General features: G+C 42.1%; 1 protein-coding gene and 3 long non-coding RNA genes across 7 annotated transcripts in view; 3 read left to right on the forward strand and 1 right to left on the reverse strand.

Moving 5' to 3' along the window:
• Positions 1-30,240: 30,240 nt before the first annotated feature.
• LOC115932794 (uncharacterized) lies at positions 30,241-61,993 on the reverse strand. Of its 2 annotated transcripts, none has more exons than XR_008679485.2 (5): positions 61,688-61,993; positions 60,951-61,031; positions 60,353-60,480; positions 42,029-42,206; positions 30,241-33,715 (listed from the first exon to the last, which is right to left on the reverse strand). It is a non-coding gene; the product is annotated as an uncharacterized lncRNA (long non-coding RNA). The 2 variants fall into 2 exon arrangements; XR_008679486.2 differs by having other exon boundaries at positions 61,684-61,993.
• A 202-nt stretch (positions 61,994-62,195) lies between these two features.
• Positions 62,196-92,595, forward strand: LOC115932821 (uncharacterized). The gene is made up of 3 exons (XR_004068963.3): positions 62,196-62,448; positions 85,823-85,917; positions 90,852-92,595. It is a non-coding gene; the product is annotated as an uncharacterized lncRNA (long non-coding RNA).
• Positions 92,596-103,198: 10,603 nt separating this feature from the next.
• On the forward strand, positions 103,199-116,941 carry LOC101148885 (uncharacterized). Of its 2 annotated transcripts, none has more exons than XR_010133830.1 (3): positions 103,199-103,476; positions 103,999-104,504; positions 114,666-116,941. It is a non-coding gene; the product is annotated as an uncharacterized lncRNA (long non-coding RNA). The 2 variants fall into 2 exon arrangements; XR_174638.5 differs by lacking the exon at positions 114,666-116,941 and adding an exon at positions 109,049-113,044.
• A 4,383-nt stretch (positions 116,942-121,324) lies between these two features.
• Positions 121,325-144,179, forward strand: part of LOC109025320 (putative uncharacterized protein LINC02693) — a 26,675-nt gene continuing 3,820 nt past the window's right edge. Inside the window, exons 1-2 of one of the 2 annotated variants that reach the window (XM_055385912.2) lie at positions 121,325-127,852; positions 143,262-144,179. The exon at positions 143,262-144,179 is cut by the window's right edge and continues 3,820 nt beyond it. In XM_055385912.2, the coding sequence (XP_055241887.2) occupies positions 126,922-127,852; positions 143,262-143,500 (1,170 nt within the window). In that variant the 5' untranslated portion in view covers positions 121,325-126,921 and the 3' untranslated portion in view covers positions 143,501-144,179. The remainder of the gene's footprint in view (positions 127,853-143,261) is intronic. The other variant, XR_008679487.2, reaches the window with a different exon arrangement.

Here is a 144,179-nt window from a genome sequence, read left to right on the forward strand (position 1 = left end):
CCTCACCCCCCAGCCAAGGATAATAGCCTCACCGGAGAGATCATTGTCTACCTGCAAGAACAGTGCAGAGCGATCTGAAAGAAGATGGTTCTCATTCGTCTCTCTTTCATGTCCTTGAAATATCTAGCCACAGGGTAACACAGGTTTTGAGAGGATGGGAACGGGACGTGGCAAGGATCTGTGAGTGTGCAGGCTGTGTTTCACATATCATTAAACATAGTCTAGTGAGGGTTCTGCAGATAGCTCTCGTTTAAGTTTGTTTTATTGAATCAAGGAAAAGAAAAAATGCTGAGAAAAAAATGACACAACTTGCCTGCCAGCCCATCTGACTGTTACAAATTTAATAGTAATTTTAATTTATCTTCTCATGTAAAGGTCCTTGGCAGTGATACCTAATTTCCTAAGATAGCCTTGCTTTATATTGTATGATTAAGATGTCATGCATATCAGACTATCCGGAAATTCTTCCCAACGTCCTTGACATACGTGATTAATCATATTTCCAAAATAACATACCAAAACGAATAACAGAAAATCATTTTAAGTTGTGGTTCCTTCATGCACAAAACATTTCATGTGTGTCTGGCACTCTTCCGGCCACAGATTTCATCTTAACCTAAGTATTGAAATGCTTGTGCCCTTTGATTAATTTTTCTATGTAAATACTTTGATAATAAGCTACATTGAGGCCGGGTGCAGTGGCTCACACCTCTAATCCCAGTTCTTTGGGAGGCTGAGGCCAGCAGATCACGAAGTCAGCAGATCAAGACCATCCTGGCCAACATGGTGAAACCCCGTCTCTTCAAATATACAAAGAATTAGCCAGGTGAGGCCAGGCTCTGGCTCATGCCTGTAATTCCACACTTTGGGAGGCTGAGGAGGGTGGATCACCTAAGGTCAGGAGTTCGAGACCAGTCTGCCCAACATGGTAAAACCCTGTTTCTACTAAAAATACGAAAAATTAGCCGGCTGTGGTGGCAGGCGCCTGTAATCCCAGCTACTTGGGAGGCTGAGGCAGAAGAATCACTTGAACCCAGGAGGCAGAGGTTGCATTGAGCTGAGATCATGCCACTGCACCATCTGGCCTGGGGGACAAGAGTGAAACTCTGTCAAAAAAAAAAAAAAAAACCTGGTCTATACTAAAAATACAAAAATTAGACCCTGAAGGTCACGTCCAAATGAGAAAGACATTGTTTGTCTCAAATTGTCTGACACTAAGGAATAGTGCAGACTGGACAAGTGAGGTGACTGACACCTGTAATCCCAGCACTTTGGGAGGCCGAGGCTGGTGGATCACCTGAGTTCAGGAGTTGGAGACCAGTCTGACCAACATCGTGAAACTCCATCTCTACTAAAAAAAAAAGTACATGAAAATTAGCCGGCTATGGTGGTGCATGCCTGTAAATCCCAGCTACTCGGGAGGCTGAGGCAGGAGACTTACTTGGACCTGGGTGGCGGAGGTTGCGGTGAGTGGAGATCACACCACTGCACTCCAGCCTGGGCAACAAGAGTGAAACTCTGTCTCAAAAAACAGAATAGTGCAGAGTAAACGCAGATTTATGTATGTATGTATGTATTTTCAGAGAAGCAGGGAATCTGGAATTTTGGGTGAAATGTCTGTTTCCAGAAGCTGAAAATGCTCTCAAATGGAAACTTCAGGTTAGCCTATATCAAGCTTCTCCTTGTTCTATGTGTGAATAGCATGGGACAGAGGGAACAGCTTGAGCCAAGGCAGGATGGTGGGATGGGACAGATGGCCAGGGCTGCTGCACTGGGGGCTGTGGTGGAGGATTTGGCTGGAAATGCAGGTGGGATCAGACCATGAAGAGTCTCAAACACAGACCTGAGGACCCTGACCTTTATCCTGGGGGCAGCACGAAGCCATGTTAGGTGAAGGAACAAGGCTGTTTCTCCCTCAGCACTAGTGCAACGAAAGGCCAGGGAGGCCCTCAGTGGAAGCTTGCTGCTGGATTTGTTGATGTGCCTTTTCTCCTGCCTGCACTAGGGTCGGAATGGCCTGGGGTACTGCACACTTCCTCCCAGGAATAGAAGGCCCCACAGCTATAGCACCTCTCTTCCCTTTAGTTCTTTGGAAGGATGAGCAAAATTATTCAGCCTCTCTGAGCCTCAGTTTTCTCATCCATAAAATGAGGACAGTACACCAACCTCGCAGGTCACAAGGATGTTATGAAATCAGGTGAGCACAGCATAGCAGGTGTATTTTTGGGTCCTATTATTACATGTGAACTAAGTTGCCTTGTAGAAAAGGCACAGGCTCAGGGGACCTGTGTTTCAATCCCACTATGCCCCTGTAATGCCCACCTCTCAGGGATGACGGAAAGATTAAATTCACGGAGATGATGCTTGTGCAGCATCTGATACCCAGCAGATGCCTAAGAACCTAACCTACCACCCACCTGAGCAAGCACAAGCAGTCCTGCTCCTCCTGCAAGCACTGGGGATGCTGCCTCCCACCCGCCTTAGAACACTGCTCCTCCTCCCTCTCTGCAGGGGGCATTTTGTAGGCCTCAGTCACTGGGCTTGCTGTCCTCTCACCTGCTTCTCAGCATGGGGCTCAGAGCACACATTCTTCACCTTTGCAAGAAGCTTCTCTATGCATCCCTGCCCCCAGGCTTGCTGAGTGCATTCACCTATTGTCTTATTTATAATCAGGACAGAGTTGCTCCCTACTGTGTAGATGAGGAAATGGAGACCTAGAAAGGGAAGGAAAGACCAACACTTTGAGCACCTGCAATGTGCCTGAGACAATGTACCCATTAGCTCTGCTTCACAGCAGCCCAAGAGGGAGGTATTATTCTTCCTCTGTGTAAATGTGGGTGTTGAGGCTCAGAGAAGGGCAGCGACTTGTCCAAGGTCACATAGCAAGCAACCGTCAGTGGCTGAGGGCAAACCCAGGTCTTTCTGACTTCAGAGTGTGGGATTTAAAACAAACATTTGCAACGTGAGGTTGACAGATCCATCCCCCAGTGCTGTTCCAAGGACCAGATGGGGTCATAAGTGTGTGAGTACCTGACATGGTGCCCAAGGACTGGGAGTAGAAGCAGAATCCCATCCACCTCCACCTAATCATACAGAGAAAAGAGGCAGAAGCCCAGGGAAGGCAGTGCTGTGCCCAAGCTGTCAGCAAGCAGTAGGCAGAGCCCAGGCCCTTGCTTTCCCATGCCCACCCCTTCCCAGTTCAGGGCAAGGCCACCTCTCCAGGGCCTTTCCCTCCCCTAGGGAGGAAACTCCCCAAGTTCCTCTGACCAGGCAGGAGAGCGAATGAGAGCAGAATATTCCACTTCGGCACACACACCTGGAGCCTGAGGCTGAAAGCTGGAATCCCAGACTTTGACACTCAAGAAGGCACCTCCACACTCTTTCAGCACCTCCACCTGGGACCTTCATGAGCATCTTGCTTCCCTCCCAGGGGAGAGGGGGTGTCCCAGAGACACTGGGGCCCTTAGAAGGCACTATGAGTTGGCAGTGACTGCAGCAGCGTGGTGGGATTGCGGGTGTTGTAGGAAGCAGCGGAAGCAGATCACAGCACTCAGGATGGCCAGAGCTGAAGACATCAGAGTCTCCTGCCCTTGCTCTGCAAAAAAAAAACCCAAGGCATATTCCCCTCCCACTCCACACCTCCCAAGGTCAGCAGTCGGCCCCAGAGGAGGAGCAGCGAGGCCTCAGGAGGACGGCAGCCACTGCTGGCAAGGCGTTGGTGTTCTCTTGTTGAACTGCACAGGTTGTCAGCATCAGACAGGGTCGCTCTGTGACCATGATGGGTCAAGACAAAGCAAGGTCACTTGGTAGCTATCATGGCTCAGCTCATGCAAAACATGGACAAAAATGACCTCACACCCCCTCCCCTGTGTCTATGTCATGACCACTACCTCTTTGTCAATTGCAGCATTAGCTTCAGTCTTGTCTTCTTCCTTCCTTCTAGGTAAGATTGGGGAAGATGCCAGGTGATAGAATCCACCCTGCCTCTGACAGCATCCAATCTGGAGCAAAGGCTTCTTTCAACCCTGCCCCAATCTCCCAATACAAGCCCAAATTCTGGAACAAGTCCTTTCCAACACCTCCTTCAGAGAAACTCCCTGGCTCCAGGCAGTGCTTGCTCCCCTCACTGCAGCAGGAAGCCCAGCTTGAGAACTGCAGGTGTGCTCCAGGTGGTCGCTGGATGCAGGGTATTGACAGAAGGATCCCATCGATACCCCCACTGCATAACCATGTAAGCATATCATCCCCCACTTCCACATGAGGAAACGGAGGTCCACAGGGTGGGGAAGGGAAGACATAATTTGTCCTTCAAACGCGATACCAGTGAGATGTGAGAGGCAGCACCCCTCATAACTCAGCGAGGCAGTGGGCACACCAGGACCCTCCCAGGCAGATCGGGTGTGTGGTCGCCCCCATTGCATAGCATGGGCGGGATTTGGGGGACCACACATGGGTCTTGCCACCTCTCCACTGGCCCGACCTCCCTGCAGACCCCCAGGACAGGGTTAGCATCTGCTTGCTGGCTGGCGTGGCCGCCAGAGGTCTTTGCTTATGTCTAATGTCCCTGTAGTTGTTCACAGGATGGGAGCTGCTCCTGAGATTCAGCACCACACAGGCACTGCACAGCACTGTGCCATGATGGTGGACACTCACTTTCCAGATAGGGCCCATGTTGCCAGCAGGCATGATGCATCATTTACCCTATCCTGAGTGCAATAGGTGGTTTTATAGAAAAAAACTTGGGCCAGGCGCGGTGGCTCACACCTGTAATCCCAGCACTTTAGGAGGCCAAGGCAGGCGGATCACAAGGTCAGGAGCTCAAGACCAGCCTGGCTAATATAGTGAAACCTTGTCTCTATGAAAAATACAAAAATTAGCCAGATGTGGTGGTGGGCACCTGTAGTCCCAGCTACTTGGGGAGGCTGAGGCAGGAGAATCGCTTGAACCCAGGAGGCAGAGATTGCGGTGAGACAAGATCAGGCCACTGCACTCCAGCCTAGGCAACAGAGCAAGACTCCATCTCAAAAAAAAAAAAGAAAAGAAAAGAAAAGAAAAGAAAAGAAAAGAAAAAGTATTTGTAGATGAATGAAGGCGACTCCTTTGAATATTGGAAATGATTTTATTGTAGCCATTGGTCTGGCACTCATTCTGATGGGGTGACATGTGCCCCTGCCTTAGTCAGCAGAGCACAGGAGTGTGCTACACCTCCCCTCATCTGAAGATTCAGCCCACAGGCAGGAACGCCTGTCTTTGTGTCATACCAACAGAGAGGATGTGTCTGGTTTCACCATTCACTGCAGAGGCAGAAATTACCCAGAAAGAAGAGACAGTCTGTTCCCAGGAGTGTGTCCTTTTGACCTAGCATGGGGGTCATCTCCCTTCCTTGGCCAGGACCCCCAACCTGAACACAGAGGCAGAGAACATGTGAAGGGCTCCCATTCCCAGGCAGTCCAAAGTGCAAGCTCTGAGCCTGTGGTCCTTGTCACTGCCCTTTTATCCACAGCATGGCTGCCACCATCCTGGGCTGGGGCACAGAGGGGCTTTGCAGAGATCAGCATAACAAAAGCATCACTGAGATGCTGCAATAGGAAACCGTGATACCTTCATGGGCTGCCAAGGCAGCCTAAGCTATTCGTTGCTGCACTCAGTGTCCCCAGACACCTGTGTGGCTGTCACTGCCTCTGGTGTGTCCATTTTACTTCTCTTCTCCTGCCTGAGCTTCTGCTCTGAACTCTGTCTCTAACTTACAAGAAATCAAGCTCACTGGATTCTGAGCTCTTCGGGGTCAGGGACTGTGTCAGTAGTTCATGTCTCTTTCTAGAGATCACAGCTTAGTATCTGGCACAGAGCAGATACTCAGCCAATGCCAAATGATTCATTTGCCGGAAAGCTGAATTTCATCCATAATCCTAGTCAATGCAAATACATTCTGCCGGTGGGGTGTGTTTGTCCTCTGAAGGCATTTTCCCAGGCATTGTAATACATACAGGCCATTTAGAAATTTGAATGTCAAAGAGTAAAGGAGCTTAGAAAGTAAACATTGGAGAAGTGTGGGAGGGTGGTATTATTTGCAAAACATTCTTGGGTCCTTGTGAGTTCTTTACACCCTTGATGAGCACCAATTCTGGGCCAGGCCAGACACCCAGCTGGACCCAGGAGATACTGAGGTGAGTAAAGCCAAAATGCCTCCCTTCAGCAGGAGTTAGGCAGTCACACCAAAGTGATAAAGGCACAAAACCCAGAGGCAGCAGAGGAGCAAGGACTACCTTGTTCCTGGACTGTGTGACCTCAGGGAGAGCTTTCAGAGGAGGACATCTGTGCAGGGCTTGGAAGGATGAACACAAATTTGCCTAGCAGAAAGGGGAGCCAAGGAAATCCTGATGGAGAACAGCTTGGCTGAGAGTGTGAGCCACGGGATTGAGGGTCACAGGCATGGAACTGGAGGAGCAGAAAGAATGAGGGGGGATAAAGTTGGGAGGTCAGCAGAGGTCAGTCACAGAAGGTTTTGAATCCTGGTGAGGGAGAAGTGGGTGCTGCACAAGGGACATGGGCCTGGAGGAGATGCAGTTTGCTCTGAGTGAAGATGGAGCATGCCATCCACTAGGGAACCACAAGATGCTAGAGAAATAAGAACCCCGAGGAGCCTGCGCAAAGGATGAGGGGCCCAGGGGTAGCACCAAGAAGGTCCCTGTCAGAGGCCAGCTTTGAACGGAGACAGAAAAGACTCTTGAGGGCCTCAGCTGCTGCAAACCTCCTCAACAAATCATATTTTACCTTCAAATATTTGCTAAAGAATACTAACTATTGGAAGAGCAATGGTCCATTGATAATAATTATTCCCTCACTGTACATTTTTTACAATTCTCAAAATGCTCTCAGTCCAGTGTCTCATTGGAACCCCCATAAAATCCCATTTTACAAATAGGGAAATGAGGCCCTGTGATGTCACACTGAGGTTTGCAGCAGTTCCAGGATAGAAAATAGGGAGCACTTTCATCTCAGCCCTGGGTATAAGTCTCAAAGTTCCTTTTCTGGGAGGGGGTCCTTGAGGCCATCCAGCAGCCCACAGTCCAAGTCTTCTTCTTCCTTCTTGGGCTTCTCCACACCTGTGTCCAAAGCCTCCTTCTCCTCCTTTGTTCTCAGGTACCACTACCAGTTGTTGGGCAGGGAGACCTCCTGCTGCTGCCCATCCTAGGGTGCATCCTCCAACATGGGTGCATTGTGGTTCAGCCAGCACCTACACTACCTGCAGCCCAGGGCTCCTGTGGTGGGCCTGAGGTTCCTCCCTGTCAAATGGAGATGTGCTGGGGTCACTGCCTTTGCTGAAGCCCATGTCCAGGTCATCTTGGGGGTGGCCAAGGGTACAGGGCCCTGGGGACAGGCCAGAGGGCTACAGGGGCAAAAACCGAGAGGATGAGGGGATCTCTGAGTCAGACCACCTGGATCCACATCCCAGAGACTAGCTGCAAGGCCTGGGGAAGACTGGTTTACCTCTCTGGGCATCAGTTTCCTCCCCTGTAAAGTGGGAGATATAACAGATTCACTCCTACAGTTGTCTCTGAGCTTTACAGCCGGTAATGTGTGCAAAGTACTTCGCACAATGCCTGGCACATGGTAGGTGGTAATAAACAGGGTTACTATGATATCATCATCTGAGCTAGGTCACTCATGCACTTCTCCAATGCCTCAGGGTTCCCCTCCATCCCTCACAGGGTAGCAGCAAGTGAAAGGGATGCCCCTGGCCTTGAGGAGCTCACATCTTCTCATTTCCCAGGGGTCTCCATCCAGTGCCCACACATGCCTGGCATGCAGTAGGCGCCTCATCCACATCTGGTGAAAGAGTGGAAAGCAGGTCATTGTCATGTATTGTTTGGCACAGAATCTACAGTAGGGGACAGAGAAGTGAGTGACTGTAGTTGTGCCCACCAGTTCCTGTCCCTGAATTTTCAGGGATCAAGAGGCCTTAGCAAGTCTAGTACCAGGGAGTGGGCACTGTGTGGTGGAGCAGGAGGCAGGTCCTAAGAAAGGCAGTGGGGTGAGGAGAGGAGCTCTGCATTTGAGGTCTGGGAGATCCTCCACAAGGACCTCACCAAAGGCCCCCGGCAGGTCATCCCTCCTCCCAGAATCTCTCTATGCTCTTCTGTATAATGGGGCTAGCCTGGAAGAGATACTTGCACAACCATGTTCAGAGCAGCATCATCCACAATAACCAAAAGGTGGAAGCAACCCAAGTATCCATGGATGGATGGACGGATCAACAAAATGCTTTCTATGCATACAGTGGAATAGTGTTCAGCCTTGAAAAGGAAGGAGATTCTGACACCTGCTGAGTCAAGAATGAACCTTGAGGACATTAGGCTGAGCAAAATAAGCCAGACCAAAAAGACAAATGCTGTATTATTCCACTTTTCCAAGGCACCTAGAGTAGTCAAATCCATAGAGACAGACAGGAGAATGGTGGCTACCAGGTCCTGGGGAGGGTGGTGACTGGGGAGTTGTTTTTAAATGAGTTACAGAATTGTAGTTTTACAAGATGAAAAGCATTCTGGAAATTGGTTGCACAACATTGCGAATGTATTTAATGCCACTGAAATGTAAACTTAAACATAGTTAGACAGTAAATTTTAGTTTATTTTACTACAATTTTTAAAATGGGGTAGTTATGCCTGTCTCCTTGTGTTGCTGTAGGATTTCATGAGATAACATATAAGGAACCACCCAACATGTTGCCTGGCACATAGTAACTGCTCAATAAATCACAACTGGATGCTATTGAAGATAAAGTTACCTGAGTTCTCTGAAGCTTGCTCTCTTCAGCTGAAAATCCTCCCAAAATATATGAGATGAAACCCTACTGTATTATACAGGGTTCATAAATAGCACTCCCCCTTTTCCCTTCCCACAGAGTGCAGTGAATAGAAGACATTTCTCTGCACGCCAAAAGCTCCATGCTGATTGCGAGAAGGAAATGCTGGATGGAGGGGTTCCTGGAACTACTGTGAGGGGTGAGCTTTCCCCAGATGTCTAGAAATGAGGCAGGGGCCCGACATCTTCCACCCCCACTAAGGTTGCCTTGCAGTTCCCAGCTGGCTCTATAGTTCCTAGAAACTGCCATTTTTCTGTGTCCATTACCCCATAGCCCAGTCAGCACTATCATCATCATCACCATGATCGCCATCACCATCCTTACAATCACGAACACTATCATCGTCGCCATCACCATTCTTACCCTCGCCATTCTCACCATCATCAACACCAGCATCTTCACCATAACTATCACTATCACTGTCACCACCTTCACCATCACCATCTTCACCATAATAATTATTGTCACCCTCCCCATCCTCATAATCATCATCATTATCACCATTACTATCACTATCATCATCACTATCACCATTCTCACCATCATCATCCTCATCATCACCATTATCCTCACCATAAATATCACTATTATCATCACCACCTTCGCCATCACCATCCTTATCATCACCATCACAATCACCACCATCACCATTCTCACCATCACCATGTTCACCTTTACCACTCTCACCATCATCATCACCTTCATCATCCTCAACATAACTATCACTTCATTATCACCACCTCCACCTTCACCATCACCATCCTCACCCTCATGATCACCACCATCACAACGATCCTTGTGACATGGAACCATGCATTCTGGGTAGGAGGGATCTTGGGTCAGGGCATCTAACACATCTTGTAGGATAGAAACCCAGCCCCTCAGGGTCTCACAGTTGGTGAAGTAACTGATTCTTGTGAGGTCATGTTCCTCTGGGTGATGTGGGATGTCACAAGACCTATAAATATGGGCTGAAGCCCATGGCATCACTTCTTTTTTTGTAAAATAAGCTCCATCATCAATAGTAATTGTATGATAGCAGAGAATAAGAACTCAGCAAATGTAAATAATTTGATGCTATGAGAAGCATATGAAGTGGAGTCCATATTCCGATATGCATCTATTCCAGTGAGGGCAATTCTTTACCACTTCCATGAAGGAAGGGAAAAAATATTATTACAACATTACCAGAAATCTGTCTGGTCTAGGCAAGGTAGTTCCTCTTTCCAGGGTCTCAGCATTGCTCATTACTGGCAGTCAGGGCACTCATCTGGGCAGTAGGCAGCACTGCTGCAGGGAAGTTCATGTTATTGGAAACATGTAGCATCTTCTCCTGCTACCATCGCCACATTGTCCATGAACCCACTGGGCAAATGATGAGGAATCTGGGAAAAGTTCTCATAACCAGAATATAATGATCCACATCAGGATATCAGCATTCACCCAACACTACGGTCCAATCAACAGATGCTATAATCTCATCCAAATTTTCTCAGGTGTGCCCTAAATACATTTTTTTTGAACTTTGTAATCCAGGATCCAATCCAGGATTTCCCATTGCATTAATTGTCATGTATCTTAAGCTCCTTCAACTTCAAACAGTTCCTCTGTTTTGCCCTATTTTTCATAAACTTAAGAGTTTTAAAGAGCATAAGCATTTATGAAGGATGTGTTCACCTTTTTCCATCTGATGTGTTTCCACATCCAGACTTAGGTCATGTATCTTTCACAAGAAAACCACAGAAATAATGCTGTGGTCTTCCTAGGACATCACAGCAGGAGGCACATGATCAAGTTTGTGCCAGATTTCTGCACTGCAAAGTCATCATTCTTCCAATTGTAATTGATAAGTATTTCATATGAAGATATTAATTATGCATACACATGAATGTATTTTATATGTAAAATACATACAAAATATTATTTCGATGTCTAACCAACATAAAAGTTATTAATTAGATATGTTTAATTTTATTTCCTACTAAGTCTTCAAAATCTGGTGTGTGTTTTACCCTGACGGCACATCTCAGTCCAGCCTAGCCACATTTCAAATGCTCAATATTCACATGGCTGTGGCTACCATATTTGTCAGGGCAGCACTAAAGCACTAAAGAACTTCTTCCTTGGAGAAGTTCTAAGCTTTCAAAAAGTTTGGCAAATACATTTTATAAAATTCTTCAGAATCCATAAATAGGCAATGACACATTTAGTAAGCCATAGAATCCAACATGACATTAAAAATGAATCCCTCGACAAAAAAGAAGGTAGGCAAAATGTTCTTCAGACCAAATGGACAAATCAATTATGATTACCTAATATGCCCATTATTATTTATTAACATCCTTCATTAATACCCCCAAACCCCATCAACAGGTAAATGAATAAATGCATTGAGGCCTATCTGAACAATGTCCCAATTCCTTACCATTCTTACTTCTTTTGCAAGCAGAAAAGACTCAGTATTAGCAAAGACTATTCAGATAGTTTGTTCTTATGCCAGTAGTTGTAATTTCCTGGAGGTCTATGTGACATCAATTATGTACTTCAATACCTCTCACAAGTACTTTTCCTGTTTGGCCATTTTCTGCAGTATATCCATGCTCCCATTTTCTCTATTCTTTTATTTCTAGCCTAGACTTTTCTTTCATCCTATAATTCTTTATCCTAAAAATATTAATTTAAGGATAACATCACAAAATAGTATATTTCTTCAGATGATACTCCAAATTGATACCTAATATACAGAAATGACTATCATGGACATAACCCACAACACGTGAAATATATGGCTCATTCTACTGACATTATAAAGGAAAGTTAATGACAACTGAATTTCCAGTCATTGTTCACCCAACCAGTTGCTTATAAAATGGCGAGGAATTGTAGGTATGTACACAGTGGCTATTTTTTGGTGGGGTGTTCAGCACCTCTCCTCTTCAGAGCCCCCCTTTTCTTTGGGGACCATTTCAATGAGCACCAACTGGGCCTGACCCAACCTACCAGCCCCAGCCCTAGAGGTGATCATGATGCCCAGCTCTGGCAAAAGACTCTACCCTTGGATCATAGCAACTGTTTCAGTACTTTTTTTTTTGGAATCATCAGGAAGGACTCTTGCTTTTTCTACCACTGTGGTCTGTGAGGAAAAAGTAAAGTGGGTTATTTGTAGCACTATCCTTTGCTACAGAGAGAGAAGAGAGTCATCTTCAGAAGGAAAAAATGAGGCTAAAACAAAAGGAAAAGTGTCAAGAGAAAGAAGGAGAACATTTCTTGATGATTTTATATAAGCCCCTGGGTCCAGCTATGCATGACAGCGACTTGGGTTAAAGCTCTGTCACTTATAGGATCATTGACTTAAATATAAAATAAAGTATTAAAAGCTATGAAGTTTTAGATGAAAATACAGAAAAAAATCTTTGTAATATTCAATTAATCAAAAACGTCTTAGATGAAGCCCCAAAAACCAAATGCACAAGAACAATTAATAAATTGGACCCCATCAAAATTAAGAGCATCTGCTATTTGAAAGATAATGTTATGAGAACAAAAAAGAAAACTCAAGGGGAGAATACTGGCAAATCTCATATCTAATAAGGGATTTGAATCCAGGGTATATAAAGAAACTATTAAAATTTAATAATGAGAAAATAAGCAAAGAAAAAAACAAAAAAGGGAGAAGTAAAAAAAATGTGAACATACACTTTACCAAATATATACAGATGGCATGTAAGTATATAAAGAGATACTACATATTATTAGGCATTATGGAACCACAATAAAATACTATTGTACACATGTGAAAATGTCTAAAATTTTAAAAGAAGGCCCATACAAAGTGTTGGCAAGAGTGTGGAATTCTTATATACTGCTGATAAAAATATAAAATGGTACAACCATTTTGGCAAACATTTTGACAGTCTCTTAAAACTGAACCTAAACCTATTAGCTATTACACTCCTAATATTTACTCAAAGTTATAAGAACTTATGTACATGAATGTTCATTGCAAATGTATTTGTATAAGTCCAAAACCGGAAGCAATGCAAAAACCCATCAACAGGCAAATGGATATATTAAGTTGTGACCGATCTGCACAATAGAATACTACTCAGTAATAAAATTAATGACCTATTGATGCCTGCAATATAGCTGAATCTCAAAATAATTATGCTGTGTGAAAGATGCCAGACACCTCCAAAAAAGGGTCCGTACTACACTTCATTTATATAAATGTCTAGACAAGGCAAACTATTTTATAGTGACAGATTGGTTATTGCCAGAGAGAGTGGTAAGGTAGGAAGACACAGAAAGTTTGGGATTATGAAAGGGCAAGGGGAAACTTTTATGAGTGCTGGATATGTTCATTATTTTTATTTTGGTGATGGATTTGCAAGTACATATAATAAATAACACGCAATGGAAGTAGAAACAGTTTTTTTGTTTCTTTCTTTAAAAAGCACAATTTACTTACTAATGGGATGTGTGTGCCTGTTGGGCACACAGCACAACTTTTCAAATCTTAAAATCAGACTGGATCTCAACCACTGGACCTTATTCCTATTCCACACTGACTTTAGCACAATACTGCTTTCTTCGCGGTAATTAACAACACCCACCTTAAAGGTAAAGAAATGCACTTCTAACTAACTACTTTTGAAACTATAAACTGCCTCAGCTAGTAGTTCTTAAGGTCTCCAGCAAATGTTGCTTTGTTTCCCTCGAAAATATACAGCCTGGGCAACATGGCAAAACCCCGTCTCTACTAAAATTACAAAACTTAGCCAGGCATGGTGGTGCATGCCTGTTGTCCCAGCTACTCAGGGAGGCAGGGGCTGCAGTGAGCCTAAACCTCACACTCCACTCCAGTCTGGGGGACAGAGTGAGACCCCCATCTCAAATACACACACACACATACACAGACTCACACGCTATCCGCTGGTGCCCCTGTCAGTTAAACACAGCATCTCAGGGCACCTTAGCACACAGGGTGAGAGCCGTGGTCCTAAACACTTCAATTAGAAGTGAAACATCTCTGGCTGGATTTTTAGAATATTTACTTTTTAATGTTTTATATTATATTTATTTTTTATGTTTTAATTAATTTATCTGAATACAAGACTCCAGACATTTGGAAGTAAAACAATGGAAAACATGCCTGCAAACACTAATCAGCACAAAGCTCATGTTGCTATGTTATTATTGACAGTTTAGACTTAAGCAAAGAAATATTGCTAAGATAAAAAAGATTTTACAATGTCAGTCACTAGAAAAGTATGCCAATTTTAAATATGTATAAATATAAAATATCCCTTCAAATTATTTACTACAGAAACTGATATAACTAAAAGAAAAATGGACTAATCTACAATATAGATTTTAACATACCTTTCAATTACCGATGGAACCAACAGAAAAAAATCCATAAGAGAAAGGGAGATCTGATGAACACAATGAACAAACTTGACATAAACTGACATATACAGAACGCAACACTCAACAACTACTGAATACACATCCTTTTCCAGTGCACGTATCATAGTTACCAACATAGATTATACGTTGGAATTTAAAGGGACTCATCACAGAGTATTCAGTCGTGGGATTTTGCCTAAACTTGTCTGGCCTTCAACAGGGTTCAAATACAGTTAAATTCTTATTTCATCTAAAGAGTCCTATCCTTTTTTTCGGAAATTTTACCGCAACAATCTAAATTTGCATAACAACTGAACCCAGTCCTTGGAACTCGAAGTTTATTCTAGCCAAAGGCAGATTAAACTGTCTAAGTAGTAATGTCCTTCAAATTGTTGTCCCCTGCTCCAGTAACGGAGTATAGCTCCAAGAAGCTAACAGACTATTTGTCCTTCATAGTATACATTCTATGTTACATCAAAACGTGGTATAAAGCCTTGAAATCAGCAGCAGAGAGAAAATGAGATCAACAACCATCTAGCCATGACCTCACTACTTAGTAATTACGCTTTTAGCTGACTCCTTTACTTGATTCCTAACTGCTTATTTCTGGCAGGGTAGCACTAATCTCTGACTAAGCTGACCTTTTAAGAAATGAGCAGAACGAAAAGGCTCTACCACCAGTGATCAGTTTAACAAGCTGCAACACTAGTCACTGGCTGCAACACTAGTCACTGGCTGCAACTCTAGTCACTGGCTGCAACTCATACTGTGGGTTTTAAGAGCTCAGAATTAACATGGAAATACTATTGACTCGAAAAGAAACCCAGAAATCTCTGGGAATCCAGCAAAGATAGAAAGGGTCCTCTCAATAGTCACCACTCACACTTTGCTTTGTTTTGGTAACTATTTTATTACATACGGAGAATATCAAAAAAGTATGCCTCTTCCTCATTGTTAATGCTAACCCTAAAATGGTAAGGCTCTTGCGGGTTGAAACCCCCAGGCTCTCACTGGCCCTTCAGCAGAAGGCAGTGAAGTCACCTGCAAGAGCGATCACCCAAAAGCTTCCAGGCTGGACAAGTTGGGACTCAGTTCTTGCAGTTCCCAAATTCACAGTTCTCTTGGGACATGGTTATTTATGGAGCTCCTGAAGATGAGAAATTCCACCCAGGAAATTCTGTTTATAAAAGATGATTCACATCTAACTATCTCAGGAGACATTAACACAGCAATGTTGAAAATTTCCCATTGTTAATCCATGGAGAAAAACTGGACAAATATTTTTTAAAATATGAAAAGCTTCGTATAATACAAATTATACTTCCATATGTGATTCAATTTCTATTCATTAATGCCAGAAAAGTTAATAATTATGAATTTCCAGTGGTTAAAAAAAAATCATTCATCATTGGAGAAGTGCAGAAGGTTTAAAAGAGATAAGAATTAGTTTTTGGCTTTGGGGCGTTTTATGCTTTCCAAAAGGTTTTGCTCTTTTTTCATTTTTTTTTTTTGTTTTTCTTGTTTTTTTGCACATAGCTTTCTCTCTCTCTCTCTCTCTCGCTTTCTGATTTCAGTTTCTTTTGATTTCTCCTGCTTAGAAATGGTGAGAGAACTTTGGATGTGGAATGTGGAGTAGGAGGAACACGAAGTGGGGATCTGCACTTGGGGTGGTCAGCACTGCGGATGCCCAGCAAAGGCACTGCCTGGTCCACATCCCGGAGTGGTCTCTGCGCCCGAGTCGGCATCGCAGCTGATGGTGAAACTTTTGGTGTGGCAGAAGAGTGTCCACAAACTTTGGAAGGTATCCGCTGCCTCCTCCATAGCCATGTATCCCTGCCGAGGGCGATCATCTCGGGGAGCCGAAAGTCCGGCTCATGGGCCAGGGCTGGCTGGCTGGAGCCACTTGCGCGGCGCAGCCCTGGCGGAGGTTCAGGCGGCCCTGGTGTCGCAAGCGGCTGTAAGTGATGCCTCCTTGGTGCCGGAGGGGTCCCAGGAAGTCTGCAGACCAGGGCTGACCAGCGGGCAGCATGGTGGCCGCGATGGAAGGTGACGGGGTTCGCAGCGCCAGGGGACCCAGCAGAGCCCGAGCCCGGGCATCCTGCATCTCCAGCAGCACCGCGGGGAGGCCTGGCGCTGGTGACGTGGCGGCCAGTGCACAAGGCCCACGACCCAGTCCCAGAGGCCAGCCCATCGTCAGCTAACTTCAGGAACCCCGGGCCAGCTGAGGCCCCGGGCCCCACGGGCAAGACAAAGGGCAGAGGGTCTGCAGGCGGGGCCGAGAGCAGGTAGTGCAGGCCTGGCTCCACAACCGCGGAGCTCGCAGGGCGCAGCAGGCACCGGGCAGCAACCAGGGCTTCCAGAGGAGGCTGTGCACCCCCGCAAAGGCTCCTGCCCGGTGTCCAGCCTATCCGCGGGGACTCCACGTGCACCCCCTCCTCATTGTCCTTGTCTAGGGCCGCAGCAAGGTCCTCGCTCCCATGGCGTGACTCTGGGGACGCAGGAGCCTGGGCTGAGCAGGTGGAGTAGGGTGAGCACCGCCAAGAACCCAGCGAGAGTGGCGCTCCAGGGCGGCACAGGAGGCCGCATTTAACGTATAAATCATCTCAAAGATTTTATGGCATCTTCTTTTTTTTGACATCTTATAATATCTATAATGTATATTATATCTTGTGATATAATTATTAACACCACTTCATTGTGATTATTATGATTATTTTTATACCAACACATCTTCGATTATTAATATTCCCAGTTGCTAGAGAAAAATGAAAACGACTAGTTTTGAAAGCCTTACTTCTGCCAATGGAAGCACATTCCAGCATGTCGCCAACGCAATCCACTTTCCACCACTTTCACAAGAAACGTTACTGCACAATGTTACTATCCTACCCTTATATACTTTTTGTGTGTGTGTGTACTTGTATGTATGTATGTTACATATGTAATATATATATATAAAGTATGCCAGAGATGAACAAGTATTAGAAAATTAAATGCACACGGGTCGTGTCAGTGCTATGTATAATGTGGTGTACTAAGTATAGATGTTCAACAGTGTGGGATCCAGGCCAGAACAAGACTCCTAGTCTTAAGCAATTCCTTCTAGGTTCAGTCTCTGGAAATAATGCTTTGTATCAAATGTGTGAGAAAATTAATGGGTTTTAAAGACTATTCTATGTCAACTATAACATTTCATTTGGGGATTTCTGTCCCTTATAATATCTACCTCATTTTGGATGGATTCCTTGAGGCCTGGTTTATTTTTCTTTTCCTTTCTATACATCGCTGCTCAGAGTGATGAATGGAGTTGTATTTTGAATAAAATATCTAAGCATCCTTTTGTGAGCAAGGAGCATGATGGTTGGTACTTAGACCTACCATTTCTCATTACAGTGGTTATGGTTACAGTGGGGCTGGGGTGTTTACCTGGAGCCTGGACGTCCACTGGGACATGATACCCACTGGGATTTTTTTGTGTCAACCTGGTCTATGATGTCCACCTGGGGACTGGGTATCCACCTAAGGCCTGATGTTTACCTGGAGCCAGATGTGCACCTGAGGCCTGATGTCTATCTGTGTGGCCTTATGTTCACCTGGGGACCGATGCACACCTGAAGCATAGGTATTCACCTGGGGCCTCATATCCACCTGTAGTATGGGTGTCAACCATGGGGCTGATGTTCAGCTGGCGTCCACTGTCTACTTGGGGCCTGGTGTACACATGGGGCCTGGGCATCCACCTGAGACTTGATGTTTAATATGGTCTGGAGTTTTCTTGGGGCCTGTTCTCCCCTGGAGCCTGGGTGTACACCTGGAGCCTGATGTCCCAGGTGGACACCTGGGTCCCAGGTGGACACCTGGGTCCCAGGTGATCTTCAGGCCCTAGGTGAAAACTCCAGGCTCTAAGTGGACAACCAGGCCCCAGGCTGATGTTTACTGGGGCCAGATGTCTACCAGGCCCCAGGTGAAAACTCCAGGCTCCAAGTGGACAACATGGCTCCAGGTTCCAGGTAGACACTGGAATCCAAATCAACACCAGGCCCCAGATGGACACCCAGGCCTGTGGTGGACATCAGACTCCAGAAGGTCATCTGGCTCGAGGTGGACATCAAGCCCCAGGTGGATACCTAGTCCCCAGGTGGATAGCAGGTCCCACTTTGACACCAGTCCCTGGGTAGATACCTAGGCCTCCCGTGGACATCCAGTCTCTAGCTAAGCATCAGGCTCCAGGTGGACCCAGGCCCCAGCTGACTGGGGACTAGTGTTCATATGGGGCTACATGTCCATCTGGGCCCTAGGTGTCAACTTGTAGCCTGATGTCAACCTGGGAGCTGGTGTTCACCAGAGGACTAAAGTCCTCCTGGTGCCTGATGTCCAATTTGGGACTTTGTGTCCACCTGGAGACTGATGTCCACTTGGGACCAGATGTCCAACTGAAGCAAGATGTCCACCTGTAACCTAGAACATCACCTAAGGCCTGATGTTCCCCAGGGCCTACGGGGCCTGTGTATCTACCTAGGGACTTGTGTCCAGGTGGGGCCTGAGTTCCATCTGGGGTCTGGAATTAACCTGGGACCTGATGTCCACCTGAGGCCTTGGTGTTCCTCTGGAGTCTATCTGGGGCCTAGGTGTCCTCCTATGGTCTGATGTCCACTTGTAGGCTGGTGTCCACCTGGGGCCTGGGTGTCCACTTAGGAACCTGATGTATACCTGAAGTCCAGTATCTACCTGGGTACTGATGTCTACCAGGAAAGTGATATAAACCTGGGGCCTGATAGCCATCTGGGCCCTGAGTGTCCACATATGTTCTGATTTCTGCTTTTGGCCTGAGTGTAGGGCCTGAGTGCCACCTGGGTCCTGATGTTCACCAGGAACCTAGGTATTCACTTGGGGCTTGATGTTCACCTGGGGCCTAATGTCCACGTGAGACCTGGTATTCAGCTAGAGCCTGGGCATCCACCTGTGGCCTGATGTTCAGTTGGTGACTGGGAATTCCACTAAGGCTTGATGTCCACCTGGGGCATAGGTAACCACTTGTGGCCTAGTGTTGCCCTGAAGCCTAGGTGTCAACCCAGGGCATAATGTCTTCTTGGGGCCTGCTGTCCACCGGCAGACTGGTGTCTGCATAGGGCCTTGTATCCACCTGGGGTCTGGTGTCTGCGTGGGGCCTAGTGTCCACCTGAAGACTGAGTATAGACCTCAGACCTGAGGTATGCCTGGGGCCTATTTATCCACCTGGGGGCTAGCATTCATCTGGGGCCTCATGTCCACTTAAGCCCTGGGTGTCAACCTGGTGCCTAATGGCCACCAGGGATCTATGTACTCACTTGGGGCCTGGTGCTCCCATAGGGCCTAGGTATACACCTGGGGAATGATGTGCAGGTGGAGGTGGATGTCTTCCTGGGTGCTGGTGTTCACCTGGGGACAAGGGTCTCCTTGGGGACCGGTGTTTATTGGGAGACTCATATGCACCTTGAACCTGCTGTCTACCTAGGGCCTGATGCCCATGTTAAGGCTTGGTGTCCACCTGGGACCTGGTTGTCCACTTGGAGCCTAATGTCCACCTAAGACCTAGTGTTCACCTAGGGCCTGGGTGTCCACCTGGAGCCTGATGTTCAGCTGGAGATGCATCCACCCAAGACCTAGGTATCCACCCAGGGTCTGGTGTCGAACTGGGGCCTTATGTCCACCTGGGGACTAGATATCTACCCGAGGCTTGATGTCCACCTGGAGCCCGATATCCACCTCAGAGCTGGGTGTCCACCCAGGTTCTGGTATCCACCCAGAGCCTGGTGTTCATCTGGGGCCCAGTGCCCACCTGGAACCTGGGTATCACCACGGGGCCTGGGTGTCCACTTGGAGCATGATGTGCACCTGGGACCTGAGTTTCCACCTAGGGCCTGATGACCACCTGAGACCCAGGTGTCCACCTGGGGTCTGATGTCTACCTGAAGCCTAGGTAACCACCTAGGGCATGGTGTTACCTGTGCCTTGATTTCCACCTGAGCCTGGTGTACACCTGAGGCCTGGGTGTCCATCTGAGGCCTGATGTACACCTCAAGTCCAGTGTCCACTTGTGGCCTGATGTCAACTTGGAAGCTGATATCCACCTGGGGACTGATGTTCTCCTGGGGCCTGATATCCAACTAGGATCAGATGTTCACCTAAGGCCTGCAGTTAATCTGGGGCCTCATGGTCACCAGGGTCCCAGGTGTCCACCTAGGGCCTGGTGTCCGCCTAGGTCCTAGTGTCCAACTAGGGCCTGATGTCCACCTGGAGTCTAGTATCCGCCTTGTCCTTGATGCTACTTGAGGCCTGGGTGTCTTCCTAGAACCTGAGTCCCCAATTGGGCCCTGGTGTCCACCTGAGGCCTGATGTCCTTACAGGGTCTGATATCTACCTAAGGTCTGGGTATCCTCCTGCAGCCTGATGCTCACCTGTAGGCTGGTGTCCATATGGGGCCTGGGTGTCTACCTGTGAGCCTGATGTACACCTGGAGTCCAGTGTCCCCTTGGTTACTAAGACGTACCAGGAAAATGGTATATACCTGGGGCCTGATATACACCTGGAGCCTGCATGTCCACTTGAGCCCTGATGTCCACCTGGGGCCTAGTGTTTACCTGGGGCCTATATTCACCCACTACCCAAAGTCATGTTGGGAAAAGGGCCCAGAATAGGTGAGGAGCACAGGTCAAAGCCTCTCAGTCCTGCTTGTATTTCTCTGAGAGTGATCTGGAGACCAACCGCATCAGAACTGTGGGGTGAGGTCACAGCCCCTGCCTGTGAGAAGTGCAGATTCCTCTTCCTGGACCAGAATCCCTGGGAACTGGACCCAGGAATTTCCCAAGATCTCTGGGGGACTCTGAGACAGCCCAAAGTATGGGAACTGCAGATTTCCTCCTGAAAAGGAAGCACTGTCTCAAGGGGTCCAGGTCACCCAGCTCTACCTTGTAACCACCAGACCAGTCTGAGCCTTGGAGAATGCTGCTCTTTCCTCCTGGAATGCCCTTCCCAGCATTCCTTGCCTGGTAACTCTTACACATCCCTGAAGACCCAACTCAAGGGCCGCCTCCTCCTGACGTCACTCCCTGAACTTTCTCCTGTGTTTCCACTCTCCTCTTCACCAAGTGATGTTGACATTTCTATGGGACCATCTCTCTCTAGACCAGAAACGCCTACAGTTGCGGCCCCCTGTAATGCAATTTGTGTCAGTCTGGGGAGAGTGGATTTGGAGCCCAACAACCATTGAGGAAAATCCGTTTGATGGACATGGCGGGTTCCAGCCCAGACGCAGGGGTCAGCGAGGGGTGATGTGACAGTGAGCACAGACCCTGGGTGGTGGTGACAGTGGCTGTCATGGGGAGGAAAGGAATGGAAAAGGGACCTCATGGGAGCAGAAAGACAGGCCTTAGCTGCAGATGGGCCAGGACCCCACCAGGAATCCAGAACCCACATCCTAATCCCAGCTCCGCTGTAAGTCCACAGCGGAACTCTGGCAATGACTTTCCCGTTTCTGAGCCTCATTTTACTCATCAGTAAAAGGGTGACGATAACTCCAACTTCACCAAGGAGATGCAAGGCTCAGTGAGGTGATGGATCTGAAAATGCCTTATGTTTCATGGCACAAAGGAGAGGGATTCCTGACATGCGACAAGCACAGGGAGAGAGGAAGGATGGGGTCTGTAAATGGCCAGGTGGCAGCCCCACCCCTCCACACACACAAACACCCACCGTGTCACCCACACTGGTGATTTTCCCAGGAGCTCCCCTGGCCTAGAATTAGCACTGTCAGGTGGGCAGGGAGGACTGCAGTCCCATTACAGGGGTGAGGATACAGGCTGTGGATGGTCCCACAGGGAATAAGGAGCAGGGTCTAGCTCCCCATGGCAGGCAGGGAAGATTGAAGTTGCTCCCTGGGAAGAGGAAGGGAGGCATTGACTGGCACTCCGTGATTTAGATGAGAAGCCCAGGCTCAGCCGGGTGACTTGAGCTTCCTGATGTGGAAGGTGAAGGATGCAGAGGAGACAGAGGGCAGGAGGAAGAAGATAAGGAAGAGAGCAGCAAACTGGAGTCACTACAGGACACTAGCTCCTCCAGGCTGCTCTGTCCCATTCTAAGAGAAAAGGAAAAGTGGGAGTGGGGATCACAGATCATGTCCAGATTTCTCACTGGCATGGATGCTGCTATGGAAACATCCCTGATGGTCCAGGTTTGTGGTGGGAGAGATTGCAACACTCTGCTTCCTGGAAATCTGTGTTTACAGCCAACACAGTTGCTGCCCGAGACAGCCCCACCTGAAAACCCCAGAGCTGCCCCAGCTTGCCAGGCTTCCCCTCCTCCTGTTATCACCCCATGCTGCTGAGAACCTGCCTGGCAGGCTGCCCAGCCAAGGCCGGGGCCTAATCTCAAGTGAAACTGACATATCCTTGTGAGGGCTGAGGAACATCCTGTCTCCCCACAGAGCCTCACTCAGGTTCTCATCTACTTCCTTGGGGTCTGCCCCGCCTCCCTCAGGAGTTTGGAACCACATACTGTTCTGGAGAGGACCTCTCACTGCTGCAGAACCTGTCCTCCAGGATACCCACAAGTGTTCATCTCGGTCCTGGCTAATTAACTTATCATATGGTAGTGAACTACCTTCTGGGGCCTCAATATTTTGTTTATTTTTTAAAAATAAAATTAGTACCATTGTTTATTTTATGAATGTACAGAAATATCTGTCTGATTATTATTTACATGCCCTTTGGGAAAACTGTATAAAATAAAAAAAAGAAGGAGACTCCTACCACACAGAGATAATCACTTTATTTTTCTATTCATATTTGCACATACAGGTATATATGGGATCCTGCTCTGTATCTGTCGGGAGTGCATTAATCTGAAAGTTCAGTCACTTAAACAAAGACAGGTTCATTTTTCTTACATAGTTAGGGTATCTATGGTTCCTGGCTATGGTTCACTGGTTCAACATTAGACCCAGCATCTTTGTGAGTCTATTGGAATTTAGCTCATGGCTGTAAGACAGCTACTGCAGCTCCAACCACTACATGAGTTTACAAGGCCAGCAAAAGCAGTCACTTCTGTATTCTCATTAGAAAAGCAGGAACTTCAGAGGTGACCCCCAGAGGATTTCTCTTTAGGTCTGGAAATCTGTGTTTAGATTGGCCAGAACCTGATCTCATGACCGTCCCTAGCAGTAGAGAATAGCATTATCATGATTGACTTTGGATCAATCATAATTTATTGACTGAGAGTGCACATGTGGTCACCCAAAGAAGATCAAGAAAGGAGGGAATTAGCAGTGTGTACTACAGTATGCATGCTGTTTTATGATCTGCTCCTTCTCTTAATTGCATATTTCAAACATCTTTCCATACTAAGAAATACAGATTCAGTCATTATTATTGAGAGTGTACTGTGTTCCAGGAACTTAACTTGGCATGGAGGACACAATAATGAACATAGTATACTCCTTGCCTCCATGGAGCTTAGCATCTAATGAGGGATACAGAAAGTCATCAAAGAGGTTCACAAAGAAATGTAAAATTACGATTGTAATTTGTGCTGAAAAGGAGGGAGGTGTGTGGTGTGTGAGAGCAGTGACAGGAGATTTGACTCAATCAGGAGGGTCTGTGTTCTGAATGGCCATAAGCCAGCCCCTTGCCTAGCTGTAGCACAATTATTTAGCCAATCTCTTATTGCTGGACATTCACATTCTTCCCACATCTTACCTACTATCATCAATGAAACAATAAATACCCTTCTTTAAGTACTGCTTGGCACACTTGTCTGATTACTTCCTCAGGATAAATTCCTAGGGTAAAGCCAGGCACCACGGTTCATGTCTGTAATCACAGCTACTCAGGAGGCCAAAGTGGGAGGATCACTCGTGGCCAGTAGTTCGTGGCAAGCCTGGGCAACATAGGGAAGTCTTGACTCAAAAAAAAAAAAAAATCCTGGAAGAAATGAACAATTCTTAGATGTCGAATTGCCAAATCAAGGGGTGCACCATCACCATCCCCATACTCACCATCACCATCCTCATTATCATCATCAGTCTCACCCTCACCATTCTCACCAGCATCAGCAGCAGCATCCTCACCATAACTATCAGTATCTATCACCACCTTCACCATCACCATCCTCACCATCACCATCATCTTCATTATCACCACCACCATTTTCACCATCACCATCCTGACCATCACCATCATTATCACCTCATCATCACCATCCTTATCATCACCATCACCATGCTCACCTTCACCATTCTCACCATCATCATCATCCTCCTCAGCATAACTATCACTATCATTATCACCACCTTCACCATCACCTTCCTCACCATCACCAACGTTATCACCATCACTATCCTCACCATCATCCTCAACATAACTATCACTATCATTATCACCACCTTCATCATCACCATCCTCACCATCACCATCATCATCACAACCACAATTATGAAAATCTTGGAGGAAAAGGAGAGGAGGTAGCATATTAAAATACAGGTACTTTGATGAGGAGGAACAGGCAGAGTTGAAGCTGGGGAGGGGATATCAAACAATGGAGACCCCCAGAACATAAAACTAAGAAGCTCAGGCTTTGCCCAGGATCAGAGGCATCCTTGAAGATTTATCAGCAGGAGAGTATGCAGTCAGATTCGTGTTTAGCCAGAACATTGAGCAGTCCTCAGAAGGAAGAAGCAGAGGGAGGGAGGCCCACAGAGGAGACAGAACCTTCAACACCAACCAGGGTCCTGGTCCTGGGTCCAGCAGATCTGGCAGGAATGAGGAACGGGAGGCTCATGGGTAAAGGCTGCTGCCAGGCAGGGAAAGGACTCACTCTCCCTGCCACTCCTTTCGCTGCTCCCCACTTTCCTGTCCCATCTTTGCTAATAGGCTCAGCATCTCCAACTGCACCCACCCACTAGATTTGCCTCAATTCCTCCTCCTCTCTCATGCCTGAGGCCCAGGTGGCTTCCAGAGCTGACCAGGTCTACTTTAGAATTTTAATGAGATAATCTGGGTAGAAGTGCTGGAGCCCTGCCAGCCACAGCAGGTACTCCTCATATGGTAAACTGGAACTGTCTTCTCAGTTCCTACAGCCTTGGGTTCAAATTCTGCCTAATCCAGATGACCACTGTCTCTCACCTGAGCAGAGAAGCCTCACATTGGTCTCACTGCCCCAGACCTTCCTCTTTCCAGATATCACCCTGACAATTTTCTCAAACTGCAAACCTGGTCATGTCCCTCCCTTGTCCCTTTGATTAAAAGGTAAGATCCAAATTCCTTAGCATGACACCCCAGGCACTGAGGAGCTGAGACCCCTCCATTTCCACCTTGACTTGTTCTCCTCCCTGTCTAGTAGCATTGCTGACCCACTTGCCTTGTTCTTTCACCACATGGCTTTGATCCTGTTGCTCTTCTGCCTGGAGCGTCTTCCTACATCTTCTCTGCCTGGTGAATTTCTACTTAACCTACAAAGCCAAGCTCACCTTCTCTGTGAATCCTACTTCCTCCCCATCATGCCGCAAATTGTCTCTCTCACTAGACCTCCAGCCCCTAAAAATCAGGGACAGGTTAATGCATGTTGGAAATGGCTACTCCTCACTTAATTACCCTAATTAGCTAGTTATATTCCCTTATATTTATGTTTCCCCATTTACTGAAGCTTTCCACAGGCCAGGAACTGAGATCCAGGGGAGGACCCTGAGGGTAGGACAAGCATGAGCACTGAAGGCTACAATGGCACAGGCACCAACAGACCATGTGGGGTGCAGGAAGCCTCATCTCTAGAGTGTCTTCCTGGTTTACCATACGCTTTCTTCCCTTCCATTATTGGAGTCACCTTGTGCTGACTTTGATAGCCTGTGTCCCTGAAACATGCACTCTCACACACACACCTGACCCACACCTATCCACATGTACCTGCCCATACATACACAGACCTCTCTGTGTATCCCCCAGAGCTACAAATGCCAATCTTGAGAATGAAGATTTTGCAAGTGCTCTGTGCCAGGCATGATGCCAGGTCCCTGACAACACAAGACCCCTCTGGTTTCTCCCACTCAGCTGTGCAAGGTTCGGGGTTGAGGAGCTCCCCCTGCCAAGGTCACAGACGTGGAACATGAGGTAACAGCTATTTGAATGTAAGCCTGTAGGTCACCAAAACATAAGCCATCTGCACCCCACCACACTGCCTCCAAAGCACATGAAACCATGAGTCTATCAACTGTGACTCATTAGCACCCAGTAATATTTCCTCCTCCACTTCGCTTCCCACTGCGACTCCAGTATCTCTGCCCACAGTCCCAGAGCCACCTCTGCTTAACGGGGAGGTCAGGACAGATGCTCCATTCCACCCGATGCCATCTCCCAGGGTGCAGCCTCCTCACAGGAAAGAGGACTACCATGGCTAGTGGTGACATGGGTGGCTCTGGCCCCCAGGACTTCTCCCCGGGACCTCTGCTCAGGACATGGCATGGACAGAGGTGAGGTTACCATAAAACTGCCTCGGAAATGACTACAAACCAGCTCAGACCATTCCAGCACCTAACACGCTGACAGCCCACGGTGGGCCCACAGAAGGGGAAGGGCTAGGGAGTCCAGGGCCGCAAGAGTTCCCCCTCCCTGAGCCCTTGAGCACAGCCACCCAGGTGTAAAGGACAATATGGGGGTTCTGGGGATTCCCAAGCCTGGGCCCTAGAGGTGAGTTCTAGCAGGGCCCCCAGATATCATCCCCATCCATCCCCTCATCCTGTCTCACATATTGTAAAAACAAGGAAACTGAGGCCTAGAGAGGGAAGGGGCTTGAGCAGTCTCCCAGGCAGTTAGAGACAGAGCCCAAGTGAGAATCTGTGTTTCTCTCATTTTTTCTCCTAGGTCTGTCTCTGACTAGCTATGTGACCTTGGAAGAGTCACTCCACCTCTCTGGGCATTGAAGGTTTACAACTTCTCACATGTTCATTCCAGAGGGTTGTCAGGACCTGACAGCCCTTTACCTAAACAAAACACTCTACAGTCTACAAATATTCATATATGTCTTCTCTTCTCTGACCTCTGTGAGGCTGTGAAAATTGGTGCTTGTGTCAGAAAGACAAAGATCACGCAGAAAATTTGGGACAGGACTGGAACTAGAACCCAGGTCTCCCAAAGCAGGGTCCTTGCCATCACTAAGGCTAGGAATACATTAAGACTCCAAAATATGGAGAGTTGCTCAATGCATGCCACCAAGGTTAGAGCTGACCAACCCCAGAATGCTCAGTGGCTCTGAGACCCTGGAGTGGAGGACTCAAGGCAGAGGGTGATGCCGAAATCACACACATCTGAGCTCCAATCCAAACTCCACTACGCAGCTGTGTGACCCCACTTTATGAGGCTCAGCATTCTCTAGTACAAAATGAAACTACAGAAGGTACCAAAAAGCTCAGGATGAGGGGAGAACTGCACCCTGAATGCAGGACTGCCAGGCAGGTGGTAAGCACTCATTAGCTTTTGTTTCAAGCACACAATCATATGTTGTTTTTCATCATGTCTCCCCATGGTGTCTGGTCTATGGCTCCAGAACCAGGAGGCTTCTGATCAATCCTTATGCTAAATGATAGACAGATAGATGGGTGGGTGGTTAGACAAATAAATGGATGGATGCATGGATTGATAGATTGATGCTGGGATGAATGGATGGATGAATAGATGGATGAATGGATAAATGAATGGATAGGTGCTCAGAAGACAGAATAAAACAGGGAGTCAAAACCAAAATAACAAGATGATTGAAGGATGGGGCTGATACATGGAAGAGAGGTACAAGATCCAGCCCTTCTGGCTCCATTCGGCCCCACAACCACATACCTTGGGGTAGCACTGGCACATGCTCCAGATGATACCCCTGGACACCATGATGCTGCCACAGAAGGCTTCATTGAACTGGGGCCCATCATGGCTCAGGAGGAATGTACTGAGAGCCAGGAGAAGACCAATACATTGAAGCTGAAGCAGAAGGTCTTCTCATCTGCCAAAGTCTCCTCACCTGCTATGGCTGCCAGCCAGGCCCTGACCTGTGCACCCCTGCCAGAAGGGGCCTGTGCCACCCAGCATAAACATCCAGACAGGCTCACAGGAAGAGATGAAGCTCTTGGATCACTGCAAATCAAGGCTTAAAGTTAAAGGGAGGGCAAGACCCCTTCGGCTCCAGGCCCATTCCCTGGACCCACCAGTGCAGCAGGGCTGGAGGCAGCATGCTTCGGTGGACCAGTGAACCCACTCCCCACCCTCTCTCCTTCCCTTGGGGCCCAGAAGGCCTGGAGTGCATGTGTGAACACAGGTGAGGGAGCATGCAAGGGAGGGACAAGGGGAGGTTACAGGGGCTGGGCCCCAGGCAAGCCTGTGACAAAACCTTCTTTGCCTACTTTGGGGCTGAACTGAGTAAGCAGCTGATCCCACACCTTCTAGCCCCGGGAAACAGGGTACAATTCTGCAGCCAAAATATGTTAGAATGCTGCCAGAGAATTTCAGGATCCCACTGCCAGGCATTTCAGGATCCTAGATTTTAGACCCTTCAAGGATATGTGTCCATCTGGGATTCAGGCATGATGGCCCATATGTAGTGGATGGTGATGATGGGCATGGCATCATTCTAAGCATGTTACAGCTGTTAACTCACTTAAGGGACTCCATGAGGCAGGTATTGCTACACCCACTATGCAGAGGACACTGAGCACAGACAAGTAACTTCCCCAAGGTCACACAGCTGGAAATGGTAGAGAAGCTGGAACGTGAACCCAGAAGCTGTGCCCCTGGCCACAGGGCAATCCTGCTTAAAGGCAGCACGAGGTTATGGGTGAGAGCTCTGATGGCAAGGCAGGCTGCCTGGGTTTAGATCCTGGCTCCTGTACTGCGGGGCAGCGTGGTCTTGATCACATTACCTGACTGTGTCTGTTTCCTCCTCTGTAAAATGGGGATAATAACGGTACCTCCCAGCATTGGCGCTGTCTCCAGGCCTAGGTGTCCTGGATCCTTCTGCCCCCTTTACACTCTGTGCAGCACCCAGACCTGCTTGTAATGAGCTCCTCTACTCCCCCACCAAAGCTCTGGTGAATTAATGTCCCTGTGGGGTATAAGTGACTGACACTAACTTCCTCAATCTCCTTGCAGCCTAATCTAAGAAGATGCCTTATAAAGAATAGCATTCTAATGTGAAATTTCAGTCCTGTGAAAGGTTAACGGGAGAAATCAGATTCCTTTACAAGATTACAGAAAAAAAACAGGACAATGAGTATCTCTAAGAGAGAATGTTCACTTGGAGTGTTGATGGGGTTAAGTGGCCAATACAGGATGAAAGGCTTTCATTTGGCTCCCTGACTTGCTGGATTTGGGGATTTCCCTGGTCCTGGTCATTACCTCTTTCCTCCTGCCCAGCATGTGCTCACACCAGCCCCTCTGCCTCATAGTCCTTCCCACAGGCCTTTTTTCTTACATTTTTTTAGAGAAGGTAAGCTCAGAGGGACTTTCAATATGCCAATCGATGTTAATAAAACACAAGCCAAAGACAAGTGCAAACATGCTTTCAACCAACATTACTGAGGAAACAAGACACAAATTCTTTTTCTTTTTATATTTTATTTTATTTTTGAGATGGAATCTCGCTCTGTCGCCCAAGCTGGAGTGCAGTGGCGTGATGTCCACTCACCACAAGCTCCTCCTTCTGGGTTCACGCCATTCTCCTGCCTCAGACTCCTGAGTAGCTGGGACTACAGGCACCTGCAACCACGCCCAGCTAATTTTTTGTATTATGGTGAAGATGGGGTTTCACCGCGTTAGCCAGGATGGTCTCGATCTCCTGACCTTGTGATATGCCCGCCTCAGCCTCCCAAAGTGCTGGGATTACAGCTTGAGCCACTGAGCCTGGCCCTGTTTGTTCTTTTACATTAACTTTACAATGTATTTGCCATGTTTTAAAAATAAATTTAATTGGAATTTTATTGAAATTGTATGAGACATGATTTAGTCCAAGATGAACACACAACATTATTATTACTGTTTCCATCCAGCTATGGCATATTTCTTTGTTTTCTCTAGTTGTCTTTTATATCGCTCAATAAAATTTGTGGCTCTGGTACGTTTCCTAACAATCATACATTATATTTCATTATTTCTAATTATTATAATGGATTGCATGTATATTTACTATGTACCACATATTGTGCAATATATTCATTATCTCAATTCATAAAACAATCATGTGATTTAGTTGGTGTTATTACTAGATTATTACCATTGTACAAGTAAAGAAAATAAAGACAAAAGAAAAAAGAAAAGAGACTCGGCAAAATCAAACCAATAAAGACTTAATTAGAATTGTTGGGTATATAATAAAAATTTAATACAACTCAATGAAAGCAAAAAAACATTTTAAAAAATGACCAGGCAGATTAGAGAAGGAGCCAAACAGAAATTCCAGAAATAAAAACATAATTGTTGAAATTGAAGACAGATTTGACAGCATATTACGTATAATTGAAAAGGAAAATGCAAACTGGAAGACAGGCTGAAGAAATTGCTCAGAATGAAGCCCAAAGAAGTAAAAAATAAGAAAGAAACAAGAGACATGGAAGACAAGAGTGATATTACAACTAACAGGATTTCATAAGTAGAACAATAAACCGTTAGAAAGGTTTTGTAAAAAAAGATAATGGCTTGGAATTTTCCCAAAGTGATGAAAAACTCCACCCTTCATACTCAGGAAGCTCAAGTTGGACAGATTTAAAAGGGAAAAAAAAACACCTAAATGTATCATCATAAAAATAACGGAACCCTGAAGAAAAGAATATATTGAAAATAAGCAGAGAGAAAATTCACTTTATCCATGAAAGAATATGGACTTAGACCAAGAGCTAATGTCTTAAAAATGGAAGCAAGAAGACAATGTACTAAGAAAAAATAATCACATATGAAATTAATATATCTTTTAATAAACAGGCCAAATATAAGACAATATTTAAGTCATAAAAACCAAACAAATACTGAATTTGCTAACTAAGAGACCTTCACTAAAGGAAATTCTAAGAGATGTTCTTCAGTAGAAGGGTGTTCCCCTAGATGGAAGACTTGAGTTGTGAGAAGAAATGGTGAGCACTTAAGAAGACAAATATCTGAGTAAATATAAATGAACACTGACTATACAATATGTAGTTTCCAGTGGATTAAGAATAAGATGAGAAGCAAAACTATAAACTTCTACAAATAATACAGTAAAACTACCTTAATAACCCCAGTGGGTTTTCATATGAAACCTAAACAAATTCTGTTCACCAGAAAAACACTATCAGGATCAAAGACCCAAATATAAGGGGTAAAACTATAAAATTTGTAGAAGAAAACATAGGTATAAATCTGTGACCATGAATTAGGCAATGGGTCTTAGATACAACACCAAATGCAAGAGTGACAAAAGGAAAAAACAAACTGGACTTCAACAAAATTCAAAACTTTTGTACATCAAAGGATACTATCAGGAAAGTGAAAAGAACCCACAGAATGAGAGAAAATACCTATTAAGTCATACATCTGATGAAGAACTAATGCCCAGAATATATAAAGAATTCTTAGAATAACAAAAAGACAACCCAATTAAATGAGCAAACAATCTAAATGAACATTTCTCTAAAAAGATATACAAATCGCCAATCAGCACATGAAAAGATGCTCAACATCATTAGTCATTAAGGATATGCAAATGAAAACTACAACTAGATACCACTTCACATCTACAAGAATAGCTACATTTTTTTTTAAAAAAGGAAAATAACAGAGGTTGGCAAGGAGGTAGGAAAAAATGGAACCTCCATACACTGCTGGTAAGAATATAAAATGGTACAGAGACTTTGGAAAACAGTTTTGAAGTTTTTCAAAAATTTAAACATAGATTTACCATATGCCCACTCCTAGATATATAAAGAAAATTGTAAAAATACGTCCACACAAAAACGAGTACATGAATCTCATCACAGTACATTATTAATCACAGTCAAAAAATGAACACAACTCAAATATCCATCAACTAATGAATGGATAAACAAAACATAGTATATTCACACAATGGGATTCAGGCATATAAAGTAATGAAGTGCTGAGACAAGATACAACATGGATGAATCAGGACAACATGCTAAATAAATGAAGCCAAACACAAAAGGTCACATATGATTCTGTTTTTTCTGATATTTGGCATATGCTAGTCCACAGAGACAGAGAATAGTCTAGTGGTCGCCAGGGGCTGGGGAAAGGGGGAAATGGGGAGTAACTGCTAGTAAGTATGGAATTTCTTTTTGAAATGATAAAAATGTTCTAGAGTTAGAGAGTGGTGATAGCTGTACAACTTTATGAATACATTAAAAGCACTTATAGCACCTATAGTCCCAGCTACTCAGGAGGCTGTTGCAGGAGAATCGCTTGAACCTGGGAGGCAGAGGTTGCAGTGAGCCAAGATCACACCACTGCACTCCAGCCTGGGTGACAGAGTGAGACTCGAAATGTGGAAAAAAAATGCACTTAGTGTACACTGAGAGTGGATACTGGGCTGAAAGTGAAGTGACAGGCCACAAACTAGGCAAATCTTCTATACACATATCTGACAAGGGACTTCAGGGAATCCTAAAAATTTCAATGACAAAATAGGAGACTATAGACAAAAGACATGAACAATGCACATAAGGAACCCAAATAACCCATAAACAAATGAAAATAAGCTCAGCCTCCTTCCAAACCACAGAGAAGACTATTTCATATCCAACTGAAAAAATGATATCAAGTAAAGGCAAAAATGTGCACAAACCAGTACCCACATAAGTTGCCAGGGGCAATGTAAAATGGTGTTACTTCTTAGCAAATTTGGTATCATCTATTAAATAGTTCACTGTGCATAATCTTGAGCCAAGCACTGCCATTCCTGGGCACATGCCCTAGAAAATCTCTACATGTGAACCAAAACCCAGCACCATTGTATGGAATAGAAAAAAAAAATCAAAAATAGAATGGACAAACAAATTTCACTCTCTACAATCATATGATCAGACAGTGCAGCAAGGAAAATGAATGAATGAAAGAAAACCACAATAGCAGCAAAAAACAGCAAGTCAGAATATATAAGGCATGATTCCTTTTATGTACAGTTTCAAAATATGGAAAACTCAAAAATATCTTCTGTAGGGAGAAAAACACACATTCTTAGAATATCATAAGCAAAGACTTTTACTTGTTTCTTTTTCAGTTTAAGGATCTGCTGTTCTACTTTTGCAATTTCTCGATTTGTACGATCCATACTCTGTATAAACTCTTCCTTTGAAAGTTTTGAAGGTGAAGCATTTTGATCATCTCCACATGGTTGCCCCGAAATTGGAGAGGATGGAGCTTCATGTTTGCCTCCAAATGTTGGATCCTTTAGAGAATAAAACCAAGAAAAACAATTTATTTCTCACTAATAGAGTCCAGATTGCCTTAAATGAAAAAGCCAGTTTTAAACCACAGCAGAACCATGAGTACTATGTGTCTAATGTTTAGTAGTAACTTTCATATTTACATATATGCAAATTCTCACCTCACTTTTGTAGTTTAGATATACCATGTACTATTTTGAAGAGCCTAAAAGCTATAAAGTCAGGTGAGTTAGTGTTGATCAGCCTCTAGTGTAACAATACTGAAATTATAGAGAATTTATAGGTAAATAATGCAATCATGACAAAGGAAGACACCAACTTCTCAGCCATTTCCTTGCAATGGCTCTTCAAATGGTCTGAACAACTGGCTGGGAAATAGTATTATTCCAGGTAAAACCTGTGTGTCCACCCAACTTAACAACTATAACATGGCCAAGTGTTCCTATCAAAAGTTTTCAGGCTTTCCAAACCAAAACTGAGGTACACGAGTCAGAGAAGTGACCTAGGAACTTCAGTTGCTACTATCTCTGGGCCTACTTTCATAAAGCCCACATTACAGCATACGTAACATTTCCTTAGCCAAAAACATCCCATTGTGCCTCCAAATCAGCAGAGCTGTAGCAGAATGAAAGCCGTTTCACCCAAAATCCACTACCCTCCAACACACATCCACACACACCCTATTAATTTCCAGTCTGCTGTAAAGACATAAGCAATATTATAAAACAGATAAATTTGAGAGTACTAATTTTACTTAGACTATGAGAAACCTACAGTGAGGGTAGTTCACAGGATTACAGAACCCTAAAATGTATTAAATAATGATTAAGGAACTGTGAAAAGTCAATAGTTCTGAGCCAAGAATGCATACAGGAGATAACCGGACAGTTGCTTCAAAACACCTTAGTACAGATATTTCAGCTAATATACATTGATGAAAAGCCTCATATTCTGTAATAGTATGCACTGAATCTAAGAGGCCTTCTGGGGAAATAAGATTATGGCTATACCCTAAAACCTGTACAATTCTGTAAGGAAAGCACCAATAAAAGCAATAACAATTCTAATAGAGTTAAAGCTCCAGTATCCTTTGCATCTGGCATACAGTCAATCTTTGGCAGCTTTAAGCCCTATAGTTTATGATTCCTCTCTTAATATGTAAATCCATGAGGTCACTGGCTTCCAAAATAAACCAGTATGTTTCATCTAAATAAAATATCAGTGGCCGGGCATGGTGGCTCATACCTGTAATCCCAGCACTTTGGGATGCCAAGGTGGGCAGATCACAAGTTCAGGAGTTCGAGACCAGCCTGACCAACATGGTGAAACCCTGTCTCTACTAAAAAATACAAAAATTAGCTGGTCGTGGTGGCGGGCACCTGTAGTCCCAGCTACTCGGGAGGCTGAGGCAGGAGAACCGCTTGAACCCAGGAGGGAGAGGTTGCAGTGAGCTGAGATTGCACTATTGCACTCCAGCACGGGTGACAGAGCGAGAGTCCATCTCAAAAAAAAAAAAAATGTCAGATTTGGCATATAACCATCTGTATCAACCTCTTTTTCTCCCCCTCCCTCCTTTATCATTGTTAAAAAACACACAAGAAAATTTGTCTTCACGTTGTCTTTTCAATGCTCGAATCTTCAGTAACACCGTGAAAACCACAACAGTTCTTAAATTCACTAAACCAGTTACTACTTGCACTAAATGAAAACTAAATGCAGGATGTTCAAATATTTTTAAGTCTTCATGTGTTCTGAAGCCTTTTTCTTTCATTATGAGACAGCGTACTCCTGAGAACTTAGAAATGTTAATGCATAAAGAAAGATCTTTGGTGAACCACCAGGACTTTCATGATACATTAATATCATTCTCCCACTATACGCATATAAGTAAATTTGTGTTACAGAAATATATATAATAGCAAAAGAGATTACATTTTGATTCAGCAGACTTCAAAAGTGCTCCTCAGGTGATTCTGATGCATGCCCAAAGAATTAATATTACAAATAAATATTTTCCACTGACTTCCTTTCTAAATATTAAATATTTAATAAGAAACCAAATCCTCAAGTGCCTACTTATATAACAGGAATAGGGTGGTGGATCAAAACAGACAAGATATCTGCCTTCATGAAGCTTACAATCTTGGGTTGAAACAGCCAGATACCAATCCTGAAGAAAAGGAATTAGATTCTTACCCCATATCTTACATCAAAAAAAGGCAAGTAATAGCAAACACTTATAAGAGGCTTATTAGCAAATCACAAAAAGCCTCAAGTTAAAAAAAAAAAGATTCACATTATCTTGGGTTCAGGAAAGCCAAAAGCAAAAGATATAAAAGATATTAGTTTTTAAAAAAGAAAAATTGATGGATAAAATAAAAAACAATCTTCTGCTGGGCACGATGGCTCACACCTGTAAACCCAGCATTTTGGGAGGCCGAGGCAGGCAGATCACTTGAGGTGAGGAGTTCAAGACCAGCCTGGCCAACATGGTAAAACCCATCTCTACTAAAAATACAAAAATCAGCCAGGTGTGGTGGTGTAAGCCTGTAATCCCAGCTACTCGGGAGGCTGAGGCAGGAGAATGGCTTGAACCCAGGAGGCGGAGGTTGCGGTGAGCAGAGATGGCACCACTGCACTCCAACCTGGGTGACAGAGGAAGACTCCGTCTCAAAAAAAAAAAAAAAAAAAAAAAACACTACACATGCAAAAACACAATCTTCTGCTTATCAAAACAGTAATAACAAATTAAAAAGGCAAATGATTAAATAGGGAAACCATCTGCAAAACATGCACTCTAACAACTCAATATAAAATAAACCAACAGAAAAATGGGCAACATATATGAAAAAACAATTTACAAAACAGGAAAAATAACCAATAAACAAATAAAAAAATGTTACATTTTACTAACAAATAATAAGTTAAAAACAATCATTCATCAAATTAACAATCTTTTTGTTAAACAATAAACGTGGTGTCAGCAAGGATACAGAAGGAGTGGGTACCTTTATTTATTTTTATTTTTATTTTTTATTTTTTGAGACAAAGTCTCACTCTTGTCACCCAGGCTGGAGTGCAATGGTGCAATCTCAGCTCACTGCAACCTCTGCCTGCCAGGTTCAAATGATTCTCTTGCCTCAGCCTCCTGAGTAGCTGGGATTACAGTAGGTGCCTGCCACCACACCCAGCTAATTTTTGTATTTTTAGTAGAGACGGGGTTTCACCATGCTGGCTAGGCTGGTCTCGAACTCCTGACCTCTGGTGATCTGCCTGCCTCAGCCTCCCAAAGTGCTGGAATTACAGGTGTGAACCACTGCGCCCGGTCAAGAAGTGGGTACCTTTATACACTGTTGCCAGGAGTTAAGAACTGGCCCTAGTCTTTTGCAGGACAATCTGGAAATACCCACTGAACCTTAAAAATCAACCTGGTCTGTAATTAATTACACTAAAAGAAATCTACCTTAAGGAAATAAGAATGCATACAAAAAAAAACCCTAAATAATGTATGGGCCAGCTGCAGTGGCTCATGCCTATAATCCCAGCACTTTGGGGGGCCAAGGTGTGCAGATCACCTGAGGTCAGGAGTTCGAGACCAGCCTGGCCAACATGGTGAAACTTCGTCTCCACTAAAAATACAAAAATTATCTGAACTTGGTGGCATGCACCTGTAGTCCCAGCTACTCGGGAGCCTGAGGCAGGAGAATCACTGGGAGATATAGGTTGCAGTGAGCCAAGATCGTGCCACTGCACTCCAGCCTGGGCAACAAAAGTGAGACTCTGTCTCAAAAAAAAAAAAAAAACAAACAATGCACACCACAACACCGTACTTCTGAACAAACAGGCAACCTAAATGTATGACAACTGATTAAATAAATAACTTTATTTAATCAGTGAACTTTATTTATTCATATGTGGAATACTAAGTAGCCACTAACAATACGGTTGTAAACTTATTGGCACAAAAAGAAGCTAAGCACATATTTAAGCAAAAGTAAAGTTAAACAGAATGTACAAAGTGAGCACATTAAAATACTCGTACGGGCTGACTCTGGACACACTGCCTATGGGTTAGCCCTGTTCCACAAGGAGCAGCAGCAAAAAAAAAAAAAAAAAGAAAAGAAAAAAGAACCTATAAAATAAAATTAAATTAAAATTAAAATAATACACATACAAATAGGGAAGACTCAACATGAAAATGTTAATAACTTTTAACTGGTAAAACTGTAGGTAATTTTTTCTTTCAAGCTTATTTAATTCTTCTATAAATGATATACCTAGGCTTAACATTAAAAAAAAAATCTAACAAATGTTAGTTCTTTTTAAATCCTTACCTCTGGAGGTGGGCAGTTGGGAGAGAATGGGGAGAGGGAGATGGAAAGAGAAGTATTAGTTAGTAGTAGCAGTCATGGTTTACACTTCAGAGGAAAAAAAGCAGGACTAGAGTCAGGGGTCCTAGGTTAATTCCAACTCAGGAGGTACTACCTAGGTCACTTAATGTTTCTGAACATCCAGTTTCTCAACTATAACATGGAAACGGGTCACACTACAACACAACACACTCATTTTAATGAATGAGTTTTTAAGACACTTTTCTGCTAAAAAACGAAATTCTATAAATTACATTTGTGGTAATGTATTCAGCCATGGAAGACGACCTTTATTCACTATATTTTTAAATTTCTTTTTTTTAACGCAGCAGAACATTTCTTATAAACCCCACAGACTACTGTATGATAAAGATATTTCACATGATAGGGTGGGTCACAAAACACCTAGAAGCTTAGCTAATTTCTAGCTTACGGCAAAGAATTTTTCCCCATCCAACTTACTATTTTGAAAAATTTCAAATTCACTTAAAAGTTGAAGGAACAGTATAATGGACACTCATTTATCCTTCATCTGGATTCACCAGTAGTTAACAATTTAACATATTTGCTCTCTGTGTGTGTCTGTGTATGTGTATAAAACTTCATTTTGGCTGAACTATTTGAAAATAAATTGTAGATACATTTATTATCTTTTAAATTACTCTTCATTGCATGAAAACTCAAAGAAAATGTGTGGGTACTTATTTATCTGATATCAGGGAAGAAAGGGCAATTAGGCATAAAGGTTAATAAACATTACAGAAAAAAGATTTGATGGCAGTAAAAACATTTTAAACTTCAGTATGCTTTAAAAAAAAAAAGAAAAATTGAAACAAAAAGACACTGGGAAAAATATTAGAATATGTTAGGCAGGCAGATTGCTTGAGGCCAGGAGTTCGAGACCAGCCTGGCCAACATAGTAAAAACTTGGCCCTACTAAAAATACAAAAAATTAGCTGGAGCCGGGCACAGTGGCTCACGCCTGTAATCCCAGCACTTTGGGAGGCTGAGTCAGATGGATCACCTGATGTCAGGAGTTCGAGACCAGCCTGACCAACATGGAGAAACCCCGTCTCTACTAAAAATACAAAATTAGCCGGGCATGGCGGCGCATGCCTGTAATCCCAGCTACTCGGGAGGCTGAGGCAGTAGAATCGCTTGAACCCGGGAGATGGAGGTTGCAGTGAGCCGAGATCGCACCACTGCACTCCAGCCTGGATGACAAAGCAAGACTCCATCTCAAAGAAAAGTACCAATCCTACACAAACCCCTTAAGAAAACAGGAGTAAAGAGCACTCCCCAAGCTAACATCATTCTTAATGCAGAAAGACTGAAACTCATGCTTACCACACCACATATAAAATTTTAATTCAAAATAGGTAATTTACCTAAATGAAAGACCTATAATTATAAAACTTAGAGAAAAAAACATAAGTAAAAATTGGTCAGGCGCGATGGCTCACACCTGTAATCCCAGCACTTTGGGAGGCCGAGGCGAGTGGATCACGAGGTCAGGAGATTGAGACCATCCTGGCTAGCAGGGTGAAACCTCATCTCTACTAAAGATACAAAAAAAATTAGCTGGGCGTGGTGGTGGGTGCCTGTAGTCCCAGCTACTCGGGAGGCTGAGGCAGGAGAATGGTGTGAAGCCGGGGGGCAGAGCTTGCAGTGAGCCGAGATTGCACCACTACACTCCAGGCTGGGCAACAGAGTAAGACTTCATCTCAAAAAAAAAAAAAAAAAACCAAAAGCAAAACAAAACAAAAATAGAAAAAAAGAAAACGTAAGTGAAAATCTTAGTGACCTTGAATTTCGCAAAAACGTCTTAGGTTTGATACAAAAAGCACAAAAAATGAACAATAAAAATAAGACATCGGGGCTGGGTGCAGTGGCTAACACCTCCAGCATTTTGGAAGGCCAAGGAGGGTGGATCACCTGAGGTCAGGAGTTCAAGACCAGCCTGGCCAACATGGTGAAACTCCATCTCTACTAAAAATACAAAAATTATCTGGGCCTCGTGGCACATGCCTGTAATTCCAGCTACTCAGGAGGCTGAGGCAGGAGAATTGCTTGAACCTGGGAGGCAGAGGTTGCAGTGAGCTGAGATGGCACCATAGCACTCCAGCCTAGGTGACAGAGCAAGACTCTGTCTCAAAAAAAAAAGTACATCGGACTTGATAAAAATAAAAAATGTACGCTCCCCAAAGGATACTGTTAAGAAAATGAGGCAATACTTCTTTTAATAATCTAGATACAACAGATATATAGATATATGTTTTCTAAGTAATTTTACCTATAATAATCAAAAACTGGAATAGGTGACTGGATAAACAAATTGTGGTATACCCATCTCAACAATAAAAAGGAATGAACTGAGACATGCCAGACATGGATAGATCACAGAAGTATTATGGGAAGCAAAAGAGGTCACAGACAAAAGAGTTCCCATGAAGCTCACAACGTATACAATGTTTGATGATAGATAGCAGATCAGTGGTTTCCTAGGAGCTGAGGTTAGTAGGAAGTGGGGGAGGAGGACTGACACGTGTGGGTGCCAAGGAGGATGGGGTGCCAAGGAACGTGCTGGAGTGTTAGAAATGTTGTTCATCTTCATTTTGGTGATGGTTCTGTGAGTTTATGAATTTGTCAAAATTTGTTACAATGTATACATATAATGAGTGCATTCTAATATAGATATATGTGTATATATATAAACTAAACTGCAAAGTTAATTTTCTTTTTTTTTAAGACGGGGTTTCACTCTTGTTGCCCAGGCTGGAGTCCACCGGCACGATTTTGGCTCACTGCAACCTCTGCCTCCTGGGTTCAAGCGATTCTCCAGCCTCAGTCTCCCAAGTAGCAGGGATTACAGGTGCCTGGCTAATTTTTTCATATTTTTAGTAGAGATGGGGTTTCATCATGTTGGCCAGGCTGGTCTCAAACTCCTGACCTCAAGTGATCCACCCGCCTCAGCCTCCCAAAGTGCTGGGATTACAGGCATGAGCCACTGTGCCCGGCCTGATTTTATGAAAAAAACAGCAGCAACAATAATCCGGAAAATTGGTAATCAGATGAATAACACTGGTGTAGAAGGGGGACAACACAAGCAAAATTCAACATCCAATCATGACAGAAATTCTCAAACTAGGAACAGAAAGCAACCTCTTCAACCAAAAAAAGAATCAACAAAAACGTGCAACTAACATTACACGTAATGGTAAAAGACTAAATGCCTCCCTACACAGGAACAACGTAAGAATGTCCATTCTAACTCTGTAATCATGACTACACTTCAAAGGAGTCCTCGGTAGGACCCCGTAGTACATTCTGATGACAAATCTGCTGAGTCTCTGAGATGACCGTTTTATCCCATCCTATCCTATTTTTCTTTAAACCTCTTACACCCATATCCTTGGTCTACCCTTAGATGATTATTTCACCTCATACTTTATTTTTCACAAGGTAAAGCAATCTCTTACAAACTCTTCCTATGATAAAGTCTTCCTTCCTATCTACCATCCCTTCCTTCCTTCCTACCTACTATACAAATCTTCGTACCATCAATCTCTCAAGAAGACAGAGGTCTTTATCCTGGCCATCACTCAAGACATGCCAAGTTATCTGGCCAGCTTAAAACTCAACCACAACTTGGGAGTATAAATATAGGTCTTACCCTAGAAATTCTAGAGAATTAATAAGTTTTCTATTTATCATCAACTCCTGTCATCAAAAGCAAAGACAAGTTCAACTCCTGAAATCGGCATAAAGACACAGTAAGAAGACAAATAATTAATTCCCAACGTTTGGTTCCTCGTCTTTGTAAATAGCTCTTGCCACTTAAAAAAAAAGGTAAATTTGGTGGTTTCTACCAACATGTGTATTAAATAGGAAAAGTAAAGAAAAACACAAAAAACACATGCAATTTGCATAGTATTTGTTCCTTACCTACTGGTGGCGGGTGCTGGGAAATGTATACTTTACAGAGTGAGGAGGATAACGACTTTGTTCTGTGCTGAATGCTCCTTGGTTGGGAGGGTAACCTGAACTTGACATTATCAGTAAAGAAGTCCTCACCAGACTGTGAGATCAATGCCAATAAACAATCATGTTTCTAGGAAACCACCTAAACAGGATGGGAAAAAAATAGAATTAATAAGAACTAAAACACCAAGTGTACTTCTAATAAATTATAACTATAGCTACATAAATAAAACCACGATTACCAGTAAAAGCTTCTTCTCAAGTATTTACTTAATGTTACCAAGGTTTGAAAACATTAATGCGTCATTCTTTTTATATTTAAAATAGGTTAATATGTGACAAATAATATAATTAGCTATATAAAGTAAAAGTATATAAAAACAGCATAATATCTGGCACATAGTAACTGCTCAGTAAATAGCTTTCTATAAATGTCTGAGGAATATAAAGACAAAAATACATGGTTTTAAATTTGGGAGTTGATAAGTCAATCGTGAAAATAATTCAAGAGTGGTTTTAAGGTAAGCATTTGTGCAGAGGAAGTATTGTCTTTATTAAATAACTCTGAAGCAAGGATGATAAAATACTAAGTTTTGTAATCACAGATGGTAGGTAGATGGACATTTATTATGTTACTCTTTGCATGCTTCTATGGAACTGAAATAGCAAATAAAAAAAAAGAAGGCCAGAAGTAGTGGCTCCTCCTGTAATCCCAACACTCTGGGAGGCTGAGGCGGGCAGATCACTTGAGGTCAGGAGTTCGAGACCGGCCTGGCCAACATGGTGAAACTTCTTTTCTACTAAAAATACAAAAATTAGCCAGGCATGGTGACATGCACCTGTAATCCCAGCTACTTGGGAGGCTGAGGCAGGAGAATCGCTTGAGCCTGGGAGGCAGAGGTTGCAGTGAGCCGAGATCACGCCACTGCACACCAGCCAGGGCAACAGAGTGAGACTCCAACTCAAAAAAAAAAAGAAAAAGAAAAACAAAGCCATCTTCATTATAAAGTATATTCCTACTTGTCCACAATTCTAGACTAATTTCGTTTGTCTGTCTTTTCTTGTGCCAATGCCACACTTTTCAAATTACTCTAGTATTATGAGGTTTCATATCCAGCAGGGCAAGTTTCACCTCACTGTGCTTTGTTGTTGCTGCTACTTTCACCACCTTCCCAGCTATTCTAGCACATTTCCTCTTACACACAAGCATCAGAGTCAGCTTCTCAGGTCCCAGAGAAATTCTGGATGAGAACACATAAATATTGAATCCACAGACTGACTAATGGGAGAACAGGTACCCTTATACTCCTGAGTATTCCCATCCCAAAACATGATTATCTACGTTTATGTTTCAGGATAACAGAAATATTTATGTTATACATAATTAATATGGGAGCATTTTACATACATATGGTAGAGAATATTACATATGTATAAAAATGTGTGCCATAATATATAATTTCTATCTTAATTATATATAAAACTCCCATGACAAAAATTTTATATACACATATGCACATGTGCATGTATGTACATACACTCTTACTTTAAGACCGGAGTTCTATTATTACCTAATTGGGTGGTTTTAAAAAAACAGAATTTAAATATAAGATGAAAATTATATAATTGTATACATAAAAATATAACAGATATAATTTTATATATATATAAAATCTCCACCCATTTAATACTTTATTATGAAAGTTTTAATTTTCTTTCCATCATTTCAATGTATTTGGGAAGAGGGCAAATTCAAAAAATAATTCAGTATTGACAAATTGATCAATTTCCCAGTTTTTATCAATATATTTTTTATCCAGTTAGGTTTAGAAAATAAAATTTTCTAGGGAATTGTCATTCAATCTAACTTTAAAACAAAACTTATAGGCTGGCCACAGTGGCTCACATCTGTAATCCCAGCACTTTGGGAAGTCAAGATCGGAGGATCTCCTAAGGCCAGGTGTTCAAGACCCGCCTGGGCAATGAAGCCAGACCTATCTCTACAAGAAAATTAAAATAATAATAATAATAATTAGTTAGGTGGCCAGGTGTGGTGGCTCATGCCTATAATCCCAGCACTTTGGGAGGCCGAGGTGGGCGGATCGCGAGGTCAGGAGATCAAGACTATCCTGGCTAACACGGTGAAACCCCGTCTCTATTAAAAATACAAAAAAGTAGCTGGGCGTGGTGGTGGGTGCCTGTAGTCCCAGCTACTCGGGAGACTGAGGCAGGAGAATGACGTGAACCCGGGAGTTGGAGCTTGCAGTGAGCCGATATCGGGCCACTGCACTCCGGCCTGGGCGACAGAGCAAGCCTCTGTCTCAAAAAAAAAATAAAAAAAATAATTAGGCATGGCAGTACACACCCATGGTCCCAGCTACCTGGGAGGCTGAGGCAGGAGGATCACTTGAGCCCAGGAGGTCAAGACTGCAGTGAGCCATGATTGTGCCACTGCACTCCAGCCTGGGTGATACAATGAAACTCTGACTCAAAAAATAAAAGAAAAAACGTATAGAAAGAACTTTAAGGCCAGGTGTGGTGGCTCACGCACTTTAGGACGCCAACATGGGCAGATCACGAGGTCAGGAGTTCAAGGCCAGCCTGGCCAACATGGTGAAACCCAGTCTCTACTAAAGATACAAAAAATTAGCCAGGCATGGTGGCACATGCCTGTAAACCCAGCTACTCGGGAGACTGAGGCAGGAGAATCACTTGAAGCTGGGAGGCGGAGGTTGCAGTGAGCTGAGATGGTGCCACTGCACTCCAGCCTGGGTGACGGGTCCAGACTCCATATCAAAAAAAAAAAAAAAAAAGAAAGAACTTTAAAAACTGCATGTGGTACCATGTAATATATAAATATTTTAAATAAATATATCATCCTTTCTCCTGATGTCACGTTTCCTGCTGTTGTGAAAGCTGACCAGAAGAGTCAGAAGACTGACCAGCTGTCCCTCAGTCTGTTTTCTCCCTGCTCCGTTCCAAGGCCCGAGGCATGGAGGTCAGCAAATCTTAAGGATTGGAAGGTTGAGATTACCCAACTAACACTGATTTGACAGGTGAGAAACGTGAAGATCAGAGAAAGTCAATAACTCCTCCAGTATCACAAAATTGTCTGTGGCAAAATGGGAAAAACTAATGTTTTCTGCAATGCTTTGCGGCTTTCTCAGCAAGTAGTGAACTAGGAGGAGCTGAGATGTTCCGTGAGAGCAGACATTAAAACCACCTGAGGAGCTTTCGCCTCATCTATACATCTGCAACTGCTCCAGGTGGAAAGGGAAAAGCCAACATGTGGCATTGTGGGAAGGGTTGATCTTTTTAGAAATAAACATTATATGCAGGACTTAAGAGTTTTTAAAAGTACCACAGAATACAAAGTGAAAAATCTCCTCGCCCTTCTCCTCCAGCTGCTACCCAGTTACCCTCCCAGAAGGCAACCAAAGTTACTAGTTTCTAGAGTGTCCTTTAGAAATATCCTACACATACATACACTCACACTTTTTCCCCTATGTAAATGGTGGCATACTAGAAACACACTGTTCTGTATCTTGCTTTTATTACTTAATACATCTTGGTTGGCCTGGCGCGGTGGCTCACACCTGTAATCCCAGCACTTTGGGAGGCTGAGGCGGGTGGATCATGAGGTCAGGAGATCAAGATCATCCTGGCTAACACAGTGAAACCCCGTCTCTATTAAAAATACAAAAAAGTTAGCCAGGCATGGTGGCGGGTGCCTGTAGTCCCAGCTACTCAGGAGGTTGAGGTGGGGAGAATGGCGTGAACCCAGGAGGCAGACCTTGCAGTAAGCCGAGATCACATCACCAACCTCCAGCCTGGGCGACAGAGCGAGACTCTGTCCCCCCCACACAAAAAAATACATCTTGGCAATTATTCTCATGCATCTATGGTTCTTTCTATTGCTAAAGAGTATTTCACTATATGGGCCAGGCGGGGTGGCTCACGCCTGTAATCCCAGCACTTTGGGAGGCTAAGGCGGGTGGATCACCTGAGGTCGAGAGTTCGAGACCAGCCTGACCAACAAGCTGAAACCCCGTCTCTACTGAAAATACAAAAATTAGCCAGGCATGGTGGCACATGCCTGTAATCCCAGCTACTCGAGAGGCTGAGGAAGGATAAGTGCTTGAACCCGGGAGGCAGAGGTTGCGGTGAGCCGAAATCATGCCATTGCACTCCAGCCTGGGCAACAAGAATGAAACTCTGTCCAAAAACAAGAGTATTTCACTATATGAACGTTCATGCATTTTGTTAAAGTTTTCCAACTAATTCTGATCTGCTGTCCTAAAACATGCTTTAAGTGATCTATCTCTGCGCTCTCCTCCCAACTCACACATCCCAAATAAATAAAGCTATAAATGGAATGCAGAGGCAAAAAAAAAAAAAAAAAGATTTTAACCCAGGGTCATCCCATTTTTTTCTAACAGTGGCCTAAATGATTAGAAACCCATGAGGTACACTTTTTTAATGCACACTGTTTAACTTTCAGCTATGGTGAGTCCTGAGTTCAACAATTACACTCAATGTCACTCAAAGTCACAAGTTAAGTGACTTCTCCATTTTTTCCCTCATCTCGGTAATCCTTCCTGTTGTCCTAGTTTTGTTGTATGACTTTAATGAAGTTTAACTTTATTATCTCAAAAAAAAAAAACAAAAAAGTCAGTTTTATTTAAAAGTACTATTCGCCCAATACAGAAGGGGAAAAAAAAAACTAGCAAATTCAGGAATTAGCCCCTACTGGCATACAAATTTACAGGTCAAAGCAAGCCCTTCCTTTCCTCACATGAACTGCAGCCTGGAGACCACTACAACCACCTTCCTCAAAACTTATCCACGAGATACAGGGCAACAGTGCTCAGATCTTGTTTTTTAACCAGAAGGTTTTCCTCGAAAGTCTTAAATGAAAGCTAAATGTACAAAAGGTACAATGGAGAAACATTCTGATCTAGTGAGAATGGGAGACCTAGGATTCATCTTTTCAGTCTCCCCCTGCCCTTCCCCATCCCTCCCTCCACCCTTCACTCCAGTCCTGGCTCACTAAGATACCTTGGCAGAATACTTTACATTTGAAACCCACTGAAATGAAAGAATCTAAAGTTCAGACTGAAGGGGAAGGGAGCACCTTAAGTGGCAGTATCAAATTATAATTTCAGTTCTTAGCACCAAAACTCATTAACTCAGGGTAGTTACATGGTTGACTCATGAACTAAAAAAATTCTATGGTTTAAGAAATCTGATCAAGATTTTATAAGCAACTTCCTCATCTCTTAAATATCAACACATAATGTTTTAGGATGAGAATAATATAGTAATAATTATATGTCACTGTCATAAAAGACAATAGCACTTCTAACTGAATTATACAGATAAACCCAGAACTATCCTCTTACATATTGCAAACAGGTAATACAATATTGCAAAATGAAATTGATCTATTTAAGTTCCTTTTTAAATCTTCTCATATTAAATAAACACACACATATTTACTCAACAGGAAAATCTTGCAACAACAGAATTTCAAATACTATCCTGCCAAAAAACAAGCAATTTTTCCTCTCAGCAGGAACTCCTGGCTTTTGGCCCACAACATTTGCATAACCAAAATGTGTTATGCAAAGGTGTTCAAGGTGGCCTAAGCCATCCTGGAAAAAAACCTAAAAATGGCCGGGCACAGTGGCTCACGCCTGTTATCCCAGCACTTTGGGAGGCCAAGGCCGGCAGATCACAAGGTCAGGAAATCAAGACCATCCTGGCCAACATGGTGAAACTCCATCTCTACTAAAATACAAAAAAAAAAAATTAGCCGGACATGGTGGTGCACACCTGTAGTCCCAGCTACTTGGGAGGCTGAGGCAGGGGAATCGCTTGAATCCGGGAAGCGGAGGTGGTAGTGAGCTGGCATCATGCCACCGCACTCCAGCTTGACAACAGAGCGAGACTCCATCTCAAAAAAAAAAAAAAAAAAAAAAAGCTAAAAATATACTTCACTGCGGCAGGACCGCAGATGCCACTTCCGATGAGCAAGAATGAATCCACCAAGCGTCACAATAGAGGTGAAGCCTACATTTCACCAAAGCAGAAAAAGGATCCTACAAAACATGCAATTTTTAACTAATAAAATAATAAAACCTCCTGATACAAAAGTATGTGATAGGGCAATGCCTCTATGACATTCAAATGCTAAAATATTAGTTATTAAACTGAAGCAAATTAGGTCACACCAGTTCCCACAAAGCTGTCCAGCTCTAGACCAATTTTAAAAGTATGTTAGGCAAGACAAGGCTAAGAAGGACCACCACCCTGGGCATCCCGACACCTAAAATCCTCCAACCTGGGGATAATTTAAAGAAAGCTGACCTCCTAAACTTATTACAGAGTCCAGCATCCAGGAGAGGAAAGACTAGCAATTCTCTAAGTGAATTCTGTAATTTGTACAAGACCAGAGTGGTGCTATAGTGGAATAAATTTTCTCCTGTAAAATAAACTAAAGCATTCTTCCCTTTGGGGAGAAAAAAAGCTACTGCTTCTCAGACTTTTGGTTAAGATCTAATCTGGGGGAATGCCATTGACAAGGTATTTTATTTGCAGCCTCTTCTGACATCATGACATCTTACTTAAAGACAGAGAAACAAATGGAAGCTAAAGAAAAAGCTTTTTAGTTAACCTATCCTACCTCTTATAAACTATGATATTGAAAGAAAAATTTTAATAAGGATACAATTATTTGATAAATCTATGGGTACACATATTCAATAAGTAATTCTGGCCAGGCACAGTGGCTTATGCCTGTAATCCCAACACTTTGGGAGGCCGAGGCAAGTGGATCATTAGAAGCCAGGAGTTTGAGACCAGCCTGGCCAAAAAGGCGAAACCCCTACTACGCTAAAAATACAAAAACTAACCGGGCGTGGCGGCACATGTCTGTAATCCCAGCTACTCAGGAGACTGAGCATGAGAATCACTTGAACTCAGGAGGTAGAGGTTGCAGTGAGACAAGATCGTGCCACTGCACTCCAGCCTGAGCAACAGAACAAGACTCTATCTCAAAAAATAATAAATACATAATTCTTAAATGAAAGAAAAATGATGCTACTTTACCTCTACATAAAGTGCTGTCCCAAGACAGGAGTACAATATAACAATATCCAACTGAGAACTCTGTGGTATGTAGGCACTACACTGAACTAATTCTCTGAACTGAACAACACTCACTCACTCAACTTATAAGAACAGATATATTTCAAAACCAGCCAAGCACAGTGGCTCATGTCTCTAATCCCAGCACTTTGGGAAGCAGAAGAAGGTGGATCACTTGAGGTCAGGAGTTCAAGACTAGTCTGGCCAACCTGGTGAAACCTTGTCTCTACTAAAAATACAAAAAATATGGCTGGGCATGGTGGCTCACACCTGTCATCCCAGCACTTTGGGAGGCTGAGGCGGGAGGATCACGAGGTCAAGAGTTCAAGACCAGCCTGACCAATATGTGAAACCCCATCTCTACTAAAAATACAAAAATTAGCCGGGCGTAGTGGCGTGCGCCTGTAATCCCAGCTACTTGGGAGGCTGGGGCAGGAGATTCACTTGGACCTGGGAGGCAGAGGTTGCAGTGAGCAGAGATCACACCACTGCATTCCAGCCTGGGTGACAGGGTGAGGCTCCATCTCAAAAAAAAAAAAAAAAAAAAAAAAATTAGCCAGGCGTGGTGGTGCACACCTGTAATCCCACCTACTCAGGAAGCTGAGGCATGAGAATCACTTGAATCTGGGAGGCAGAGGTTGCAGTGATCTGAAATCGCACCCCTGCACTCCAGGCTGACCGACAGAGCAAGACTTCATCTCAAAACAAACAAACAAACAAAAAAAGAACAAATAAATTTCACAAGCAAAATGGATGACTACATGCCAATTCCCTCCGTGATTAACACAAAAGAAGAACAAAGAAATTAAGATAAGAAAAAATGTAATGTAGGTATTTGGCCTGAATTAATAGATATAACAATATCTAAGTGGATATTACTAAAAGAGTTACCATTTATTGAGCTCTAAATATATATTAGGCAGTGTGCTAAGACTTGGTGTGTGCATGAGCTCACCTAAAAGTCTGGTTCCACTATTAGCTCTAAGGCTGTAGGGAAGCTGCATAACTTCCTCAAGCTATGTTTTTCTAACTCAGAGACAGATACCTTAAAGATCGTCTGCTGCTGCCTCCCCTTTGACCCACTAACAGAGACTACAGGTTATTAAGCAATATAAAACAAGGGTTATTAACAGACTCTGCTTTTTGCTGCACCCCCCTCAACACCCCCGAGCTCCATAAATCTTAAAAGTCAAATGCTCTTAGCCTACTTTATTTTGGTACACACCTTAGAAACAAACAGAACTATCAAACACCTGTGAAGGCAAAGATCAGCTCTGTTCTGCTCTACACGGCCTCTGCAGCAGCTAGCAGTACTTAGCTCTCAGTAACACCCACTCCAACAGCAAGTTGTTTAGCTGTTCCTTACACACGAACACACACACACACACACACACACACAGACTCTGAAGATTCCCAGGTCTCTCCATCTAACTACCACCATCCTTACCTCTTGCTGCAAAAAAAACTCCTAACTGGGCTTCCCACTTCAATACTTTCTCAACTCAAAAAGCCAAGTGTTCTTTTTAAACCTTAAATCAGAACATGTCACTCTCCTGCTTCAGATTCCCCAAGGATTTCCTGCGCACCGCAAATAAAGTCTCAACTACTTATGATGACCCAAGGCCCTACTTGATTTGGCCTGCTTACTTTCTAGATTGCTCACTAGGCCCCAGCAACATGAGTTTCCTTTCAGTTTCTTTAGGAGCCCTTCTCTGCCAGGTCCTTCCTAGCTGGGCCTTCGTCCTTCTTTACTCTCTGCCAGGAACGCTGTTCCTGGCTCATTCAGGTGGCTAGCTCCTCCTTAAACTTAAGGTCTCAGTTCAAATGTCATCTCAGAAGAGTCTTTCCAACCATCCTACATATAAGGTAAGTTTCCACTAGTTACTCTCAATCACATCACCCTTTTGGTTCCTTTACAGATTTATCATAATCTGAAATGGATTACGTACTTCATTTTATTTGAGCATATTCTGTCTTCTCTCACTGGAATAAAAACTACCTGTTTGATTCTTTATAATATTTGTTGAATAAAATAAACTCCCATTCGTGGGTCTGATGTTTTTAAAATAAATAAACAAATATACAAGACTTATTTGTACAGGACTTATTTGAAGCAAAGTTTGAAAATCTACTGAGAGACATAAAAATCTATTAGAACACAGGACAGTAAGTACATAAAGATGTCAATTTCCCCAAACTTCACCTACATTTTCAGTACTCCCAATCAATATTCAGTATCCAGTAAAAATCTCTATGATTTCTTTTTGAATGTCACAGAATGATTCTAAAGTTCATCTAGAAGAACACATAGACCAGAACTGTCAAAGTCTGAAAAAAAGAGAGTAATGAACAGGTAACTAACCCCATCTGTATTAAAATTATAAAATGATAGTAATTTAAAGTGTATGGTAATACACAAGAGACCAAAATAACAAGACCAATCAGAAATAGTCCCAAACACATTTAGTAAATGACAAAAGCTGCAATTCTAATAGTGGGGCAAAAAACAGATTATTCACTAAATGGTGCTGACACAACTAGCTAGTTGGGGTAGAACTCACACACAATTTTATCCCCCAAAATATGTCTCACTTCTTATACCAGAAGTAAATTCCAGATGGATCAAAGAATTAGAAGTTTTAAAAAGAGAAGGAAAAGGAAAAAGAGAAACCATTGAAGTATTAAATACAATCTGGGGACTTCTTTGTTTTAAAAATACAAAAACGCATGCAGTTAAAAAGTCTTCCTCTCACTCATTCTTCTTACTATGACAACCAATGTTTCCAAGTATCATATATCCTGTGATATACAAGCAAAAATGTATACATTGTTTTTCATCTTTAAAGCAGACACATAGAGGCATATAATGTTCCTCACTTTGTTTTTCTAGTTTAGTAGATAGGTGAATATTTTACATTTTGGAGCAAGGAAAGTCTTAAGTAGAGCACAAAACCCAAAAGTCACATAAATAAATTAATAAGAGTCACAGCTAACATTTATTATTTACTTACTTTGTGCCATCCACTATGCCTAATGCTATTTACATTATCTCCATTTTACAAACAAGGAAATGAAGGTGTACAGAGGTTAAATAATGTGCCCAAGTTCCCACAGAAGCACAGTGCTGGGTTTGGATATATCTGACTACATAACATTACAAAAGAATAGCTAGGGGGATATGTGCACACGTATGAAAAAAGTGAATAAAGCCAGGCACGTTGGCTCACGCCTGTAATCCCAACACTTTGGGAGGCCCAGGCGGGCGGATCACCTGAAGTCGGGAGTTTCAGACCAGCCTGACCAACATGGAGAAACCCCACGTCTAGTAAAAATACAAAATTAGCCAGGCATGGTGGCGCAGGCCTGTAACCCCAGCTACTCAGGAGGCTGAGGCAGGAGAATCACTTGAACCCGGGAGGCGGAGGTTGAGGTGAGCTGAAATCACGCCATTGCACTCTAGCCTGGGCAACAAGAGCAAAACTCTGTCTCAAAAAAAAAAAAGAAAGAAAGAAAAGAAAAGAAAAAGAAAGAAAAAAAAGTGAATATGTAGAGAACTTTTAACCTGTTAAAAACCAGTAGCCCCATCAGAAAATAAACAAACAGCAAAAGTAGGCAATTTATAAAAGACATATGGCCAAGCGCAGTTGACGCACACCTGTAATCCCAGCACTTCGGGAAGCTGAGGTGGGTGGATCACCTGAGGTCAGGAGTACAAGACCAGCCTGACTAACATGGTGAAATCCCGTCTCTACTAAATACATAAATTAGCTGGGAGTGGTGGCAGATGCCTGTAATCCCAGCTACTTGGGAGGCTGAGGCAGGAGAATCGCTTGAACATGGGAGGCGGAGTTTGCAGTGAGCCGAGATCGTGCCACTGCACTCCAGCCTGGGTAACAAGAGCGAGTCTCTGTCTAAAAAAAAAAAAAAAAAAAAGGCCAGGCGCGCTGGCTTACGTCTGTAATCCCCAGCACTTTGGGAAGCCAAGGTGGGTAGATCACCTGAGGTTGAGAGTTTGAGACCAGCCTGGCCAACATGGAGGAACCCCATCTCTACTAAAAATATAAAATTAGCCAGGAGTGGTGGTGCATGCCTATAATCCCAGCTACTATGGAGGATGAGGCAGGAGAATTGCTTGAACCCAGGATTCAGAGGTTGCAGTGAGCTGAGATCAAGCCATTGCACTCTAGCCTGGACAACAAGAGCAACACTCCGTTTCAAAAAAAAAAACAGAAAGAAAGAAATACAACTCTCTCCATATTAAAAAAAGTTCAGCCTCAATAGTGATTGATAAAACACCAATCAGAATCACATTTTTTCAGTTCCTAAATTGTCAAAATGTTTTAAACTGTAATATCTAGTATTGGCCAGGGTATGGGGCATACCTGAATACTATTGGTAGCTTTACAAATTGGTACAACAATCTTTTGGAAGGAAAATGTGTAAATATCTATCCATATCTACATTATTCACATCTTTTGATTTGAATTCAAATCAAAAGTGGAGTTGATTTCAGCAACTCCACTTCTAGGAATCTATCCTATGAAGCTGTTTGTACAAGTACACAAAATACATATACATATGTACATGTGCATAAATATTCATACACACACACACAATTGTTTACAGCTTTGTTCTTCTGGCAGAAAAAAAAAATCCAGTGACCATAAGTTGATTAAGCAAATTATGGTATTTTCTTTTTTTTTCTTTGAAACAGAGTCTCACTCTGTCGCCCAGGCTGGAGTTCAGAGGCATGGGCTCACTGCAATCTCCTCCTCCCAGTTTCAAGTGATTCTCCTGCCTCAACCTCCCAAGTAGCTGGGATTACAGGCACATGCCACCATGCCTTGCTAATTTTTGTATTTTTAGTAGAAATGGGGTTTCACCACGTTGGCCAGGCTGGTCTTGAACTCCTGACCTCCGGTGATCCAGCCACCTCAGCCTCCCAAAGTACTGGGACAACAGGAGTGAGTCACCATGCCTGGCAAATTATGGTATTTTCATGTACTAGAAATGGGGTATTAAGTTGCTGTTAATGATTGATAGAGGTAACTCTGAAATAAATAAGACAAACTTGGAACAGTAGTATTCAAAAGAATAGTATATTATGATTCCATAATATAGAAAATTATACAAACACAGAAAAAAAACTGGAAGAATATGCAACAAACTCAGTAGATTACATCCAGGAAGTAGTTCTTTCAATTTCAGTATATATAAAAAATAATGTATTACTTATAATTAGTGAAAGGTAAGATTTTAAAATAGCATATCCTCCTTCATGCATTAAAATGATTTTGTGTGAATATAAAGTAACTTCTTTCTCCCCCAACAGGATGTATATACTCCTACATCAGGTATATTAACGTTCTGCATATTTTAGGTTATAACTCCTAGATAGCATAAGTTTTGATTTCATTCCAAATACCTCCAAATACATAAAAGTTATTCTGATTAAAAATGAATTTAAAAATCTTAAAAGTAATGCAAAGTTAAACATCTTTGAACAGAAACTCAAAGTCATGATGATGACTACTTAAACATTTTCAAAATTACATAAATCTCTAATGTTATTGCCAAAGGAAATGAATTGCCTAAATAAAACAAATTACTCTGAATGTGAACAGGGTATGACAGTGATAATGGCAAGAAGAATGTCTGTCAGTTCAACCAAGTATGGGGTAAAGGGGCAATCTATAAGCATAAAGGTGACTCTCATCATAAATCTGAGTCGAATTTTCCTAGAAAAATGTAAACTTCGCCGGGCGCGGTGGCTCACTCCTGTAATCCCAGCACTTTGAGAGGCCGAGGCAGGCGGATCACGAGGTCAGGAGATCAAGACCATCCTGGCTAACATGGTGAAACCCTGTCTCTACTACAAACAGAAAAAATTAGCCGGGCATGGTGGCGGGCACCTGTAGTCCCAGCTACTCTGGAGGCTGAGGCAGGAGAATGGCGTGAACCTGGGAGGTGGAGCTTGCAGTGAGCCAAGACCATGCCACTGCACTCCAGCCTGGGTGAGAGCAAGACTCCGTCTCAAAAAAAAAATAAGAAAGGAAAGAAAAATATAACCTCAATATACTTGGTTTTGATATCCGTTTATTTGTGTATAACAAAGAATAAAAACAGCCAAACAGCCCAAATTTTGTTCCTCGAGTACGCTGTAATGGGGGAAAGAAATCCAAATAAGTTGGGAATCTTGAATTTTCCTTTACTCCTGACTAATCTACTTAAGAATTTAATTTTTTATATAAACTAGTCGATATTATTATTTCAAAGGGAGTCCTAAATTCTATTATAATCAACCAACTGTTCCATATTTCTTTTTTTTTTTTTTTTTTTTTTGAGATGGGAGTCTCGCTCTGTCGCCAGGCTGGAGTACAGTGGCACAATCTCGGTTCACTGCAACCTCTGCCTCCCAGGTTTAAGCGATTCTCCTGCCTCAGCCTCCCGAGTAGCTGGGACTATAGGCGCGTGCCACCATGCACAGCTAGTTTTGTTGTTTTTTTTTTTTTTTGTATTTTTAGTAGAGATGGGGTTTCACCATGTTGGCCAGAATGGTCTCGATCTCTTGACCTCGTGATCCGCCTGCCTCGGCCTCCCAAAGTGCTGGGATTACGGGCATGAGCCACCGTGCCGGCCAATCTTCCCGTATTTCTAACTCCCAGTTTTTTCCTAGGATTGAAACTACTCCAAAATTTCCTGCATATATAAATTAAAACATTATTGCATTCTAATATTATCTAGAACCATGAGTGCTGTCTAGGATGAACCAATCCCATATTTACTTTCTCTTCCTCCCCCAAATCCCAATAAACAGAATTTTTTTTTCTTTTTTAAAGAAATGCTTTTAACTGGGCTCAGTGGCCCACACCTATAATCCCAGCACTTCAGGAGGCCAAGGTGGGAGGATCACTTGAGCCCAGCAATTTGAGGTCAGCCTGGGCAACATAATGAGACTCTGTTTCTACAAAATAAAAGAAATTGACCAGGTGTGGTGGCACACACCTGTAGCCCCAGCTACTCGGGAGGACCGTGTGAACCCAGGACTCGGAGGCTGCACTGAACTATGATCACACCACTACTCTCCAGCCTGGGCAACAGAGAGAGACTTTCTCTGTAAAAAAGAAAAAAAAAGAAATATTTTGATAATTTACTAATTACAGCTATGTTAGTCACTGACATTGGTGAAATTTCTACCTGTTTTTTAATTTCCAAAAACTATTCAGCATCAAACTGCCATATGTGTATCAGACATCTTCTACAGCATCCACACTAACTCTAGCTGCAAAGCTCTTTTATGCATTCAACAAGTATCTGCTACTCCCGGGCACAGGGTGTTATTCTGGGAGTGGGAAAAGAGGAAAAGAAATTTAAAAACTCAGGTACAGACATGCCTACAAAGGGCTTATGGTCTAGAGGCAAAGGATCAAGAGTTTCTAGAAAAAAAATATACATTTTGGAGAAGAGGGAACAGGAGAGACACTTCCTGGATGATGTAATATGTGATCAAACCCTTGAAAAAGAGGATAAATTTAGATGTAGTAGAGTTTGGAAGATAAGGGAGGAAAAGAGTATTCCAGAAACAAGCACAGTAAGAAGAAAAAACAAACAAAAAAATTCTTTTTAATGCAACACAAAATAGCCCAAGTAGAATAAAGAAATATGCCATGCTTCAGTATTTATGTAAAGATTATCAGCTTAATAAAAATATGCCTTTTCCTTTACAATAAATTTTATAGGCCGGGCATGGTGGCTCATGCCTGTAATCCCAGCACTTTGGGAGGCCACGGTGGGAGGATTACTTGAGCCCAGAATTCAAGACCAGGCTGGGCAAAACAATCAGACCCCATCTCTATTTTTAAAAAGTTAAAATAAAACAAAATAAATTTTATAGCATGAATACTACAGAAAATATTACAAATGAGCTTTTTGATGTAAAAAAAATTCATAAAGAATACAGTCGGCCCAGTGCGATGGCTCACGCCTGTAATCCCAACACTTTGGGAGACCAAGGCGGGCAGATCACTTGAGGCCAGGAGTTCGAGATCAGCCTGGACAACATGACGAAACTCCGTCTCTAAAAATACAAAAATTAGCCAGGCATGGTGTCATATGCCTGTAATCCCAGCTACTTGGGAGGCTGAGCACGAGAATAGCTTGAACCTGGGAAGTGGAAGTTGCAGTGAGCTGAGATTGTGCCACTGCACTCCAGCTTGGGCAACAGAGCAAGACTCTGTCAAAAAAAAAATTCATGTTTGTGCTATTTATCTAAGCTTTTATATTAATATAACAATTGAAATCCCTCATACTTAAAAAAAAATCCAGAAGTCTGAAAGTAGGCAAAACAAATAACAGCTAATTTATAAAATAATTTAACCTATTTGTAGGCTGGGTGCGGTGGCTCATGCCTGTAATCCCACCAATCTGGGAGGCCGAGGTGGGAGGATCACCTGAGGTCAGGAGTTCGAGACCAGCCTGACCAATACAGAGAAACACTGTTTCTACTAAAAAATGATTTTAACACTGCCTTCATTTCCCAAAGATTACTGAAGTCATGTGAAATAAAAGGCATTAGAGATTCTATTTTTCTGACAAAATATTTAAGAGCCTTCCTTTTCTTCTAAGCCAAGTAATTAGGACTCCTTTATATATACATCATATACACAACACTTCTAGACAGGAAAAGATCTAGCAGTGGTAAGTTTTTCTTTCTCATTTTATGAACCCTAACACAAATTCCACAGACCATCTACGACATGAACTTTCTGACTTTTCCTGTATTTCCCTCTTTCATAATTAGTCATTCTACTTTAGGACAGAAATTTGCCATACAAGATCCTCTCTCATATAACATTTCTTTCCATCATAACTTTTCTTACCATCCATAAATACATCTTCATATCCACAACTTTCTTTAGATCTCTCTCCCCGACTGATTTCTGATGCCCACCCAAACCTAAAAGGTCAGATAACGCAAAACAAAACAGAGGAGAGCCTTAGATTTTCAGAGAGACCTGTCTGCCTGAAGTTCTTGGGGTTCCATGAGGACAATAGAGGTTTCTCCTAAGATGGGTTTTGTAGCACCTTCTGTTTTTCTTTAAGGAGTCCCAGGCTGTCAGAAATTACCTTAGATCCCCTCATGTGGGCACTGAGTGGCAACAAGACAGACTAGGGAACAGTGGCAACAAGGCAGACTAGGGAACAGCTGGCAACAAGACAGACAACTGAGCAGAAAAAGAAAAACTTACTACAGTCCCCGCTGTAAAGATGGATAAACTGAGGCACCAAGCAGTTTAAAAATTCATGTTACATAGAGTTGGGCTCCACAGCTCACTCTCTTAACCATCCTGTAATTTTGCTGAATCTATGCCCAGTCACTGATGCACCTGTATGGTACCTCATGGCCCCCTTAGAGCTTAGAACCTGGGTTTCATTCCTACTCTACAGCTATAGAATTTAACAATTTTCCTCCGAATTTGTTGGATTCTAACCCTATATTTCTAAAATTTTATTACTATTACTGAATCTTAAAGGGAGCTGTGATGTCTTTAGTCTTTAGAAATATTAAATCTATAAACAAAGAACTATATGCAGTTAAACTGTATTCAAATTTCTACATGCTTTAAAACATTGAGGCAAAGTATTAAGAAACACACCTAAGAAACTGCAACCAATCTACTCTGGACAAAAATTTAGATGCTATCTCTTCAAAATAAGCTACCTAGTGGTATTTATACATATTCTTTCAACAGTATCTTACATGCTCATGGCCTTAAAAATAACTAAAGTGTCAGAATTATAGGCATTACACTTTTCTGTTGGCTTGAAAAGTGATACAAAATGCATAAACTTCTAGAGTGATCAGTTTAATAAAAGAGTTCATACCAAAGGTAATAATACTAGGAATCAAAGAGGGCTAAACACTGCAGGTTCTTAAACGCGAAAGTTAATAAAACCTTGTTTTTGGTTGTGAATGTTTGCCTTACAACATTATACACGATTCTCCCCTCTTCTTTTTCCTCTTGCAAAGATGTGGTGATGAACCCTTTGCCATGCAGATGACAATACTCTTGAAAATGGTGGCAGAAAAAAAAATGAAGGGAATATGGTTCACTTAATCATCTCATAAATTAGAACTTATTACCCCTGTGACTCTTGAATAGCTCCAGAAAAAAATGTGACAGAGATGAAATGGCTGTTTGCTACCAATACTTTATGTGACGCTTCATTTTTTGATTCCTTGAATAACACATTAGTCCATTTATGCCAGAGGTTGCAATTTTTTTAATTTTTGCATAAGTGAAAAATCAGACCTTGCCGATGACATTTAACAGTAGGATATAAGTAATTTCCACATGCTTAGCGTGGAACACTAGGCATAAGTGGGTTAACACAATTATGAAAACATGGCTATTCAAGTAACTAATTATACAACTGATTTTTTTTTCCTCATCTCTAAAACATAGTAAGGGATCAGTTATTTAAAAAACACAACAGTGACAAGTCTTTTATTTTTAACTCAGTTTTGGTTTGTTAAGGCTATTGCTTGGCATAAAAATACAAAAACAGGAGGAGAAACAAGAATACAAACATGAAATAGAAGCAGTAGCAAAAGAAAATGAAGAGGAACAAGAAAATGAGAAGAAAATACACAATGGAAGAAAGGAAAAAGAACAGGTGTGGGAATTAGAAGGCCTATCATATGACACTTTTTATCCCCTCCTCGATTCATAAAATTTGAGTAACTCCAAGAGTATCACAACCAAAAACAAGCAAAAGGATACACAAATAGTCACCCTCTAAATTTTGTTAAGAATGAGATAATGCTGCCACTCACGCCTAGCTCAGGCACCAGCAGGAGGAGGGCACACTCCAGAGATTGCAGGAGAAGGGGGAGGACTCCTCTTTGTCCTAGGTGTACCACCACCACTGCCACCGAGGCCTTCGTTACAGCACCCACAGGTTCCTCCCCACCCCAGAACGGGATGGGCCCTGCAGTGCTCCTACTCCCCCTTCCCGGCCCCCAGACTTCCTACTGCTACCACCACTAGCGCCAATGCCAATACAAGCAGTCACCCTCAACGTACCAGCCCACCCTACCAGGATCCTACCACCAGGCCCCCGTGGGTGCCCTCCTACCTCTCCAGTCGAGCTGTGGTCTCCATCTCCACCACCAACTGCATGAGGCAAGCTGCAGAGCCACGTCATCCACTCGACCGTACCACAGGCGGCGACTCCTTCTCCTCCTTCAGCCTGGCTTGGAGCAGCTGGGCAGGCAAAGCAAGAAAAGCCCAAAACAGGACTCAGGGATTGGAACCATTAGAGCCTCACCTCGTTATGCTGGTGACTGGGTGTCAGGGATCAGTTTCATTGAAGGCACTCATACCCACCTTCCAAAGTCCAACCTCTCCTTCTGGCAAAAGCTGGCCAGGAACTGGGGCCTGGGGTGGGAGTGAGTGCCTTCACTGAAACTGGCCCCTGGCCAAGTCCAGCTGGCCAGGCATTGCTGGACCCACCAAGGCTGCCCTTCTCCGGGAGCCTGAGTAGGAGAAACTCAGACCCAGCCAGCCCTCCCCACCCAAGGGCTGATTCCCATTCCTGACACCTCCACCCACAGTGCCCTGTCTCCCACTTCCCCCATGGTGCATACTACTCCCTGCCCGGTAGTCCCAGGTGGTCTTCGCAACACAAAGCATGAGGGCAGACCGGGAAACCACAGTGGGTGTGGAGGCCCTACCGTGCAATCCAGCTCGAGCGGAGAAAATCGCCTTCTAGAGTCTGGAGTCCGAGAAGAGGAAAACGATCCCTCACTTGGAAGCTACGAGAAGAAGGAGGCCACTGCTGTCGCTGCCGCTGCCACCTCCTCAGCTCGCCAATGCCGCTGGCAGTGTAGCCCCCATGGCACCCCTAATCTGCCCTCTGCCACTAGCAGTGTAGCCCCCGGATAGCACATCCAACACACCCTACAGTTTCAGGCAATGTAACCCCAATACCCCCCCGCAAAAGCCCCCCACACACACACCTCAGGGAGCATACCACCCAATATTGCCCACAATCTGACCCAGCCACGGGCAGTTCAGCTCCTAATGGTGCACCCCCCAGTCACAGACAGTGCAGCACCCAACAACGCCCCTAAACCACCCCCCACTGCCAGCATTGTAGCCCCGGATAACTCCACCCAACCCACTCCCTGCCGCGGGCAGTGCAGCAGAACATAGTGCCCCTAATCCTTCCCCAGCCACCAGCAATACAAGCTAGTGTACACAATCTGCCTCCCCCCACCACCCCTGCCACCATGGGCAGTATAGCCCCAGATAGCCAGGCAACCTGCCCCACCACCAGCAATGCAACCCCAGAGAGTGCCCCAAACCAGACCACTGCCACAGGCAGGGTAGCCTCTAGCGGTGAACCCCAATAGGACACCCAACCCTTGCCCCCAGAGGCATACAGGGTAGGCCCAGAAAACTCACCTACCCCATCACATGTCTACCACCGTAGCTGAGCTGCAGTCTCCGACGTCACCACCAACCACAGCGAGGCGAGCCATGGTGGCACATGTTCCATCCTCCAGCATGTGGCAGCGCCTCTTCCTTCTAGTCCTCCTGCTGCTGACCACTCTCCTACTGCTCTATCGCCACCACCAACCTCAGCGAGTTAGTGACGTAGGCTCCAGGCTCCATCCATCCTCCACCCTCCAGCAGGCGGAAGGTTGCGGCCTTTTCCAGTCCTCTAAGCTTGACACAGAGTGGCTCCTCCACTCGACACAGAAGAGCCTGAAATGACCTGACGCCACCTCAGCATGCTTTATATATGAGGTTATGCAAATGTAGTTCCTGGACTACATGTTCTGATTGGATGAGAAAAAAAACCTCTAGGCCTACTCTGATTGGACTTTATTTTCATGCTGTGATTGGTTGTGTTAAGACTTGCTCTCATCCAATCAGAACATGATCATAAAGTCCAATCAGAGTAAGCCTGGAGGTTTTTTTCTCATCCAATCAAGACATGCAGTCCAGGAACCTCCGTGGGCATTACCGCAGTATATAAATGATGCTGAAGCGGAAACACGTTTTTTCAAGTTCCTGGATCTTCGTGTTGGGTAGCTCGCTGCCCAAGGTAGAGGACTAGGAATCAGGAGTGGGTGGCCGTATGCTGGAGGCTGGAGCCGCGGGAGCGCGGCTCGCCTCGCTGCGGTTGTTGGCAGTGACGGAGAGAGAGCAGCGCGGCTGGAGCGGGTAGGAGAAGGAAAACAGTTTTGGGATAGATAGAGGGGAGTAAAGAGGGTAGTTAGGGCCCAAGGGAAAAAAGGGATAGCTTAGCCGGAGAAGGCGTTGCAAAAAGATGGCAGCGAAAAGATGTTGGGGAAAAAAGTTTTTGGGTAGATGGAGGTGTAAAAACAGGGTGGGGAGCGGGAGGGAAGGAAGGTTTTGCAGAAAGACGGTGGGTAAAAAGTTTAAGGGTAGATGGAGGGGGAAAAGAGGGTGGCAAGTGGGCGGAGGAAAGAGAGGGAGGTGATGGGGAAAACGGGGCAAGCAGTAGGGAGAGAAGGTTTTGTGAAAAGATACTGGGGAGAAAATACAGTGATGGGGGAAAGTTTTTGGGTTGAGCAAAAGAGGGTAGCAAGTGGGAGAAGGAAAAAGAGGGTAGCCAACAGGAGGAAGACAAGGTTTTGTGAAAAGACAGTGGCAGAAAAGAAAGACGGTGAAGAAAGAAAAGACGGTGGGTGAAAAGTGTTTTGATAGATGGAGGGGGGAAAGAGGGTGATGGGGAGGAGGAAAGAGGGTGGCGAGAGGTAGCAGGGATGGGGGTTGGGAAAACAACAGAAAAATAGTTTGGGGTAGAGAGGGGAAAAAAGAGCACTAGTGGTAAAGGGGGGAGACTTTGAAAAGATGGTGGGGAAAGTTTTGGGGTGTAGATGGAGGGGGAAAGAGGGAGGTGAATAGGCGTGGGGAGAAGGCTTTGTGAAAAGACGGAGGGAATGTTTTTGGGTAGGTGGAGAAGGGAAAGAGAATGGCAAGGAGGAATGGGGAAAGACGATGAAGAAAACAGTTTTTAGTTGGATGAAGCAGGGAAAGAGAGTAGTGAGCAGCAGGAGTGGAGAGAAAGTTTTGGGAAAAGACGGGGGAAAATGTTTTTGCTTAGATAAAGGAGCAAAAGAGGGTGATGAGAGCGGGACGGGAAAAAAGGGTGGCCAGGGATAAGGGGGAAAGACGGCGGGAAGAAACTGGGGAAAGGGTTTGGGTAGATGGATGGGGAAAAGGGTGTTGAGCAGGAGAGTAGAGGAGGCTTTGTGAAATGAGGGTGGGCAAAAAATGATGAAGAAGTTTGGGGGCAGATGGTGAAAGAAAAAAAAAAGGGTGGTGAGAGGGAGGGGGCCAAAGGCCGTTTGGAAAAGAAGGTAGGGAAATAATGGTGGGGGACAAAGGTTTGGGGTAGATTTTTTTAATATGATCATTTGTATGTTTGCTTTTCAGTAGTTTGAGTTCTTTATGTATTTTGTGTATGAACCCCTTGCCTGATGCATGGTTTGCAAATACTTGCTTCCATTATCTGGGTGGTTTCATTTTTATTAAATTTTAATTCAATTTAATTTTTTTTAGACGGAGTCTCAGTCTGTCGTCCAGGTTGGAGTGCAGTGGCACGATCTCCGCTCACTGCAAGCTCTGCCTCCTGGGTTCACGCCATTTTTCTGCCTTGGCCTCCCGAGTAGCTGGGACTACAGGCACTTGCCACCACGCCAGGACACTTTTTTTGTATTTTTAGTAGAGACGGGGTTTCACCATGTTAGCCAGGATGGTCTTGATCTCCTGGCCTCATGATCGGCGCGCCTCAGCCTCCCAAAGTGCTGGGTGTACAGGCGTGAGCCACCGCGCCCGGCCTGTTTTTTCATTCTACTGATTGCTTCCTCTGCTTTGCAGAGGCATTTTTTTTTTTTTTTTTTTTTTTTTGAGACGGAGTCTCGCTCTGTCGCCCAGGCTGGAATGCAGTGGCATGGTCTCAGCTCACTGCAAGCTCCGACTCCCGGGTTCATGCCATTCTCCTGCCTCAGCCTCCCGAGTAGCTGGGACTGCAGGCGCAGGCTACCAAGCCCGGCTAATTTTTTGTATTTTTAGTGGAGACGGGGTTTCACCGTGTTAGCCAGGATGGTCTCAATCTCGTGAACTCGTGATCCGCCCGCCTCGGCCTCAAAAAGTGCTGGGATTACAGGCGTGAGCCACTGAGCCCGGCCTGGAAACGTAACTTTATTTTTTATTGTTGTATTTATATATATACTTTAATAGCCCTGAGTTTTAATAAAGTTGCTTTTAAAAAATGTATCTCATATTTCAGAAATATACCCTAAGGCATGTGATTAGTTGGGTGGCATGTTGTTTAGTTTTTACAATTGAAGGATTGTCATTCCTTTGTACAAAAAAAAAAGTGAATTTTTATCATATACTAGAGGAAAGAAGGCAGATACTAAATAATAAATATTGTATGCTTCCACGTAAATAAAATTTGAAATTATATAAAGATAGAACGTATTGAACTTTTCTGGGGTTGAAGTGGGGAATTCATTGGCAAAGGTCGTGCAATAAATGTGTAGGTGAAGGGAATATTCTATATTTGATTGTGTAGGTGGTTAGCTTTATAAATTTGTAAAACTGAACTGGACTAAAATGTGTGCCTTATACGCCGATTATTCTATAAAACTGATTAAAACTAGTTAGGAGAGAATCAGTCAAGGGGAAAAGAAAAGGCACGTGAAAAAATAATGCCAATGCACTAGAATTATCTTTGATGACATTAAATATAGCCTGGTCTTCTCTTAATTCTTTTTAAAATTTACGTAGATTTCTCAATCCTTTGATACTTTTCCTCAACACATCTTATATTCTCATATAGGTTAATGCATGGCTACATAAGAGAGGGCTCTCTTACAGTTGGACTGGAACAGCTTGGTATTTATATCTACAGATGCATCGGAAGCATAACACTGACCCGTGAGCAAGATGAAAATGGCATGTGCTAGTTAGTGATTCGTAATGTTGCTTTAAGTTTAGTGCCAACTGGTCTACATCGTTGAGAATGTTTAGTTTGATGGTTTACACAACTTGGCTTAAGAAGTATATGACCAACAATGTATGAGGGAGCCTGCTGTAAAGACTTTTCTGCACTTCCCTTTAATTATTATAGTAAGCTCAAATCTTGAAGGTTCATAATATACAGATAAACTGTGTCCGTGAGACTGAGAAAGGATCTTTAGGGAGAAAGGCTCTGTTCCTGAAAGACAGACATTCATTGATTTCCTGCATTTTATTTCTGTTGTACTTTACCTTTCCTTTATTAAACACGAATAAGGTGGTTCTTATAGGGCCTCATAGGCCTTTTTAGTTTTCCAACCTATTCATACTTGGTGCAAACCTAGTAATTTTTTGCGTGATAGTGTTGGGATTTTACTCGGAGGCTAGGCTTCACACTGTAAAAACAGCTTTTTGGAATTGTATCATTTTCAGTCTTTCCATCGTGTTCCACTGTCCCAGCCACACACACACCAGATATGAAGACTACAAGCAACCTCAAAAGGTGTAACACATCTATAGTAGATGTTTTTACCTCTTGTGAAATCTAAGGAAAATATACTAAAAGTGAAGGCATCAGTAAAACAGTATCATTTTAGGTTGACCTCGAGTATTTCAACATCAGTCTAGCTTCAGAACAATAAATTTGCAAGGGGAAATGGGGTACTTTTGTGGTTTTTTACACCTGTTATTTCAATTGAAATTGAAAAAAACTAATTTGAACTAACTATAACCATGAAAAGAAGGCTTTATCAGTATTGAAATAAAATAACAAAATGCATTTGTGGGACTGACCTCAGGACGCATTTTAAATAGTCAATACTACCTCTAACTCATTCCCCCTTCTCTGAGCATCAGCTTTATTCTTACTCCATCTTTCTTAATTTGGCACTGACAGATACAGACTCATTCTTACAACATATACCATCAGAAGTGAAACCTTCACACTCCAACTCTTGAGAAATCTGAGATGCACTTTGACTATTCTCAGATCATGGATCTATTACTTGGATCAAAAAGTACTGCACAGGGAAGTAGATACTATGATCTCTGACATTACAGTTTCAAGGCTGGAATGAGAAAGGGATAGCTCCCTAACGAGGGAGTATCATAGAAATGATATTTTCATGGTCATACTTTCGTGAACTAGGCAGACATCCCTTCATGTCAACTGCATCTCTACTTTGAAAGATAAATATCCATGCCTATACAAAATTATATAGTAATATAAGCATGACTTTTCATCAAAATTTTAACCAAAACAGTCTATTTAGGTGAATAAATACCGATACAGGAGATAGTTTTGCTTGAATGATCTTTACCCTTGGGGAGACATACATAAAAGAATGTCATACTTTGTTATGAAATGACTGTCCACCGTATTTATGAGTAAACTTTCATAATTTCTTTATTGTCTAAAGTAAGCACAAAAACCCTTTTAGTTGATTAATATCCCTTTTTAATATACAGAATAAATATAAGAAAATAGCACAAATGGTATTATGCCAGCACACAGAAACAGTTTCTGTTAAAAGTCAATCCTGTATTTTGAGAACTTGACAAAATCATAATGGAAAATAGTGTATTGTCTTACATGCAGATGTTGTGTACTCAGGGATATCCAAATCAACTTACATCCAAATATTTCACAATTAGTCTTATTCTGTGAAGTATTATAAAACCACGCTCTCAGGAATATAAAAGCACAAAGGGAGCCAGGACTCCAAATAGCCATTTATTCATTTCCTAAGGTTAGGTACAATGAGGACTGCATTTTCAACATTATCAGGGCCATACAGACATTGGAGCTTACGGATAAGATCCAATTTCATAGCAATCTGTTAAAGGATAAGCCAGTGTAATGACCCAGATGTTCACCATAATAATTACCATCTTGAGTGATGATGCTATGAATACAAAGGAACACTGCATCTCTAAAATAAACTATATGACATGAGACCAATTTGATGGAAAGAAGGCAAACTGTGAATGGTAATTTTGTTTTTTTAATTGTTTTCATTGTGTGTACTCATATCTGAAAATACAATACCATATAATTAGAAAAGTTATAACAAAATAAGACTGGAAGCCTTAACTTTTTATATCAAATGTTCTGCACACAAATATAGCCTTTTACTGAAGATCTATGGCTCCAAAATATTGGTAGCTATAATTATGCTTTGTAAAACAGAAGCTATGAATGCCTTACTGCAGAAATACACAAAGAATCATTTCCTTACTCACTCACTGCTAGTAGACCCTGATGCACAGCATTTCCTGCCCAGATACCTGATTATTAATCCAGTTTTTGTTAGGGGTATACTAACAAACAGATTGGTGTTTAAACCAGTTAATGTAAAGAAATGCTGTAGGAACTGAAATATTCCTTTTAAATTAACAAAAGTGTTCTTTCTAGATAGTTACATGAGGACCCAAATGTATACCAGAAAATCATTTGATGAATAGGGAATTAATAAAAGAATGTTTTGTTATATGGTTTTAGTACTTTGTTGGTGCCAGGTTAAAGACATGTGGCCCTAGATAGGATAACTCTACAGAAGAGAATTTAATTTGTTTACCTGCTTCACTAGAAATCCAACAATTAAGGCAGTGATTCTATTTTCCAATATTCATTTCCTCCATTTTCTCATCTCTTTTTGATTGATGGTATCATTTCGTTATTTCATTTTCATTGACATGGAATTCATTTTGGCTAAAATGACTTTTTGACTATTTGTGTATATATATATATGATTTTAAAATCAATGAACAATATTGTTTCTCTATTTCCAAGATTATCTCTCTATATTCTCTAAAGTCGATACTGTGAAACAGTCCAGATATGAGTCTAGGAATGGCAGTACGAAATACTGTAAAACTGGAAGCAACTTAGTAGGTAATCAGTAGGGAAAATGAAAATATAATTAACTCTAGTTAATGTAATGATGCATTTATTTTACATTTTTCTTGCTTTCCTAAGTCCTGCCTGGTTATAGTATATGTTTTATGTATTGCTGAATTTTGATCATTAGCATTTTGCTGAGGATTTTTTCCATCTATTTTTGTTAAAGATATTGTTCTGTGTTTTTGTTTTTGTTTTTTTTTTCTTTTTGATGCTATTGTCTGGTTTTGTTACTAGGGTAATACTAGCTTCATAGAATAAACTGGGAAGTGTATTCTCTTTTTTTTTTTGCAAGAGTTTGTAAATAATTGTATTAATTCAACTTTGAAAGTTTGGTAGAGGCATTCTTGGCTCGAATTTGTTGCTGTTGTCATTGTTTCCTGAGGTGGTAGTTTTGATTACTAACTTTATCTCTTTACTTGATGAGATTTTATATTTCTCCTTGACTCATTTTTGCTAATTTGAACCTTTCTTAGAATTTGTCCAGTTGTTAAAAAATATCTAAATTTTAGATATAATTGTTCATAGGTACTTTTATAATAATTTTTTATTTAAGTTTAGTGTCCTTTTAAAAATTTCATTAATACTTGAATAGTTTCTCTTTCTTGTTGGTCGGTCTATCTAAATTGTGGCCACTGTTGATGTGTTCAAAGAAACAATTTTTGGCTTTGTTGAGGTTCTCAATTGTTTTTCTGTTTTTTATTTCACTAATTTGTATTTCACTAATTTGTATATCCCTAATACTTCCTTGTGGTTGCTGTAGTTTTAATTTGCTCTTCTTTTTTCAGTGCCTTATGGTGGCAGGTTAGAGAATGTTATTTTTGAGTATGAGAACTACTTTTATTGCATCACGTAAGAGATATTATGCATTCTTAAAGTATTTTATCTTTTTTTAAAGTATTTTCTAATTCATCTTATTTCTTTTTGGACCCATTGGTTATTTAATAGCATGTTGTTTAATTTCCACATAATTCTGAGTTTCCCAAATTTTCCTATTGCTGATTTATTATTTTACTCAATTATTGTCTGAAAATATACTTTGTATGATTCCAATGTTTAAATTCATTGAGGTCTATTTTATGGCCTGGGATACGGTATTCTTGGATAATGTTGCGTGTGCACTTGCGAATCTACTGTTGTTACAGTGTTAAATGTCTAATCACTCTAGTTATTTTATAGTATTGTTCAAGTGTTCTATTTCTTTGTTGATCTTTTGCCTAGTCATTTTATCCATTTGTGAAAGTATTAAAGGCTGCAAGAAGTGTGTTAAATTGTCTAATCTTCATTTTTGGAGGTTTCTATGTCAATGGATTTTGAAGTCTTTTCTCACACATATGTATGCTCGTAATTATTTATTTTTGAGATATTGGCTCTTTTATTTTTATGAAATATCTCTCTTTACCTCTGTAACCCCTTTTGTTTTAAAGACTATTTCTTTCTGATATTAATGTAACAATTCCAGCTTTCTTGTGGTTACTGCCTGCATCATATAATTTTTCTATCCTTTTTTTTCTATGAATTTTCATCTTTGGATCTGAAGTGTGTCTTCTGCAGACAACATGTAGATGGATCTTGTTTATTTAATTTGTTTTTCCTCCAGTCTGACAATCTTTTATTTGAATATTTAAATTCATTTTCACTTGAGGTTACTAGTATAGATTTACATCTATCATTTTACTGCAGTTTTCTGTATACCTTATGTCTTTTCATTCTTCTATTCCTCCTTTACTGCTTTCTTTTGAATTAGGTATTTTTTATAAAACATTTAATTTAAACTTAATAATATTTTATCTATATTTTTTCAATGTTTCCCCTAATTGTTACTTTAGGGTTTACTGCAGACATCTTTCACAATCAATTTTAGGTGCATAACAATTTTAGTGGCATATATGTATATATAAATTTTACTTTTGTTCACTGTTGTGTACTTTGGCTGTCCTTTTTGTGCTATTATGGCTGTACACATTACATCTATATATGCTATATACTCAATAATTTATTGTTATAACTGTTACTTGATGATATGGTTTGTTGTTTTGTTCTCTCCAAAGTTCATGTTGAAACTTAATTTTAATGTGACAGCATTAAGAGCTGGAACCTTGAAGATATGATTAGGGTATTATTAGGGCTTTGTCCTTATGGATGGTATGAGTGTGTTATAGAAGGGCTGGAGGGAATTAGGACATTAGGACCCTTTGCCTTTTCATCCTTTTCACCGTATGAAAATACAGCATTCACCCCCTCTAGAGGATGGAGTATTCAAGGCACCTCAGCAGACACCAAAACTGCCAGCAAATTGATCTTAAAATTCCAGCCTGCAGAACTATGAGAAATAAATTTCTTTACAAATTTCTCAGTCTCTGGTATATATATGTATCAGCATGAACAGACTAACACACTTGACATAATTTTATGTCTTAAAAAGATAAAAAGAAACGTACTATGTATTTACGGCTTTTGTTATATTAGCAGTCTTATTTATTATTTCAGGTCTTTTCATTTGTTCAGCATTTGAAACTTCTTCCTGACACCAGAAGGGCTCTTCTTAGCTGTCTTTTTCCTGGGTTATTCCTGGTAAACTAGCTGACCTTTGTTTCAAAGCATATGTCTCTAATAAAGTGCCAGTCTCTCTTATTTGCTTTTTACCATCACTTCATTGTTTTTCAAAGTACGCTTATGGTTGAATTTCCCCAAACTCTTCTTTTGGGAAAAGCTTTACACTCTCTGCTGTATGTTCTGCCCCTTCCTTTGGGCAAAACTTCTGAGCTTTGGCTCTGGTGATTGCAGCAAAGAGAGCAGCATTCTCCTCTCGGAGTGACAGCCCTACTTTGAGACTGGGTCACTGGGATGAGAAGTAGCCTTTGGTAATCTCAGCTTGCCACTCCCGGATGAGAACTTTGCCTTACAGACAAACCAGAAAGAAGGCAATCAGGGCTCAGTGTTCTCAGTGTGTGGCACCTAAACAGTCCTCATTCCGTGAATTAGAGCTGGTAGGAAGAAGTGACATCCTACTTCTTGGCCACATTCAACAAAAGCTTAACCTCAAGAAAAGGTAGTGGCAGCAGGTGGAGATTGAAATGAAAAATTCTGATGTACTGCTACTCCCAGAAAATTCTGATGTACTGTTACTCCCAGAAAGATACTATAGCCCCCCCAATGGGGTCTAGTAAAAATCTTGTGTTCTTCGCTACATTGCCTTGAGTAGAGTTTATATCAAGATAGGCTGTGAGAGAGGTAAGAATGGGTTGTGGATCAAATGCAAAAAAACTCTCACTGTTCTTAGGGAGTTTCAGTAGATTTTCTAGAATAAATACTTTATCATTTTCTATGTACCATTATGATTTTTCAAGTGACATAGGTGATGGTGGTTTTATAATTTTCAACAATTTTATAAAAGATCCGTGGAACTCTTCACATTGCCATTCTAGAGGTGGAACTTCTGCATTTATTTCTTATGCAAGGAAATTAAGGTTTTCTTTCAGTTAATTTCTCTTTCTTCTGAAATATGCTTTGGAATCTCACTCTCTACAGCAAATTGGGTCTCAGTGTATTTCTTTCTCCAAGAGAAGTCTGCTAGATATTCAAATAATTTTTGTTTTACATTGTTATGTTTGAAAGGTTGTTTTGTTGTTGAACAAAAGATAATAGGAGGATCAACATGAAACCCTCATATTCATCGTATGAATATTATCTTTTCATTCAGAAAGAGTTAAAATATATTTGAGTGCTCATAAAGCTTTAAAAAGAAGTGGATTAAGTAATCAATCTCCCTAGGCAGATAAAAAAGCACGTGATATTTTGGTATTCTCCAACTGTTATTATTTGACTTTCATGTTCTAGCAAATAACTTTCAACAATTTGTCAACTTATTTGCAGTCATTTATATTTTATATTATTAATTCCATTATTTATGCATGTGTTGAATAGACTTAAATATATAGAGTAGATGGCCTTCTATTTTCCTGGCTTTCACTCCCTTTCTCAAGGCCTTGGCTTGTTCTTTAGCCCAAAGGGAGTGGGGTGGACAGATCACCTCTGAACCTTGGGTGACTTTGATTTCTTTCGTTGTATTTGATGTCATTACAATGAACATTGATGCCTGCCATGTGCCAGGACTAAGTCCCAGATGCCCAGAGGAAGGAGGCACCATTCCCCTGAGCCTGCTAATGGGTCTTACATCCACCCTTCTCATTATAATTCAGAGTTCAGGTTTTGAGACTAGGAAAATGTGAATTTGACTCCGCTGGATCACCTGCCAGCTGCTGACAGCCACTTAATTCCTCTAGGCCCAACATCCCTATGTGTAAGCACAATACACAATTAGGGTTGCTGTGAGCCTTATGCAAGGAGAGGCTTGGAAGTGCTTGGCAGCAGCAGGTGGTCCACCCAGACTATCTGGGTAGGCCTCGGTCTGCTTCCCTCCAGGTCTGTGCCACCTTCACTCAGGCCTCTGCAGAGGCAGCCCGTCACCTTGTGACCAGGCTGGAAAACAGCACCTGGCAGGAGGGCATGGGGACTAGGAGGGTCCCTGTCTGGAGCCCCTGCCAGTCGACCAGGCAGCATCTCTGGGATGGGTGGCTGGATGCCAGTGCTCTCGTCCTGGCACCCCTCTGTTTCCTGCACAGGGTCGTGGTGGCAAACTTCCAGGCCTCTCCACATTCTCTGTCCTGGTGATGGTGGGAGTGTCTGCCTCTCTGAAAGGTGCCCCTGGAGGTTGGGAAATGGCCATGCCCTTTGAACCTCACTTCTGGCCCAGGGTCTGGTTCAGACAGAGTGCACAGGGTGTGTGTTGAGGGTGGAGCAGTGGCAGCCCTTTACCTGTGAGCCAGTGCTCTGCAGGTCTGCCCAAGGGCCAACATCCCAGGGCCCAGGCCCTAAGATGAACGTGGCATCCCAGGTCCCAGCATCTTCTGAGAAGACATCATCCCAGTACCAGGGTCCCTGTTGGATAGTGCCTCTGCCCATCTCTCCTCTGGCTCCCAGCAGGTTCATGGTTGTAGTGGCCTGTGCGGGAGGGGTGCAGGTGATGGGGCCAGGAATCTTCGCAGGAAGGAACTAGGACATTGGCCAAAGAGGCTGCTCCCTGACCCCAATTGTGTCCCTAATTTACTGTGTGACCTCCACAAGTCATTCAGCATGTCTGGTCCTGTTCCCCCCCCCCCCCCCCCCCACTAAGTGATGGGTACAATAATACCACAGTCCCTGTGACTGTGTTTTATTCAGGAGTCAGCTGTGGGCCTCCCTGACACTCCATCCCCAACAAAGTCCAGTGTTGGGAGTTAGTTGGACCTCCACCCCAATCTTATATTTTCCAGCAGCATTTTGGGAAGGAATATCCTGAAAGGTGAGCCTGCCTGTTATCTCCTCAGAGGGTTCAGGAAAAGCCAGCCCTCTCTATCCCCTTTCCCCACTATGATCCTCCAGGTCCGTTCACCCAGTCACTAGGCATGAACTAATTGAACACCTGCCAAGACCCAGGTAAGCTTTTGCATCTAGAGAGAACTAAGACACAGCCATGGTCGTGGGGGTCTTACCCTCTTAGATGGGAGGCCAGCAGAAGAGGACATGTGGGGTCGGGTTCAAGAGTGGAGTAGGGAGTTGCGAGTAGCTAGTGCCCACCTGGGCATGGTCTCATGGGCCCTTGCCAGGAATGTGCATGCCATCCTGTGGCCATTGTAAGGCTTTTAGCAGAGAAGGGAATGAGATTGAGAAAAAAAATCCCCATGGCCAGGGCTGCAAGAATGGCTAAGGTCCTTGGTGGTACCATGGGCACGTGGCAATGACCGGAGGTTTGAGAAGTAGAGTAGGCAGGGTCTGGTGGTCGAGGGGCATCTAGGGGAAATCAGACCGAGTTCTAGCTTCCCAGTTTGCACTCATGGGCAGACAGTGGTGCTATTTACTGAGGGGAGATGACTTGAGGAAGAGTAGGATGGAGGAAACACCGGGCCTGCCTGAAGGTAGATGCCAGACAAAGGGAGGAAAAGAGAAGCCTGAGAGGAAGAAACGGGCACAGATCAAGGAGGAGAAGCACAAGAGTGCTGGCCCAAAGGGCAAGAAGTGTCCAGAAGAAGGGGGCTACAGAAAGGTCAAGTTAGATAAAGGCCATAGTACACTTATCCAATGTGGCCACCAGAAGGCCAGCTGGTCAAGGGTGTTGCTGAAGGCAGAGGACAGTGGGTCAGGAGTGAAGGTGAGGATGCGGATCGAGAGTGTAGACAACAGGCAGAAGGGGAGAGAGATGGTGTGGATAGAGGGGGTGTAGGGTCATAGATGGAAATATCCCCAAATTTAGGTGGATGGGCAGGAGATCATTGCTGTGAAGGGATCTCTTAAGAAAAGAGAGGTGGAGCAGAACAGAGGGGGCAACAATGTGAGGGTGGCAGTGACACAGGGTCATTGGAGAGTGTGTGGGGACACCTGTCTTTTGGGCATTGGCTCATGGCTTAGGGCAGGCTACTGGGCAAGCCCACAGACCCCTAGAAGAGAGGAGCTCCTGCCACGTATGGTGCAGTCTTGTCATTCACCATGCACTCTTGGTATGTACTGGTCACTGTGTTGGACACAGGGGACATAAAATATGGTAAGACACAGTCTCAAAGGGGCTAACAGTACTGTGGCCTCTTACTCAAAGGTTTGCACGCAGGGTTAAGTTTCTAACAAGTTGGAAGGCAGACATAGACACCTCCATTTGCCTTGAGTACAAACAGATGTTCAGAGAAGTTTACTGACTGGCCGAAGGTCATGCTGCCAGGAAATGGCTGTGTCTAGGACAGATCCAGGTCTCCTGCCCATAAAACCCACCCAGGCCACCACGTTCAGTTTCAGCCAGGTGGCCTTCAGGGTTGACCACCCTGTTCGACTAGGCAAGAAGAATACAAGCCAAAGGTAAGCACGTGCTCATTCTTTGAGCATCCTCTGTGTGCCCAGCCCTGTTGTGGGCATGGGCAGCAGGGAAGGAGACATGAATTCCAAATCGTGACCTTGCCATCTGCAGCTGAGGGTGTAGTTGGAGAATTTGATGTCCCAGGAGAGGGATGTCTCCTGTTCCCTGGCTGCCTAGGAGAGGGCAGAAAGCAAGCCCTCTTGAAGGAGAGAGAGGGTGGCAAGGGGAAGGTAAGCAGGGACAACTCTTCCCCTCCCTCAAAGGAGGCCACTCAGGAATCCCAGGGAAGCCAGGCAAAAGCCCGGAGAATAAAGGGGCCTCTGAGCCTCCTCTCCACTGCTGCAGTCCTGACTCGGGGATTTCAGGGTGCAGTCATCAATCCCACCTCAAAAGGAGAAAGCCCAGGCCAGTGGAGCCTGGCTGCTGCAACTTCTTATATGAGCAGCTCTGGAGGCCCCACATCTGAGCTGGCAGCCTGGACTGGAAGGAGCTGGGACCCCTTGTTCCTCCTCCTCTTCTGGGAACTGTGAGTGAGCCCTCACCCATGAAGGACCAGGAGAGGGCCACAGCAGTTTCCTCACTCTCTCCCCTCCCTCCTGAACTTCCACCTGGTCCTTCCCTTCCTCCATCCTATAATCCATCCGGTGACCCTTCCTCTCTCGATCCAGGCCCTGCACCCGCTTCCTAGGTCAAACTCCAAGGGCAGCCCAAAGTCACTGTGATTGAGAGAAAGAAACTGACTTCAGGACAGAACCATCTGTTCTACTCCGGGGCCAGCTGGGGGCCTTTGGAAAGGGAAGCTGGTAGCAGCAGGAAGCTGAAGCCAAGTTGAGGGGACTCCAGTGAGTCCCCTTGCCTGTGCTTCCTCCTACAACAACTCCCCCACCCCCAAGCTGGAGAAGCCACCCTGGGTGGTTCAGCTGGATTACGCCTGGCCCAACCTTTCCCTCCCCTGAATCACCTGCAGACCCAGGCTGACCCAGAAGCCCTGCTGCCTGTCTAGTGTGTGACCTCTGAGAGAGCAGGTTCTTGGGTCTCCCTCCATCTTCACTTCACATTCCTGTCCACCAAGAGCTCTCTCCATCCACCCCTCCCTTCCCTTCAGGCCCCATGGTCCTCTGGTGATCTTCCTGAAGGCTGCACCTGTTATTCACCTCTTAGTCCCTGGCTCCCTGCAGCCTGCAGGGGCCTGAGATGGGCACCAGGACAAGCTCATCTGCCCTGTCGCATCTTTCCTCAGCCACAGCAGTTGCCCTCATTCTAGATGGATTTTCTCTGCCCTTCCTAGAGCTGACTGTGTCCAGTAGAGGGAGGGGTGGGCATTAGTATGGAATGCCAGCCTAGATGGATGGTCAGTGCCAGGCTCCAGGACATAGGAAAGTCCATGGTCATGACCAGGAGTAGCTGATCACCAGGAATGCAGTAGGGGCTCCATGCCCGAATGCTAGGGAGACTCAGAGCTGGATCTGGGCCACAGTGAGGGGACAGTGGCTGTTGGTTTATATTGAGGGGGAAATGGGGCTGACAGGACTAAGGCCCTGGGGCTGAAGGGCATAGGAGCTCTTGCTAAAATTTAGGAGGCTGTGTTTGGAGGAATCTAGTGTTGATAGAATTTCCAGAGCTGCTGCCTGGGCCAGGTAAGACCCACGGGACCGTTCTGTCCAGCTTAGGCTCCCGGTGGGTGCCTACCCTGTCTCATCACCTTCTCCTAGCTAGAGGTCCCCTATGAGGCATGAAGGTGGTGGGGCAGAGGCCCCTGTCAGGGCCTTCATGTCTGCCTGGCGGCTGGACCACCTGGCCGGAGAAAGGAAGCCGAGGTAGCAGAAGGGCCTGCCTGAAGATCCTCTGAGCCTTCCTCCTCCTCTTCTACTCCTTGGCCCAGGTGGTTGTATAAATTACTATTCACCCCTATAAAAATTAACTCCATCATAAATATTTGGATGATGGGGGAAATCTCAATCTGATTACTGTGTTAGCATTTTGGTTTCTTTTCATTTATTCTCCTTCCTATGTGTGTGTCTTGGGGATTTCCCATAAGGGCATCGCAGAGTACTGATGACTGTGCATTCTGCTTTTTCACTTAACCATATTCACCTAGTCAGCCAGTGTCAGCTGCTGTACCTGGCACTAGAAACCAATAAAAAAGTGTGATTCCTACACTCAGGTAGCTTATTTTCCAGGACATATTGGCCATCAAATCCAGTTAGGATGTGGTATGCAGATATGATATCATATGGTTATGATATGGTACATCTTCAAGAAGCTGTGTCAGGGACATGATGGAGAAGCCACTCTCCCAGGATCTTGTCAGCAAGAGGGAAATCCAGGAGTGCTTCCCAGAGGAGGAAGGTGTTGACGGAGGTGAATTCTAAAGGTTTCTACAGTTCCTTCTCATGAAACCGTCTGGACGTGGTGCTTTTTTCAGTGGCAGACTTTTTTCTTGTCAGTGGTAATTAAGTTTCTACTCATTATCTAGTTCATTAGGGGCACTTTATATTTTACTAGGAAAGCATTCATTTTCTCCAAATTTGTAAACTCTCCACTTTTAAAATTTATTATGAATTTCTTTGTGGCCAAACAAATGATTTTTCTAAGATTATCGTAGACATAGAAAAAATGTATATTTTCTATTTAAGGGATATAAGGTCCCATATATACCAAATCAAGTTTTTGGTTATTCAAACTGTCACTTCTTTTGTATCCTTTGGGGGAGGAGGCTTTTACTGTAGTTCTAACAGAGATTTAGCCTTCCACTCAAATTTTCTCTATAAATCTCTTCTTTTACTAGTTTTTGCTTTTTATATTTACTATGATGCTGTGGGGAGCATGCAGATTTTGAGTGTTCTCTATAATTTTCTCTGTAAATTTTCTCTATAAACCTCATCTTTTACTAGATTTTGCTTTTCGTATTTACTGTGATGCTGTTGGGAGCATGCAGATTTCAAGTGTTCTCATTGCGAATTGTGCCTATCATTACATGGTGTCCCTCTTTATCCCATTTCAGTGCTTAACCTTAAATTCCACCCTTCTATTATTATTATGGCCACTCTTTATTTTACTTTAGCTTTTGCACTTTCCTGGTATCTCTTGGCATTCTTTTATTTTCCACCATTATCATTGTTTAAGTGTTTTTCTTGTATATATACATCACTGGGTTTTTTTGTTGGTGGTGGTGTTGATTGAGACAGGGTCTTGTTCTGTTGCCCTGGCTGGAGTGCAGTGGCGCCATCACAGCTTACTTCAGCATTGACCTTGTAGTTTGAGGTGATCCCCCCACCTCAGCCTCTACAGTAGCTGGGACTACAGGCATGCACCATTACACCCAGCTAATTTTTTGTATTTTTTTTCTTTTGGAGAGACGGGGATCTCACCATATTGCCCAGTTATCACTGTATTTTTAAACCCAAGCTGACCTTTGTCTTTTAATGGGAATTCATCTGTTTACATTTCATTAAACAATTGATCTACTGTAGTTGATTTTATTTCTTCTGGCTTATTTTACATTTATTGGTTTACCTTGTGGGTTTTTTCCTCTGGTTATTGATCACTCTAGTTATTAATTTCCTTTTTCTAACCTTGTTACTCTTTCCGTTTAATTATTGGCATCTACCCCTTCTCTGGAGTTCCTAATCAAACACATACTCTTTAGCATGTGATTCCATGGGGATTTTTTTTCTCAGCACTGTCATCTGGAGCTCCAACCTGTTGGTCTGTAGACTCAGGTCTTTCTTTCTGCTTCAGTAAATCTATGTGTTGTTTGATTCGTTTGTTGTTGTTGTTTATTTTCTCTCTTCCCCTTTCTCCTTTCTTTTCTCTTCCATTTTCCTTTTTCTTTCCCTTCTCTCTCTTCTCTTCGTTCTCTTCTCTTCTCTCTTCTCTCCCTCCCCTCTCCTCCCCTTTTCTCCCTTCTCTCATCTTCTTTTCTTTTCTTTCCCAGGATCTCAGTCTGTCACCCAGGCTGGAATGCAATAGTGCAATCATAACTCATTGCAGCCTCAACCTCCCAGACTCAAGCATCTCTCCCAACTCAGCCTCCTCAGTAGCTGGGACTACAAGTGCATGCAAAAACACTTGGCTAATTTTTGTATTTTTTGTAGAGACAGGGTCTCACTATGTTACCCAGGTTGGTCTCAAACTCCTGGGGTCAAGCGATCCACCCACCTCAGCCTCCCAAAATGTTGGGATTACAGGCATGAGTCTCCATGCCCAGCTCATTTAATCTTAGTTTGTGTGTTAATCATTTAACCTTCATCATTCCCCAAATCTCTCTTTAAAACTACCTTATAAAGATGTAAATCACTATAACTCTTATGTCTCTTCAACTTTTTTATATAAAGTGACAACTCAAAATACACTTTTCCATTTAATGTTATTTAATAAAAACCATTCTATTTTTTATGCTAGTATCTCCATTTGGCCATAAAACAATATATCTAGAAACAAAGTGTGAGCTTCAACAGAAACAATGATCTACTGTTTCTATCAACTTTTTACTATCCATAATCCCTTCGCTTCCCGTCTATCTTCCTCAAACAAATTGAAGTTAATCATCAACTTGAAATTTCTAGAGCTTATGCAACTTCAACTCATTTGTCTTTCCCTCGCTTTATTCAACTCTACTGCCAAAATTACAACCTTGGTTAAATGCAACTGTCTGTGTGTCTAATCCTTGCCAGCACCCATGCAGCTGAACATGCCCAAAAGAACAATATAACAATGATTTTCAACATTTTATATCCAGGCCAGAACTCTCCCCTGAGTTTCAGATTTATATGTTTAAATGCTTACTTAACATCTCCAATTAACTATTTAATGGAAATCCCAAAATTAATATATCCACAACTGTCAAATTCTTTACCTACATCATCTCCCATTTTACAGAAATTCCATTTTTTCCTAATGAATATTTACCGTAGTTACCATTTTGCTTGAATATTTCCTCAAAGTGGTGCTTACCTTAATCGTATTACTAAGTTTTCTAAGCACTTCATTTTTCTGCCCTGCTTTGTTTTCCTCCTTAGAACCACCTGATGCACTGTATATTTTACTAATACACAGTTTGTTTCTCTTACCTGCTAGAATATAAATTATATAAGACCAGCGATTTTTTTACATCATGTTTACTTTCCAATGTCGTACCAAGATCAGTAACCGACACTGAAACAAAGGTAGATTATTCAATTTTTTAAATGTGTCCTGTGGATTACTAGAACTGCAAAACTCACTTCAATAAGTCTACGACAGTTAAAAAATACATTCATGACACCTTGTCTTCTTGGGGAATTACAGTGATTTCTAGTTTTTAAAAGTAAGAAGACATAAACTTCAGTTTGAAACCAGGACTCATCATCCCATAGTTAGAGTTGGACTTCTTTGTGTGCTCAGGGACTACAGAGAGGTCAGGGGTGTTGGCCTCAGCCTCTTGGACAAGGGAAAGCGGGCACCCTATGAGCTCAGGACCCCTGTCCCTAGCCTGGATAATGGCAGAATCTGGCTCAGCCAGGTCCCTGGCCTGCACAAAGCCACTGGCACCAGGTGAACATGCCCAGCTCAGTGACTGCCTGGAGCAGGTGTGGGGCAGCCAGACCCAGTGGGTGTGGGCTTGGGAGCCTAGCCGCAGAGGATGAGCAGGACAGGGGCAGTCAGACAGCCCTTAGAAGGCCTCCACCCCTGAGCTGCAGGAAGAGATCCCCTCATCCAGCTCCTCCCCAGGAGCCCACTCTGGATCAACAGGAAAATGTAGCCCCTGATGTGGTTGTGCATAACTGGACAGATGGGAGACACGCAGCTGAAGGCCATGTGGATAACCGCCTGCTGGTATCCCAGTTGACATCCCAGTACCACATATCGCTGAAACCCAGGTCAGCACATCACCAACTGTCAAGTCGATGTGAACTGTTGATTGTTGATGAGTCCCAGGATCTTTTCTGCTCTTGAGCCTGACCATGAGGTAGTAGATGCCAAAGTCAGGCAAGGATTGCCAGGCCTGATGGAGGCACAGATGGGCCTGGTCGGTAAGAGCCAGGCCACATTCTGAGGGCTTCCAGGATCTGTGGGATGAGCTGCTTGGCCTTGAACTTTTGTGGAAGTGCAGGGTTGCGGGTGTGGAGGGAGTACCAAGACCACAGAGGCTGAGGCCCCTGACAACGGGGCGCCACTGCCCTGGGGGTGGTTGCCGAACCCGGTGCCTGTCTGCTGGAAGGCCTGCACCTCGCTGGCGGCTGTTCCCTGCACGGTGCAGCCCCTCCTGGGAAGCCAGTGGCAGCCCCTGCAGCATGCACCCGGCTGCTTCTGCCCCGCAGGTGGGGGTCGCTTGTCTCCGGTGAGTTGGATGCAGAACTTGCAGCCAGAGACACTAACACCAGAAATGTCACAGCCCTTGAGGTTGAACTGCCTAGGGTGTGGGGCGGGTGTGCACTGGAGCGTGGCCTGGCTCTCATGGCAGGATTGCACGGCTTCCTTGAACAGCTCCCAGTGCTGGCCTTAGCCCTTCAGGGTCAGCTTCTGGGGCTGGGAGATTTGGGGACACTCCTTGACTTCTGTGACAGTGGCCAGGCTTCCAGCCCTTCTGTGGGTACCTAGCCCTCCAGCTTCTCCTCCAGGCTGCTGAGGGCTGCGTCCAGGCCATCCAGCCGGGTATCCACGGCTGGCTTGCCCATCTCCCCTCTCTGAGACAGCCTCTTTCCATAGGACTGCAGGGATGAGACACCATCAACCCCTCCTAGATGCAGCCCAGCCCTCCAGCAGCAGATCTCACTGAACAGCTCGCACAGCGGGGTCCAAGCCTTAGAAGTCTTGGGGCTGAAAGCGCCGCCAGAGGCGCCTGGCCCTGGCGCCCCGTTAAATGAGGCACGGCAGGTACCAGAGCCCGCTGTGCAGCAGGGATTCGTCCAGCGGGCGTTGGACCCTGGCGGGCGAGGGAGGGTCAGGCGGCGTCCGTCACCGGCTCAGCAGGTGGTCGCAGGCCTGGGTTGGCCACTATCCCAGAAGTGAGGCAGCCTCCCCGGAAGAGCGCTGGAGCGAAGCTCCCCGCTAGGACCACCTTGGTCAGGCTGCACACCTCCTCGTCCGGTTCCTTCTAGTCTCAGGGGCTGGAGTGGGGCTGGAGGCAAGTGAGCCCCACCTGCGGGGCAGGAGCAGCTGAGTGCATGCTGCAGGGGCTGTCACTGGCTTCCCAGGAGGGGCTGAACAGTGCAGGGAACAGCTGTCAGCGAGGTGCAGGCCACCCTTGGCCTTTCAGGAGACAGGCTCGGGACTCAAGCAACCACCCCCAGGGCCTTGGCGCCTCCGTCAGGGGCCTCAGCTTCTGCAGCCTTGGTGCTCAGGAACTGGAGTGGGGCCAGCTCCGGGACGCCGGGCACTGTGGAGGCTGTAGGTGGCGGCTGCGGCCCAGAAGCACTGACAGATCAAGTCAAAATGTTACCGAGGGCCGGGCGCGGTGGCGCATGCCTGTAATCCCAGCACTTTGAGAAGCCGAGGCGGGCGGATCACGAGGTCAGGAGATCGAGACCATCCTGGCTAACACGGTGAAACCCCGTCTCCACTAAAAATACGAAAAAAATTAGACGGGCGCCATGGCGGGCGCCTGTAGTCCCAGCTACTCGGGAGGCTGAGGCAGGAGAATGGCGTGAACCCGGGAGGCAGAGCTTGCAGTGAGCGGAGATTGTGCCACTGCAGTCCGCCCTGGGCGAAAGAGCAAGACTCCGCCCCCCCCAAAAAAAATGTTATTGAGAAGGCCAGTTCATTCTCTAGGATGCCAGTGGCAAACAAACATGAGGATGACCACGGAGACGAGGATTTTGAGTGCTTACTTTATAAAGTGTCTATAATATCTGCAGCAGAAGAACTTAATGGCAAGTTGGTCAGAAGATAAGCCTGGAAATCTTAAATGTCCTATACTCATTTTTAATTATATTGTATGTTACATACTCTTTGGGGCAAGAATGATGGAGAAAAGTATGTGAAGTGGAATAAGGGCTTTGCCTCTCTGTTTGCTTCAGACCACTTCTTTGTTACCATTATCACAATTGGTACAGTTAGCTGGATGTGGTGCTAAACACATTAAAGACATGTTATTGGATGCCCATTTTAACCATATGGGATAGGTTTTATTAACAGGGTGTGAATATGGTTCAAACAATTTACCCAGAGTATCTACTGGATTAGCCAACACTAGTCTGTTTTCCTCCCAAGCCCTCTTGACTATTATTATATATTCTTCCCATGAGAGACCAGGAGATGCCTAAAGAAAGGGATCGAGGGAGCAGAAGACGTTTTGTGAGGAGGAGATATCTGAATGGTACTTGAGTATCAAGTTGCTACACGGTTGTGTGCTATGACGTCTATCCACAAATAACCCAGTTTACCCCATAAAACCTTCAACCAACTTTCGTATCTCAGTTTTTCTTTGAAGTATTCCTCTGAGTGTTGAAGAGAAGTATGAAAATTTGCTCCACAGTAAACTGCAGAGAGAAACAGAGATGGCTGTGAAAATACTACAACTATTATTAAGGAAGACGGCTATTTGCTTTTTAGTATAAATTGAGTCAATGAGATGCATAAATATTATTTCCAATATCAGTGAATATTTGCCTAAGACATAATTCATTATTTCATTTTTAATTTGTAGATACCATTGTACATATTGTGTACAATATGATTTTTTTTTTATTATACTTTAAGTTTTAGGGTACCTGTGCACAATGTGCAGGTTAGTTACATATGTATACATGTGCCATGCTGGTGTGCTGCACCCATTAACTCGTCATTTAGCATTAGGTATATCTCCTAAAACTATCCCTCCCCCCTCCCCCCACCCCACAACAGTCCCCAGAGTGTGATGTTCCCCTTCCTGTGTCCATGTGTTCTCATTGTTCAGTTCCCACCTATGAGTTAGAATATGCGGTGTTTGGTTTTTTTTTCTTGCGATAGTTTACTGAGAATGATGATTTCCAATTTCATCCATGTCCCTACAAAGGACATGAACTCATCATTTTTTATGGTTGCATAGTATTCCATGGTGTATATGTGCCACATTTTCTTAATCCAGTCTATCATTGTTGGACATTTGGGTTGGTTCCAAGTCTTTGCTATTGTGAATAGTGCCACAATAAACATACATGTGCATGTGTCTTTATAGCAGCATGATTTATAGCCCTTTGGGTATATACCCAGTAATGGGATGGCTGGGTCAAATGGTATTTCTAGTTCTAGATCCCTGAGGAAACACCACACTGACTTCCACAATGGTTGAACTAGTTTACAGTCCCACCAACAGTGTAAAAGTGTTCCTATTTCTCCACATCCTCTCCAGCACCTGTTGTTTCCTGACTTTTTAATGATTGCCATTCTAACTGGTGTGAGATGGTATCTTATTGTGGTTTTGATTTGCATTTCTCTGATGGCCAGTGATGGTGAGCATTTTTTCATGTGCTTTTTGGCTGCATAAATGTCTTCTTTTGAGAAGTGTCTGTTCATGTCCTTCGCCCACTTTTTGATGGGGTTGTTGGTTTTTTTCTTGTAAATTTGTTTGAGTTCATTGTAGATTCTGGATATTAGCCCTTGGTCAGATGAGCAGGTTGTGAAAATTTTCTCCCATTTTGTAGGTTGCCTGTTCACTCTGATGGTAGTTTCTTTTGCTGTGCAGAAGCTCTTTAGTTTAATTAGATCCCATTTGTCAATTTTGGCTTTTGTTGCCATTGCTTTTGGTGTTTTAGACAGGAAGTCCTTGCCCATGCCTATGTCCTGAATGGTAATGCCTAGGTTTTCCTCTAGGGTTTTTATGGTTTTAGGTCTAACGTTTAAGTCTTTAATCCATCTTGAATGAATTTTTGTATAAGGTGTAAGGAAGGGATCCAGTTTCAGCTTTCTACATATGGCTAGCCAGTTTTCCCAGCACCATTTATTAAATAGGGAATCCTTTCCCCATTGCTTGTTTTTGTCAGGTTTGTCAAAGATCAGATAGTTGTAGATATGCGGCGTTATTTCTGAGGGCTCTGTTCTGTTCCATTGATGTATATCTCTGTTTTGGTACCAGTACCATGCTGTTTTGGTTACTGTAGCCTTGTAGTATAGTTTGAAATCAGGTAGCATGATGCCTCCAGCTTCGTTCTTTTGACTTAGGACTGACTTGGCGATGCGGGCTCTTTTTTGGTTCCATATGAACTTTAAAGTAGTTTTTTCCAATTCTGTGAAGAAAGTCATTGGTAGCTTGATGGGGATGGCATTGAATCTATAAATTACCTTAGGCAGTATGGCCATTTTCATGATATTGATTCTTCCTACCCATGAGCATGGAATGTTTTTCCATTTGTTTGTATCCTCTTTTATTTCATTGAGCAGTGGTTTGTAGTTCTTGAAGAGGTCCTTCACGTCCCTTGTAAGTTGGATTCATAGGTATTTTATTCTCTTTGAAGCAATTGTGAATGGAGTTCACTCATGATTATGTTTTGAAGTATATATATTGTGGAATGATTAAATCTAGCTAATGAACATATGCATTGCTTTACATACCATTTTTGTGGTGAGAATACAACAATTTTAAATATTTATCCAATTCACATTTGGAAAATACAATTAAAATAAGTTTTAAATGCCTATAATTCACAATGCAATCATAAAAATTAAACTGATGAAACACACTAAAGTCATTTAAATGTATCCTTACTCATTGTTCTTGATCATATAGTAAAGCATCATCAAAATATAGTCTCTATTGTTTTAGAATTTGATTTTTTACATCTTGTCATAATTATGCTGTATAGGTAAAACTGTGTGGTCTAAACGGATTTGAAGTCAGAAACTTGCACTGCCAAAACAACACTGTGTCTTATCAGCTCTGCCTCAACTTGCAAATCACGTAAGCTTTCTGAACTCCATTTCATTCATTTGGGAAGTGGGATCAATACACTAAATATTTCAGTTAATGCAAAGTAGAATACAAAAAGAACCACACTCTAGTTCCATTCCACATGAGCACTTAAGCTATTTCCCTCCAGAAATCACCTGTACACCATAGGAAAGTAAATTCATACCCACCTAGTTAACAGTGTGAGAATGTAAGTTTAAAGCATGTTTGACTAAGGAAACTTAATCATAATAAAATGGTTTAATTTCCCTGAGCATGAAATATTTTCCACAAGAAATGGCATGCTATGTTTAATTGGTTCTGGGAATGATTATCCAATATTAGTCACTTTCATATTAGTGTCCCCTAGAGTGGAAAATAAATAAGACAATGATTGCACTTCTGCATGTCCATCTTCTGCCAAGACATTTTGCTGATGTGCAGTTTCTGCAACTTCCCATTTCTTGGCTAAGTTCAAGCTTTGTTAGTTTAGTGCTTAGGAAAGCCTCATGTTCTTACAGAAATTCTTCTGCTCTCATTACTTTTTGTGATATTATGGACAATAATTTGCCTTGGGAGCATGACAATTGATTCCAACAGTTGCCAATGTGGGGGAGGGGGGTGTCAAAAGGTAGGCTTTTTCAATGTCAATTTTAACCCAGCAGCAATTTCTGCAGTTGCAAATAATTCTATTTTCTTTCTGGTCACTTAACTTCTGTCAAATTAAATTGGTGTTCAAAACTCATAGCACAGTTTTGTTTTTTTTTACTGTATCTGCAATTTGATTAGTGTGATATATTTTCATATATGAATGAATATCAATTAAAGGCAATGAACATTTATAGGTAACTTTTTCAGCCACAGAGGTTAGTAATTTTAACGTGTAAACCATCTGAATTCATATTACAACCATATTTTTGTAATATAAGAAAATACAGATTAAATAAGTTTTATTAGTATTTTAAATGTAATAAAATTATTTTCGGCTGGCTGCAGTGGGTCACGCCTGTATTCCCAACACTTTGAGATGCCAAGGTGGGTGGATCACCTGAGGTCACTAGTTCAAAACCAGCCTGGCCAACATGGCAAAATGCCATCTCTACTAAAAATACAAAATTAGCCATGCGTGGTGGTGCATGCCTGTAATCCCAGCTACCCGGGAGGCTGAGGCAGGAGAATAGCTTGAACCCAGGAGACAGAGGTTGCAGTGAGCCAAGATCGTGCCATTGCACTCCAGCCTGGTCAACAAGAATGAAACTCCTTTATAAAAGTATTTTCTTAAAATATTAAAATATAGTTTAATGTTTCATCAATATCATATGCCCATTAAAATGTTGTATTAAATAATTATAAGATTACTGAGAATAACTTCTGTTTCAGACATTTCACTTACATTATTTAAATCAGACTTCCTAATAACCCACGTATAAACTTTGGTATGAAGTAACTGATCCTGAGAGATGTAAATTATCTTCCCAAATTCATGCATTTATTAAGTTTATCATCTGAGTTTTCTGACACCATATGTAACATTTTTTTCTCCATGCCACATTGGTTCCTTGCATTCCAAAGCTCTTAAAGAACATTGAAAGAAGCCAATGGCCTTCATCCGCATTTCAACCAACAATGCTACAATCACCCTTGTTCACAGTCCTGTCTTCATACAAACAGAAATGTTTCCATTAGTTTCCAGCATCATCTCACATAGTTATTATTTTGGTTTAGAACACTAACCCACTCTCAGAATTTCTCAAAAATACATTAAGTTGCTAACAATAGCACGTTGCACAATAGATGTCTTGAACTTTTACTCCTTCTCTCTGACTGTAGTTGTGTATCCTTTGACCAACATCTACCAAACTCCATTCCCAACCACGTTAGCTGCTGGCAAAAAAAATTTTACTCTACTTATTAACTTTTTTAGATTCCACATATGAATGAGACTATGTGATAATTGTCTTTCTGGCCTAGCTCATAATGTTATCCAGGTTCATCCATGTTTTCACAAACAACAGGATTTCCTTTTCTGTGGCTGAATGTATTTCATTGTAGGTATATGCCACATTTTCTCTACCCATTCCCCTGTCGATGGACACAAGTTGATTCCATATCACGACTACTGTGAATAATACTGCAATAAACATGGGAGTGCAGATATCTGTTCCATATACTGATTTTATATCCTTTGGATAGGTAGATACCCAGCAGTGGGATCACTGGATCATATAGTAGTTCCACTTTAAAATTTCTGGAGAACCGTAATACTTAGCAGCCTAATACTTAATATTTAATACATAGTGGCTGGTGCCATTGATTGTAATGGCAAAACTGCAATTACTTTTACACGAAGTGAATATATTCCCACCAAGAGTGTACAAGGGTTCCCTTATCTCCATACCCTGATCGACACGTTTAATTCTTGTATTTTTGATAACCATTATAATAGGTGTGAGATGACAGCAAAGTGGAGCTTTAGTTTGCATTTCCATAATAATTAGTGGTGTTGAACATTTTTTGCATAAGCCTACTTGGCCATTTGTATGTCTTCTTTTGAGAAATGTCTGCTCAGATCTTTTGCTTATATTTTAATCAGTTCATTTGCTTTCTTGCTATTGAGTTGTTTGAATTTCTTACATATTTTGGATGTTAATTACCACAAAATTCATAACAATATAAGGTAATATGTATGCTAATAAGCTAGATTCAGTCACCTCACGATGTAAATACACCTCAAAATATCATGTTGTACAAAATAAATACATAAAATTTTATCCTTCAATTAAGAAATTAAAATAAAATGAAATTTTCAGCATGATAGGCATTCAACTATATGAATCTTGTCACCCCAATCTCTCTTTATTATTTTCAGAAGTTACGGGTGAAATCTGAGTCAGGGCTGATGTTCCTAGTTCCCTATTACATTCTTAATACACTGCAGTTTCTCAATCATCCTTATTCAAGCAGTTACCAAAATTTAAAAATTAATTTTGAGTGTACTATGATCATCTCTGAAAATTATAATTTGAAGAAGTGCTTCTATGAATGGGATAAAATATTTCATTTTTTTTCAGCATTCCACATTTTTGACTCATTGACTCAGCTAAACCACATAAATCTTCACATTTTTCTATTTTATATATCATAATGCCTATCTTTCAGCTGTGAAAAATTATCAACTATATTTGTTTATTAACTCTGGGAATATGAAATTCAGATCATGATCTTCTATAAATAAAATTTAGAAGTTTTTTTTCTAACCAAAGCATTCAGACTTGAGCAAATGACAAATGCAGAATATTTTAAGTGTTGACAAATATACACATATAATATCAATGTTTTTGTATTTCAAGTTTTTAAGCAATATTTGCTAGCTGATAAACTTATTTTTTATTTACTAACAAATAATTTGGATTGCAGAAATCAAGATACTCTCCTTGCATGACATTAAGATTAATAGATAAATGTTATCACACATACAGGCACATACAACACCACTAGAACTTTACCTAAATGATTGTTTTCCAACTTATGTAATTGTGGCTGTTTATAAACATCTTGTTTATTGTTGATCTTGATTATAAACATCTTGTTTATTATTGATCTTATTTATAAACTATCTTTACTAATTAGGAAACTTTTTTTTCTTTTTTTTTTTTTTTTTTTTTTCAGAGACAAGGTCTGGCTCTGTCACCCAAGCTGGAGTACAGTGGCACCAGCTCCACTCACTGTAACCTTTGCCTCCCAAATTCAAGTGATTCTTGTGCCTCAGCCTCCCAAGTAGCTGGGACTGCAGGCATGCACCAGCACACGTGGCTAATTTTTGTATTTTTAGTAGAGATAGGGTTTTGTTATATTACCCAGGCTGGTCTTGAACTCCTGGGCTCAAGTGATCAATTATTCCTGGCCTGCCAAAGTGCTGGGATTACAGGCATGAGCCACTGTGCCTGGCCTCTGGTTTCTTTATTGCTTTATATATCTGGTTTTGAGTTGGGAGATGATATTAAAGAAGAGTTATAATTTTCCAAAAATTGAAATAAAAATAATTTTAGGCTAGAGGAAAATGCAAACAATGGCAACATTAGGATCTATTAGCTTATTTGAATTTTGTAATAAATAAAGATTTGATATAATGGGAAATTTAATATAGTCAATATGTAAGTACACTCTCAATTCTTGAAGGAAATAATAAAACCGTATCAACTTAGAAAGATATAAAAAAATGCTAAGTTGTCACAAAAAAAGAAATCCACAAAAAAAGAAATTCCAAAGCAGAAGTCCTGGTATGTTACTATTCCAGACAAATCTCATATGAGAAAGCACTAAAGATAATTGAAACATTAATTTAATAATTAATTAATTAAAATAATACAGTCCTGGATATCTTCCCTTTTTTGTGCTTTCTTTAATTTCTTTCCAGCTATATATAAATGTGTCTTGGTATGAATTTAAGTGCCTGGGAATGAATAGTAGTGTCCCCCAGGATAATAAGTTATTAGCAAATTAATACCTTGTTTCTGTTAGTTGTCAACATATTGCAAGTAAACATTGTTGATAGGCACTGTGGATCTATTAAGGGTAAGATATCATCCTTTCACAAAAGGATAGCTATTAAACCTGACTGTAGGTAAAGTTAAATTGCAACTAAACATATGTAGACATATACCAAGATTTTTAAAATTACACAGTATTTCTGACCAATAAAATATAAACTAGAGTCTAAACTGTTTGGTTAAGAATTTCATTGCTAGAGTACCCTTACAAGTTCTAACTGAATTTCCAAAAATCTAACATTTTGTTCTCAATAAAATAAAATGTGTTTAATAAATATGAAGCAAAAAATAAAATCCTAGACAAAAGCAAACACTGTTGGTCAGTCAATTTAACATGGACTATTATTGCTATTATTTTTATTGACCAATAATTTATTTCCTGACTTTTCTTCCCAGATATGGACACTATTGACGGGAGCGGCTGGCCATCTGGAGTGGCAGTTGCCATCAAGCCAGTAGCGCTTGGGCCGCACGGGCAGTGTTGTCAGGAGGAGCAGCAGTGGTGGTGGTAGGACCCCGTTCCCTGTGTCCCCAAGGCATCTGACTGCGCCGCCCCCTAATGGCTGGGCAGGACCCACTCCCAGGTGCAGACCCTCCATGGCGGCCTCAACTTCGCTTCCCACCACATCTGGGAGCCCATCAGCCCTGGCAGCCGGGTCTTGCAGGATTGGCCCCAGGAGCATCAAGTTCATTTGTGCGGCATTAGCCAAGTCCCCCATGCTACCTGCACCTCGCCCATGCACTACCACAGGGAAGACGCAGAGAGGAGTCACGGCCAGGGCTGCACACTCTATGGAGCTGGTGGGAGCTGGGGACAAGTGGCAGCCCAGCCCCTTCCAAGTTGCCAGGGCAGGAACTCCCCAGGCGCAACTGCAGCTGCCCTTGGAGGGTCTGTGACCCAGGCACTCCTGTGCTCTTGGGAGCCAGGAGAAGGCAGGAGCCCCACCCTCCCAGGCACAGCTGGAGCCTTTCAAGCCACAGCTGCTGACCCAGGCACCTCTGCACTCTTGGGGCCTGGGAAGGCCCCCGTGACCCTACAGGCTCGGAAGTGCCTGCCCCCACTGTCTGGGTTCTCCTCGCTGTCAGCACCTGCTCCAATCTTCGAGCAAAGTTGAGGTCGAGCACACTATATTGTGCCCAATATAAAATAGATATAAAAATACCTCTTACACTTAAATCCAGGCATTATCATTTGAATGACTTAAGAATATGCAGCTAAGGTGCTTTTAAAAATACAAGCTAATGATTATACTGAATTTGTAAATCACGTAGGATAGTGAGTCATTTTAGGATATTAATTATTTCAGTCCATAAACCTGGATGTCTTTCCTTTTTTTGGGTTTTCTTTAATTTCTTTCATTGATGTTTGTAATTTTTGTTGTAGAAATCTTTTACTTCCTCGGTTAAGTTTATTTCTAAGTACATTTTTGTAGCTATTGTAAAAGAAATAGCTTCCTTAATTTTTTTTTCAGCTAGTTTACTATCAACATATAGAAATGCTACTGTTTTTTGTATGTTGATTTTATATACTGCAACTTTATTAAATTTATTAAATTCATTTATCACTCTAAGAAGTTTTAGGTAGAGTCCTTAGTTTCTTCCGTGTATGAGATCACATTGTCTGCAAACAGGGATAATTTGACTGTCTCCTTTCCAATTCAGCTGCCCTTTATTTCTTTCTCTAACCTAATTGCCCTGGCTAAGACTTTCACTATGTGAAATATGATTGGTGAAAGTGGGCCTCCTTTTCTTGCTCCAGTTTTCATGGTAACATTTTTCACCTTTTCCACGTTCAGTGTGATCTTAGCTGTGGGTTTGTCTTACGCCCTTGTGTGTTGAGGCATATGTTTTCTATACTAAATTGTTGAGAGGCTTTTGTCATGTAAGAATGTTTAATTTTGCTAAATGCTTTCACTGTGTTTATTGATTTAGTCATATGGTTTTCAATATATATCCAAAGGAAAGAAAATCAATATATCAAAGGGTTACCTGCACCCCCATGTTTATTACAGCACTATTCACAATAGCCAAGATATGGAATCAACATAAGTGTCCATCAACAGATGAATGGATAAAGAAAATGTGACATACATATATAATGGAATACTATTAAGTTATAATAAAGAACAAAATCCTGTCATTTGTGGCAACATGAATGCAACTGGAGGGCATTATCTTAGGTGAAATAAGCCTGGCATAGAAAAATAAACACCACAGGCCAGGCCTGGTGGCTCACGCCTGTAATCCCAGCACTTTGGGAGGCCGAGACAGGCGGATCACGAGGTCAGGAGATCGAGACCATCCTGGCTAATACGGTGAAACCCCGTCTCTACTAAAAATACAAAAAAAATTAGCCGGGCGAGGTGGCGGGCACCTGTAGTCCCAGATACTTGGGAGGCTCAGGTAGGAGAATGGCATGAACCTGGGAGGTGGAGCTTGCAGTGAGCCAAGATAGCACCACTGCAGTCCAGCCTGGACGAAAGAGCGAGACTCCATCTCAAAAAAAAAAAAAAGAAACACGTAACTACATGTTCTCACTTACGTATGGAAGCTTAGATAGTAGAGTATTGGTTACCATATACGGGAAAGAGAAAGGGAGTATAAGAAAAATTTGGTTAACACATACAAAATTACAGCTGGAGAGAAGGAGTAAGTTATAGTTCTCTACAGCACTGCAGGGTGACTGTAGTTAAAGGGAATTTATTGTGTGTTTTCAGATAACTAGAAGAAAAGATTTTTAATATTCTCCTGCAAAGAAATAATAAATGATTTAGGTAATGGATATGCTAATGACTCTGACTTGATCATTACACATTGCATAAATATATCAAAATATCACTCTGCAACCCATAAACCTGTACAATTATTACATGCCAAATAAAAATAATTTTAAAAGAGAAAAAATGAAATAAAAGTAAAGGTACAGAATTTAACTACCTTTTCTATGAAACCCAAGGGTCAGTACCAAGAAGAGTGAATTTATTAGTTTTCTAAAATAAAAAAATTCAAAATGACCAAAAAAGAGCAATATCCAAGAAAAACAACAGTTAGTAAGAATACTTAGAAAACTTGGGCACTGTATCACCCTGTTCCTACATACCAATTTACAGACGACCACTTAAATAGAAGTTTATTCCAGTTAATTCATTTATAATCCCAGAGTTCAAAATTATGTTTTACTAACTACAATAAATGAGATAACACGTTTAAATTATATGGTATTCTGCCTAGCACATGTTAATAACTCAATACAGGTTAGCAATAAGCTTTTAGTATAGTAGTCATAGTATTTCTCACATTGCAATTTCCTTCATTCAGAGACATGAATACAACTTTCCTCATGACTCCTTTTTCATCAAGATACCTCTTCAAATTATTCTGTTTCTTTCATTCAGTATATTAGCTGTGTATATCGATACTACATTTTTTTTTTTCTGAGATGGAATCTCATTCTGTCTCCCAGGCTGGAGTGCAGTGGCATGATCTCGGTTCACTGCAACCTCCAACTCCCAGGTTCAAGCAATTCTCCTGCCTCAGCTCCCCGGGCAGCTAGGACCACAGGTGCACACCACCATGCCTCGCTAATTTTTGTGTTTTTAGTAGAGTCAGGGTTTCACCATGTTGTCCAGGCTGGTCTCAAACTCCTGATCTCAAGTGATCCACCCACCTTGGCCTTCCGAAGTGCTGGGATTACAGGCGTAAGCTGCCGTGCCCAGCCTGATATTGCATTCTTGGATTTTGAACACTGAATATCTTTTTGAAAGATTACACCTCTTTACCAATTTGTGCTTTGGAAATTATTTTCCTTCAAGTGTTCTAAGAGTCTAATGAAGAATGAAGGTCATGTTTTAGCACTTTTGTCCTTAAAGATTTCAGACATGCTGAGGCCGAGCTTGGTGGCTCATGGCTGTAATTCCAGCACTTTGGGAGGCCGAGGTGGGCAGATCACGAGGTCAGGAGATGGAGACCATCCTAGCTAACACGGTGAAACCCCGTCTCTACTAAAAATACAAAAAAAGTAGCCAGGCGTGGTGGCGGGCGCCTGTAATCCAGCTACTTGGGAGGCTGAGGCAGGAGAATGGCTGAACCCAGGAGGCAGAACTTGCAGTGAGCTGAGATCACGCCACTGCACTCCAGCCTGGGTGACAGAGCCAGACTCCGCCTCAAAAAAAAAAAAAAAAAAAAAAGATTTCAGACATGCTGAAACTGAATGAAGTATCATTTGCTACTAGATAGATTAGCTCTTTCTAGTTGTAGGAGTGGATACATCTTTAATGGTATATTTTGGGTTATTGCCTTATTTTTGATGCCGTATTCTGTAAATAATTTTTTAAACCTGGCAAAACTCGGTGAGCACAGATTTGTCAACTTTGGTGTTATATTGTTTGCTTTTAAAAACTGCTTTTGAGTCCGGGCATGGTGGCTCTTGCCTGTAATCCCAGCACTTTGGGAGGCCAAGGTGGACGGATTACCTGAGGTCAGGAGTTCGAGACTAGCCTAGCCAACATGGCGAAACCCCATTTCTACTAAAAACACAAAATTAGCCAGGCATGTTGGTGCATGCTTGTAGTCCTAGCTACTCAGGAGGCTGAAGCAAGAGAATCGCCTGAATCAGGGAGGCAAAGGTTGCTGTGAGCCAAGATGGCACCATTGCACTCCATCCATCCTAGGTGATAAGAGCAAAACTCTGTCTCAAAAAAAAAAAAAAAAACTGCTTTTGAATAGAGTTGTAAATACAATTTTTTATGAAAAAAGAAATTATCAAGTGTATAAGTTCATAATACAAAAACAAATAAAATTCGGGGCACAAGTTAGTACTAAAAAAATTCTGTTGAATATTCCCTAATACAACATGTTTTTTCTCTTCATGAACAATTTGTGTTTTACTGAGAAGACTCATTATTTATGGCAGAAGTTAGACTACAGATGAATATGTACTTTAAACACTCTCAGTAGCTTTCTTAATTTTACACATGCTGCTTTATGCTTCTGTTTATTTTCATTTTTCCAATGTCCATATTCTAGTAAATTTGAATATTTTAATTCAAGTTTATTGAATTTAATATTTAATATTGCTTGTATAATTTAGTATTTTTAAGACTCAAAACGGTTTACGGAAAAAAGAAAAAGAGATCAACGTGTTGCTAATCATTTAAAGATTATTTTAAAATCTTTGACCTTTATATGTTAATGAATAAAATGTTAGTAGCTATTAGTGTAAAATAATTTATGTCTTTTGGACTTAGCATCCAGCATTTCTTTTTTAATAAATAAATAATTATTCTCCTGCAATATATTATGTTTTTCTGGGTTTTGAAAAATGTTTCCTAATATGAGAAAGCCATTTACATGTTTAAATCTACAAAGGCAAATGAAATGGTACTAAATAATTTACAAATTTAGATGGTGGCCCTTATAACATTATTTGTATACTTCATACAGAGTTGGGGATATGCAATCCTAGAATATTTCTGGGGGCAAACCCTTCAGCTTGATGAACAAAACAAGACTTTTAAATAAAATTAAACTTTTAAATTACCCAGGTTATGGGGACTTTTAATTCAATGGATATGGAGCATAATGAATTATCCCCTTTTCATTGGGTAATAAGTTCTCATTAACTTTTAATACTCAAAATATCCTTTAATTTTTAATTTGTGATTAACCATATCATTATCCCTAGGTATTTTAGCTTCTATCTTGAATTCTATAATAATTTTGAAACAGGAGAAAGTATTCTTTATTACCATATGTGTTAAACATCATGGTTTTCAAATTTAACTGCAAATGTGTCTTTTTCATTGCTTCCTGATGACGCCCTTCACCCTATCCATATTGTCACTACCAAGTGGTAATTACTTTTCAGGTTCACATATTTGTTTTTTTGGAAAATCTTCTCTGTGCCTTATAAAGTATATGATTGTAGGCATTCAAAAACCAGTGAAATACATATAATTAGCCTGTGACCTAACTCATTTCTTTAAGAAACTACACTAATTTTACCCACATACTGATATTTTTATTGCCGCATTATTTCTGAAGAAAATAAATACTGCTAACGATGTTGGTAAGAGTAAAAATTTTTTCTCGAAAAGTGCTCATTGTAGTAGTAACATATAGTGTCAATTTCTTTATAAATTCCTCATACACATTTTATTCTTAGAGAAATAAAAATGCTAAAAGTGAAATGACTTTGTTTACTCTGCATGTTATAAACCACCCATCTTGGTAATTTAGGGTCTTTATAGTTAGGGTAAGTTGTGTCATACCGAGGTAACAAAACAAAAGGTATTTTGTCTCTTTTGGGCCTTTCCTTATTCAGTCATACTGTCACTTTGGCTTTTTTTGTAGATAACTTATTGACCTCAGTATTCTGAAATAATATGTTTACTACCTTTGATCAGCATTTAAAATATTAGATTTATTGTTACTCTTCTGCCTTTATTGGGCTGGAAGAATAATTGTTTCTCTCACTCCACAAAAGCCAAGTTGCAGAGAAAAACACATAGACATTCAATTGCAAAGCAAAGAAATGACTATTTTCTGCAATTTTAAAGTGTACATTGAATGAATTAAACCATCTTTTTATTTTCTTTTTTGCTCACTTGCAAATATTAACAACATCAAGTGTATTACTGTAATGTTATCTAGGTAAAAAACTCAACAAGTTTTCATAATTACCATTTTTAAATATATAAATAGGGGACCTAACTTTAATTTTTAATGTCTGAGGCCATGTCTGTTATTTCACTCCTTAAACTCAGTTTGTAATGCACTTAGTAAAAATACTCAAAAATTATGTGCTGAATAAAAAAGGTTAAATATGTAATATGTACAAAATCTACTGGAAAAAATGCACCAACAATTTTATTTGGTATACCAGTTTATTGTAGAATCTTTATTGCCTTTAAATAATAATATACTTTTCCAGTGTCTACAATGACTTGTAATATTTGTACACATATAAAATATTTCCAAAAATGTAATCCAGTAAGGAAATATACCTTCTAAATTCTAGGTTTATAATTTAGGGGTTAAATTATACAATCATTAAATAAAATACAAATGACATATAGTCAAAGATCCCCTTGGAAAAAAATTAAGTGGCCTCTAAAGTGATGTATTCATATATATAATTTTACAGTCACCCTCAGTTTGCTGTTCCTCTGGCATTAGAACAGATTGTTGTTGTTTATTTGCTTTAACATCAAAGGTAAATGTTTTTGTTCCTTTAAGGACATATGTAAAAATAAATGCATATGGTTTACAATAGCATCATATTTAGTGATAAGTACATAGGACATGAGACCATCCAAAATAAATGCAGAACCAAATCTCTCATGCATATGCACTCAACCACTCATGTTTATTGATAAAATGCTAAGTGGAAAAACCTGAATTATGTAAATTTATCTCCTTTGCCTTTTTAAATATACACACAATCAAACTCTTTGTGACTTAGTAATGAATAAGTAATACTCCATTGCATATGTAATGAAATGTGTGGCATAAAATCAATATTAGGTATAAAAAAACTATGGCAATAAGGTTAGAAAGAATGTGCCATAGCAGCGATTATCTCATAGCCAAAAATATAGGTATTTTTAGTCTCTGATTTTTTCATTGTCTACATTTTCTACGAATAACACAGATAACTTTTGTAACATTTTATTCTAAATCCTTTAACATGAAAGATACATTAAAAATATTCCATATACACGCTGATTTTTAAAATATTATGATTTCTCATGGAGTTTAGGAATATTCAAAATCTACTAAAAGTTATCATGTTTTATGATAGCTCTCACTTGCTTTAAAAAAAAAGTCTTGACAATTTACAAGTACGCAGTGGGTATCCACCTGGGGCCTAGATATTCTATTGGGGACTGATGTCAACCTGGAGCCTGATGTCCACCTGGGACTGGCTATCCACCTGTGGCCAGATATCTACCTACGGCCAAATTTCCATTTGGGACCTGAAGTCTACCTCTGGCTGGGGTGTCCATCTGGGGTGTGATGTCCACCCGACACCTAGGTATCAACTTGGGGCTTGATGTCTACCTGTCCTCAGACTGTGGGCCCCTGAGGGTCAGGGACCACGTGGACATTTTCGGTACCTATGCTGGGCCCACCAGGGCACCTGGCACACAGGACTAATGCTAAGGGCAGAGTTGCTGAGTGAATAAATGGGAGGATGTCAAATGCCCCTTCCTGCTTCTGGCCACCTCATAATGTGGAGATCATTCATAAGAACAGGAGCTGCATGACCTCAGCATGACTCTCCCCTGGCTCCAGATGCATGAGAACAGCTCAGTGGGCACCAGGAACACAGAACACTGTCCTCCCACCCACCCTGTAGCCAGCATCAGCACTGCAGCCTCAGGCATGAGCATCACAGAACAAAACAGGGACCTGCATTTAAGATTTCTCAAGTCAGTGGCTCTCCAGGGTCCCAGGAGGCAGAGGAGCAGGATCTGCAGGCTCCAAGGGCAGTAAGAAGGACCTCAGCAGTCTCTCTTGTCCCCTCTTTGCCTCCAGTTCCTGGGGTGTAAAGTTCACTCTCGAGGTGTCCTCACCACAGCCAGGGCAGCAATTTCCAACTTCCAAATGAGGTTTGATCATGTTCCGGGACTTCTGACACAGGGTCCAGTGCCTGGGCACATTCTGTCCTATCCCAAATCCTCATCCACCCAAACCACCAAGCCTCTGTGTGCTCTGAAGGACCCCCAGAGTGAATAGCTTTTTCCAAGTGTCTCAGCACACACGGGGTCATTCATAAAAAACCAAGGTCGTCAAACACTATCCGAGCATGTGGAACCCTGTGGTTTCATGTTCTAAGCACCTGACATTATATACAGGAGAAAAAGGAGGCTTCATCTCCTGTAGCCCCTGTCTACACTAGGGCAGGTGGGATGGTCGTAGTTCCAGGTGCCCACAGAGGTGGACTGCAGGACCCCAGTTCTGTCCTTTCAAGGCTGTGCTGGGCAAGGCCCTGGCCCAGGCAGAACCCTGGGAAGCTTGCGGATTCTCCTGCCCATCCTCTAGACCCTTGTCTGAGCTTTTCTTTAAACTCAGCACATTGAATAGGGCTTGCTGGCTACACGTAGGTCAAGGGTGTAACCCCCATATCTCTAATTCCTCACAGAGTTCTCGCTATATTCTCCCACCCACCGTGTTCTCAGACCTCCAGACTCAGAGAGGTGATGGGCTACTGCCTGGTAACTCTATCTGGATATCTAAGAGCAAACCCTACATAGCAAATTGTGCCAACAGTCTATATATCCACCACCCACAAACCCATTCTGATCATAATGCACAAACGGAAACTAAATACTTGAATTAGACCCATATGCAGAAAAAGGCAAATTATAAACAAAAGATTGTTATTGGGTTGGTGGAAAATTATTGCTGTTTTTGACATCACTTTTAATGGCAAAAACCGCAATAACTTTTACACCAACCTAATAGAGTGTGAAATGAACAGGTCTAGTTTGTTGTGCTTTTCTATTTTCTGTTTGTTCATATTTGTTGCTTTCTGTGTATCTTTGAGAGTTTGGAGGAATTTGTGAAAGGAACCAGGGTAAACATTTTTTCCTGCTATTTGAAGACCACATTTTTTATCTGTTACATCACTAGTAATAGCTTTTTCAAAATTCTGTTTCATCTGCATACCTTATGTTCTTAGTGTTGTTGCTACTAATATCAAAAATTATTTTCTTATTTTAATATTTTGTCTTCTGTTGTTTCTTAGTTTATGTTTCTTAAATTTGTTATGCTTTTTGTTTACTTGTATGCTTTTTCTAGGTTTTCAGATGGATGATGTAGTTGTTTTATTAGATTTTCAGTTTTTTCTAAAAAATGTACATAAAGTTAGAAATATATCTCCAATTTCTGTTTTAAATGCATTCTCAAAAACTTACATATCTAAAGGTATTTATCATTATACTACATTGTTTTCATAATTCACCTATTGTTTTCTTTCTAACTTCAAGATTACTTAATAATGGGCTTAGTGATTTCCAAATATCTGAAAATTTTAATTGTTGCTGGCTTTGAGGAATACAATATGATATTGATGGTTTAGAATACACTGATTACTCCTTTGTTGTCTAATTCATGACCTACATTTGAAAACATGACAAAATCTATATTTCTTTGTTGAATGTACATTTGTATACTTTTAGATAAAGTATTGACCATGTTATTTATATCCTTTTCAGCTTTTTTACTTTTGATTTTCAATATTATTGTACTGGCTTACCAAAGAACTAGTTAAAATTAATTTTCTACCTATTTCCCTATCCCATTTATTTAAATTAAAATTTCAAAATTATACTTTTAATTATACTTATGTTACAGATTTTCATATTTTTTGATCAATGTTTCTTTACCACTGTTTCTTATAAAGTCGTTTTTGGTATCCTGTGATTGGCCCTTTAAGTGGTGATGAATAGAAATAATAAAGCAACTGAAGCAAGGTGATACGAAAAAATGAGAAGACAGAAACAAATCAGTGTGTCCATTTATGTGAAATTTAACTGTATAAGAGCAATAATAAAAAAAACCCAGAAAGTTATTTTTCAAAATTATTCATAGAAACTGAGATTACACAGAGAGAGAGAGAGAGAGACAGGCCCCAGGTAAAGACCAGGCTCCTCATAGAACTCTGGCCCCAGATGGACACTGAACTCCAGGTGTACGTTAGGCCCCCAGTTGATGCTCAGGCCCCAGGAAGGTAACCAGGCTTATGATGGATATATGGCTCCAGGTGGATACCCAGGATCCAGGGAGAAATCAGGGACAAGTGGGCACCAGGCCTCAGAGGGATACCTACGACCCTAGTGACCTCAGGCCCCAGTTGGACAGTAGGCCACAGGTGAACTCCAGTCTTCAGGTGGACATCAGGCCCCAGGGGAAATACAGGTCTTAGGTTTATTCCTAAGACACAGGTGGACACAGGTCTTAGGTTTACCCCTAGGACCCAGGTGGACAACAGGCCCTGGGTGGCCACTGGCCTCAAGTATCCAGTTTCCTAAGAGCTAGGGTGGGCAACCCCACTGGGCACTGGCCAGGCCTGCCATGTCTCCTTGTTCAGCTGCCACATTCTGATGGGGAGGGCGGGAGGTGTCGAGAGACCACAATCTAAGTTCTTATTACCTGATTTTATTTCACCTCCACTGAGTGCTCACTCTCCTCTCACCTAACGGATTTACTCTCATCTGCAGGTGGTTTAAATGTGAAGGTTTACTGAAGATTTAAAGAGTGTTATCACAGTTGGGATGATTTAAACTGACAGTACACGTTGCATTTTAAGAAAACAATTAATCCCCAGAGGAGATATGGGTTATGGAGCCATGACAAATTTTCAACATTGCTTCCCTTGTTGTTTCCAAATAAAAGATTTTTGATTCCCCATTGATGTTGGATGAGAACGCTGAGTGCAAGCAAAATATTTTTTAACTAAGGGCCCAATAGTGTCTTAAATACACATAGCTGAGTCTGCAGGTGGAGAGTGACAGGTTTGTTCAAAATGTGGTATAGAGTGGCCTTGGCTCTCACCTGCCTGCCCTTCCATCCTGTGGCCTCCCAGTGAGGCACCCAAGCCCCGCCTTAGGGCACACCCCTTCACAGGGCCACATAGTCCCGAGTCCTCACCTATGGGGTCATCTCCAAATGGCACAGCAACACCTGTCCAGGCCCAGGCCAGGGTCCCAGTATCTCCAGAGGGGCCTGGCATCCAGGCATCTGTTGAGAACTGGCCCAATGTTGGGGTCTGGGCTAGCCTGTGGGACCTGGACGTGGTGGGGCAGCTGCACGAGGACTCATGCCTGGCTTTATGTGTAGCACCAGGAAAGGCACTTTAATCGTATTCATTTATTGCTCACAAAACCTCTGAGGTGGGTGCCTTCCCCACGTCACAGATGGGAATGACAAGAAATAATAAGGTTAAAGAGCATGCTCATGGTTGAAACCTGGTCAGGAACTCAGAACTAGAGTCTATAGACCCCTACCTGTGACCTCTGTGGCCGGAAGACCCTCTCTCACCGGGTTTGTGTTTGCAGCATGTCCTGTCCTTCCCTAAGGGTCTCAGGTTCTGAGGCATGGTGAGGGCTGCTGGAGCCCATCAGTGAGCTGCAGAAGGAAATACTAACGCTGGCCATGCCACCCTCCAGGCAGACACAACTGGAGTTGAAAATCGAGATGGGGCAGGGCTGCCAGGAACAGAGGGAGGCAGGTGGAGAATAACTCACCAGGGAGGGGTTTCCCTGCTACAGCTTTCCAGGGCCATTTCCACTTTCTGGGTGGCATTTTGGGGCAGCTCACACAGTACACCCACATAGCCAGTCCCCAGGGTCACAATCCCCAGATGTTCATCTTGGTGACAGGCCCTGTGCTTCTCCAGGAGCCTTTGTGTATGGGCCTTTCCCAGGTAAGCGTGATATGTCCTGGCTGTCCTCAGTCCAGGGCACTGCCAGCATTTTCCTTTCTGGTCAGGGTCAAAGTTTTGTTGACCATCTCCAGGATACGATGGCCAGCTGGCCCTTGGAGAGCCAGTCACTCCAGGTGACACGGTTTGGTACTGGACGTCCGCGGTCCCCTCTCCCACGCCGCCCCATACTGGGCCCCGTATCCAGCCGCCACCGCTGCTGCAGCAAGAACCGCCCCACTGCCTCCGCGCAGCTGCCATTGTTTAAAGGGACCTCAGCCTGACTTCCAGGAGCTACGCAAGACTTGGCCAAGTCAATGCGCATGCGCGAGGAGCGAGCCGCTTCTCCCCATCACAGCGATTCCCAGGGTTGTCGTAGAAACCACTCCCTGAGGCTTGGCAAAGCAGGAGCCCTCCGTGGCAGGGCTTCGGTGTCGGGGCTCCGAGGCTCTGGCCTGACTTCTCCACGGGGTCCACAGGAGCGTCTCCGGATGCCAGGACCTGAAATGGGCCGACCAGGATGACGAAACCACAGGCAGAGGCCGGGGAAGCAGCGCGGCATCCCATCCTCAGGCCTGCCCGGACGGTGTTCGGGTGAGTCTCCCCAAAAGTCGTGCCCCCGTGATCTGGAGGACAGATCTGCCTGTGTGTCCGTGGGCTTCTCTCTCACCCGAGGGTCGTTTGCGTGGAGAGCAGAACCCTGCAGCCTCAAGGATTGCCTGCCGCCTGAGGTGGGGGTGCTTCCATGACACCGCTGTATGACTGTGTGCGTGTGTGTGTGTGTGTGTGTGTGTGTGTGCGCCATTCTCCTCTCTCGCTGTCTATCACTCTCTATTTCTTTCCCTCTCTGTGTCGGTTTCTGTGTGTGTGTGTGTGTGTGCCCTTGTGCGTGTGTGTTTGGACGAATGTGCCCCGTGCGTCAGAAAGCGATTTCTTGCATGTCGGTCGGTCTTTGGTGAGCCTCTTTCTGCGTCTCTCCCTGGGTCCTGTGGCCGGCTGTCCATCGTTTTCGCGGCGGTTCCGCCTTGGGTCTGTGAAGGCCTCGATCACGTGAGGGGATGCGTCGGGCCGGAGCAATGGAAGTCTCATCCCCATCCTGAGCGGCCTCTTTTCTAGGATCAAGAGGACCACACTCCAGCCCAGGACAAAAGCCCCACGGTAGCACATTGTCCGGCAGGAGAGGAGCAGACCCACGTCCAAGAAGATGGTTGTACCTTTCCACGCCTCTTCTCTGCGAAATGAAGCCACACCACGACACAATCTTGAAGAGGAAGCCGGGAATGGGAGACGGCAACAATCCCTGTCCCTGGAACGCTGGCCTCTATGGACAAGCCACCCGCTTCGCACCCCTCCCCTTATGCCCGTGGCGGTGGCACGGCGCCGTATCCTGCCTGGGCTCTGGCCTCTGCTCTGTCCTCCCTCTTCCTCTGTCTCCCCTGTTTCTCAGCGGCCTAGATGCCTCTTGGTCTGGCTGAATATCTTCTATGAAGATCACTTCCCCGTCCATCAGGGAGACAATTCCTGGAGATTCGTGTCATGACTGTTTCTCTCTCCAAACCTGTTTCTGCTGGATTGGGCAGGTCTGATGACCCTGGAGCTCTTGGCTACCATACGTGTCTCAGGTAAGCTTCCTCGGTCTCCATGTTTCACCTCATGGGTGGGTGGATTGCCTAGGATGAGCGCTACGCCACCGTGACTGGCCTTGTCTTCTAGGACAAGTGCATTTCCTCTGCACTTCCTGTCTCATTCTTGAGAAACATCCTCCCCTTTGCTCATGGGTGGACTGACTCCTTGAATCTTTTGGCTGTAAGGAATGTCAGGGATCCAATGGGACTGGGCTGGGGCTGGAGCTGGATGCAGGGGAGGTTCCGTCAGAGCTACCTGGGCATTGGAGGATTGGGGGTGGATTGAACTTTGCAGAAACTTCTTTACTCCTCCAGCAGGCTTTTCAAAATGTGGCTTGGACTCATGCAATAAGAAATTTAGGAGTTGAAAGGGCCCCTTTTTCATTGGCACTCTGGTTAACATTGCTTCAGCACAATCATATGATAGAGAAGCCTTATCAAATTTGCTGTCCCTCAGGGCTCTTAAAGATGCTTGATAAATGATTAGGGAAATGAGAAAAAAAATTGAAAGGAAAAGGAAGTCCAAGGACCTGCCCCAGAAGAATCACAGATATGTTTGAATACTTAGTCGTTATTTGCCCCAGATAGAAAATGTTTTTTAATCAAAAGGCAAAAGTTATAATGAGGAAGATAATATTGCCTGGGGCAATGTTGAGACAAATAAGATGAAGATCAACCAAATGCCCTGAGTCCTTTGGCCCAAATCCCTGCTGGGGACCCAAATACTTTTGATATAGCATCTTGCTACCTGAGGAATGCAAGGAGAATAATACTCATAAGCAAAGAGCCTCTGTTTTCCCATAGGACTGACTCTAACTATGTGAAGAACTGCTACATATTCTACAGTGCTTGATAGGCGGTTCCCATCTAACAGGAGCTGTTTGGCTTGTGGATAGCAGTTCCAAGATAAACAAATGACATTGTGTTTGAAAGCCACTGCTCTTATTAAAGAAGAGTCAAGCAAATGTTTTTATTTTGAGTTATTTATAGTTTAGAAAAATTGGGTGAAGTGTGTTTTTGTGAGCAAGTTTATTTTTCTCTAGGTTATCCATAATTTGAAAGCTGTGAGTATTCTGATTAGGTGACAATGTAATTATTTGCTTAAGTACATCTTTTATTGTAAAATGGGACAAATGGAGACACTGGTTATTTTACCCAGGCTTTGACTTGAATAACTTAATTTTAGGTAAATTCCAACAAACCCAACTTAAGAGGAGCCTATATGACCAATTAATTGTTTCTGCACTTTAAGTGAATACTCAGGCCGTACTAGTCCCTTCTCACACTGCTATAAAGATATCTCTGAGACTGGGTAATTTATAAACAAAAGAGGTTTAACTGACAGTTCTACATAGCCGGGGAGGCCTCAGAAAACTTACAGTTATGATAGAAAGGAAAGTAGGCACCTTCTTCAAAAGGTGACAGGAGAGACTGTGTGTGTGTGTGTGTCTGCGTGTGAAGGATAAAATGTCAAACACCTATACAATCATCAGATTTCATAACTCACTATCATGAAAACAGCATGGGTGAAACAACTCCCATGATACAATCACCTCCCACCAGGAGGGATGACAATTTGAAATGAGATTTGGGTGAGGACACAGAGTCAAGCCATATCACAAGCCAACCATAATAAGCCTAAAACTTATTTTTCACACAAATTGTTCTCGCTATGACTTCTCTTTAATAAAAAAGGAGAGCTAGAGAGAGACAGAGAGATTGCTTCAAGGGAAAAGGGTAATGCTTGCTAATAAATGTCAGCTCTGGCTTTTATTTTATTGAGTACAAATTGAATCATAAAATTTTTCTATCTTATTTTATTTTCCTTTAAGTTCCAGGATACATGTGCAGAATGTGCAGGTTTGTTAAGTAGGTATACACATGCCATGGTGGTTTGCTATACCTATTGACCCATCCTTTAAGTTCCCTCCCCTCACCCCTCACCCCCCAACAGGCCCTGGTGTGTGCTTTTCCACTCCCTGTGTCCATGTGTTCTCATTGTTCAACTCCCACTTATGAGTGAGAACATGTGGTGTTTGGTTTTCTGTTCCTGTTTTAGTTTGCTAAGGATGATGGCTTCCAGCTTCATCCATGTCCCTGCAAAGGACATGATCTCATTCCTTTTATGGCTGCATAGTATTCCATGATGTATATGGACTACATTTTGTTTATCCAGTCTATCATTGTTGGGCATTTGGACTAGTTCCATGACTTTTCTATTGTAAATAGTGCTGCAATAAACATATGTGTGCATGTGTCTTTATAGTAGAATAATTTATATTATTTTGGGTATATATCCAGTAATGGGATTGCTGGGTCAAATGGTATTTCTGGTTTTAGATCCTCGAGGAATCATCATACTGTCTTCCACAATGGTTGAACTAATTTACATGCCCACCAACAGTGTAAAAGCATTCCTATTTCTCCACAGCCTGGTCAGTTTCTACTGTTTCTTGATTTTTTGATAACCGCCATCCTGACTGGTGTGAGATGGTATCTCATTGTCGTTTTGATTTGCATTTCTCAAATAATCAGTGATGTTGAGCTTTTTTTATATGTTTGTTGACCATGTAAATATCTTCTTTGGAGAAGTGTCTGTTCATGTTCTTTGCCCATTTTTTGATTGGGTTGTTTTTTTCTTGTGAATTTGTTTAATTTCCTTGTAAATTCTGGCTATTAGACCTTTGTCAGATGGGTAGATTGCAAAATTTTTCTCCCATTCTGTTGTTTGCCTATTCACTGTGATGATAGTTTCTTTTGCTGTGCAGAAGCTCTTTAGTTTACTTAGATCTCATTTGTCAATCTTGGCTTCTGTTGCAGTTGCTTTTGGCATATTTGTCATGAAGTCTTTGCTCATGCCTATGTCATGAATGGTATTGCCTAGGTTTTCTTCTAGGGTTTTTATGGTTTGGGGCTTGACATATAAGTCTTATGTTTAAGGTTTAAAGTCTTTAGTTTAAGGTTTAAGGAAGGGTTCCAGTTTCAATTTTCTGCATATGGCTAGTGAATTTACCCAGCACTATTTGTTGAATAGGAGATTCTTTCTTCATTGCTTCTTTTTGTCAGGTTTGTTGAAGATCATATGGATGTAGATGTGTGGTGTTATTTCTGAGGTCTCTGTTCTGTTTCATTAGTCTGTATGCCTGTTTTGGTACCAGTACCATGCTGTGTTGGTTAGTGTAGCCTTGTAGTATAGTTTGAAGTAGTGTGATGCCTCCAACTTTGTTCTTTTTGCTATTCCGAACAATTGAAAAGGAGTGACTTCCCCCTAACTCATTTTATGAAGCCAGCATCATCCTGATACCAAAATCAGGAAGACACATACACACACACACACACACACACACACACACACACACACACTCTTAAGGCCAATATCCCTGATGAACATCGATGCACAAATCCTCAATTAAATACTAGCAAACCGAATTCAGCAGCACATCAAAACACTTATCCACCACAATCAAGTCAGCTTCATCCCTGGGATGCAAGACTGTTCCACCATGCACAAATAAATAAACATAATCCATCAACTTAAACAGAACCAAAGACAAAAACCACATGATTATCTCAATAGGTGCAGAAAAGGCCTTTGTTAAAATTCAACACAACTTCATGTTAAAAACTCTCAATAAACTAGGTATTCATGGAACATATCTCAAAATAATAAGAGCTATTTATGACAACACTACAGCCAATATCACAGTCAGTGGGCAAAAGCTGGAAGCATTGCCTTTGAAAAGTGGTACAAGACAAGGAAGCCCTCTCTCACGACTTCTATTCAACATAGTATTGGAAGTTCTGGCAAGGGCAATCAGGCAAGAGGAAGAAATAAAGGGTATTCATATAGGAAGAGAGGAAGTCAAGTTGCCTCTGATTGCAGATGATATGCTGTTATATTTAGAAAACTCCATAATCTGAGCCCCAAAACCCCTTAAACTGATAAGCAACTTCAGCAAAGTCTCATGATATAAAATCAATGTCCAAAAATCACAAGCATTCCTTTACACCAACAATAGACAAGCAGAGAGACAAATAATGAATGAACTCCCATTCACAATTGCTAAAAAAATGAATAAAATACCTAGAAGTACAGCTAACAAGGGATGTGAAAGACCTCTTCAAGGAGAACTACAAACCACTGCTCAAGGAAATAAGAGGACATAAACAAATGGAAAAACATTCCATCCCCATGGATAGGAAAAATCAATACTATAAAAATGGCCATATTGCCCAAAGTAATTTATAGATTCAATGCTATTCCCATCAAACTACCACTGACATTCTTCACAGAATTAGAAAAATCTACTTTAAATTTCATACAGAACCAAAGAAGACCCCGTATAGCCAAGATGATCCTGAGAATCCTGAAAGTTTTCATAGTTATGATAATCTTCTAATGAGTACAAGATTATCATTTTTCTTCATATTTTCAGTTGGTGACCTAATGAAATAGGGTATTTTTTCTCTTTTGACACACAAGTACTCTTCTGATGGTCAAAATATTAATGTTATTTATCTCTCCTTGTTTCACTTCAAAGGAAACCAGAATCATGGCATTCTGAAGATTAGAGATGCAAATCTCCGTTATTTGGCATCCCCCCTGGACCCGATCTGTTTTTCATTGCAAATATCCTACTGCTAAGACTATGCAAGCACCCTCCCTCTAGGCCCAGAGACTGTTGCAGAAGAGATGGGTGCATGAGATTGTAAGGGCTGGTTTTGAGGGATACAGTTAGCTCAGACACTGCAAATCAAGGAGGGTACACAGGTGCCTAAACAGCTTGTAAAACAAAGAACTTTGCTTTCTCAGCTATTACGTGGCACCTTTTTATCCACCCCAACCATGAAAAATGTCCTGCTTCCTGGAATTAAAAGAAAATAATTATTAAGAGGATAAAGATACCTCATGACCAAGCCTCCTGGGCATAATACTCCCAGTTATAAGTTTTGCAGATATATATATTTAGATATATAAAATTATTTTTTAGAAAAATATATATGTTTTGTATAGTTAATCACTGTAAGTCTGTAATTAAAACCAAGATTATAGCAGCTCAACGCATAGAAATGAAAGAAAAGTCAATTTTTGTAAACTCGCCATTGGCTTTTTGTTTTTGGCTCTTTACTTTAAATAAATCTTTTAAGGGGTAAAGAATGCCTGTCTGAGTCCATTCCTATCTTTCCTAGAACACTTATTTGTCTGTAAGTATTTTGACTTCAAGTCCCTCCACCACAGGGAGTCTCACTGAAGGACAGGATGGACACAGGGCAGGCAGATATGCCACCCAAACAGTGCTAGGGGAAAAAAAAATTAATAGCCATTGATGCTGATGCTGGCAAATATTGGCCATAAAGGGAAGAATGGAAACCAAAAATAAAATTCTAAGCCCTTCAACCATCTGAATGTACCCCTCCTCTCAGCCATAGGGATTCCAGAGTGAAACTGATAATCTTGTTCAGGCCATGATGGAAGAGAGCATTGGACATGCCTCATTATATTTCTCCAGCATTAACATCAACACAGACCTTAAGACATCAACATCAAACCTAAGATTCTGATCAGAAATATTTAACATCTATTTTCTCTGAAGCCTGCTACCTGGAGGCTTTATCTTCCTGATAATATCTAGGTTTCTCCAACACCTTATCTTAACCCAGACATTCCTTTCTACTGATAATAACTCTTTCAACCAATTGCCAATCAGAAAATTTTAAAATCTACCTATAACCTGGAAGTCCCCACTTCGAGTTGTCCTGCCCTTCCAGAATGAAACAATATATACCTTACATGTATTGACTGATGTCTCATGTCTCCCTAAAATGTGTAAAACTAGGCTGTGCCCTGACCATCTTGTGCACATGTTCTCAGGGTCTCCTGAGGGCTGTGTCATGGCCCATTGGTCACTTATATTTGGCTCAGAATAAATCTCTTCAAATATTTTAGAGTTTCACTCTTTTTGTTGACCAGTCACTCCCTAGTAAGTTTAGGAGCAGGGATCTGACAGCAACCATATCATGCTCAGAAACAGCATTCTCTCATCCACTGTCCCCAGGCTCTGCAGAACCCAGGGTCCTGGTATCCATAACCCAAGGAAATGGGAAGGAGTCATGAGCTCTTGGGCTTTCTCATTCTCTGAAAATGGGCAATTGATAACTAGCCTTGATTTTGTTTAGAAGTATAAATAAATGTCTCATTTCTAAGCAAAATGAAGTCTAGTTTCAAATGTGTGAAAGGAAAATAGAAACTTGGGACCCCAATTCACTCTGCCAAAAGGAGAAAGTTAAGCTGAAAGCTGAGTCATGCAAGAAGCTGACTTTCTTTTTGCTCCTAAGCACACAGCTCCAGATGGAAGGTTAAATATCCCCACAGGTAGGTGCTCTGTCCTCATCTTACCTTATGTGAAGTGCTGATTTACTGAGCATAAGATGAATACAAAATTGACTATTCCCCTGCCTTATCCTTTTCTTTTGCAATGTGTGGATTCAGTAATGTGGCCATACCCATCCTCTTCCCCCTCCAGCAAACTCTTCCCCTTTAAATATTGAAGCCTCAGCATCGTCTTTGGAGAAAGGCACAGACCACAGATTGTTTATATGATTCTGTGTTTTTTCCTTCCAACTTGTCCTTAATCTTGGCAAAATAAACTTCTAAATTGATTGAGACCTGTCTCAGATACTTACTCATTTATGAATATTAGAAGCAGTTTGTGTTCTCATCATGTGTGTTATTACAGCTATCCCTTGTTATCCAACCTTTTACTGTCAAGCTCAATAACTGAATAAAATCAGATAACTTTTTAGGTGAGTCCCTTTCTATGTAAACTCTTGCTATTCATACTGGAGCTACATTCATTTGGATAGTGCTCTCCCTCCTGAGTCAAGCTTGGTGCTTGACTCTCCCTATCCAAATCAGAAGCCAAATAGACTTGAAAGGTTCAGGCAGTCAGTGTACACAGAACACGCACCGAACTTTTTGTTTAGCCATTGCTATTTATCTCTAGTAGGTGTAATAATGAGAAATGTTTACTTTTCAAATACACTGCTGTGGTGTTTTAATTTTTACAAGCTAAATGTTTAATGTTTACATAACTAATTTTTATAAAATACACCTGTTGCTGGATACCTCTTGTCCCTATCTTGATAACCATCACCCAGATTTGCAAAGGAGGCCTTGCTCAAATATTTGGAAACTAATGCCCTCAGAGAGATGTCCACCAGCTTTGTTCCTCTCATTCCTATTTAAAGATTGTGATGTCATTGGGTCTTTCCCTAGGGTGGCCCCTGGTTTGCCAGGCTGGACACTCCTGTGTTGAAGATGCATCGACTCACGTACTGCATAAATGTTTTAGATTTTACTGTGAAGCAAACAATTCACTCCTCAGACCCTCAGTCACCCAAGTCCACATCTGGACTTGAGGTTTGGCTTCTCTGGTCCTAACTGGGACTTATCTGACCCTGACAGGAGATAACTTCAGTAGGGACTTTCCCTAATAGCAAGCATGCACACTTCAACTTGGCTTGCCCTGAAGGTAACATTTACTCATTATAATGGTAAAAAAACACGCCCCTGGGTGGAGATTGCAGACATTACTAAGACGTGTGATGTATGTACTAGCGTGTATCACCATACAGCATGTGCACCCAGGAGACCACCCAAAACATGTTTGCTAGTAACACCCCTTCACAACCACTTTCATGAATAATCATATAAGACCCTCATAAGGGAACTTTCCCAGTGCAGATCAACGCTGTCTCTTTTTCCAAGCAGCCCGCTCTGACTTGGCTTTTAGAGGGTACTCTCTCTTTAAATAAACTCTGCAGCTGCTTCACTGTCACTGCTTACTTCTTGGCTGAATTCTTTCCTCCAAGAAGACAAGAACTGAAGACCCCACACCTCCCGGTAACATTACCAACTCTTTCTCCTTTTTCTCTGGAGCTGGTGCTCAGATGGTGAGAGCCCTGTGCTAATGGTCCCAGGGTGGGAGCCTGTTTGCCCCTGTCTGGTCCTCAGCAATGTCCTTGGTCAGTTTCCTGGCAACAGCTGTCAATTACCAGAGGGAACAAGTGATCAGCACCAGAGTCGATCACTTCACAGAGGAGCTGAAGTGGACGGGGTCAGCTCAGGCCTCCCGGACCAGGGCGGGAATGTCCCGTGATGGCAGGTCAGTGTCTTAGCTACCTTGGAGGCACCTCTTCATAGACTGCAGGGATCATTTAGGTAAAAATATAGCCTGCTGATTTTTACACCTTTCTGAAAATCTTTGCTAATAGCAATCTGTTAGCTGTGAAAATTACCATTGTTTTTTATTTTTCGTTTTGTTCCTTATTACTGAAGATATTCTATGGAGCTTTAAAGCCTCCTGCAGTAAGAAACTAGTAAAGAAACATACTGTTTGCAGGAAGGAAAATTACCCACAATTCTTGTTCTCTAAGGTGCGTGGTTATCATTCCAACAGCCATTCTCAGCAATGAACTGAGGGCCCTCAGATGTGTTTCATTCCCTTAGTATTTTAATCCTCTCCTCCACTCTCAATTGCCACTTTTCCCATGAATGGGGGGAGAGGGGTTGGGAGGGACATCTCCTGTCTTGGGCTCACAGATTTTAAAGTTCAAGTCAGAAGCTCCAGTGATTTCCTGTGTGTAGTAGTCCGGGGCAAGACAGATGTGTGGTTGGTAGTCTTTCCTTCTCTGTACATCTGGCAGCCTCTCTCCTCAAGTTGGGGCTTCATGGAGTCCCAGAACTTTGAACCTGAAGTAGTGTCAGCAGCCATGTTGCAGCTGGAGTCAGGCCAAATGTTGGTCTCGCTCCCTAGTGACTGGGACACTTGGAAGAGCCAAATGGGCAGGCTTGGAGAGCGTGTACTTTTGGAACTCAAGTGTATCTTAAACCATTTCATTGCAACTACGTGTGTGTGTGTGTGTGTGTGTCTGTGTGTCGGGAGGATGCATAATGGCCTCACTGAGGGGTGACTGACATATAATAGCAGGACTTGTACACCCGTGAAACCATCACTGTTATCAAGACAGCGAGCATGTCCATCCCCCATAGGTTTTCTTGTGCTCCTTTGTGATCTCTTCCTCCTGCCTCTCCTGCCATGCTCCACCCCAAGCAACAACTGATCTGCTTTCTGTCACAATATATAGATCAGCAAACTAATTATAATACCAGTTCTAACCTCATCAGGCAAATACTTTCTTTTTGTAAGTTGGACTTTTCATTGTGTGTTCAACATTCTTGATTCAGAAAGAGTGAGAGAGAAAGGCTGGTGTGGGCCCCTCCTGGGAGGCCTGGCCCTATCCACAGCTCCAGGGTGGCTCACATGCCCTGGAGCCCCTGCCCACAGGACAGCCTTGACTGCTCATCCACAAGCTTTGTGGTATCCTCTACCATTCCTGGGCAGGCTCTGTATAGTGCAGAACTTTCTCCCAGTCCTTGCACCAAAATAACAAATGTCAGAGATAGTACATTTGGAACCAGTGGCTGTGCCCTCACCTCTAGATGCCTGTAATACTGAGCTGCTAAGCAAGAGGTCCCTCCCTTCTTGCCCTTTTCTTGGGGCCTCATCCCTTGTGCTCTGCTCTTCCTCACACAGGATATATCTTCTGATTGCTCCTCTCCCACCTCCTGCAGTCCCTGAACCCCCATGGCAATACAAACAGACTCTTCTATATCCTCAGTCCATTGCAGGACCACAGCTCTGACCTGGCTGTCCTCTGTTTTCCAAGCCCTGCACCTGTGGAGTTGGGAATTAGCACCCACCTGACCCCACTGTGGCATCAGGCCCACCCTCCCCAATGCAGGAAGAGTTCCAGATGTTGGGGAGCTATGGCATTATCCTGCACACATATCATGTCCTGGCCTGGGAAAGTGATGATGATGATATTTTCCCATAAAATAGACAATAACATCATGAAAGTGCCTAGTTCATTTTCTAGCATAAAATATATATCAAAGCAGTGGGGTTTAGTAGGCATATGTAGATTTAAAAGCTCCTCAGAAGGCAGGGAATGATTTCTTCAATAGAAAAAAAAACTACCCCAAAAGGAGAAGATCAAACATTGGATGATAGTAAAATTAAGAATCCCTCAAGAAATTCAATAAGAGAGGGAAAAGATTAGTCACCAATGGGAAATATATTTGTCACAATCTAACAGGCAAAGGACTCGTGTCCAGAGTGCATGAAGAATTTCTACAAATAAAGAATCCAACAGAAAAATGAACAAGAGAAAGGAATAGGAACTTCATTTTTTAAAAAAAAGAAAAAGGAAGTAAGGAAAGACAAATGAACATCCAAATGGCCAGAAAGCATATAAAAATGTCCAACCTCATAAAACATCAGACAAATGTGATCCACAATGAGAAGCCAATACACACCGACCAGCATGGCTAAAATTAAGAAGACTGTTAATACCAAGTGTTGGTGAGAATGTGAAGTAACTGAAACATTTATACACTGCTGGTGGAAATGTGAAATAGCACAACTACTTTGGAAAATTATTTGGGAATACTGCTAAAGGTGAGCACCCCTACGATCCTGAAATCCCACTCCGATGTGAAAACCCAAAAGAAATGCATCCTGATAGAGGCACTCTTCATAGTAGCCAATGTTAATCACGGAAGAATGGACAAATATATATTATATCATGGAATTTTTATGGTAATGAAAATAGATTAATAACTGCCATGCACAGTTGGTGAATCTCACCAACATAATGTTGAGTGAAAGAAACCTGATACAAATGAATGTGTGCTACAGTATTTCATTTCCGTGAAGCTCCAAAACAATCAAAACGAACCTATAGTGTTATAAGTCAGCATAGTGATTATCTTAGTGTTTGCATGGGAGCTCTGGTAATGTTTTATTTCTTGATCTAAGGGCTGGTGCCCCAGATGTGTTCACTTTGTGATAATTCATCAATCTGTTTTCTTGGGATTTGTGGCTTATCTGTACAGATATACTTCAATTAAAAAAATCAACTCGATGACAACAACAAAAAAACTCGATTTTTTAACATTTTGTGGAGTGTTTATTATGATCCAGTTAGCGTACTAAATATACTATTTTATTTGATCCTTAAAATAACTTAAACAACTTGATTTAAATATGGGCAAAGGACTTGAGAAGACATTTCTCCAAAGAAGATATACAAAAAGCACATGGAAAGACCCTTGACATCATTAGTCATCAGGGAATGCAAATGTAAACCAAGGTGGGATACTACTTCACACATGTTAGAATGACTATTATCCAAAAATAAAACAAACAGAAAATAACAAGCATTGGCAAGGATGTGGAGAAACTGAAACCCCCATGCATTGTTGGTGGGAATGTAAAATGGTGCAGCCGCTGTGGAAAACAGTTTGATGGCTCCTCAGAAAACCATACACAGAATTAACATATGATCCAGCATTGCCACTTTCAGGTATATACCCAAAACAATAGCATGAAACACATAAAGAGACATGTTCATAGCAGTATTATTCAGAATAACTAAAAGGTGGAAGCCATGTTAAGTGTTCATTGACAGATGAATGGATAAGCAGAATGTGGTATATCCATACAATGAAATATTATTCAGCTTTTAAAAGGAAGGAAATTTGATACATGCAACAACATGAATGAATCTTCAGGACATTGCGTTCAGTGAAATAAACCAGTCACAAAAAGACAAATGCTACAAGATTGCAATTACATGGATACCTAGAACAGTCAAATTCATACAGACAGAAAGTAGAATGGTGGTTGCCAGGTCCCAAAGCCAACATAAAGCAGCGGTTATGGACAGCTTCAGTTTCAGCTGAACTTGACTGTACGTTATGCTGAAACCAGGATAATCTGATGTCCAACACTCAGAGCCAGTTAAGACTTTTGTTTCTGGCGACCTGGGGAGCTGACGGTGCTTTTCAGGCACACCAGGGGTGACTCTTATTTCCCAAATGGGTTGGCAGATTGTTGTGGGTGCCAGGTCTTTGATGGAATGGATCTAGACACGAATAAATAGCCTGCTGGGATTTTGATTGGGATTGTAGTCAATCTGTATTGAATCTGTGTTTTAACAGTATAACCTCTTAACAATATTGAGTCTTCTCACGCATGAACAACATATATCTCCCCATTTATTTATGGCTTCTTTAATTTGTCATAGCAATGTTTTACAGTTTTCTGTGTACAGGCCTTTTACATTTTTTGTCAGATTTGTTCCTAAGTACTTTACATTTTTCATGCTATTGTAAATGTTGTTAATTTTTTTATTTTAATTTCTTTATTTTTTACTTGACAAATACAAATTTTATCTATTCATAGTGTACAATATGATATTTGGCAATATGTATACATTTTGGGATGGTTAATCCAACCAATAATACATGCTTTACATTTTAATTTTGAATTAAGTTACAAAGCTCTCATTAAACAATTTTTGTACACTAATTTGTCCTGAAACCTTGATAAACACACTTATTAACTTCTTGTACATTCCACTGAATTTTCTACACAGACAATCATGTCATCTGTGAATAACGACCATTTATATCTTTCTTTCCAAACTGAATGTCCTTCATTTCTGTTTCTTGGCTGATTGCACAGTCTACAGCCTCCAATACAGTGCTGGATAGAGGTGGTGAGGGCAGGCATCCCTAGTGTGTTCCTGATGTGAAGGGGAAAGTATTCAGTCTTCCACAATCAAGTGTGATGCTAGCTGAAGGACTTTTGGAATTGCCCTTTATCAGCTTGAGGAAGTTCCCTCTGTTCCTATTTAGCCTCAGTTTTTATCAATAATGGATGTTGGACTTTGCCAAATGTTTTTTCTGTATTGATTACGGTGATCATATAATTTTTTAGTTTGTTTATGTGGTAAATTACATTGATTTATTTTTTTATTCTTAAATCAACCTTCCATTTCTAGGATAAATACCACTTAATTATGATGTATTACCTTTCTATTATATTTAGGATTCCATTTGCTAAACTTTTGCATAGAATTGTTGCCCTATGTTCATGAGGAATATTGGTCTGTAGTTTTGTTTTCTTCTAATATCCTTGTCTGGCCAGGGTACAAGGATAATTTTGGTATCAGGGTAATGCTGACTTCATAGATTGAGTTGGGAAGTATTTCCTCCTCTTCAGTTTTTGGAAGAGTTTGTGAAGTATTGTTATTACTTCTCCCTTAAATGTTTGGTAAAATTCACTACTATCACCATCTGGGCTGGAATTTCTTTATAGGGAGGTTTTATGTTATTCTTTTTTTTTTTTTTTTTTTTTTTGAGACAGAGTCTCCCTCTGTCACCCAGGCTGGAGTGTAGTGGTGCAATCTTGGCTCACTGCAGCCTCCACCTCCTGGGTTCAAGTGATTCTCTTTCCTCAGCCTCCCAAGCAGCTGGTATTACAGGCTCATGCCACCATGCCTGGCTAATTTTTTGTATTTTTGTTAGACAAGGGGTTTCACTGTGTTAGCCAGGATGGTCTCCATCTCCTGACCTCATCCTGACCTCATGATCCGCCCACCTCAGCCTCCCAAATTGCTGGGATTACAGGGATGAGCCACGGAGCCAGGCCTTTTTTTTTTTTTTTTTTTTGAGGGAGAGTCTCGCTCTGTCGCCCAGGCTGGAGTGCAGAGGTGTGACCTCAGCTCGCTGCAACCTTGGGGGAAGCAACCCCTGATAATTCAATGTGGGTCCTTTTCTATTTTCCCTAAGTGTCGGCCAGTCTGAGAACTAAAGGGAAAGAGTACAAAAGAGAGAAATTTCAAAGCTGGGTTTCCAGGGGAGACATCATATGTTGGCAGGTTCCATGATGCCCCCCAAGCCACAAAAGCAGCAAGTTTTTATTAGTGATTTTCAAAAGGGGAGGGAGTGTACGAACAGGGTGTGGGTCACAGAGATCACATGCTTCACAAGGTAATAAAATATCACAAGGCAAATGGAGGCAGGGTGAGATCACAGGACTGGGGCGAAATTAAAATTGTTGAAGTTTCGGGCACGCATTGTCATTGATAACATCTTATCAGGAGACAGTGTTTGAGAGCAGATAACCGGGTCTAACCAAAATTTATTAGGCGGGAATTGCCTCATCCTAATAAGCCTGGGAGTGCCACGGGAGACTGGGGCTTATTTCATCCCTTATCAACGACCATAAAAGGCAGACGTTCACAGAGCGGCCATTTCAGAGACCTCCCCTTAGGAACACATTCTCTTTCTCAGGGCTGTTCCTTGCTGAGAAAAAGAATTCAGTGATATTTCTCCTATTTGCTTTTGAAAGAAGAGAAATATGTCTCTGTTCCGCCCGGCTCTCAGGCAGCCAGACCTAATGGATATCTCCCTTGTTCCCTGAACATCGCTGTTATCCTGTTCTTTTTTCAAGGTGCCCAGATTTCATATTGTTTAAACAATTTGTGCAGTTAACACAATCATCACAGGGTCCTGAGGCAACATACATCCTCAGCTTATGAAGATGACAGGATTAAGAGATTAAAGTAAAGACAGGCATAGGAAATCACAAGAGTATTGACTGGGGAAGTGATAAATGTCCATGAAATCACAATTTATGTTCAGAGATTGCAGTAAAGACAGATGTAAGAAATTATAAAAGTATTAATTTGGGGAACTAATAAATGTCCATGAAATCTTCACAATTTATGTTCTTCTGCCATGGCTTCAGCCAGTCCCTCCATTCGGGGTCCCTGACTTCCCACAACACCCCCCATCCCAGGTTCAAGCAATTTTCCTGCCTCAGCCTCCCAAGTATCTGAGGTTACAGGTGCCTGCCACCATACCCAGCTAATTTTTGTATTTTTAGTAGAGATGAGGTTTCACCATGTTGGCCAAGCTGGTCTTGAACTCCTGACCTCAGGTGATCTGCCTGCATCAACCTCCCAAGGTGCTGGTGCTGGGATTAAAGGCATAAGCCACTGTGCCTAGCCTATAGGGAGGTTTTAAAACAACACTTTTCATCATTTCTAGGCCTTTTACCTAAGATCAAGTGTAAAAAACGAATTTGAGTTTCTTTAATAGATACAGGGCTATTCAGGTTATCTATTTCTTCTTGGGTGACCTTTGGTAATTTGTCTTTGAAGAAATTTGTCAATTTTATCCATGGTGTTGAATTTAATTGGCATAAAAGTATTCCTAGTACTATTTTACTATCCGTTTATATCTGTAGAATCTTTAGTGATGTCACCTGTCTCATACCTTCTAATGGTAATTCTCTCTTTTTTCCCTGATCAGTCTGGCTGAAAATGTATCAATGTTATTGATTTTCCCAAAGAACAAGATTTGGGATTCATTGATTTTCCTCTAACCTATTTTCTTTCACTGATTCCCACTTTGATCTTTATTATTCCTTTTTTCTGCTTACTTTGGATTTAATTTGCTTTTTTTTTCCATCTTTAAGTGAAAACTGAAGTCACTGATTTGAGACCTCTCTTATTTTCTAATATAATATTTAATGACATAAATTTTCCTCTAGGTACTGTTTTAGTGACAGCCCATATATTCTATGTTGTTTTCTATTTTCATTCACTTTGAATTGCTTTCTAATTTTCCTTTAGATTTCTCCTTTGACCTATGGGTTATTTAGAAGTGTATTAGATGTCAGGTATTTGGGGATTTTCAAGGATCTTTCTGTCACTGATTTCTAATTTAATTCTAATTCGTCATATGCAGTATGTTCCAAGAGAACACACTGTGTATGATGAATACTTTTGAATTTATTGAGACTTTTAAAAACCGGCCACAATGTGGTCTAGATTCATAAATGTTCCATGTGCACTTGGGAAAAATCTGTATTCTGGTATTGTAGAGCGAAGTGTTCTACAAATATCAATCCAGTTAGCTGATAGTGTTGTTCAAATCTACTATATTCTTTTTTGTTTGTTTGTTTATTTGTTTGTTTTTAAGATGGAGTCTCATTCTGTAGCCCAGTTTAGAGTGCAGTGGCACAATCTCGGCTCACTGCAACCTCTGCCTCCTGGGTTCAAGTAATTCTCCCTGCCTCAGCTTCCCAAGTAGCTGGGATTACAAGCGCTTGCCACATGCCCTGCTAATTTTTGTATTTTTAGTAGAGACGGGGTTTTGCCATGTTGGCCAGACTGGTCTTGAACTCCTGACCTCAGGTAATCTGCCCACTTCAGCCTCCCAAAGTGCTGGGATTACAGGCATGAGCCACTGCACCCAGCCAAATCTACTGCATTCTTACTGATTTTCTGACCACTTGTTCTATTAATTATTGAGAGAGGGCTATTAAAATATCTGATAGTTATGCATTTTCCTACTTCTCTTTGATGTTTTATTAGTTTTTCTTTTATTCATTTTGAAGCCTTATTAGGTACAAAAACATTTAGGATTGTTATATCTTCTTCACTGACCACATTGTCAGTATGAAATAACCTTTAATTCCTAGAAATAATTCTTTGCTCTGAAATCTATTTTGATATTAATATAGCCACTCTAAATTTCTTTTGACTAGTTTTAGCATGGTATATCTTTTTCCATCTTTATACTTTGAACCTATTTGTGTCTTTATATTTATAGTGCCTTTCTTATAGGCAGAATATAGTTGGGTCTTAGTTTTTCAATGTAATTTGACATTCTCTGCCTTTTAGTTGGGGTATTTAGACTATTTACATTTAATATGATTACTGATATGATTAGGTTGAGCCACTCACCTTGCATATGTTCTCTATTCATGTCATCTGTTTTTTATTTCCTTTTTCCATTTTCCTTTGAATTAATCAAGTATTTTTATTGTACCATTTTATCTCATTTTATCTCTCTTGTTAAACGGCCACAATTCTTTTTTTTTTTTTTTTTTTTTTTTTTGAGATGGAGTCTCACTCTGTCACCCAGGCCAGAGTGCAGTGGTGCGATCTCTGCTCACTGCAAGCTCCACTTCCTGGGTTCACACCATTCTCTGCCTCAGCCTCCTGAGTTGCTGAGACTACAGGCGCCCACCACCACACCCGGCTAATTTTTTGTATTTTTAGTAGAGACAGGGTTTCACCGTATTAGCCAGGATGGTCTCAATCTCCTGACCTCATGATCCACCCTCCTCAGCCTCCCAAAGTGCTGGGATAACAGGCGTGAGCCACTGTGCCTGGCCTACAATTCTTTTTTTTTAAATTGTAAACCTTAAGATAATACATTTTATTTGAAGAAAAGTGCTGAAGAGGTGTTATTTGTGTAGGGTGTTAAAATAATGGTAAGCTATGAGAAGGGGAAAAGGGCATTGAGGCTAAGGAGTTAGTATGAAAAAAAAAAAAAGACCAGTACACATGGAAATGTTGGTGTAGTTTTGTACTGGGGTGGTTAGATTTGGCAGTCGCTGAAGCTAAGTATGTAGGCAAAGACTGAATGAGAGGTGAATCTGGAATGGCAAGTTCAAATTAGTCACTAGAAGACCTCAAACCATCCCCTCTACAACCCCGGTTCTGTAGATATTGAAAGAATGGTGGACCCGGGGCCCACTCTCTCTGAACTTGACTCCTCACTTCCCTATGAAAGCTGGCTTTGCTCTGTGCCCTGTGATATATATCTGTTTGTCCCCACTTTACAAAAGTATGAACCTTGTCTCTGGTTTACCTCCAATGCCTAGAAAAATATGTGGCAGAACGCATGCTTCAGTAAATAATCTTCTAATCACTGAATATTTCAAGAATTCCACATAATTCTATATGACATTATTAACTATTGTAAATTTTTAAGTGGAGAAAAAGTACTATGTTGCCTTTATTTCATGAAAGCAACCTTAAGAGTTGGCATGAACACATCTATCCATCCACTTGTATTTGTGCTCATATACTCATATCCCACTTACTATGGATGAATGGAATGATCTATCATCTAAAGTCAATATTTCTTTTTCCTAACTTCCAATCCAAGGACATTATTCCAGAAATACTTCCTTGTATTTCCTACATTATCAATTTTGCCCTCTCTGTGGATGATTTCCATTGGCATGCAAACATGCTATTATTTTTTCTCATCTTATAGAACATTAAACACAGTGATCTTGACTCTACTTCCTCTATAATTACTTGCCTTTTCTCCATTCCTTTTTTGAGTGAAGCTTTTTGAAATTGTTGCCTGTGCTTACTGCATTCAACCCCTCTACTTTGTTCTCTCAGAAATCCCTTTCAGTCAAGTTTTCTCCTTATCACTTCACCCAAAGGACTCTTGAGGTCATCAGGGCTAGCCACTTTACTAAATCCAATGGCTGATTATCAAGTCTCATTTTATGTCAACTTTCAGCAGCATTTGATAAAGTTGGCCACCATTTTCTTGAAATAATGTTTTCCTTTGGCTTTGTGAACATCATACTCTCCTTTACTGGTTGCTTTTCAGTTTTTTTTTTCTGGTTCCTCTTTACCCTTCTTTATTTTTATTTCAATAGGTTTTTGCGGGGAACAGGCAGTGTTTTGTACATGAATAAGTTTTTTAGTGGCAATATCTGAGATTTTTGTGCATCCATCACCAGAGCAGTGTACACTGTACCCAATGTGTAGTCTTTTATCCCTCGACCCCCTCCCACCCTTTCCCCCAAGTCCCCAAAGTCCATTGTATCATTCTTATGCCTTTGCATCCTCATAGCTTAGCTCCCACTTACGAGTAACAATATACAACGTTTGGTTTTCCATTTCCGAGCTACTTCACTTGGAATAATGTCTCCAATTCCATCCAGGTTGTTGCAAATGCCATTATTTCGTTCCTTTTTATGGCTAAGTGTAGTATTCCATGGTATGTATGTGTGTGTGTGTATATATATATATATATACACACATACATACATATACACATATATACCACATTTTCTTTATTCACTCGTTGATCGATGAGCATTTGGGCTGGTTCCTTATTTTTGCAATTGTGAATGGTGCTGCTATAAACATGCATGTGCAAGTATCTTTTTCATGTAATGATTTCTTTTCCTCTGGGTGGATAACCAGAAGTGGGATTGCTGGATCAAGTGGTAGATCTACTTTTAGTTCTTTAAGGAATCGCCACACTGTTTTCCATAGTGGTTGTATTAGTTTACATTCCCACCAACAGTGTAAAAGTGTTCCCTTCTCACCACATCCACACCAACATCTATTTTAATTTTTTGATTTTTTTATTATGGTCATTCTTGCAGGATTAAGGTGGTATCGTGTTGTGGTTTTGATTTGCATTTCTCTGATAATTAGTGATGTTGAGTATTTTTTTCATATGTTTGCTGGCCGTTAGTATATCTTCTTTTGAGAATTGTCTATTCATGTCCTTAGTCCACTTTTTGATGAGATTGTTTGTTTTATCCTGAACAGCTACAATTCTTTGGCTTGTTATTTTAGTGGTTGCTTTAGTGTTTATAGTGCATGTATTCAACTGATCACAGTCTACCTTCAAGTGATAATATATCATTTTAGTATAAGAAACTTATATCAGTATACTTCTTCCCTCCTGGTCTTTAAGCTATGACTGTCATCCATTTTATTTTACATGTTGTAAATTCCATAGTACTTTATTATTTTTGTTTAAACAATTATATTTTAAAGAGGCTTAAGTAATAATAACAAATCATATATTTGTCCATGTTGTTACTATTTCCAGTGTTCTTCATTCCTTTGTGCAGATCTAGATTTCAATATGGTATCCTTCTTAAGGCCTAAAAGACATCCTTTAATTTTTCTTGTGGTGCAGGTCTCCAGGTAAGAAAGTCTTAAGTCTTTACAAGTCTAAAAATGTATTTATTTCTTCATATCCATTATTCTCTTTTTGGTAGTATCTAGTTGGCTGTGACACTAATCCATTAAACTTTCCATTTCAATTATGGTATTTTTCAAATCTAGATTTCTATTTGGTAGTTTTTCCCAATCTACTTGGTTATTTTCATACTCATGCTCTTTAATCCCCTCGTTTCTTTACATGTAAGACACACTTTATTTGATGTTTGGTGGCTCTAATATCTTAAGTCTCTGTAGGTTGTTTCCTCTGTACATTGTTTCTGCTGGCTCTTGCCCATTATAAATGTTTGTGATTTTTGATTAAAAACTTACATTCCATGAAGCTGTCTTCCATTTTGCTTTTGCCAGGCACCTGGAAGGCATTAAAAACCTGATGTCACTTTAAATTTGCAGCTTGAGACTTTTTAGATTATACAGTTTGTGTGTGAAGCCACCAGTGGAAGGGCTGCCCATGGTTATATATTAATGTATCCTCACTCTCAGGAGAGATGTTTTCCCTCAGGATGGACAATCTTGTCGGCTGCTCCAGGGGCTGCAGGGATTGAGGGGGCAGGAGACAGGGGAGGCAGACAGGTTGATTCATAGTTCCCTCCTACACTAAACCTATCTTTTTGGTGTCCTACTTTTTTTTTTTTTTTTTTTTTTTTTTTTTTTTTGAGACAGAGTCTGGCTCTGTCTCCCAGGCTGGAGTGCAGTGGCGCAATCTCGGCTCACTGCAACCTCTGCCTCACGGGTTCACGCCATTCTCCTGCCTCAGCCTCCCGAGTAGCTGGGACTACAGGCGCCCGCCACTACGCCCGGCTAATTGTTGTATTTTTAGTAGAGATGAGATTTCACCGTGTTAGCCAGGATGGTCTCGATCTCCTGACCTCGTGATCCGCCCGCCTCAGCCTCCCAAAGTGCTGCGATTACAGGCTTGACCCACCGCGCCCAGCCGGTGTCCTACTTTTGATGTCTTCTGCTAATCCTCCTACCTTGGACAGGATCTAAACTTTGTCTGCTATTCTGCTGCCCCATCCTCTTCCCAGACTATGAAAAGAGAGTTTCAATATGACACTTGGCAACTATCTTAAGGGTGAAAAATGGCATCTAATTACTTCTTTGGGTTTCTACTTTCACTTTTTAATTTTAATTTTTTTCCCTTTGCGAACTCTTAATTATTTTGCAGCTCATTGATACATTTTTTAAATGGTTCTTGATATGTATTCCAGAAGTTTTTGTTGTTTTCTGGTTCTTGTCAGCCCGTGTTGCCGGAAATAAAATTCTTTCGACTTGTTCTTTAACAATTTACAGTATCCATATATTCCTTCCTGTTCTAGAAGCAATAGAGTGAGAACACACACTTAGGAGTCAAGCTGGCCTGAGATTAAGATCCACCAGCAATGTGACCTCAGTAGCCTATTTACATTCTGAGCCTCAGTTTCTCATAGGGTTGGTGTGATAATTAAATGAGGTAATATATGAACAACACTTAAAACAGAGACACTGACACTGGTAAGGATGGACTTTCTTGTTATTACTATCTGAAAAAGTTGAAAAATTATGAGCCTGAGTAACAGTTATACATCTTACCCAATGGTTCACTAACCTCTGGTCCCTGGCTACCCCGGCCCCCTCTACCATGCAGTCACCCACACCCATGCTTATACTGATGGAGAGGAGTCAACTATGAGCTATTCACTGGATGACAGGCCCAGCTACTGTCACAGATGCGCCCCAAGTCCAGGACAGAATGCTAGCAGATAGCTGCTGGTCTGAGAAATGTCATCATCATATAAGCCTGAGTGAAAACACAGCCCCTTTACTACTAAGAAATCTGAAAACAAACAAACATAAACAAACATAATTTTAATTTTGTATTTTTTATGATGTCATTTGTCCCAACAGCCATCTGACATCAATAGCCCTGATTACTAAAAGCCTCAACGTTATAGAAGTGTTCTCCTCCTTTTTGAAAACCATGTTCATTTTTCCCCCACAATACAGCGCTACCTGCAAAGCTTTGAACTGATAACATAGCTCAGGGGCTAACTCTTGTCTTAGCAGAGTAGCAGCTGAAAAAAGAAGACAATTCTTAACAAACAGGGAGATCACTAATGCTCACTTCTAAAAACATTATTTATTCAGGGCAAGTGGTATTTCTGACGTGCGAATGAAGCTTAAACTTCAGCTTTAATTTATAAGAATTAGGAAATGCAGATTAAATCTCTGATGCCATATTGTGAATTCAGCAAAGGTTAACTAATCTACGACGCAAAGACAAACGTTAGCTATCCTACGCTTATTATTCTGGAAATTTAATGAAAATTAAATAAGACTCACAGAGTATAAGAATTGTCCCCCCGCCTTAACAGTGTTGTTTTCAGCTTCTGTTGCCTGAAACATTGCAGAATAATTCAGATTTTTTTAGCCCCACCTTTTTATTGAGTAAAACCAAAGTACTAAACTAATAAATGTGAAAAAGGATGTTGGGTTTAAAAAGAAAAAGCCTCAAGACATCGAGCCTCTTAGATATTTTAAAAGTGAAGACTGAGAAGGAACGCACTGTTGCTAAACAGAATTATAGGATTATGGTCAATTTATAATCTTTTCAATATGGGATTTGAATGTTCCGATATTAGATACGGTGTACGTACTTTATTTATATAGTACCTCCCGAGAAGAAAAAAAACCAATATTGGTTTATACAGTATTTGGCATGCTTTTGACGTATGCAGTGATGTATACGATGTCAGAGCTAGAAAATAGCTTAGATACGATTTGGATTCAGCGCTGGGCGGCTCCGCCCCCGCCAAGCCCCGCCCCATCCCCCTCCCTCCGCCTCGCCTTATCCCGCCCACTCCGCTCCGCCCCCTGCCCCCTGCCCCATGCCTGTCCGCCGCCCGCCCCGCCCCGTCCCCTCAACCCCGCCCGGCTCCGCCTCGTCCCCTCCGCCCCGCCCCGCCCCCGGGGCATGCGCTGTGCGCCCGGCCGGCGGGGCTGGCTGTGTGAGGACTGCGGGCGGAGCTCGTGGCCGGTGTCTGAAGTCGTCAGTTTACTGCTTGTTAACGAACATAGCGATCACTGGGAACCTGGAAGTAGAGACTCCTTTCTGCCGTCCCTCGGGCTGCTGCGAATCCCCCCCGCCGGCCTCCAGGACCCCGGGCTGACTGAACGCCCGCACCGGTCCCGCCGCCCCAGGGCCCGCTACGCGCCCGGCATAATGGGAGAAAAATCACGACGGAAAGGCCCAGCCCCTCGCCATGCAGACGGGAAGCTTGGCCGCACGTGTGATCACCCTTACGCCCCTTGGAGTTTCACCCCCTCTTCGCGGGCTCCAACAGCCTGGGTCAGACCTCCTTGTCCTGTGTGGGCTTCTCGGCTGCAAGAACACAGTCCCGAGCCCCGGCGAGCCCGCGGGCCTCCCACCCGCCGTGCACAGGCTGCACTTTACGCCCCAGCACTGCGCCTGCGGGACCATCTGGATCACTTTTCCATTTTGATGACGTCCTGTACTTCGTGGCTGCAGGCTCCTCAAGCCCCAGGTCTGTGCAGAGACGAGCAAAGCAGCAGAATATCCGTGCCACAGCTTTCTGGAGCACCCATTTTACTACCAGATTTGGAAGGAACGAAGTTAAGTAATTTCCAAGGTAAGTAATTAAAATTTTACGATGAAAAGGCTAGAAACTCTTCTGCTGGTAATAACTGTCAGACATATCTGTGCCTGAAATGTCAGACTTTTTCTGAGAAAAAAACAAAACTTGTTTCCCATTATTTTAAATAGGAAAAATTATAGGGCACAGCAAGTCAATAGAAAAAAACCTGCCAATTTCCTAACTCACAGTGTGGCAGTAGGTTTAAGTTGCACATGTTAGGATGTAAAATGCTTAAATGTTGCCACTTGGTCACCCACATTTGATATGGTTGTCAACATGCAGTTGCCTTGGATGCAGTAGCTGTGGCTTGAGACCAGCAACATCACACGTGAACCTCCCCTTTGTCAACACACCAAAGCTTTTTGAAGTGACTGTCATGATCCTGATGGTCTACCAGTTGTTTCTGGAAGCAACGTGTGGCTTTTTCCAGCAAATTATTTAGTTTAAAATGTTGTAATTTTTGAAAGCTCAAACATTATGTCTACAACCATCAGCCAAAAAATTTGAGACAGGTTCTTGCTCTTTTGCCCAAACTACACCACGAAAGGGGTTCCAGCGGTCCACCTGCTTCAGCCTCCGCAGTAGCTGAGACCACAGGTTTGTGCCACCATGCCTGTTAATTTCTAAATTTTTTGTAGAAACTACATCTCCCCACATTGCCCAGGCTGGTGTCGAACTTCTAGACTCAAGCAATTTTCCTGCCTTGGCCTCCCAAAGTGCTGGAATTACAGGCGTGAGTCACCAACCGCACTCAGCCTGAAAAATGTTTTGTGAGATAAATAGCTGCTATACAGTTTAGATATTAAAAACTAAGATGTGTTCTTCCAGGAAAGTAATACTTTCAGATATATTCTGTGTCACATCCTGTATGATGAAATAGATGGCAAAAAAAAAAAAAAATCCCATTTAATTTAAAGATGGAAGCTGTAACTTCAAGTAAATTTGGAGCTGAGGAGTCCTTTCGGGCTATGACCCCAGAATTCTGGGGTTGTCTGTACCGATTTTTTGCTAGTGTCCACACACAAGCATTCCTTAATGTTGTGCGTTAAACAAATAGACCTTCTTTCACCCCAGGTTTCTCTCCATTTACCATTCTGTTTCTCTGCTCCATGCAACTACCTCACCTCATGTCCTCTCTTGCACCCACTCCTTTCCAGCTTTCCTCCAAGGTACTTTGCTGAAACGACTTTTATCTCAGTCATTTAGCTGCATTTGACACAGACAATTGAGGAGTTCCACCCTTTCTTCTGGATTTTAGGGACCTTCCCTCCTGGATTCCCTCTCACCTTTATCCTCATCCTCCTGCTCCTCCTCCACCAGATCTCTAGTGATCCTCTCAGAATGATCCCACACAGTCTCATAGCTTTAAATACCATCCATCTGTTGATAACCACTAGGCTTGGGGCCTCTTCCCTGAGGGGAGCACCAAGAGTCATCCCTGACTCTTTTCCCTTCTCCCCCAATCCCCATGCAACCACACAGCAAGTCCTGTGGCTCTTGAGTGCAACCAGCATCCTGATTCACCATCTCCATTTCCACAACCGGTTTCAGTCACCTTCCTCTCCTACTGGTCTACTGCCAAGAGTCCTCCAACCTCCCCGCATCCTGTCTTGCCCTGCTACAGTCCAGCCTCCACTCAAGCATCCAGAGTGATCTCTTGAAAATGTTAAAACATGATATAGGCATACCCCCACCCCTGTGTAAACCCTGCCACTGTCTACTCATTGCAGTAGAATGAAAGCTCAGACAACCTGGTGCCTGCCTCTTCAGCCTAATCTCCTACCCTTGCTTGTTCTTGCTATGTGGGTCAGATTTTCTGGTCTCCAGAGCTGAAAACAATCTTAACTGACAGACGTTAGATCATAGACTCTATGTACAGCATAAGGCATGGAAGGAAAAGTCGGAGAGAATGAAGGGCCAGAAAACCTTGTTTAAAAAAAAAATAAAAAGCACAGGAAACCGGAAACATAACTAACCTGTATGTATATACTTAAAAAAAATGGTAACAAAATGAACTCTTTAGAAACTGAGCCAACAGACTTGCAAACAAATAGAAACACCTTTGGTCCTACTCTGAAAACAAGAAGAATCCTTAGTGAGTATACAAGAACAAAAATTGTACACATTTCTGGGTCATAATGCAATAAAACTAGAAATAATCAAAAGAGAATTTAAAGATGTTCAGCTTCCTGAAAATGTTAAATTATCCTTTTAAACAAATTAATGCCTGCGTCAGGGTGCAAATCCAAAACACAGATAACTTGCCTATAAAAATATATTTTTGCAAACAACAGTGTATCGGGATGTAAGGAGAGAGCTCACTGACTCAGAAGCTCCCAGAGTGACCAGATGTGTTCATGGGAACCGGAGCACTGCCCTGGAGTCATTTGACATCACCTTGTTACAAGTAGGAACAGCCATGCTGGGAGATGCTCAGATGCCAGTAATAAGTCAGAGGATTCCCTCCTGAATGGGACCTCCCAGTCCTCTTTGGCTCAGGGTTCCAGGCAGTGACCAAAAATCCATCGGTGATGGCTTACAAGATCAACCTGCCCTCAGGCAGTGGAGTGGAAACTGGCACTAGCAGCTACAGTGGAAAAAATGAATGGCCTCTAAGAATATGTCATCTGCCCCATGCAAAGACTCTGGATCCCGGAAGTCCTCCTAGTAAGGACTCGGAGCCAGACAACTTCATTTCCTGTCACCTGGGCTGCTCTCCCTCTGACAGATACGGAAATTGGTGAAGCACAGGAACGTATTGGAAATGGCAATGATGTGCAATGCCAATGTGTGGAAGTGTACAAGTTAAGTAATATTTTAAAAACAGAACACACAACAGTTTGCACAATCTGACCAAAGCTCTGTCATGTATGTTTCTAAACAAGTTTGGAAGAGAATTTGGAAATGGCTGAAATTTTTTTATAAAGCTCATGTTTTTAGTTTGTTTAAATGTAAAAGCATACACTTAGAAACAAGTTAGTATGTAAAAATTTTTAATCTTAGCTATCTGGAAGCTTCAAATACTTAGAATGAGGCATTTCCCAAAGGTCTCTGTAACTTGAATTTTACTGTAGTTTGAAAACTCTTGCCCAGCATAATGGCTAACACCGGTAATCCCAGCACTTTGGGAGGTTAAGGTGGGCAGATCACTTGAGCTAGGAGTTAGAGACCAGCCTGGGCAACATGGTGAAACCCCATCTCTACAAAAAATTTAAAAATTAGCTGGGAATGGTGGCCCTGCTGATAGACACAGCTACTCAGGAGGCTGAGGTAGGAGGATCCTTGAGCCCGGGAGGTTTAGGCTGCAGTGAGCCGTGATTGCACCAGTGTACTTCAGCCTGGGCAACAGTGCCAGACCCCGCCCCCTTCCCCTAAAAGAAAGAAAACTATTAGTTCATGGTGCAGTTGATGAAATAATGTACATCCACAAAGAAAGGAGCAATCATAATATGTATATAATTACTCAGTATTAAAATATTGTATATAGTATTACATATATTGAATACCTATAATGAATGGGGCACTGCTTTAAGCACTTTATACTCATTATCCCACAAGAATTCTCTCTCCAGCAGGTCTTAGTATATTCACTTTAAAGGCTAATTAGTAAGCAATATATAGAATCGAATGAGAAACTACTTAAAACATAGAAGGCTCTCGAAAATACAATGTGGAATGAGTAATGCAAGTTACAGAGATACACAGCACATTTATAGAAAGTGTAAAAACTTACAAAGTTAAACAGTGTATTATTTAGAGAAACGATATTTAGAGATATTATTATGTAATAAAATTATAATGAAAGTCAGGGAAATAATACTTTTTGTAAAGCTTCAGATGAATGATTGTCCCAGATGGGGTTACATTTCAGAAGGGCCAACCATGCCTACGGCTTCAAATGTAGTGGCGTAGGTGTTGGGTACAATGTATTTATTTTACTTTTATGTGAGTCTGTGTATGTGTGTGTGTCTGTATAATTTTGTATGTGTAAAATAGTTCGTAATAATTTTTTTTTTTTGAGTTGGGATGTTTCTCTGTCTCCCAGGCTGGATTGCAGTAGCATGATCACGGCTCACTGCAGCCTTCACCTCTCAGGCTCAAGTGATCCTCCCACGTCAGCCTCCTGAGTACCTAGGACTACAAGTGCGCACCACCATGCTTGGCTAAATTTTTTAAATCTTTTGTAGAGATGGGGTCTCACTCTATCGTCCAGGCTGGTCTTGAACTCCTAGCCTCAAACAATCCTCCTGCCTCAGCCTCCCCAAGTGCTGGTATTACAGGGTAAGTTGCTGTGCCCAGCCTAATTTTTTTTTATTTTTAAACAGCTTTATTGAGGAAAAATTCACATACCTTATGATCTGCTAGGGTTTAGTATAATCACAGATATGTGCAACCAAAACCATGGTTAAGTTTACAACATTTTTATTAGTCCTGTACCTTTTAGCTATCACCCTGTTCCCCCCACCCCCTACCCCAGCTGTAAGCAACCACAAATCTAGTTTCCATCTCAATATGATTTTTCTTCCCTGGGCATTTCATATAAATCAATCCATATAAGTGTTTTTTCATGTCTGGCTTCTTCACATTTGTCTCATTCCAGAAGGTGCCTGAATTTTTCCACAACTGGGAATACTAAGCTGTGGGGTGAATTTTTGGTTCCCAAGTGAATGTGAATGAGGCAGATTGGAAGGAGAGTTCTTTTACTGAGGGAACGGGAAAAGAACCAATGAAAGAAAGAGATCCAGCAGGAGGGGAGGAAAGAAGCGGGGTGGAGAGCTGCTTGAAGCAGATGAACAGAGCTCTGGGCCATGACAGCAGAATAGAAGGTGCCGTGCAGTGGGGTGCAGGTCCTGAGGAGGAGGGAGGGGGAATGTGGAAAACAGCAGGTCATAAACTCTGAATTCCAGCTGCTGGAGCCGTGGGTCCCAGGGGCCTGGTTATCCCCTCACAGGCAGGAGCTGGAAAGTGGGGCTCTGCTCAGGTCCAGGAAGGAAGTGGGTGCACGAGTGGTGTGGACATGTGCATGGAAGCCCACAATGCCCACAATGTGAGGTCAGAACTTCAGGGAGAACCTGCATTTGGGCTCCAAGCTGGTTGGAAGTATTCTTTCATTCAGCAGCCTTCTCATGAAGTGCCTGCTGTGTGACAGACAATGCAGAGCACAGAGATGCAATCTTACCTGTCCCAGCCTTCCAGGCACCAGGGGTGTCACGCGCTTTCAAACAACCAGCTCTCATGTTTCATAGAGCAAGAACTCACTCACTACCACTGGGACAGCACCAAGCCATTCCTTCCAGGGACTTGCCTGGAAGGCTGGGACATGGTTATTTTCCATCTCCCCATGGTTCATGGAACTGTATTCTGCATAGAATGGGCGAAGTACAACTATCATTGATTAGTAATTGAAGAAACAAAGATTTTACCTTCATGTTTTTTACAAAATGCAATATCTGAGATGTAGCATTCTGTATCTTTGGCTTCTTTAATGTTAGCTATACAGACAAAATAGAAAATGAAAAAAATTTTTCCAATATTAAATATTCACATTGATGTCTGTATTAGTCTATTTTGTGTTGCTATAAAAGAACACCCGAGGCTGGGTAATTTATGAAGAAAAGAGATTTATTTGGCTTATGATTCTGCAGGCTGTACCAGCCTGGCACCACCATCTGTTTCTAGTGAGGACCCTAGGAAGCCTCCAGTCATGGTGGAAGGGGAAGTGGAGCAAGGAAGAAAGGAGGTGGGGTGCCACGTGCCTTCCAACAACCAGCTCTCATGTTTCATAGAGCAGGAACTCACTACCACCGGGACAGCACCAAGCCATTCCTGAAGGATCTGCCCTCAAAGACCCAAACATCTCTCACTAGGCCCCACTTTCAACATTGGGAATCAAATTTCTTTCTTCTTTCTTTCTTTTTTTTTTTTTTTTTTTTTTTTTGAGATGGTGTTTCGCTCTGTCACCCAGGCTGGAGTGCAGTGGCATGATCTCAGCTCACTGCAAGCTCTGCCTCCCAGGTTCATGCCATTCTTCTGCCTCAGCCTCCCGAGTAGCTGGGACTACAGGTGCCCACCACCACGCCTGGCTAATTTTTTGTATTTTTGGTAGAGACGGGGTTTCACTGTGTTAACCAGGATGGTCTCGATCTCCTGACCTTGTGATCTGCCTGCCCCGGCCTCCCAAAGTGCTGGGATTACAGGCTTGCACCACCGCACCCATCCTAGGCCCCATTTTCAACATTGGGAATCAAATTTCTTTCTTCTGTTTTGTTTTGTTTTGTTTTGTTAAAGAGATAATCTCACTCTGTCACCCAGGATGGAGTGAAGTAGCGCAGTTATAGCTCACTATAGAAGCCATGGCTGAGCTGAGCCATAGCTTACTGTGGCATCCAACTCCTGGAGCTCCAGAGGTCCTCCCACCTCGGCCTCCTGAGTAGCTGGGATAACAGGCTCAATCCACCATGCCCAACTAAGTTTTTAATTTTTTGTAGAGACAGGGTCTCACTAGGAGGTCAAATTTCAACATGAGATCTGGAGGGTACAAATATTCAAACTGTATCAATGTCAACAGGGTTTTTTTTCCTCATAAAGAGTATCTATGTGTTGGGAACTTTTGATGTTTAAAAAGTGGTGAGGGGAAGAAATATATAATAAGGGACACACACTTTATAATTTCCTCACATTTTAAATTGCTCCAATAACTAATACATAGATGGATTTATGGGTCTGGAATTTTTTCAGTGAGACATTTGTTTATAATTAAAATATGGATTTTATCTCCTTATTCCTTTTTAATTCAGTCCGAGGCCTGAGCCACCATCAAAACCTTCCTACATTGAAACAGGGGTTTTTCCCTGAAAATGTTGCTTGTTAGGAAAAAAGGAGGCAGTTGCCTTGAGCCAGCTGACCTTGGCCGCCATGCCGCTCTCACATAGGAGTGTTATTCAGTGGGAAGTTTTGCTCTCTGCATCGCACCACAGCCCCTCAGCCATGAACTCAGCAAACACTGTCCCATTTTGCCGCCAGTAACAAGCACAGGGGCACCATCACGGGCTAGTACCCAGTGTGAACTAAGTCTTGGGAACTTACTGGAATTGTTGGAAGATATGCCCCTTCTTAGTAATGCACATGGCTGAAAATATTAGGTACAATTTGATTTCAGACTCAATTCATTATGTGTTTTGGCTCAGCTGTGGCCTGCATATGGTGTTGCTGATACAGAAATGAAAATGCTGGTGAGCCACAGAAAGAAAAATCCTGTGTTTTCTGAAAGCTTTAAACACCTTTGGCCTTGTTCCTTAATCACCTGGGAGGAAGAGAACCTACAAAAACTGGAAACGCAGTGGCCAGCAACCAGCCCTTGAGAGGCTTGCTGAGCTGTGAGGGTCTGGTGGAGGAAGAAGCTCTACATTGTTTCTGCAGCCCCCGTGCAAAACAATGTTGAATTCCAGCGTGATGTTGAAATGAATGTATTTTATTGTAATGTTAAATCTTAAATTTTTTATTAAGTCCTTTGTTCACAAATGGAAACAACAAAATGACAAATTATTTAAAACTTTCAGATTTTATAACCTTCCTGTCCTCTAGCAAAAAAAAAGAAAGAAATTTGATTCCCAGTGTTGAAAGGGGGGCCTAGTGAGAGGTGTTTGGGTCTTGGGGACAGATCCTTCAGGAATGGCTTGGTGCTGTCCTGATGTTAGTGAGTGAGTTCTTGCTCTATGGAACATGAGAGCTGGTTGTTGTGAAAGCGCGTGGCACCCCACCTCCTTTCTTCCTTGCTCTACTTCCCCTTCCACCATGACTGGAGGCAGCCTGAGCTTCGGAAGGGAGGCAGTCCTTTAAGACAGCCATGTCCAATATAAACAGAATATGAGCTATGCCTGCCTGTAGTTTCAAATTTTCTACTAGCCAGGTTAAGGAAACTAAAGAGAAACAGGTGGAATTGATTTGTAATAATATAATTTATTTGATCCGATGTATCCAAAATATCATTTTAATGTGTGATCAGTATAAAAATATTAATGAAACGTTTTACATTTCTTTGTCCTAAATCTTTAAAACTCACTCCATATTTTACACTTCTAGCATATCTCAGTTCAAAGCAGCCAGATTCCAGATGTTCTGAGGGCTCTGACTCCCTGAACTCAGGAAGGTGAAGGGCCTGAACCCCACTTCTCTGCCAGCAGGGAGGGAGCTCCCCCTCCCTACCTACATCTCTTCTCAGTCCCAAAGGAAGAGAGAGTGCCCTGAGAGAGCAGGGGCTGCCAGCAGGAGGTGGCCACAGGTAGGCCACTGCTGCCCATCTGCTGCTTGTTGGGGCCATTCTCCCCTCCAGAGATCAGAGGACAGCGGGGTCCCAGGAGGTGGGTCCTGTCCACAGCCTTGACCTCCAGAGTTTAGATTTGGAGGGAATAGATTCCAGACAAATGCCTTACCTTGCTATTTGGCCTTTGCCCTAGTGGTCAGGCTGTCATCTATTTCCTCCTGTGTTGTGTGATACTGTGTGAGTTTTAAGCACATACATGTCTACATGCATTTCTTTATAATTCAAGGGACCCAACTTCTAATAAGGGGAAAAGGAATTCAGTACCTAGACGGTCCCTATAGTGTGCCAGCTAACTTGTAGTCAGCATGTTGTTAATCCTGGCATCCTGTCAGCTCTGGGTGTGTTAGTTAGCTGTTACTGTGTAATGAGCCATCCCAAAACTTATTTAGCTCATGACTGAGCAAGTCAGCAATTTATGGCAGGCTCCTGCCATAAATTAATTGCTATACCTATAAAACCTGCCGTACCTTTATAAGGTATAGCAATCTTCATGTGTGTGTATGGGAGAAGGGGGTCAGCTGCTGGTGACCAGACAGCTCTGCTGTTGAGAGTGAGTTGGCTGTGGACTGGGCAACTTTGGTTCTCTTCCGCAAAGTGTTTCATCCTCTAGCAGGCTAACTTGGGCTTGTTGTCACGGAGATAGCACAGTTCTGAAAGAAAAGGAAGAAGCATTCAAGACCTTTTGAGACTGGGCCCAAAACTGCCAGCTGGATCCAAGTCTTGGGAAACAGATTCTAACTCTGGATGGGAGCAGCTGTAAAAGCGCATTGCAAAGGGTGTAGACACAGGGAAGGATGAAGAAACACGTATAAAGCACTCCACATGTTTGGAAATTCTTTTCATCCCATTTTGGTATTTGTAGGCTATTACTGGTCTTCAACACAGACTAAATCAAAATGCTGTGCCCAAAACAACCTCTTACTCTGAAAGCAAGTGATGTAAAGATAGATCTGCTGAAAAGACATTTCCTCCTGCTGCAATTTAGTCAAGCAGCTGAGCACGTCTTGAAGCCGTCCTTTGATTTTAACAGGGCAGAGCTGTTTTCTAAGACTGCCCACCACCCCTCCCCGCAAAGCTGAGATGCTGCAATGAGGCAAATCCCCGCAGCACACAAGGAAATCAGGCACAGCTAAGGTTCTCACCCCTGATGCACCTTACAATCACCTGGGTGGCAGGGGGGCTTTTAAAATTCCCAAAACCCAAGTTGCAACAGACCAGTGAAATCAGAATCCCTGGGGTAGGATCCAGACATCCTTGCTGTTTAAAGCTCTCCAACTGGTTACAATGTGTGGCCAGAATTGAGAACCACAGCATGAAACCAACGTCTTTTGATGAACTAGTAGCAAATGGTTTCTTAAACGAATGTGAAGTCTTTGCTGCCGAGCTGTAGCCTTTCAGTCTTAATTGCGTTATTTACATTATTTACCTACTATCTTTTGCAGGACTTGACCTCTGCTCCTCGTTTTGTTTCTGATTCAACTCAATTTCACAAGTACTGAGTGCATATGATGTGCAGAGCACCGTGCTAGTTATTGTGGCTTTGTTTGGGGAGGACTTTGCTGGGAAATAAAATCACATCGTCAGAAATAAGAGTCTTACTACTTACCAAATTGAGGCAGAAATGGGAAGACCTAGGGGGTCTCACCCAAGGGTTAGGACACTAATAGATACATCAGAATATTACAGTTCATCTGATGATGCTGTGAGTGGAAGTGTCCCACTTTGAAACAACACTGCTGTTACTCTGAGATACTAAGTTATGTGTGCAAATATGTGGTATTTAAATATTTTGTTGATATATAACATGCATATAGAAATACGTGCATAAAGCATTCACTTAAGCTCAATGTATATTATGACAAAATTAATACATGTGGGTAACCAAGAAATAGAAGCAGCCTCATTCATGTGGCCTACAAGCACTTTCTCCCTCCCTCCTCTTCAAATGTACCAGTGTCTTAACAGCTGACATTACAGATCAGTTTTGTCTTTCTGTGCAAGTCTTTTCATTACAGAAAAATTTAAATATATAAAAAATGAACAAAATTGTATAATAGAGCCGTGACCCAGCTTCAACAGCTAATAATCATGTGCCATTTTTGTTTCTTCTGTACCTCAGCCCTTTCCCTACTACCCCTCACTTTATTTATTTTTTTAGTTCTTTTTTGGTGAGGTAAGATACACATGCATTGAAAGGCACAAATCTTAATTGTACAGCTTTGAAAACTAAATACACCCATATAACTTTCACCTCTTTTCAGAATGGAATATTTCCATCATCCCCAGAAAACACCCTCATGCTCGTTCCTAGGCAATTTTTAACTCCCCCAGAGGAAAGTACTGTTGTGGGGTTTTTTTAACTGTGAGTTCATTTTGCTTGAAATCATACAATATACGTTTTTATGTCCAGCAGTCTCAGCATAATATTTGTGAAACACCTCCATAGTGTGTGTTTTAGTAGTTTGTCCCTTTGTATTGCTGAATAGTATTCTGTTGTATGAATGCACCGTGGTTTGTTCATACATTTCTCTGTTGATGAATATTTGGGTTATTTCCTGTTTTGGGCTATCATAATAGTAAAGATCTATGAACATTCTTATACAAGTACTTTTTTGTATTGTTTTATTCCTTTATTAGCATTGAAGTGACACAGTTTTTCATTTTTTAGCAGTTCCTCCAAGGATTACAATGTGCATCATTAACATTCTCACAGTCTAGAGTTAATATTGTACTGTTACAGTGAGTGTAAAATAGAAAAACTTGCTACAGAATAGCACCATTTATCTCCTATCCTTTGTGCTGTCATTGCCATAAATTTTACATCTGCACATGTCATAAACCCCACAACACAGTGTTATATTTGCTTTAGTCATAGATCTTTAGGTGAAATTAAGAGGAAAAAAAAGAAAAATATATAATGAATATTTGGAGGGAGATGTTTTGAGGCCACAGAAACATACTGTTTCTTCATCCACAATTTTTGCGTTCATTGATGACTCTTTCCTGCAGTAATGATTACTGTGGTGTTCCAGTGGTAGTTTTCTATTTGTGCTCCTTCAACATTTATTACTTGGAATTCTTCTGCAAGGAAGATTTGTCTTTCCTTCCTGATTTATTTAATCTTTTCTATATCAGTATGGATTTGTGGATATTTATTTTATGTTCTTGGTTACAATTTAGTGCTGTCATAACTGTTTGCCACTCACATTGTTCCACCTTGAGTCATAGAGAGCTCTTCCAGGTTGGCTTCTTTTGACATGTCCCCACCCTTTTATGTTTTTTAAAAGCACTTTCTTATTTTCTGGCACTGCAAGTTGCTCTAGTCTCATCTTGTGTTTTTCATGGCAGGCCTAGAATTAGTCATTTCTCCAAGAAGCCTTGGTTTCTTTTATAGGAGAATGGTATTTAGAAACCAGGATCTGGGTACTGGGTGTGCTCATTAATACTGGGATATCACTGCTTCGAGGCCCTCTCAGCATAGTTTGGAAAAATGTGAATGTTTCCAAACATGTATGCATGAATACAAACTCAGCATCTACCTATCTACATCTGTCCATCCAAACAGATACATTAAAATAGACATGGGTTCATACTGACATTCCTAACTCCAGTCCAGCACCTTAGGGTTTATTCTAGCATTCTCCCTTTGTTTATTTATAACTCTTTCACCTACAGAGAGAAACTGGGCTCTAATTCTCTAAAATATATTTGCTAACATGGAAAATCATTTCAGAATTGCTCACCCATACCCTGAAACAAATTTGCCAACCAGAATACAGTATGTTTGTGTGCAGTTCTTGAGTCTTACAGTATGCAGTCAAAACAGTATTTTCAAAGGTTACTTAGGTGAAGACCTTTTTCCCCCCACACTCTTCAATATGGGTTAGTCATAATTTTTAACTCAGTAAGATTCATTTGTCACCAACTGCATTCCATCTGACCCACCCACCATCTTTGTTGATTTTTAAATTTACATAGAATAAAATTCATTCTTTGTAACATACAGTTTCATGAGTTTTGACAACCGTATAGAGTTATACATTCACGTTCACAGTAACACAACTGTCTCATCACCTCTAAAATTCTCTGTTGTTGACGCCTCTTTGTAGTCAACCCCTTCCCCAACCGCATTCTTTGGCAACCACTAATCATTTTCTATCTCTATAATACTGCCTTTTCTAAAATATCATATAAATAGGATTATAGAACATATACAACACAGATGAATTAATTGGGTTGTTTGTTGTTGTTGAGTTGTCAAGAATCGCTTGGCAATATATGTGAGAGTTTATTTTGGGGCTCTCTAGTCTATTCTGTTCATCTATATGTCTGTCTTTATGCCAGCACCACATTGTTTTGATTTCTGTAGCTTTGTACTAAGTTTTGAAATCAGGAAGTATGAGTCCTCCAACATTGTTCTTTTTCAGGATTGTTTGGGCTATTCTGGATCCTGAAATTTTATGTGAGTTTTAGGATGAATTTTTCTGTTTTGCCCAGCACATCATTGGGATTTTTACATTCTTGGTTTAGTTAATTCCTAAGTATTTTATTCTTTTTGATGCTACTGTAAATAGAATTTTCTTCATTTCCTTTTCAGATTATTCATTATTAGTATTTAGAAACACAGCTGATTTTTGTGCACCGATTTTGTATCCTACCATTCAGCTGAATTTGTTTATTCTAACAGGTGTGTGTGTGTGTGTGTGTGTGTGTGTGTGTGTGTGTGTGTGTAATCTTTAGGGTTTTCTACATCTAAGATCACATCATCTGCAAACAAATATAATTTTACCTCTTTCTTTTCAGTTTGGATGCCATTTGTTTATTCTTCTTGCCTAATTGTTCTGGCCAGAACTTCTAAGCCATTTTGAATAGAAGTGGTGAAAGCAGGTCTCCTTCCTCTGTTCCTATCTTAGTAGAAAACCTGTCAGTCTTTCACCATTAAGTATGATGTTAGTGTGCGTTTTTCATATATGGTCTTTATTATATTGAGGTAGCTTCCATCCCCTCTGCATTTGCTGAGTGTTTTTTCATGGAAGGGTGTTTAAATTTTGTCAGATGCTTTTTCTACATCAGTTGAGATAATCATGTGATTTACCACTCCATTCTCCTAATGCAGTGACGTTTGAATGTTCAACCATCCTTGCATTCCAGGAATAAATTCTACTTGGTCATAGTGTATAATTATTTTAATATGCTGCTGAATTTAGTTTGTTGGTATTTTGTTGAGGATTTCTGCATTGATATGCATCAGGGAAGTGATATGTGTCTCTAGTTTTCTTGTCTACTTTTTTTTCTGACTTTGGTATCAGGGTAATGCTGACCTCATAGAATGAGTTTAGAAATGCTCTCTGATTTTCAGTTTTTTAGAAGAGTTGGATTAGTGTTATTTAAATGTTCGATAAGATTCACCAGTGAAGCCATCTGATTCAGGGCCTTTCTTTGTCAGAAAGTTTTTGATGACTGATTCAGCCTTCTTAGTAGTTACGGGGTCTATTCTAATTTTCTGTTTTTTCATGATTCAGTCCTAGTAGGTTTTGTATACCTAAGAACTTGTCTATTTTATCTAGACTGTCCTATTTGTTGGCAAATAGTTGTTTATAATACACCTCTTATAATTCTTTATTTCTGTAGAATTCGTAATAATGCCCCACTTTTATTTTTGGCTTTGAGTCTCTTTTTCTTAGTGAATCTAGCTAAAGTTTTGTCAGTTTTGTTCACCTTTTCAAAAACCAACTTGTGGTTTTGTTCATTTACTGATAAGGAGGGATTTATTTCTGTCATATGCTGTTGGTTGTTTATATGCCTTATAGCTTTTTTGTCCTTCATTTCCTGCATACTGTCTTCTTTTGTATTTAATTGATTTTTGGTAATGTTTTAATTTCCTCATTTCCTTTTGTATATGTTCTATTGTGTGTGTGTGTGTACCACCATGGGATTACATTTAACTTGCAAGTTTATTCATTTTATTCAATTGTACAAACATACCGTAATTTATTTATCCATTCTACCCTTGATGGTCCTTTGGATTTTTTTAAATTATTGGACTTTTTTTTAGAGCAGTTTTAGATTTACATGAAAAATGAGTGGAAAGTACAGGGAGTTCTCATCTATCCAGTCTCCTGCCCGCATGCCCTGTTGTTACCCTTACAGTCTTGCCTTGTGGTACATTTGTTACAGTTGATGAACAATGTAGAAACATTATTATTAACTAAAATTCATCAGAGGTCACTCTTTGTGTTGTACCTTCTATAATTTTGAGAAATGTGTAATGACATGACATGTATCCATCATTAATGCAGCATACAGAATAGTTTCACTGTCTTAAAATATCCCTTGTGCCTCAGCTACTTGTTCCTTTCTTTCACCCTCCCCATCCCACAGCCCTGGCAACTTCTGCTGTCTTTACTGTTTCCATAGTTTTGCCTTTTACAGAATATTATGTGGTTGGAATTCTGTGGTACATAGCATTCAAGTGGGCTCCTTTCACTTACCAATATGCATTTAAGTTTCCTGTGTGTCTTTTCATGGCTTGTTAGCTCAGTTTTAAATCAAGGAATAATAGTTCATTGTGTGAATCCACAACAGTTTATCCATTCACCTATTGAAAGGCATCTTGATTGCCTCCAAGTTTTAGTAGTTATGAATAAAGCTGTCATAAACATTTACATGGAAGATTTTGTGTGGATATAAGTTGTCAGCTTACATATGGTAAGTGTATACTTAGCTTTATAAGGAACTGCCAGGCCAGACACAGTGACTCACGCCTGTAATCCCAGCACTTTGGGAGGTTGAGGTGGAAGGATTGCTTGAGCCCAGGAGATCATGACCAGCCTGGGCAATATAATGAGACCTCATCTCTACAAAATAAATTTTAAAATGAACCACGTGTGGTGGTGCCTGTTGGTGTTAGTATCATTGTTATGCAACCTGCTCTAGGAAATGACGATCCTGTGTTCTCTAAGATGAACCTAATGAGAACCACTCAAGTCAGTAGTCACAACCCATCATTAGCAGAAGCTCAGAAAATAAGATGTTAAATGCCTGGCCATTAAGTTTTCTTATCTTTGTTTATTTCTACAGAATCATCTCCCCTGCCCCACAAACATGAAAGAAAAGACAAGAGAAGCACCTCAGAAGAGGAGGGGAGAAGTGCCCCAGAAAAAATCATCCAGTCTCTGAAGCTTTGCCCAGGTGGGCACAGGCCAGCCAGCCTCTCCTCTGGTTGCCCAGCTGGCTGCAGGCTGTCATTTAACCTTCCGCCCAGCATGCTTTTGAGTGTGCAGAAGTGCTGCATGCCCTCTTCTTTGAAAACCTGTTGAGCAAATGCCTCCGCATTTTATGCACCTTCAACCTCCACAGCCAAAGGCCCCCAAGACCAAACATGCTGTGCACACACAGCAGCTCTTTGTGTCACACTCCTGGCCGATCTCCTGCATCATCTCGTTGAGCTTCGTTGAACCCCGCAGTCTGCATGCTCTGTGGAACTCAGGGTCTTCATTTTGCATGGAACTCAGGGTCTTCATTTTCCGTGGAACTCAAAGTCTTCTTGCTCTGTGGAACTTGGAGTCTCAGGGCCTTTGTGCTCCATGGAACTTGGGGTCTGTGTGATTCATGGAACTCAGAATCGTTGTGCTCTGTGGTACTCGGGGTCTGCGTGCTCTGTGGAACTCGGGGTCTGCATGCTCCATGGAAAGCACCAGGATGCACTTGACCCCCCACACCCATACATACATCCTTCATTTTATTCCTGGCCGTCACCTGTCCACCCTGTGAGGCTTCTTCACCCCCACTCTCCTTTGAGCTCATGCTGGGTCTTTCGGACTGGCCTGAAGCATGGGTGTTGGTAGGGGGGAGTGGCTGATGTCACACCTTCAGGCAAATTCTGCTAGTGTCACACCTGATGGAGCTGCCTAGGGAGGATGTTTCCTTGGAGGATGCGCCCTGGCAGCCACTGGCTTCTTATGGTGCCTGCACTGCTGCTGCTGCCATGGGGGCCAC

Source organism: Gorilla gorilla, chromosome 4, assembly GCF_029281585.2.
Source record: "Gorilla gorilla gorilla isolate KB3781 chromosome 4, NHGRI_mGorGor1-v2.1_pri, whole genome shotgun sequence".
NCBI lineage: Eukaryota > Metazoa > Chordata > Mammalia > Primates > Hominidae > Gorilla > Gorilla gorilla.